Source organism: Tympanuchus pallidicinctus, unplaced genomic scaffold (assembly GCF_026119805.1).
Source record: "Tympanuchus pallidicinctus isolate F22 unplaced genomic scaffold, pur_lepc_1.0 scaffold25, whole genome shotgun sequence".
NCBI classification, from domain to species: domain Eukaryota; kingdom Metazoa; phylum Chordata; class Aves; order Galliformes; family Phasianidae; genus Tympanuchus; species Tympanuchus pallidicinctus.
Window position 1 is genome coordinate 5,724,517 of NW_026294742.1, and position 128,268 is coordinate 5,852,784.

Sequence of the window (128,268 nt, forward strand, 5' to 3'; positions counted from 1 at the left end):
TAGAACTGTGGGTATTTAGCAGTGTTTGTCTGTGAGGTTCTTTACTTCCAGTCTCTTTTTAAACAATAGCTGCAGTGCTAAATACAGCAGTCCCTCACCTTTATTTTAACCACAGACAGCATTAAAAAGAGAAGGAAAGTCTTAAGTTCTCAATAGGTTGCCTTCTGATACTTATCTTGAAATAATAAGGGCAGTGGATTTGAAAGTGTGAGGTAAAGCCAGATGCATCTTGTTACATGGGCTGTTTGTAGACAGTTGGATTGGTTTATCTTCATCTGGAACTGCAGATACGAGGAGCTCTGCAGAAGCATTTCATCCTCCTGGCACCTCACTCTCCTGCAGCTCTTCCCAGGTGCTCCTGCAGCAGTTTTTTTACAGGGCAGGTTGGCAGAAGCCATGTAGAGGGGCGTGAGGGTGGGGGAAGTCAGGTTTTTATTCAGCCCTCCCCTCTCTTGCTGTGTGGATAGTGCTGGTATGTGTGCCGGAGAACAGCAGGTTTTGATTTGCATAATCAGAAGCTTCTTGCCAGAGAGCTGTCTAAAGGGCAAACCAGAGGGCAGCCAGCAGCAAAACTATTTTCTAGCTTCAAAGGTGTTCCTTTCAAAGGCCAGTTTAAACCCTTGAAGTATTAAAGCTGAGAAAACAAATCAGGAGAAGAATGGAATGAAATTATTCTTACCAAAATACCAAGCCAGATTCATGTGCTTGGAAGCAGGAATTAACCAGAACAGCACAGGAATTGCACTTCACCCTGCTGTGCAGTGAGGGTGCAGGTTGGAAAGCACCAAATTCCTGCTGGTGAGAGCAGCCTGCTCTGCTCCTTCCAACCTGACATGGTCTGTGAGGTCCTGTACTTAGGAAAAATACTGAGCAGCTAGGCCTGAGAGCTAGAGATAGAGGAGTAGGGGAGCTATACAGATACCCACGTCCCTCTGTCGGCATTTCTCACTCTACCTAAGGACCACACACCATGCTGAGAAAACTAATCCTGCACCAAAAGCAAGCTTTCTTGACAAAGCTACAGAATGCTTCTAAGCACTGCTTCTTCTCCCTGCCATCTCCAATTAAATTCTTTGCAGCTCCTGCTATGAGGAATTTACATAAACTCAGGGAACTCATTAATGCCGTTTAAAACCCAGTGCTTTAAATGGGTGATTATTAAATGCACCTTTGTGTTTTTCAAGTATTGCGAATCTAGCTAATTAGCCATTTGGCTTTATGTCACATACATAGTATATCATCATGGTATTTCTGCTGAAAGGCTGTCGTTGAATTAAATCCTGAATGCTTAATTCTCTGTCATAGGTATGATGTTGATTCACGTGTGTGTAATTCCTCCTAACGTGAATTTCCAGTGCTTTCAACCCAGCTGTTGGACTCGTTCTCCAACACCTTGAAAGCCGTTAATCACCACCATGTACTCTTAAACTGAAGACACAGACTTTGACTTCCCTTTCCTAGACAAGTCCTACATGAATTGCTCATTGACACCTCCACTGAGAGAACCATCAGTGCAACAAACATCCTTTCCTCTCCTTTCAACTTCTCAGCAGAAGAAAGGTGTTGCTTTCACTTCAAAGTGCCTTGCTGATCATCTTTAGGACTGGCTGTGGAACTGGGCTGGATGCACAGGACCCGGCTGCGTCCTGTCCAGGCACTATGCCATGCACCACTCAGCCTTCTTCAAGCACCAGCAAGGTCAGCCCCTTACGTTTATACTTTTTTCTCTATTTGTGAACCTCAGTCAAGTTAAAAGGAATGACTGTGGGTAGACAGCAGTCACTCTGCTACCAGATTAAGAAGAAATGAAAGGAAAAATCAGTTCAAGCTGGTAGCCCAAATATTCCTGAAGATCTTGGTAGGAAGCATCTCCATCCTATGTTATTAAAACTGAAGTGATGGCAATGACAGTGCTCAGCTTTTCTCAACACTGCAAATATCTTTCTTGGGAGTATATAAAGATTGCAGAGTACATAAGGATTGCAGAAGGTACAGGAGTCTATCTGAGGAAGGTGGTGGTGACCTGCAACGTACAAAGGCAGCTTTTGGTCTCAATTTTTACATTTTGAAGTAATTCTCATTATTGTTCCTTTTCTCCAATTTATTTTTTCAGTGAGTTATCATTATTAACACAAGAACTGCTGCTGTTTATTTCAGTATGAGTCTAGCTGTGGGTTATTAGTTCTCAGAATCTGCAGGCACCATTCATTCAGTAGTCTAAAAAAGGTGGTGAACAAGGAGTTTCTAAACATCAGAGCTGGGTTATAAAACTGGAAAGAACTTCCATTTGCTCACCCATCACCTTCAGCATCACACCCAGATCCACTTGCTCGTGCTGCCTCATAGGACAGTGCTCAAGCTGAGCGCTGTCACCAGTGAAAGGGCCATAAAGCAGTCTGGTCTACTGCCTATCTGCTCCTCCTCATTTTTTCCTAATGTTTATCACACTTCTATACTGCAGTTCACATTCATCATTACTTCATCTGTCACTGTGTACTAGTGATAATGCCTTGGTCCTTTTACTCTCTGGGGTAACTGTATTTACTGAAACTCCTCAGTAGGAAGCTCAGTCCTTTGGTGTCTAGTGCAGAAAAGAACAAGCTGCGTGGATGTGTATCCGAATCTCTTGGTTATGCAAATGTAGTTTGAAATGTTTGTCCTTGAACTGCTGCTGAAAGCTTTTCTAGGCAGATAATGAGCACTGTAAGAACTAGTACCAGCACTAGGCTCACAAAAGAACGTAAGCAGAAATCCTTCTTTTCAACCATGTGCTGAATGATTTTCATTGCTCCTCACTTTTGCCTAACTGTGCCCCAGGCAGCTCCCTTGTTACTCGATTCTAAAGCAGGGACATAATATTCTCCTTGCTGTACCCTATTATTTCCTTCTTTTATTTTCGCTCACTTGTGCAAAGACAGAAAAAAGAAAGTAGCAGCTGGGCAAAAATTTCTGATCTTTAGAGCGTCGCTTCATATTTGCATTCAGACTTTCATGTGAAATTGCATCACTTGACCTTACTTGCTTCTCAGCTGCCTGCCTCTTAGAGCATAAAAATGACAACTTTTGAATTATAGACTGTAAAAAGTACTAATTTTCTGAGCAGTCTCCTGAGAAGAGCACTTCACCAGAGTACAGCAGAATGTAGATATCCTGTTCGTGGTGTTTATGGTTGAGGATACTTTCACGTGTTTTGACTTGTAGACTTAAACAGGTTTTAATGAGAGATGGGATCATTTTGATAATCTTGTTTGAGTGCTGCAAAATGTGTTCCTTCAAGCCACAGGCCCACCAAAATACAGTATGTGTATTCTTTAATACACCTCCAAAAAATCTTGGAAAAGCCAAATGGCATTAGACAGATAAGCCTGGGAAGTGTTGACTGGTTAAGTAGTCAAAGCGGCACATTAACCACTAATCAGTGCAATTCAGACTTTCAGCTGAGTCTTTTTTGTTTAGCATTCTCCATGGGAATATCACATGGGAAGATGAAATTTCTTGCATGAGTGAAACTTTGGGCTCTGATTTGTGATCTTTGCTAATTAGTGCTGCAGTGATGTCTTAAAAAAAAAAATCCCACAGTGCTGCTTTCCCACTGCCTGTGCCACGTGTTAGCTACCATCCCAGAACCAGCAGCAGTGAGGTCTGAGTCTTCCCAGGTGCTGACACACCAACCCGTGAACAGCAACAAATTGAGATCAATGGTAGTTTATAGTAATACATTGGAGGCTGAGGAGCAGATGGGCTCTCTGTGAAGGAGGTAACCTTGAGTACTGGGAGGGAGAACAGCTGAAAGTGGTGAAACTTTGAGCTATTGTACATCTGTATTTGTGTATATTTCTTAGCCCCTGTGGTGGTTTTCTTAGAAGATCATGAGTTTGGTATGATTGTGTAAAAAATAAAACACCATCAAGAGCTAACAAGTTACTAAAACCCATGTTGTACAGAGAGTAAAAAAGACCTATTATATTGTTTCATGTAAATAACAATGTCCTTTACTACACATGGCTGAGATGAGTAACTTCCCCTTCCATCTGGGCTAGGCCTGGGGAAACACAAGACCAGAGATTGCTTCAGAGGGGAGGAGCAAGGTGATCTGAAAACAAGACAAACTGGAATGGTGTCAAAACAACCCATCTGATGGCACAGCGGGGGCTGCCGTGATGGCAAATCAGGGTCTGGTTGGCCCCGTTCTGAGGCGTGGAGGGAAGAAAACACAAGGGGTTGGTATCCAGGATGGTGCGTGCAGCTGTACTGCACAGGCAGTAAAAGTACTCATAGATGTATTCCTTCTCAGAAGCTAGTTTAAAGCACAATTTCTGGTAGTATACTGTTCTTTCATTTTATGACTTCAAGATATTTTAAATCTTGTCTTAAAATTGAAGCGTAACTTCCTCTAGAAACTCCTGTTCTACGTTAAGGAAGGAAGAACCATGGCCTTTAGTGAGTTGAAGTGCTGATGTTCTGATCTTTATTCTTCTTTCAACCTTACCATCAACAGCAAAAGTGACAAAGTTTGGCACAATCACTCCCCTATGTTAAGGATTTTCTATGAGAAGAGATGTTACATAAACTAAGCCCTTGCTTTTGAGTTTAAATACAGTGTGCTTGAATCATGTGTGTTCAAACAGCCGCTTGAGCTACATTTGCCAGCTGCACGCTGCAAGGCCCTCATGCTCAGCTGTTCCTTTGCTCAGAAGAGGCTTCCTGAGATAAAACGCCACAGATTTGGTCAGAAAAGGCAAAGCTGTGCAGGTCGCATCTGCATGGCTGGGCATCTTCATGCCCTGCGTCCAGCCCAAAGAAGTGCACAGCACAGGACTGAAGCACTGCGAGGCTCCGCGGTGCTTTGCTCACAAAGGGAGCAATGGCAGAAGGACTATGCAACCCAGCTGGGAGCTCAGGCAGCTGCTGCTGGGAATCCTCGGCCGCAGGCAGAGGCCGATGGCCGACACCTTTGGCCCTTGTGGCGGTGATGAAGCGACTGCGGAGTGCTTTTAAGTGCTTGCGAGCGGGCAGGGCGCAGAGCGGCACAGCGCGGACAGCTTCCCCTGGCCAGCCGGGCGGGGGGCTGCCCAGCCCGCAGGCACCGCGCTGACAGGAAGGCCGCCCAGCGGCATCGCAGAGCTCCGCCGCTCCCCCTCTGCGCTACGCTGAGCCGGGCCGGGCGAGACGCGGCGCCCCGGGCAGGGGGAGCCGGGCGGGGTCTGGGCGCGAACCGGCGCGGCCCTCCGCCTCCGCCAGAGCTCTGCCCCCGCCGTGCACCCGGATCGGGGCCCGGGCCCGGCCAATGAGAGCGGAGGCAGCGTGGCCGCATTATAAGAGGCTGCCGAGAAGGCGGCAAGCCCTCAGCCGGGCCGTCGGGTGGGAGTTGCGCTTCCTGTCAGGGAGAAAGGTTCGCCATGTGCGGTGAGTGAGGGGGAGAGAGACGGCGCCGCGGGCAGCGCCAGCGCGGAGATCCGCGTTCTCTCCGATGGCTCCGCGAAGGGAGCTGGACGAGAGCTGCTTTGTTCATTGCGCGCCCGCGGGACGGTGCGGGGTGAGAGACCCTGCGAGGGGCGTCCATTTTGTGGGCATGGGGAGAGGGGAGAGGGGCGAGCGGCTGCGGGGACCCGCGGCTCCGGGCTGTGACGCCGCGCTGAGCGCTGCTGCCCGCCGGGCTGAGGCTGTGCGCGGAGTCCCGCGGAGAGGCTGTGGTTTGCTAACAAAGGCGGTATGGAGCGCCGTTCTTAGCTGCTCAGAGTTTATCCACCTTCCTTATCTTGTGAAGACGGTGAAGATAACATCTGCATCCGGTATAGGCTTGCTTAAGGTGTGCTGTGGGTGAGATTAAAAAGGCGTGAAGACCGCTAATGCAATTATTCCGCTTGTGAGGGAAACGGGAGCAGAACTTCACCTGTCCCCTCCCCAAGACTTCCCTTGAGCCTCAGAGGGAAGTTTTTCGTTGAAAGGAGAAAAATCTTTTTCATTTTTAGCAGTCACAGACAAAACCTTCTTTGTGAGATGCAGGCTGACAAGAAGCTGTTTTTCTCCCCAAAAGCGTGCTTTCGGAGCTAGACAGCTTTTCGCTGCCTCCGCGTTCTCTTTATAACCTCAAAAAGCGAGTTGCCTCAGAGCCTTTCGCTTGTATGGGAGCAGGAGGTGCTACCTGGCACCTAGGTGAATCACTGTCCCTGAAGCATCAGGTGAGAGATTGGCTCAGCGCACACCAAAGGTATGGGCTGCAAGCGAGGCACACCGTGATGGTGTCAGAGACTTGTGGTTGGGAAATGAGGGTGTTAACGCTGCTCAATGAGTTTGGTAGATCAGTGAGCTTGGGGTGGAGAGACTGACTCAGTATGGAATGGCACAAAGCAGTAATTCGCAAAGGCAGTGAGGCCACAACGTTAGTTTATTCCATCAGTGTTTGGAGGTCCGCCACCTTCAGCAGTAGCGAAATAGGCAAATATTGCAAAATAGGTGAGAGTAAAAAGTCCTGGGGAATCACTGATCTGTTCCCCAAACTTAAATCTTGGCCCATTTAATGTGGTGGTTGTTAACCCAAAAGCTGTGCTGTATCTCCTTACTACGCTGACTATACGGAATCACAAAAAATAGTTTAACTTGGAAGGGATTGATCTAAAGATCATCTATCTGCAGCTGCCCCTGCCCTGATGTAGGAGCTGCAGGAGTTTTTGAGGTTTAGGGATAGAAATATGTCCTGTTATGTTTCCTCTTGCTCTAGGAACTTGCGCATGAAGGTTTGATGCCAGCGTTCAGGGTTTTGAAAATGCATAGGTCCTTATGTACTGACATATACATGCTTTTCAGGAAATGAAGTTGAGATTTACCATGCTCATGTATCTAAAGACAGGGTAGCAGATTTAAAAAAAAAAAATAAAAAAAAAAATAAAAATTCTTAAAACTGATTACCTATTTAAAAAAAAAATCATTTCATCAGGATAGGAGGTTCTGTCTGGGACTGCTTCACAGCTAAGTTTCTGGCATCAGCAATGTGCTTACCTCATTAAAGGCACCCATTTATTAAAAAAAAATATATATATTATTTTCGCTCAAACTTCAAGTACAGGCTGCCCCCTTCATGATTTTGGTGAAATCTTGCAATTGCAAGGCTTCTTGTGGAATTTTCCCACAAAAAATACTCAGTGAATATTTTTTCCTCCCCTCTTCTTGATGCTCAGCTTGCAGTCCCAAAAGGGAAAAGTTTAAAGTCATGGTGTGCATGCAGAGGGACATCCTTGCTTTCTGTATCTGTAACAACCCTCTGTTTTGAGTGCCTGATTCTGAAGGTAAGCTGTGTTACAGTTGACATCGTTTGTGTTTTTATGCAAACTAGGTAATAGTGGAAAGTTGTAAACTAGACTTAGCATTGAGGTCAAGAGAGCAATGCCCTGGTGAAATGGCCCTGAAGTCATTTCATTGGATTATGTGTTTGTTTGTATCACTTAGGGAAGTATTCCGTTGCTTATGCTGTGCCAGCACTTGATACGTATCGCATCAGTATTGCATTAACTTTGAGAACACTTGGGTCTTTATTGGGGAGAAGCAAGCTCTGGAAATAACCTCTAACAGCTTGGGGAGGCTGTTACAAAGGGACTTCTAGCATCACAGACCTCTCTTTATGATTCATCAAGGGTTCAGTCACACTGATTTGCTTCCAGAAGGAATTCAGCTATAAGAGCTCTTTATCAAATGTTGCTTCTCTGCGTTGAGCAATGCACTTTAAATCTAGTCAAAACGGTGACCGATTAGCCAAGAAAATATGCGAGTGGGTATATTGTGAAGCAGAGGAGTAGCAGGGAAACAGTGCTGAGAGCAAGATAGATTTCCTTTAAGTTGAAGAGTCTTAGTGTACTTCTTAAGAAGTCAGGCTGCACTATTGCTTGCATTGTAACGGCTCCAGTGACTTCTAAGCCTCCCCTGGTTCACGTGTATGAGCACAGCCCCGGCTCCCTGCAAACAAGGATCCCTTTAACAATCGCAGCACACTGGCAGCATTGTGAGGACGGTCCCAAAGGAAGGTTTTTCCTGGAGCTCTGCGTCGTCCACGATGCCACATGGAACACACAAGCCTGATGCATCTTAAATACATTGTGAAATCTGGCCTAGAAAGTAGAGCTGAGACTGAAACGAGGTGTGTAGCAATGTTTTGGAATGATGTTGAGAAATTTGTATGCTGCTCTTGAGGTTCGTGGTTACTGCCAGAGAACGGTAAATGTCTGTCTGGAAAAATGATCAACAAGCTCTCAGTCTAAGGTGGCTTTATGTAACCAGAGGAACAGTTTTTCAAAGCATCCATGAAGAACAGTATTTTGCTGTTCAAATTCCCAAATACCTCTTTAAATGTATCCATTGCTTCTATATCTCCATTAATGTAGGGCTTCTATAAACAATTAGGTGAAGATCCTCATAAATCTCACTTCTTAAGCAGAAATCTGCGTTCCAGCCTATAAGCCTTCCAAGATAAATGCAGTTGTCAATGTAACAGTCCCTTGGTCTCACTGTCAGAGCAGCAGCATTCGTGGCTTCAGACCAAGGAGTCCCGAATTCCCAACAATATGTATACAGAAGATTTATTGGAGCATCATTGTAACTGTTTCTTCCTACAACTCTTTACAGTTCAAAAGGTGTAATTGAAGGGGGAGAGGGTGTTGAATTTCAAACAAAGGCTTTTTCTATTGAAAACACTTGCTTGTCTCTTAACTGCTTATCTGTTGAGCTCTTCAAGTCTGGCTTTTGTGAGCTTAGGTTCCAGTCCTGACTTGCTGCTTGGAGAAACTATTGAAACAGTGAGATTAGACTTCTCTGTTGTATTGGGGCACAGATCTACAAGGGTTAATATCAGGCATAGTTTACTCTTATAGTTACACAAATCCCAAGGAAGGCAGTAGGCAAATAAAATAAGTAATGAATAGTTGTTTCCTTTTGTTTTTCCTTTCCTTTGCAGGTGATGCTTTTTTTTGTTAAACCTTTCCTAAAGATATGATGTCACCCCAAGAAACTCTGTTTAAGAGTTGTGTGTGTGTGTCTGGGGGGGGGGTGTGGAAAAACCCAAAACCTAAAAAAGCTGCATTTTGGTTGATGAGTGGCCTATTGAAGAGAGGTCAGACATGCAGGCTCTTTCAGGCTCCTGTTTGCCAAGTAGGCATCAAGGGGGTGCGTGCCTTTCCTGTGCTGCCTCTGTAGGAGCTGACCTGAGTGACTTGGGGCAGGCGAAGGGATCCGATGTCTGTGCAGGTTTGGTAGGCAGCTTTGTGTGAGGCAGCGCCAGGGGTGAGTGCTTGGTTTGTGGGTGAGCCTGTTCTGCATCTTCTGTTTCTTTCCTTTGTTGTCTTATCCTTTTGACTTCTGCCCTTTCTTTATGTTGGCCTCTCTATTCCCTTCCTGCTGAAGTGGCTGTTGTATACTAGATTAAGCTGGAGCCTTTCAAAAATAGTGTTGTGCCTAGTACCTACCCATGGGTATTTAGGGCTGTGACTTTGATTACAAAAATCGCCTTGTGTTAGGACTGCTGAATATGTTCCTTCTTTGAGCGTCTAGTTTTAGATTTGGATATAAAATAGATCACAATGTTCCCATTTTCAGCTGTGGTTTTCATGAAAAGTGGAATTTTTTTTATTTTTTTTTTTTTTAAAGCTCTCTCAACTGTTTAACTCCTGGTGGGTATTATGGGAAGAGTAAAGTCAGCCAGGAAAGCTTGTGTTTGTGATTGCTGTGATACTCCTGATTCATTTATTGTGTTTGAGCTCTTTCAATTTAAAAACCCATTAGCAAGAATTGTAGTAAATGAGAGGTGGTATCCTCCTAGTGCCTCTCTGTAATGTTAATATTGAAGAGTTTTAAGCTGGGTTTGAAGGTATAATGAGTAAAAAAAAAAATAAAAATTGCTTTTCTTAATTCTTCTTTACTTTTCTCTTTAAACAGGAATTTTTGCTTATCTGAACTACAGAGTACCCAGGACTCGGAAGGAGATTTTTGAAACCCTGATAAAAGGATTACAGAGACTAGAATACAGGGGATATGACTCTGCAGGTATCTAAAACTCAATGCATTACTTTTAGCAACCAGTAGCTATGTATGTTACCTGTGTGACTTCTTGGGTGCTTTCAGCACCATCAGATTTTTCACTGATATCTTTCAGATTGAAAGATCAGCATATTTGTCTCAATTCTTGGAGCTGTTTCTTTCAGCTTGACTCAGGACTTCCAGTTGGGTGTTCAGCTCTGGAATCAGATGGTGGTTGAAGTTTGGTACACCTAAGCAAAGTAAATAAGGTGTGAGGAAGAAGACTTGTGGGTCATTTAGTTTGTGCCTCATTGTTTTTGGTACATGTAAATCCTTGTGGAAAGATGAGGAAGCTTGAACTTTTAATTTGAGTCCCCTAATTTTACCAGGCGAAATGTATCAGTGTATCCTCAAGCAAAATTTGAGATGACCCTGTACTTTTTTCATCTGTGCAGTGGTTAGATGTCAACCTGGCTTGATTTTTTAAGTGATTTGAAATCAGACAATTTGATTGGAACATACACAGGTGCAGTGACAGATATCTCTTGGAAGGACAGTTTTGAAATAACCATTGGATCTGCATGTGCTCGATTGTATTTTCTCAGCCAGTGCATTTCACGCTTTCAATATGTGTCTGTGTGCTGTATTACAGGAGTGGCAATTGATGGAAATAATAATGAAGATAAAGAAAGGTTCATCAAACTGGTCAAGAAAAGAGGAAAAGTAAAGGCCCTGGAAGAAGAGTTGTACAGTAGGTGCCTTTAAAAATACCCCTTTACTTTGGCCAGGTAATATCTGCATCTCAGCAGGAAGTTGGACCGTGAAATTTACTGTCATGATTTTGTGGCAGAAATAACTGCATTATGTAATCTAATGGTGGTTAAAGAGTCTGCACTTGAAAAGCAATCTGGCCTCTGGATACCATGCTGTGAAATTATCAGTCTACTTCCCCTCTCGTTTAGTTGCCTCTTTGTTCAGTACTTGGGCTCCCTTGGTGCTTTATTTTGGTGATTTCTGTGCCTGGTAGCGGAGATGTCAGAACGTGGACTCTGACAGAATTTATGAGCGTTTAAGCAGCTGGCTGCCATCACAATCTGCTTTATGCTCTGCTTCCGTCTGTGAAGTTGTGTTTTAATAAGTTGATGCTATTATTTGTAGTAATGTGTTCTGTTGGCCTAGCTGTTAGTATTGGCTGAGAATGCTTCAGTCTTGCCAAACAAAGTTTTAATCAGCCGCTTGAACTATCTGCAGTGTAATGTCGAGTAAGCAAATGGTTTAAAAGGAAGCCAGAAGATAACTTTTAGATTTTTGCTGTAAGAATTCTCTTAGAATTTTATTTACTAACTTTGTGTGAGTGAGAGACAAACTCAACTTTGAATACTGAATAAGATGATTTTCTTGTCTGTAGAACAAGATGACTTGGATTCCAAAGCAGATTTTGAAACGCATTTTGGAATTGCTCATACTCGCTGGGCGACCCATGGAGTACCAAGTGCAATAAACAGCCACCCTCAGAGATCAGATAAAGGGAACGGTACGTATCTTCTGCAGCACTTCAGAACTGTAAGAATTTAAAGTCCTGGTATCCACATAGTACAAATATACTAAAGCAAGTGAGAAAAGAGGTTGTCTACATCTTATATGACATAGGGCTAAGTTTTTGCTGTTCTACTTGGGTTAGACACTTGTACAATCACATAGGCTCTTTTGAGGCTAAAGTAGCACTGTAAAAAGCTGAAGAGGTCTGTTCTCTGAAAACTCATGCAAGTTAGTCAAAGGAAAACAGTCTGTAAGAATTTAAAAAGCTAAGTGCATCAGTATTGTCACGGCTGGAAAAAGATTGCTGTAAGGCATGTCTTGCTGCTATTCTCTTGGGTATATAATTTGGAAAAACTTTTGTATGCCTTCAAAATTCCCAAGCTTCAGCTTGCTGCTCTGCACGTTATAGTAAACTGCAGGTCTGAAAATGATAGCAGGTAGTTTCTAGTGCACTTCTTTCTCTTGTCATGTATTCTGGGTTAAATATCTTAGTTTTCCATGTGTATTTAATAATTTATTTTTCTTTCTTTTAGAATTTGTTGTTATCCATAATGGAATCATCACAAATTACAAAGACCTGAGAAAATTTCTGGTAAGCCTGTGGCTTGTTGATTCTAAAACTGAAAGTAAATGCCCCACCATCTGCTGTTTGGTCTTTTGTGACTGTTAGAATTTTAATTCAATGTTCTTGATGTCAGCTATAAAATAGTAGTGTGAGGGAGTCTAAGAAAGGTATTCAGGAGCTCGTGAGCTGCAGTATGTTCTTGTAACTGTTTGTGCAAAGTAATTACCTACAGAGTAGCATTGTGTTCAAATTGATGGAAGGCATGTGAGGAGTGGGCTCCCTCCTGTCTCGTTGCTTAACAGATGATAAGCAAGTCTTACTGCAGTGTTTCTCAGAGAGTAAGCTGTGACAAGATGGGTCTTTATGCTTTGTAGTGGTGTGTGTGTGTATATGTATGCATGTTTATGCATGAACCAGTCCAATGCAGTGCTTTGAGCAGTCTGTTTTACTGTGCAGTATCTGGTGGGAGACAGATGAAGTGTTTGTTGCCTGAGGATGTAAACTTCTTACTTTCCTGTATGATGTTTCAGGAAAGCAAAGGCTATGAATTTGAGTCTGAAACAGATACAGAAACAATCCCTAAACTGATCAAATATATGTATGACAACAGAGAGAGTGAAGACACCAGTTTTTCAGCCTTGGTAGAAAGAGTTATTCAACAGTTGGTAAGTGGGAGGTTCAATTTCTTTTCCCTTTAACAAGTGTAAGCTATTTATGATGTTCCTTAGGATTTTGCATTTATGCCTCAGGATCCTCTGCAGGATTCCTTAGAAGATTCTAAAAAAATGCTTTTTGGCCTCTGGAGAATGCTTAACAGACCAAGAAATCAGATTAAAAATTTGGGAACTTCAAAGGCTTTTCAGTGCTAAATTTTAAATTGCATTAGAAGGTGGTGGGTGGCTTTGGGGTTTTTTATTGTTGCTGTTTTTTGGGTTTGTTTTAACTTTTTAGTTATAAAAAGTTTTAGCTTTTTTTTTTTTTTTTTAGTTTAAGAAAGAGGTTATCACAGTTTTTGAGTGAAGAACTAAGTTAGAAATAACTGATGGAGCCTCTGAGGCTTAGTATCTCTCACAAAGGACAGCACGCATTCTTAGGCTATTCTGATCTTTTAAAACTTAAAACACTGCTGTGATTCAAGTTTGCCTGATAAGATGCCTTGGCTCCTAAGTTTGGAAATAGATCTAACAAGCTGTAATGATTCATGGCTTAGCCGGTTCCCAAACAGTAGTAATCTACTGTTACTTCACTGTGAATGCTTAAGATCTTTGATAGATGCACTGCAAACTTGGAGAAAGCTTGCTTTGTTTCCTGCCCAGTCTCCAAGCACATGGTTTCTCTCCCCTTCCTGCAGTTTCTTACACTCTTTTTGACCTCTTCTTCCTCTCTAAAGCAGCTCTGTAGTAGTGTTCTCCTTGGAGCAGGGCTGGAATACACATGAAGCAAAGGTCTGCATGGGTCAGAAGGGAATAGTGGTGCAGTAACCTAGTTGAGAGGAAGGCTAAATTCATCTGTGTGCCAGAACAAGAGCAGAGAGTCTCAGACCAGAGCATTGTAAGAGAAGGGAGCATTACATCTCTTTGCTGGGTGGGAGAGCTTTTGCTCTTCCCTTTAGAACACTTCTCAATTTTGCAGGCTGCATTAATACTGTGGAGCTGTTGATTGTGCATTCCTGTTTTTGTTGTGGGTGCAGGGATCTGGTGGTTGGTTTGTTTGTTTGTTTTGGTAAATGAGTTAATGAGATTTTGCTGCTTAAACTAGAAGTAGTGACTGCAGAATTTTTAGTTTGAAATGCGTGACAGACAAACCTGTGTGTGCATATTCTTACTAAAACTAAATTTGTAACTCAACATTTATGTTAATTATCAGTAACTCTTGAAATTTTCTTCATCCTTGCAGTGGAAGGTTTTGTTTTTATTTATAAAAGGAGGCAAATTATCTTGCCTAAGTGCTTCCTTCCTGATCTTTCAACTGCTGCACCCTGTGTGTTAGCTTGTTCTGCTTTGTGACCAATTCCTTTTAAAGATGCAGTCTGCCCTTCAGAAGGAGATTCCTGATAGTAGTAAGAGCTTTCCTTTGGGCCCTCCTCAGGAAGAGGGGCCCCAGTTATATGAGGCACAACTAATTGAGATAAGTCATTCAGCATTTTTTTTTTCTTCCTTTCCTGTCTCCATGGTTTTCAGGAAGGTGCTTTTGCACTGGTTTTCAAGAGCATCCATTACCCAGGTGAAGCTGTTGCTACCAGGTTAGTAAAAGCCAATTTTATGTGTAGTTCATGCCATTTTAGGTTAAGAACATTAAGACTGTGCTAATGTTTCTGCTTCATTAAAAAGGGGAGGGGTAAGGTACAAATTTATTTATTTAATTACAATTTATTTTGGATATAAAGACTGTTTTGTAATACAACTAAAAAGCCCATTGCTTCTGTGGTCTAAAAAGAGACTATATTAAGGTCATGAAAAAGCCAGCTGTGTCATCATTCAAACTGAAAAACATCTTCTGAACTAACTACTCTATATCAAGTTTGAGTTTGGGTTTTCAGGAGTGAGGGGATTAACAGGAGCTAAACTTGTGATCTGAGGTGTCGAGAAAATGAATTACTTTTTTATTCCTGTGAGATTTTTAAAGTAAGCTCTTTAATACGGCACGTGACCTATATAATTCAAAAATTATCTTAATATCCTACAGTTTTAGAGATTGACAGTATAAAATGCTTAAGGGTGGAATAGTATGTTAATAGCAAAGAACTATTTGCTAGTTAAGTTTGGAGGCAAAGTGAGCTTTATTTAAAAATGGGACTCAAACTGGTGCCTTCATGTACATCTCCCTCTACCTGGGTGTAGATCACTGGGAAGGAATCACCGAAGCATATGGCACTTAGTCATATAATAAACTTTGGAGAGTCTTAAATAAGCCAAGCTTATACAGTTTCTGTCATATAACAATATTAGGATCAGAGTTGAGGAGGATCTTCCTATTTAGGTTAAATGGGATATTGTCTTTCATCTTCACTGTTGTCCTTTAGCTTCTCTGCATGCAGCTTTCTATGTATAAACTTGGATGTTTTCCCTTTGTAGAAGAGGGAGTCCTTTGCTCATTGGAGTTAGAAGCAAGTACAAGCTTTCCACTGAACAAATTCCTGTTTTATATGGAACATGTAAGTTGATAAATCTAATTATGTTGTTTTTAAGAGCCAAAAGTTGTAGTTAATTTGTTTTATTGGAAACAAGGTTAATTAGTCTTTGTACTATAAAATTGCCAGCTGATCCTCCAAATATCTTCTTATCTGAAAGTGTTCTATTTTTACACTGCTCCCTTCCCCTGAAAAGTATTTGCATAATGTGCAACTATGATAACTTTAACCTGAATAGCCTGTAATCTCCAACTTGAACAGGTCTGGTTTTGCATTTTAAGTGCCTCATTTCTTCAACAGGCAACATTGAGAATATGAAGAACATGTGCAATTCACGAATGAAAAGACTGGACAGCTCTACCTGCCTGCATGCTGTTGGGGATAAAGCAGTAGAATTTTTCTTTGCTTCAGATGCAAGGTAAGAACTGCTTTTGTTTAGAAGTGAGATGATTCTGGAAATCTTACGCTGTTTTGTTGCTGCACAGGCTCTGTTCTGTTAGGATAGCTGCTTATCAGTTACTTCATTAAGCCCATGAGATAAGACATTTGAGTATTGTAGAGGCTTGACAACAGTATTTGAAGTGTTTACTGGTGCAGTGTCTGCAAATTACTTACCTCCTTGCCTTCTATGTAAAATGCGTCCAGTGCAGGAAGGTGAGTACAAGTTGCCACTATCAGGCAATTCTTTGGGCAGACTATAATTAGGTGTGAGTTTTGGCATTTTAATCCAGCTATCTGGGATATCAGAGGAGAAAAGAGTGGTGAAGTTCCAAACTAAAGAGGAAGCTGGGTACTGGGTATGCACTTGTCTCAGAAGCAAGATCCTGACCGTGGAGATCCATCCGAGATGACAAGAGCCAAAATCACATTGGCACAAACTTGCTGAAGTGAGTTGCTGTGCTGGAGCTTCCTGCTCCAGTTTTCTGTGACAGTGCATGAGGAGCAGCAGATGGAGCCATTCCCTTTGAGATGGCTCTATTTGTAGTTAGGCCCAAAAGGAAGATAGAAATGGGCTAGACAAGCAATATAGCATATTTAATTGCTTTGAGGAGTGCTGCTGCCACCTCTTACTGAAATGTCGGGTTTGTCTTGCTTTTGTTTTTCTCTGTAGTGCTATCATTGAGCATACCAACAGAGTGATTTTCTTAGAAGATGATGACATTGCAGCAGTAACTGATGGGAAGCTTTCAATTCACCGTCTGGAGCGTTCAGCTAGTGACGATCCTTCCCGGGTCATCCAGACCTTGCAGATGGAATTGCAGCAAATCATGAAGGGTGAGTTGAAACGTGTAAATGAAAATTCTCTTTGTAACTGTAACAATCTTCAAATAACAAGCCATATGTGTATATATAAGCATGACCTTGTAATGTTTTTCTTAACAGGTAACTTCAGTGCATTCATGCAAAAGGAAATTTTTGAACAACCAGAATCAGTTGTCAATACTATGAGAGGCAGGGTGAATTTTGAGAACAGCACAGGTAACTCAGACTAGGCATTCAAGCTGCACTGAGCACATGTGATTTTAAGCCTATTAGCTGGAAAATACCATACATGATTGATATATGCTTTTTCTTTTGTTTGATTGCAGTCCTGCTGGGGGGTCTGAAGGACCATTTGAAAGAAATCAGAAGATGCCGAAGGCTGATCATTATTGGCTGTGGGACCAGTTATCATGCTGCAGTAGCTGTACGTTCAACCTTAGCTGTACTGCACCTATACCTCTTAGTTGCTGGGCTTTTAATACAACAGATGTTCATCTGCTTTTCCTTCTGTACCACAAACTTTGCTTTTCACTGCGGCATTGCAGCATTTGTTTAATCTGCCTTTGTGCCATCTTCTTCATTAAAACTCCGGTGCTGTTACCTACTATGCTAGAAAAGTAACTTTTTTCATCTTGGTAAGCTCAAACTGTCTATTTTTGTAGTAGGAATCAATTCAGATTCTTTCTCGCTCTTTCAATGTCAGGTCTTTATGGGTGTTGATATTAACAGATATCGTGTGTTGCTTCATTACAGACTCGACAAGTACTGGAAGAATTAACTGAATTACCTGTGATGGTGGAACTTGCTAGTGACTTCTTGGACAGGAACACACCTGTGTTCAGAGATGATGTCTGCTTTTTTATAAGTCAGTCAGGTGAGCTGTTTCTGCTGTTTGTTTTACTGAGTGCAAACTAAAGAGAAATAAAAAACCTCCTTTGCTTTCTGAAAGTTGCAAAGGAGGATGCTGGGCTGTGTTTGTCTTGAATAAAAGTTTATTTTGGTCTTGATTCAAATACAAAGACAAAGGGTGAGTGCTGAAATGTTTGTTCTGGGCATGGATACAGTTATTCAGAACACAGAATAATTTCTTTTGTAGTATTTTTCAGGAGCTGTTGCTATCCTACTTGAACTTTAAATCAAGTTGTGAATGCTTTCCAGGTGAAACTGCAGATACCCTTATGGCTTTGAGGTATTGCAAAGAACGCCGTGCTCTAACAGTTGGCATCACAAACACTGTGGGAAGCTCAATATCCAGAGAGACTGACTGTGGTGTACATATCAATGCTGGACCTGAGATAGGTGTGGCAAGCACAAAGGTAGGAGCTGTTTGGTTTTCAATTTTTATACTTTACTACTGTGTAATCCAATTATAGTTTTAATCGTAGCACTTCAGATTGAGATCATAGTAACTCACTTATGCTTGGCTGCTAAATGCTCTGTTTTGTCTGCAGGCTTATACCAGCCAGTTTGTGTCTCTTGTAATGTTCGGCCTCATGATGTCTGAAGACCGAATTTCTCTGCAGAAAAGGAGAAGGGAAATCATTAGTGGACTAAAATCATTGCCAGGTATATTGATATTTATTTTGGGTTTGAGGAGATTTTGTTTCATGGATAATACAGAAATGTAAAAAACCTTTGAAAAATATTTAAGTTGCTCTTTTCCTTTCTCCCTGAAAGGTAGATAACGTAAGAAAAATAGGCTACTAGTTTCTACACCAATTGGCAGTTTTACAAATATACTTCCAGAAAACTTGGCAGAAAGATCACAATTACAGTAGGATAGCTTTGAGAATTATTCCTTGATCTCCTATAGATAATCTAAAATTTGTAATGCCTTTCACTTTAAACCAGTATAGGGGAAACAAAACTAATCCCAACTGACTTTAAAACAGATGTTCAGAACTTCCTTTAGTATTTCAGATGGGATGTATTGACTGCTTAAACTAGTAGTCATCTTAAATTTGTTACTGTACATAAGATTGGACAAAGCATGTTTAAAGCTCTATCAAAGTTGCAAATATATGAAGTTAACACCTGAATTATGTTAAGTATATTTGTTATAAAAATATCATTAGAGAATCATACTACAAAAAGCTAGGAAATACTATTTTTTTTTCCAGTTGATGGAGAATTTATATGTGCTTTTTATGTGATCCAATAGAGATGATTAAAGAAGTCTTGTCCTTGGATGAGAAGATACATGACTTGGCTCTTGAGCTGTACAAACAAAGGTCGCTGCTGGTTATGGGTCGTGGATATAATTATGCCACTTGTCTGGAAGGAGCTCTGGTAGGAATCTCTCAAAGTCATTGGATACTACTTGAAATGAGCTTTTGTTTCTGCAGCACTTTTTCTCATATTTATTTACAGTTTAATTCTGCTGCTGTAAAACTGCTGCCATGTGTAATTAGAACGATTAATCCTGTTGGACTGAACACATAAGGTGAATTTGGTGTCATTCTTAAATACGCTTAAGGAGTGTATTTAAAAAAAGAAAATGGAAAAAACCTTACAACTTAATACCACTTAAAATGCTGGTTGCTTGAAAATATCCTCATAAAACACTGTTCAGTATGCTGGTGTTCAGGCAAGATGTTCATGCAGGGAACTGCTAAATTAATTACAGATACCCTCATATAATGGAGCTATGTCCATCTCTCATAGAAGTTAGAAATGTGGTGCTAGATGTTAAGCTCTTAAAAATTCCTGTTGATCACTCCATTTCATTCTCTGCAAATGCATGTGCATGAGCAAGCTCCATTTCCACCAGTAGCCTGCTGGAAATCCCAGTGTACGGGAATGTCTGTTCTAGCCATTAACTGATTTTTGAAAATAGCAATTGCATTTAATTGATGGATGTTTTGCTTCTTGCAGCTTTTATTTCTAATCTAATTTACTTCTAACTTTCTGGTATTTGCATTTGTTTTGTTAGAAAATAAAAGAAATCACCTATATGCACTCTGAAGGTATCCTGGCTGGTGAGCTTAAACATGGTCCGCTAGCCCTAATAGATAAACAGATGCCTGTTATCATGGTCATAATGAAGGATCCTTGCTTCACCAAGTGCCAGAATGCTCTGCAACAGGTCACAGCTCGACAGGTAAGCTGTAAAGTAATGCAGTGTTGTAGGGAAAGAAATTGTGCACGCTGGATTGTTGCCAAATACATTTCAGAGGCAGGATTTGCTGAGGGTATTTTTTTTTTCTACTTAAAAAGTTATAAATAAGGTGCTATAGCTTCATTGCAGCTTGCACTTTAACACCAGTAATGGTAAGTGATTGTATGTAGATGTTTCTTGATCTTGGATCAAAGAGAATAATGTTAAAACTCTAATGATTGTTGCATGAGATTTGAATGTTTTCAGTGAGTGACAGAACCCATTACACAGGAATAACATTTTCTTGGTTAGCTATCTTTGTTATTTTTTCAAACATAGTACAGATATGCTGTGAACTAATATTTCAAAGCAGCTCTTAACTGTAGAACTTTACTTTCAGGGTCGTCCAATCATCCTGTGTTCTAAGGAAGACACAGAAAGCTCAAAATTTGCCTACAAAACCATTGAGCTGCCTCACACAGTTGACTGCCTTCAAGGAATCTTGAGTGTTATTCCTCTCCAGTTGCTTTCATTCCACCTGGCTGTTCTCAGAGGATATGATGTAAGTGCTTTCTATGTATAGCATTCCAGTTAGAGCAGTTTTGCACTTCCTCCTACCAATGTTAAGGGAGAGGCAAGGTTACATAGCATTTCTAACAAAGAACTATGGTAATAGTTGCTGCAACTGGTACTTACTGTGGTAGTAGAGGTGGCATTTCACTGCCAATTCTTCAGCCTTTTCTTGAATTGGCATGGATGATGGTTCTAAAAAAACGTAAAGATTGTTTGCTTAGTTTGATTAGTGAAGAATGCAGATAATAATTTGTCAGAAAACTAAGCATTGAAGAATGATATTGCACTTTAACAGAGAAGAGTTTATTGCTTTGTACAGCTTAGTTTGTTGACTCTGTCTAGGTGTGTCAGTTTGGTAAAGATGACCCTGTTGGAAAGGCATCCTGTGCAAAACAATATATAAAGATTTGTTAGGAGGTTCTTGCAGGTAATGATGAATTCAGCAGTGAGTTATCTGCAGACCTGTAGTCTCTTGTGTGCATTAGTGTGTCCAGAATAAAGCAGAACTCAGTAGGAATTCTTTTCTAAAAAAGCAAAAAACACCAAACGGAACAGCACACTAAAAGAATTATCAAATGCAGAATGCCAGTTATGTTCTGTCACACACTGACAGCCTGTCTTTTCGTTCTAGGTGGATTTCCCAAGGAATTTGGCCAAATCGGTTACTGTGGAATAACAGCCAAGAATAGTGGATATTTTTATCACCAGACCTCTGTGTTATGCTTATTGAAATGTGTTGTTCTGAATCAATAGGTACATGTTTTTCAAAGGGAATGAGAGTGATAACTGGTCAGTGTCAGAAGGATTTATCTTGCAGCTTTAAAAGCTCCCGATGTGCCTTGTTACCCAAGTGCTTTTGCTCTCAGCAAATATTTCTAAGTCCCGAAATTGCCAAAGGATAAGATAAAAATCAATGTTTACACATGGTATACTGAATGAACTTTTCTACTGTGCAATATATATATATATATATATACAGCTCTCTTCAGAGTAACTGTGAACATTTTTTTTTTTTTTTTTTAGCCTACACTACTTAACTAGTTTTAAAGATAAAGTATTTATAAGTACAACTGTATAGCATTTCTTAAGTTATTTTTTTTAGTACATTGCTTAACTACAGCATTGGTAATGAGTTGACATGCTCAGTACTCATGGGGAGTTTGTGTACAGTTTTTTAGATTTTTCTACAGCTTCAAACTTGAAATTGCTTGTCCTCTTCCTCCCAGTTTCCTGCCCCCCTCCTCCTACAGTTTGCACCTGGTTTGTATTTCACCACCTTTTGCAAAGAGTTCCTGTGGCCGTAAATTCTCAGCTGTGTTTTCAGCTCTTCCTCCTACTTTCAAGCTGATGCTGTGAGAAGGCCCAGCAGTGTTTTGTATACTGCCCCAGTTCTTATTGCCTGGCTTATATAGAGCAACAAAATAAGGGAACTTCCAAAATAGTGTATCTTCCAAAAGGTACTTCTGGTTGAAGTGTGTACAATGTAATTAATATGCAATTAAAGAAATTATTATACAGATGCTTCTTGTTTTGGGGCTTTTTTTCCCCTCTTAGTCACTTGTATGATCTGAAAGCTGCAACAACAGCGCAAAACACCACCAGGAGGGCTGTTGTGTTCCAACAGTCAAGAACAGAACATCACCATATAAAAACGCACATGTATTTGGTAAAGAGTTACTGGTGTATTTGAATAAGTTCTTGTTTTGCTGTGGTGGAGTGACGGTCCCACCCTGCAGTCCCAATTGATGCCACCGCTGCCAGTGACGTCAGAAGTGCGGTGACAGTCTGACGTACGGTGATGACATCACGCCGGAGGGCGGGGATCGGCCCACGATTGGCTCAGCCTCCCCTCTCCCACTGCAGTGCTTCCCCGCTGCCCTGCCTTATATAGCGCCAGGTCTGTCCCGCCCTCGGACCACCGTTGGCTGAGCTTCGCGGTATGGGCTCGCGATTGGTCCGAGTGGCTGCCCGTCAGCACGCTCAGGCCTGGCGCGGCCTGCGCGGAGCACCGGGAGGCCATTGTGGCTGGGGCGGCTCTGCGTGCCGGAGGAGGTGGAGGCGGCGGCGGAGGTGGCTGCGCGGCTCGCGAGCGCCGCGCCCCGTCCCGCTGGAGCCCGACCGAGTGAGGAGACGGTGAGGGAGGCCGCGAGGAGGGCTTTGCGTGCGGCGGGGCTGGAGCCGGAGTGAGCCGAGCCGAGCCCCCCGGCCCTGTGCCGAGAGGAGTCCCCGGCTCTTCCCGCGGGCCCCGCCCGCCGAGGCGCCGCCGGGGCCGGGGCCGGGCTTCCCCGCGCGTCGCTGCCCCGGGCCCGGCCCTCCGGAGAGGGGGAGGAGGCGGAGGGGCCGAGTCGGGGGCCCTTTCCTTCTTCTCGGCCCTGCCGTGCCCCTCGCCCTTCCCGTGCCGTACCGCCGCCCCTGCCCGGCCTCGGCGCCCCGTGCCGTCCTGGCCGCGCTCGGTGCCGGCGGGGAGCCGCGCTGTGCCGCCCGCGACGCAAACCGCACGAGTGAAGGAATTCCGTGAGCGCGCTCGCTCGGCTCGACGGCTGCTCCGTCATTTCACGGCGGACTCATTGCACGGCAGATACACGATTGAACTTTTCCCCTCCGTCTCCCGGCCGAGGTGCGCCCAGTGTTTGCTTTCAGCGTTTGTTTGGCAGCTAAATGACGGCGGGGCTGGTGGCAGTCGGTGAGATCTGCTCGCTGATAGCTTCGGCTGGTTGAAGGCTGAGGTGCTTCTCAGAGAGCTGAGTGGGTAAAGCAAGTATTGGTTAATTTGCAGAGTACGTCTGTGAAGGTGAATGTTCAGTGTGGTTTCCCTGTCGTTTCGTATGTGTGTGCACCCTGGGTTCTTTCTGTCTGCAGTGCAGTTTAGCCTGAAGTTAGTTTCTTGGTGTTCACTGTGATAACATTTCTGTATCCAAAACAGCACAGGGAACGTTCCCAGCTGTTCCAACCTGTTTGCTTGAGAAGCTTTTGACGTGGAAAATATCCAGAGAATGGATCTGGTTAATACTAAGTTGCCATTTTAATAGGTGCCTTTTGCAGAGGTGACTGGTGCAGTATGTACATACACTGTAATGCAGTTGCTCTCAACCCCTAAGTACTTCCCTAGTGATTCTGTATCACAGCTAAAACGTTTATTGGAGGTGGATTTGGTGTGTCTGTTTTCCTTTTTTTTCAAATTATTTTACTTTGCATGAACTGAGGCTGAAAACCACTTCTGTAAGCACTTGTGATCTCTTTGCATAGAGTAGAATCAGCTTTATGCTTTTTAATTTTTCCAATTCTACAAGTACCTTATTAAAGCAAACACAGAAACCTGCACCCAATTTATCCGCATCTCATGCATGCTCAAAAATAGAAAACTATCTTGAAACACTGATTGAGTGCCCTTATCAATATGCAGAAGTATGTTTGCTGACTGTCCCATGAATGAATGACTTCCACATTTGGCACTGCTCCTGTTTGCTGCAGCTAGGAAGCCATGAATGAAAATGTGTATTTCTGAAATGGAAGTAATGCCAACTTCCAAGAGATTCCAGTATGGGAGATGTGTGGGATATGTTGTGTACCTGCGAGGAGGAGTGATGAATCAAATTGCCTCAGGTAGCAGAGTAGCAGCTCAGGTTTAAGAAACTTACTTGTCAGATGCACTTTTCCCTCTTGAGTGATGGGCAACCTTCTTATTCAGTGGGTTTACCTCAAAATAGTCTCAGAGCCTTAAATTATGTCAATACTTACAGTCTCATGGCATTTAGCTTTACATTAGTACACCTGAAGTAACCTAACTCCTGCCTAGGGCTCAGGGTAGGCTGTTGCCCAGCACAGTGAGCTCCAGAGGATGTCTGAATGCATAGAGCTTGTGTGTTGTGATTCACAAATCCCTCTTTGGGTCTTGTGTAAAGAGCTTATCCTGGTCCTTAAACTGTTTTCAATAATGACTTTGTACAGAAAAGATTTCTTAAAGTGAGGTTTCTTTGGTTCAGGATCACTTCCTTTTCCTCTGCTTCTTTATCACTTACTGAACAACAGTGATCCTCATTAACCTCTGAAGAAGTACCAGCATAGATCCCATGTAACTAACATATTTCATTTGATTTCCAGTGTAATCCACATCTACACTTCCCCCCCCCCCCTTTAAGCCCCTTTTCAGAGAGAGAATCTTGATCTTTTCCTTAGTCTTGTATTTCCAGCTGTGTCTGTCTTCCAGCATTTGGAGATGTACAGAAAATACCAGGGCTGCTCAGGGGTTGTTAATAAAAAAATGTGGTGCATCAATGTCTATAGCTCAGGAGTGATAAAACACAGGAAGGAAGAGGGGGTTCATTCCTTACTGTCTAAATAGCTGCTGGAGGTGACCAGATTGAGTATTTACTTTGTAAAATACTGCTTAGATTTTGAGATACTAGAAATTAAAGAGGACTCTAGATATTTCTTCAGAATGCCTTAAAGCTAACTGTTACCATTTTGACTTTAGTCTCCATTAGCATTTGCAACTTTACATCTTTTTTCCTTGCATGTTTCCTGTGTTCCTACGCCCAGGCCATGGAGAAGACACTGATCCATCCTGCTGCTGGCTGGAAGGGAGAGGCCCATATTCTAATTCCTGAAGCTACTAGAAACTACTTATATAGCTCTGTGCCCTTCCAGGATGTGCTTCTGGGTTGCTGTCGAGGCTCTTCTGCTTTGCATGGGCTCGCCAATGTTCTGTAGACTGGTGAAGAAGGAGAGAATAACTGCTCTTTCTTTAGCTACAAATGATGCAGTACAGCTGGGTGGTTGGGCCAGCTGCTTATAGGGAGGTGATCTGCTTTCATTTCCTGTTTTGGGGAACTCTTGGCTGTGCAATTTAGTCTGGGTTGTAAAAGCATTATCATGATGCATGTGAAATTAAAAAGTGGAGAGTTTCTCAGAGATCTCTTTGGTTATTACTGAGGTAATTGTTATAAGGCATGGAGAGAAGATGGGTGCCTGGGAAAGCAAGGTCTGTGCTCTCGCTACTGTAGTGATTTGGAATTGAAGAAGTGTAGTACACTACCTCAATCTCAGGTGTAATTACCTACATCTAATTCATTACGGACAGTTTTTAGTGTAGCACCAACATCCAGTGAGGGAGAGCCTGTAACTTCCTTAGGGAATCTTCTCTAGCACTACATCTCTTCTACCTTTGCAAAATGGGCTTTGTTTCCCCTCCTTCTCTTCGTATCTTCTAAAATGTCTAATCAGAATCTTCACAGCTCACTGCTAATCACCACATCCATTGTGTTCGTACATTATTTTATTCCTCCTTTCTTTGGGCTTTTGTGCTCTTCCTCCTCTCATCTGTTTCCTGTAAGTAACCCAGTTAATGAGATGACTTTTCCTCCTAGCTCCTTGCTGCCCTCTGGACTCCGTCTTTCAGAAAGTCCAGTCCCAGCTTCGAGTGAAAAGCAGATGAGAGAGGTGAACTGCAGTGTAACTACCTGGATGGAATTGCTTTTTGCCTGCAGTTTTCTTTTGCCTTCATTAAAGGGGATGTTAACATACAAACATAATGGTCCTCAAGCACTGTAATGCATTTGGGATAAGAGTTACTGTTACAACATGGCCAGTTCTTTCAAACCTTACCAACTCTTAATTCTTGTAGGACTTGAAGAACACTAACTGTGGCGTGGGGTGTCAGTGTGTATTAAAGACAGGAGGAGGGAGAGTGGGTGGTGATAGCAGGAACTCAAAGTTAGGGAAGTTCTGAGTCCTGGAGTCTCCTACAAGGGTTGCCTGAGGGTGGTGGTGTTTGTTTTCACAGTTGTTTACTTAGCTACTTTTTGTTTTAGGGATTGGAATGGAAATGTTTGCTTACAGTTCAGTAAGGTATGATTATTTGTTGTCTCCTCTGCAGGGGTTTTTCATTAGCAGTAGTTGTAAGCTGAACTAATGCTTATTTAATAGTATGCTATTGAAAAATTCATATGTGTTAAAATATGCATAATCTATTTTCCATCTTGTCTGCCTGGAATTACTCAGATTGAACATTTTTCTTTTTTTCTTTAAGATCTTGAAGCCTGTACCAGGTCCTTGAGAGAGAAAACTACATGACACTACACCATGAGTGACAGTAAATCCGATAGTCAATTTTACAGTGTTCAAGTTGCAGATTCAACATTCACTGTACTAAAACGTTACCAGCAATTGAAGCCTATAGGATCAGGGGCACAGGGCATTGTTTGGTGAGTAATAAATATTTTATTTAAACATAAAAAGCTCTACGTGCATAACAAAACTTGAATGTGTTCTGATAGGGGCGCCAGGATATCAAATGTTATCAAAATCAATGAGTGCTTTGTCTCTTGCTACAGGTTTATGATGGACTAGTTACTAAAATACCTGCCTGCAGTAGTTCATGTGGGAAACTAGCTTTTGTTTTGATTTTAGGGGAAAATAATATTTGGATAACAACATAAATGAAGAGGGTCAACAGATTTCCTTCTCATTAACCACTTTATTTTTGTTTTAGTTGTCACCTTCCCCATGTAGTTATGCTATTACAGTGTAAGGTATGGCAATGAGATGGTGAGAGATTCTGGGTTTTACTCGTTTCTTCATCATGGCCCCCTTTCTTTCCCCCCTTTTATTCCCAGTCACTCCTGTCCATTTCTAGGAGCCATCAATGCAGTGCCTTGCCATTAACTGGCAGGATGAGGCAAATCAGTGTCATTGTCACTCCATGGATTAACCAGGAAGGGATGCTGTGAGGGGTTGGGCTGGCCGTCTTCCTTGCTGTGTCACCTCAGCTATGTGTCCAGCCTCCACTGGCCCAGGACGTGAGAGTCGTTAGTCTGATCCTGAACCTTAGTCTCTTGTATGGCACCACACCTCTGGGCCAGCTAAAGGTAAACACTTTCAAATGTTTTTTAGACTGCAGCAGTCTATTCTGCACCGCTCACTGCCAGCCCTTATTTTGTTGGGCAAAACTTACTGGGTCACAGCAGCAGATCTTATCGATGCGGTTTTACGATTCCATACATGAGGGAGCAAACAGATGTACTTAGGAACTCTGTCATATCACAGTCAGAAACGCGTGATGGGTTGTTGGTGCTTTAAATCCAATCTGCAGTTTCTGTCTGCCAATAAATTCTGCAGAATAAGTGCGATGACTCATATTGTGAGCAACCCTTCTGCAGCACCTGCCCGTGACTTTCTGGCTTTTTTAAAACCTTAAAAAATGTTTTATACTTAGGAAAGGAGTGCTAACAGGGGAAAAAATAAGTGAGAAGAGAACACTGTATTTCATTGTTCAGTGGGTTGAGTGGGGAATGGGTGGGCGTGCTAGATCTTGGTATTAGTGTTTGGGTAAGTGTTAGTGTAGTGCAAACGTGTTCTGGGTATAAATATTCTTAGTGATATGCTGGTTCTAGATTGCATGTAAGAATTTAGGTTGGTTGTAATTGCTTCTCCTTTCATTGGAAGTAGTGCCTAATGTCTAAATGAGATGAGTAAAACTAGGCATTGCTTCGAAACAGTTGGGGTCGTGCTAAGGTCAGCATCTTGGGTGGAGAAAGGGATGAAGTGATTTATTGACTTGTTTTGAGAAAACTTGATTTTTGGAACAACAGAATAAAACATTGCATAAATTTTCTTCATGTGAAACATCTGAAAACTATGTCCAAATTGAAGAAGGTGCAAAATCTAAATTTCTCTGTAAAAGTCCCTAAAATACACAGGGGAAATATGCAAAATGTAGGGGTACGTGGTGTGGAAATCTCACCATACGAAGAGTGCTGTCCTGTCATTTTTTGGCTAGGAAAATCTCGGTGTCATTTGCATGTTGCATAAATGAAATACAAATGAGAACTCCAGAAAATGAAAAAGGAACTTGGTTGTTTATGTAGAGTTTGTTTGGGTATTTTGTATACAAAGTGTGCTTCTATATGTGACTTTTCACACTTCTTAAGTTCTAGCATACTCGAAACCTTAGAATCTATTTACAAATGAGTATCTGCTTGCACAAAATGATTTTCTTGAACTAGTTTTTGTTTCAGTCTTGATATCAGTTTTTCCTTTCTTGCCCTGGATTTCCGATGTTTAATTAGTCAATCTGATTTTTCTGTCCCAACAAATTGATTCTGTCCTTCAAGATAGCAAAACTGTGATCTTACCAACTCGTGTGAGTTTTGCTTTGTCCATAATTTTCCCTATGGTTGCACTTGAAGAAACAGTCAGGAGTTTGTTGCTGTTTGCAAAGCCGTGTTTGGGCGGTAGGGAAAGAGTGAGCAAAGCAGAGCTGGTAAAGCAGGAATCCACAGCAGGAGCACATTGCATTTTGAGGCAAAAGTCCTTTGCCTACAGAACTGAAGCATGATTTCTTGCTGTAATTTAGGTCAAGATGTTTTGTTTATAAGTCCATTGTGCACGTGGTGTCTTTACTCCTAATATTAAAATACAAACTTTTAAAAGTGCTCTGAAAACCTTAATGGAACTGACTGTGATCAGGTTGATGTTGCTTTTGGGTGGAAGGACAGACGTGGAGGTTCTTCACAGATACTAAATACAGATTCAAGATGCAGTGTCAGTTACTCTCATGTGGATAAGCAAAAAAAAAAAAAAGGTGGAGGTGAAGTTGTTTGTATGTGCTGGGTTGGAGCCTTGACACATACCTGGTTGCTTAGATTGCTAGGGGCATCTTCCCTAACATATCTGTCCCACTGTTGCAGTGATCTTGCTGCTCATAGCTGGCTTGAGCAGTTGTTTATTGTGTACCCTGTTGGTTACTGGTTGTTTGCTAATACCAGGGTGCTGTTAAAGCCATTAATATAAATAAAATTGTACGTAAAATGTCTTTTAGATGAAATATTGGAAACACTGGAGCTTTCATATCTGGGAGAAAAACAGTTTCTCACTTGTTCACTTCCTCCCATTTTGTGTTTTGTTTTGCATAGTTAAATTAAAAACCTTTAAATCTGAGAGTGATCATATCACTGAATAACAGCTTGTGTGTGTCACAGAACTGAATCAAAATGAAAAGTAGCAAGCCTTTAATGAAAATGGTGCAGTGATTGAAATGTGGGCACTGAACTGTGCCTCCCAGTAAATAGCATCTTGTGGGTGAACCCTGCCACATGCTGGTGGTACCTTTTCCAATGGGGAAGGCAGCGATTTGATGTTGATAAACTTCATACAGTTTGAGTATTGCTGCTGGAGATGAGCTGCACTTCTTGTAAGAGTGTTGTAATAGGGTGGTTCTTCACATCTGTATGTGCTCTATGTGTCCTGATGAGGCAGGGAAGGAGCTCACAGAATGGCAGCTTTGGAAAAGACATGAGTGAGAATTCTTTCCTACCATATGAAAGTAGCATTGAATGGAGATCATGTGGGAATCCTTATTTAAAGCTAGAGAGGTAATGGATTGTAACTCCTGTGTCATTCCTGGCATGCATTTGCAGGTATTTTGTCAAATCCCCTGTGTGTTATTAATGAAGAATATTCCAACCTTAGTCTTGTTCTGGATATACACGTAATTTAGCCCTTAGATTCTTAGAGTTTTTAAAGTGTTTGCACCTGTACCTTGAACTACAGAAGGAAAGAACAACTGAAAAAAGCTACGAAATTAATGCTCGTTTTCATTTTTAAGCTGTTGCTTCTTGCAGCGTGTAAATCTTCCATATTGATTTTTGTTTTTGCTGAAACCAGGCAATTCATTTTCTACACTAAAATTGCTTGGAGTTGTAAGCTATCCATGCAGATGAGAGCACTGACATCTGCAGGACTGATCAGATGTTGTGACTGTTCTTTAGGAAAGATAAGCTAATACTGCAAATGTTAAATGACTGTCAGTCAGCAGCAGTGTCCAGAAAAATTCCCAAGTGTACAGACTAAGCTGGAAATACAGGCAGCTGAAATATTACTTAAAAACATGCTTAACGGATTTTTAGATCTCTCAATTTTGAGCAAAAGTCTCAGGTCAGCAGATTCTGTCTTATTTGAGGGAAGGAAGGGCACAGGAGGCTTTTCATAAGAATGTTGGTGGCTTCTGTCCAGCCTACCTTTGTTTTTTAAGGACTGTTTAGATTCTCTTTTAATGTGTTTTTTCTAGATGTAAAAGGAAGTTAGTGTAAGCAGCTAATTTGATATTTATTTCCTCAAATCTTGGTGTCTTTCTGTGTTCCCATCTCCCCTCTTCCCTCGCCTCTCTCCCAAGCAGACTTCAACTTAAGCTGTTTGTCTTTGACAACTTGCAGTGCTGCGTTCGATACGGTCCTTGGAATAAACGTTGCTGTAAAGAAGTTGAGTCGTCCTTTTCAGAATCAAACCCACGCAAAAAGAGCTTACAGAGAGCTTGTTCTTTTAAAATGTGTCAATCACAAAAATGTAAGTCTGCCTTTGTGTTTCCCTCTCTCGTTCTCTCATATCTAAAAAGCTCAAGATTTGCTTTCTTGCAAATCTTTAACCAAACTAGTGAAAAAAAAATGGTGAGAGAAACTAGAAACATTTGCAATGGGTTTTACAGTTATTCCCAGTGTGAGGTTCAGCTCTTGGGTGAGCTGTTTGGAGGATGAAGTGCCAAGAGCAGGAGGCTCTTGTTGCAGTGTCACTATGGGTTTATCATCAGTATAGGCTTCAGAGATGGTTTTGCTGTGGTGCATTTGCCTTTTTACATCCAACTACAGCAAGGCCTGTTTGGCGCTGGGTTTGGTTGTGGGTTTGGTTCTTCTAGCTTCTCTCTAGTTATATTTCCTGAGTTTATGTAAGAATTTTATTAAATATAATGTTTGACTGGTAGATTTGGAAGGTATAGTGGTGCAGCTTGAAAACTTGCCAATGTACACAACTGAAATGCAGACATGCCATACATGCATACAAAGTCATTGAGCCTTCTGAGATACTAAGCCATAATGTCAACACTTGAGCGTACAAGAATATAGGATCACAGTGTGTTGCATTGTGCTGCCAAAGCGAACTGGGAGCAGTGCTGATTGTGAAAGTTTTGTACTGGGGTGTCAAAGCTGCTAGGGCTGCTGAAATAGCTTTTGGTGAAGTCCAGAAGTAGCAGAATAAAGGCAAGGTTGTAATTAAGGATGGCAACATAGTAATGGTAGGAGTTCTTTCAGAAATAGTGTGTAACGATGTAAATTGAACGGGGTGGCATGGGGCGCCTCTGCTCTTGTTGGGCGGCGTTAGTTAAAATTTCTTGCCCAGTAGGTGATTTAAAATAAGAGATTATTGTTTATGTGGGGAAAAAAGGAATACATTTCGGGTACTGAAGAAGGACAAAGGGGTGTCATATCACTTGGAGGGAAAAAAAGTCTGTGCCCTGTTTTAGTCCCTGCAGCACGTGTGCTGCAGTTTTCAACTATATTTGGAACAACAGTTCTTCAGCGTGAGTGAGTTAAGTGAAACAAGTAATATTAAGTTGTGTTAAGTATCAGTATGTTTTTGGCTTTGAATAATAACTTCTGTAGTAATTGGATTTGTATTTGAATTAAAGCTGAAGCTTCTTTTTTCTTTATAGATCATTAGTTTATTAAATGTATTTACACCGCAGAAGTCACTAGAAGAATTTCAGGATGTGTAAGTACTAGACTTTTGTTACAGTTTTCCTGACAAATATTCATCTAAGCCATAGCAGCATAGCTCCGGTGTCTTACAGTCTTTATGCTGAAAGTTGAGGGTAACTGAAGTCTAAGTTTAAGTTTTAGTTAGTCTTTCTTGACGCTTCTGAAATAAATTGAGAGACAAAATTGTTTCGCTTCAAACATGAAATGGAAGTGGGAAATAGTTATTTATCTTTTATCCATGGTGATTTAATTTTGGGGTATTCATATGTTCCAGTGAGCGACCCTAATTTTGAAATTGTCTTAATGCATGATCTTTTCTTAAAATGGTAAGCTTTCTTAATATTCTTACAGTTTATGAATGTTTTCTTATGCTTCAGATACTTGGTTATGGAGCTGATGGATGCCAACTTGTGCCAAGTTATTCATATGGAATTGGATCATGAAAGGATGTCTTATCTCCTTTACCAGATGCTATGTGGTATCAAACATCTCCACTCAGCTGGTATCATCCACAGAGTAGGTAGTATTAGATCATTACTGATATTCTTTATGAACACAGATGTTCTTATGAGCCTGAGGGGTAGGCAGGGAATTGCTCTTTTGTGTGTTTGTAGCTATTTTGTTCATACCATTATTAAACCTGGAGATTTTCAGATTTGAAGGTGAAGACCAACGTATTGTTAACAGATCTTAAAACAGATCAGTTCTGTGGATTTAAATGTTGCTGAACTGATCCACTCATAAAACATGAGAAAATGTATACCTTCCAAATTACTAAAGAATGAGTCTTTCTAATTTAACATTTGACTTTTATAAGTTATGTTACCAAATGGTTGTTCAGAACTTTCAACTCCTGAGCGTACTTCATGCAACTCTGATTCTGGTTTCCTGCAGCTGCTCTTTATATTTTGCATGACCAGCAGTCTACCTGACAGTCATGCTTAGTTTTTTTTGTTCCTTTCCTGTTCTTCTTTTCTCCTATTTCCTGGACACATCTTTTAAATCTCTTTTCCCTGCTGGTTGAAAAATTCAGTCAGCTTCTAGTATAACGTGCTTTTTTTCTTCACGTTCAATCCATAAACAGAATTAAGAACCTGTGTAAATTGCAACAAACTTCTTTGCCTTGCTGAAAAAATCTACCGTTGTGTATAGTTAACATGTGTAAGACTGAAGGGAGGGGGGAAGGGCTGGAACTCCAGCTGAACTCCACCTGACTTGTTGGCTGTGATTTGGAGCAACAGGGGAGACAAAATGTTTGCTGAGAAATTTGAACCCATTGGAGCTGACAGAGCAGGACAGAACTGATGCTGGTTGAACATGGAAAAGGGCCATTGGTGGAACCAAACTAACCAGACTGTGAATAGCTAAACAAAGGCAGGAAGTTTCTTTAAATAGGGAAGCAAAAGTGGATTGTGTTGGGTTCGTCTGGGACCAAAGCAAAAAGACCTGTCAAGACCTTGAGTGGAAACTCTGGATTAGATGAGAAGTCAAATTTTGGAAAGAAGCCAGGCTAGGAAAGGGACAGAACTTGGATAGCTCAAAGGAATATGTCTAGGGATGACTTAAAAGAGTCTGTGACTAAACACAGCTTGAAATAATGTATGTGACACCAACCTCTGTTATTAATAGATGAATATTGAAATCTGATATGCTTCACATGGCCCAGCATTATAACAAGATGAGATAACAAATTTCACTGCCAACTACTGTAAATAATTATTCAGTTATTTCAAGAGAAAAGTCTGTGTGGAAGATTAGAAAATGCAAGCAAGCTGTGATTCAATACCATTCTGCAAAAATTTGTTGCTTTCCTATTTGGATGTCCCTGTCTCTCTTAAGAAAAGGAAGTTCTGCGCCTGAAAGCCTAACTCATGTGGTTGAAACCACGTCAAATACTTGAACAGAGTCAAAATGTACATCTGTAATTCAAACTCCTGTGAATGTAAATGAATGTGAAACTGCTGTTGTGAGGTGAACTGGTGGCGTCACTGACTTTGGGGGGGGGGTGTTATTCAGTATGTAGAGCCTTCCTTAACTGCACTAATTTCTTGTTAGGATTTGAAACCCAGCAACATAGTAGTAAAATCAGATTGTACACTCAAAATCCTTGATTTTGGACTGGCAAGAACAGCGTGTACTAATTTTATGATGACTCCATATGTAGTAACACGATATTACAGAGCGCCAGAGGTTATCCTTGGAATGGGATATAAAGAGAATGGTAAGTTACTGGAGTAATGCTTTAAATTGTTTGTCTAAAGCATGTGTCTCCAAACATAATAGCTTTAAAAGGCTGGAACAGAGCTAATTTCCCTCTGCTATGTCTATTTTTAATGCTAATCATGTTACTGGAGATTATTAAAACATAAAAAGTACAATAAGTATTTTGTGGAGAATAGGAGTTTTCTACTGTATCCATATCTCCATTTAGAATGTACTGTTTCTGCTTCCCTGCTGTCTTACCTTTTCCTTTGTTGTCCTGTTGCCATTTTCTTTAACTTACCAATCTATGAGATACCTATGCTGCATGATGTTTTAGAAAACCAACTAACCAATGATCAGTGCATAAATAATAAACCTTTTTATCACTGTGATTTTTACTGTGAAGCATATTTTAAGTCTGTCCCCTCAGTGTCTGTGATGACTTCATTAAAAATCTATTTCAGATTCTCCAATAAACCATGTAGCTTATTCTCCTAAATCTATATAAATAGCACTTAAAGAGGCTGGGTGTTGTACTATGTATATATACAGGCTTTAATATATTGAACATTCAGCCAACAAAACTGCTGGCAAGGAAACTGTCCTTGACCCACATTACTGTTTTACTTGCTGATATTTTCTAGCTGTGAAGTAACATTCTGCCTCCTCTGGTCTTCTAACCTAGTATATCTTCTTGGTTTTTCTCTGGGGCTTGGGGATACCTTGCTGTTTATAACTTCAGCTGTGTGATACAAGGGACTTGCAGGACCTTGCTGAGCCACTGAAAAATTTACATTGGTGCACGTGGCATTTGTTCTGCTGCAAGTGCTCACGTGGATGAGAACATCTATGGAGGCAGTTCTGGATGGGACAAAAATACTTATCTGCACGACTATAAATAAACAGTGTGAATTTACAAATAAATAATTGTGATATTTAAAAAACCTCTTTAATCTTTTGTCCTTGTTACACCTAACATATGATAGTGGATATCTGGTCTGTTGGGTGCATTATGGCAGAAATGGTCCTCCATAAAGTCCTGTTCCCAGGAAGAGATTGTATCCTTCTTCACGGTCGTTTCAGAAGTGTAATTGCTGATTATATTTTACAAAGTGCTGAAAACAAAATTTAGCAAAAGTTTAATTAGTTGGCGTTGAAATGATTCAAAATTCATGTTAGCAGTTTGGTTTTCCACATCGTTGTGTTTTATTGTAGATGCTAGATGTCTTCATTTTGTTTGTTTGTTTTCCTCACTTTTGTTCATGATACTTCATAATTTGATCATTTCATTTTTACTTTCAGTTGATATCTGGTCAGTTGGTTGCATCATGGGAGAATTGGTGAAAGGTTGTGTGATATTCCAAGGCACTGATCGTATCCTTCCCTAGTCATCCTTGAACCTCATTCCACTCCCAACAGAAACATACTTTGATCCGTATAAAAACATAAAGCACTGTTTTCAATCATGTTTTAGTAGATCTACTGTTAACTATGAAATTAGTGTCATTGACCAAATTGTTGAGCTTCCTATTTTATTTTCTTAGCAGACTGTATTTACTGTAATTTGTACTGATTGAATCTGTAGAATTTGTATTAAGAGCTTCAGCTTTTCTATCTTTAATAGAATGCTGGTAGGTTAAAGAAAAAAGAAAGCGTTATCTGTTTTTTCTTACTGTTGTTCTTAGTAGGTAAGTGTTAGAAGCAGAACTCTACAAAGTCAGCATTCACTGTGCATGGGGGTTTTGCTTCCTGTTTTGTTCAACTTATTTTTTAATGTACGAGGTTTTTGAGTTTCAACCCAACTTTTTTTCTCACTCATTAGGATGCTGCTGTCCAGTGAGTGCTAATTGCAAGCACACTGCATGGAATCTCTTTTTCTTACTATTATGATTTAATAGAAAAACAATTTTTTTATTTTTTATAATCATTTTATGAAAACTTTATTTTGGACTGACTTTTTCTCTGCGATGATCATTCTTTCACTTTCTCCTCCAGTATTTTTGACCCAAGTTTGTCTTCACAGAATTGTACTTTGTTACATGATAGAAACTGTGGGAACCTTTCTGTATTAGAAATAGAAATTTTTATGCCCTCATGCCCTTAGGCTTGGGAAATCTCAATAACGTATTACTGGATCAGAAAGAAGCCTTTACACTGTGTGAGGTGAATAAAAATGAGCATTTAATCAAATGCATATTCTTCAAATAATTGTATGCATTTTAAAATATTTCCTAGACAAAGAAATTAAAAGAGGACTCATTATCAAGTTCCAGTTAGAGGAAAACTTGGATTTAAACCAATTTCATTCTTTATAAAAAATAGTCTTGCATAGGAGTAGTGTTCTAGGGCAAGATAGCCCAGATTGATCACTAAGTGCATAGAATGCAGAAGATACAGTTAAACCACAGTTGCCTCTGAGGGCTGTAAGGCACACGAAACCAAAGGACCTGTGGTCCAAGATATAGAAATAATACATTGTATAATATTTCTGCTTGTCAGCAAGGAAAAGCTGGCTCCACCACTTAGAATACCAAGTATGTGTTCCTGAAATCTTTTCATAGATATATGTTGTGTAGAGGCTACTTTTAATTTAAAGTTTCATGACACTAATCTTCAGCAGTTGATCGTTTATCAGTTAGTTGTATAAATGATTGTTAAATAAGTCTGTTTTCTACCTTTCTTCCTTTCTATATTGTTTTACCTTTTAAAGCCTTCAGACCAACCTAACACAATTCTTCATATATGTTATGTGTCTTTCACCTGCATGTCAGCATGGGCTATTTTGGTTTGTTCATGAAAAAGGAAGGAAATTTTGTCTGTATTCATTGAATATGCAAGTTACCATTTGTAGTTCACTGAAGGTCACTGAAGCTCCACCAGTCCATGTTTCAAAGAGTCTCCCCCTCTATCTTTTCAGAATGCATGGCTGTGCTTAGGGTTTTTCCTTCTGAGTCTTTCAGTTCCCTTTAATGTGAGGTACTGGCAGATAAGTCATGTTGACTTTTGCAGTTATCGGTCTGGAATAATTGCAATTGTCATTTTCTTCTAGCTGCAGCCTCAAGTCTGTTTTGACTCCATGGGTTAAGGGGGATGGATGCTACTGTGCATGGCCTCGGGATTTTCCTTTTTTACATTAAATTTTGATATGTCCTATTGCTTTGGTACTTAGATCAGGAAACCAAGTTCGCTGTGTTGCCTAACGATGTACCTGTGGCTGTCTTATGAGAACTGCCCTTGGATCCAGTGCTTTGTATATTGCTGTGTGGTCAGCAGGGATTTCTTGGAGAGTTGCAGCAGAGCCCTGCTTGGACTGAAGTGCTCCACACCATCAGGGTGGAGGGGCTCAAGCTGCTCCTGGCCATAGCCTGAATTGAGAGGCTGGCAATTGCTGTTGCACTAGAGATGAGAAACGTAGAAAAAACAGCCAGCATAGATACTGGAGATGAAGTAATGGAAAACGTGGAAGCACCAGAGAGTGTTTTCAGTGCTCTTCTATGCAAGAGGTGAAGGAAACTGCCTGCCTGACTGAGCATAGTCATGATTTCTTGGGAAAAGTCATGCTTTATTATTCATTGATTATAATATGGACTCTTTTCAACATTTTCTTGCAGAGTCTCACAAAGCAGACAGACACTCTGCTATGGACTCAAGGTCCTGGGTTACTTTTGACCTCAGGGTCATTAGTTGAACAGAAAGGGTAATTTTGTCTGCAGACTGCAAGGTTATTCAGAGGGACACTGCATGCTTTGCATCAGCATTAAGATTTTCTTCTGATAGAGTTTCTGGTAATGAGCATCACTTATTTCATATCCAACCTATGTTGGGGGAAATATTGTTGTTTCGATTTTTTCCCCACATTCTTATTCCTGAAGTGGAGTAGGTCCCCCACCCCAAACCACCACAGAATGCCCTTGAATTTGGCTAGCTGGTCTGCGCTGCTGCCACTCAAATCAGCAACCTTTTCTTGAATCTGGATTGGTGGAGTTCTTGCACAAATTACTTTTCCAACAAAATTTCCTGGTGTGTGTCAAAACTTGCGTTATATGTGCATTGTTTTAGCATGAGAGTTAATAATACTGACTTCTTAATTCTTATTTTAATATTGTCTTTCCATCGGAATGTGTTGAATAAGCAGATACCATTTTTAATCTTTGCATCAGAAGTCTAAATCTTTAGTGGGAATTATATTTCTGGATGTGTTTTTGGCATGCTAACAAAACTAAGTGCTTCTTAAATGATATTGTTTTTTAATTATAATTCAAAGTGCAGTAAATGTGTCTTGTTAAGAAATTGGTATGAGAATCAGTAGTTTGAAATAAAAGATTCTGAGTTCAGATACGTTTGCAAGGTTTGTGGTTAGATTGCTAGAGCTGCCCATTCCTTTCATCAGGAAAAATGCAAAGTGTTGATCTGAGTAAACTTACTGTATTAGGATTGTTGATACTGTAGAAGTGTGTGGAAGAAATACCACGTTTTATGTATTCTTTCATGTACTTTTCCCTGCCATCAGAAATCTTCCACGTGGTACTGTTAGGTGTAGAGCAGATGATACACCAGCAGCCTTTCTTTTTCTTTCTTTTCTGTCCCTGTAGTTGTTATGTTATGGGCATAATTACAGAATGGAACTTCGTTTTGACTCTTCATAAGTCATGTTTTTAAACCTGGCCAGTAGGTACAAATTCACTGAAGATATTGAAGCCTAATGAGTTGTGCAGCATTTCTTGTCTGTCCCTATCTCACAAAACTGACATTTTAGATTTTTGCCAGGGTAGCCTTTTGCATAGCAGTTCTGGAATGTTGTTGATGTCAGATTGAAGTTCTTGTTTTATTATTAGTTCAGGTTTTCAGCTTTTCAGATTTCTGTAAGCGATGTTTTTGTGTAGCACAGACTTCAAATTCTGCAGCTGATTTTCCTAAAGATATGGTGCAGATATTGATCAATGGAATAAAGTAATTGAACAACTAGGAACACCTTCAGCAGAATTCATGAAGAAACTGCAGCCTACAGTGAGGAATTATGTAGAAAACAGGCCAAAATATCCAGGTATTAAATTTGAAGAGCTCTTTCCAGACTGGATATTTCCATCAGAATCAGACCGTGACAAGTTAAAAAGTAAGACAGATTTTTTTCTTCTTCTTCTGGTGTTAATTTAAAATGTTTGTAATACGTTGAATTAAAAAAAAAAACAACCAACAACAACTAATATAAAATATCTGTATTGCAATAGGTGTTGACTTAAGTTCCATACCTGTTGTTTTTTCCATGTATGACAGATTCTGATTTTTCAGTATTAGTTGAGAAATACAAGGATATTTCACTGTTCTGTTTAGTTCGCTTCATTCGAACGTGTTGAATAATGTTTGTGGCTGAAACATTTCAGAAAGAAGTACTCAATTAAAGTTATTTGTATTTTTTCTGGTTCATATGGGAATGTAATTCGTATCAGCTATACCTGCACTTTAGATAAATGACCAAAAAAGTTGAAAAAATCTATCCTATGAACAGATATAAGGTTTTATACAAAATAGGCTACACCAAGTTATTTTATTATGCTACATTTGTAGTTGAGACAAAAAAACTGTCAGTCAGATGGCACTGCGACCAGTAGACATTTACTGTGCACTTAAAAATGTGGTTTATGAGCAATAGTTGATGACAAACTGTGACCTACGCAGCAGCACAACCGTTCAAAATGGAGATTGGTTTATGTCAGCTGCAGGGTTTGTGTTTTGGATTACAGTAAAATAACATTGACATTAGAGGATTGCGACCTCCTTTTGAAGGAAATCTGCAGCGGCGTAGGAAAGCTGCCATCTCTGTGCCTGTCCTGGCAGTGCAGCCTAATGCTGCTGGGTACTGAGCAAGATGTGGAGCTCCAGTCCTACACTGCTGATTTAAAAACGGTGCTCAGTGAGACCTGTTTAACTCCATGGGATTAGAAGTTAAATATTCGCATGTCACTAACAAATGGAACTTGTTGGGAGGCAGAGAAGCTTAGCAGATCTGTTTGTGTATGCTTTGTCAGATGTTGAAAATCTACAGCTCCTTACACGTATGTTCTTTTTCATTTTTACTTTCTAGCCAGTCAAGCTAGAGATTTATTATCAAAAATGCTTGTAGTAGATCCAGACAAGAGAATTTCCGTAGATGAGGCCTTACGTCATCCCTATATTACTGTCTGGTATGATCCAGCTGAAGCAGAAGCTGTAAGTTTGCATTTAAAATAAATGTTAAGATACCAATTTGATAATTTAAAAGGACAACTTTAGTTTGGATCCAAGTGCATGCCTTGAGTTCATTTTTTGGTTAGTGAGAGATGCACGTAAGCATTCAGGTTAATGTTCAAAGTGGTACCACCTGAAGAGCTGTTGGTGAAGTGGAATTGATACAGTTTTGAAAGTGGTTGTAGAAAGGAAGGTAGCTCCCTTTGTGGAAAGTGTTGCCTGCAGGGTGATAATCTGCTGTATTTTGGGTAGTGGGCTTCATCTGAGGCCCTGCCAAACCTTGGAAAAGTTCATTTTTAGCTGATGCTTTTAAACAGCATATCAGTGGGTGGTAGAACCTAAGTTCTGTAGATGTAAAATAAATGTAAATTAGAGATGTAGGGAGTAGACTGCCAGAGGAAGGTAACAATTGGCTAAGAAAATCATTTTGAGTTTTGCCTGCAGTGTAATAAGTAACATGTAGACTTACTTTTCTTTGTAGCCTCCACCTCAAATTTATGATGCACAGCTGGAAGAGAGAGAACATGCAATTGAAGAATGGAAAGGTAAGAAGGGAGCATGAGCAATGGCATTCATTGTAATAACTTATATGTAATAATACTGTGAGCTGTGCGTTCTTGTTGTGCTTGTGCTGGATTGTGTAACTGACTGGAGCATGTTCAAAATGTGCAGTACTGCTTGTGGTAATACGAAAATAAATTGATAATGGAAAAATATTCTGTTTGGAATAAATATGTGTGTGTGTACATATGCTCTGCAGTAGTAAATCCTTTCCTCTAGAAGAGTTGAGGGTGAGCCATCTTGCATGTACCATATCACAGAGAACCAAAGCAAAGTAATGGATCTTTGTTACATTTAGAAGTCTGTGATATTTTAATTCAGGTGCTGTTCTGAAGTCTGGTTCTCAGCCATATAGTGGTACAGGACTGACCTGTAGCTATTTAATTGTACCTTTATGCATTTGTAAATAGTACTTAAATCCCTTGTGATCTTAACAATGTTTTTTCTGTCTTTTCTACTATTCCTCCTACCTTATAAGAATTAATATACAAAGAGGTAATGGATTGGGAAGAAAGAAGCAAGAATGGTGTGGTAAAAGATCAGCCCTCAGGTTAGTCATCGTTTCAGTAGTTCTTCTATAATGTTGTGCTGCATAGAGTGATCTGTTGGACTAAAGGAATGAAAAAAATCCTACTTAATACAGGTAGGCAAAAGTTCTGTTGTTACAGACAAAGATTCTGATCTGTGGGCAGTAATTTTTCATCGTTGTGAAATGAGTTGTATGAAAGCAAGTTTTAAGTCCTGGAAATCCAGCGCACTGAAGGCTCCCTCGTAAGCTGAAATAATTGATGCCACCTTACATCAGCTGTTGTGCACGTGTATGTTATGCTGAATGCTTTCTCTTGGCTTTGAATGAATGTGTACCTTTCAAGCACATTCAGACATCTTTAGAGCTTTTTATTTTAAGAGAGCTAATAGTATGAAGTATTTTTGCCTGCTGTTGAATCTTGATGTTTGCTGCTGTTCTCTTGGTTCAGTAATTGGAATGTTGTGCTGCAGGTTTTAAGTGTTAGGAAACTTAGTGCTTGCATTTCTACTGTTTAATGGTTTGTCTGTTTTCGAAGAATTTCTCTGAGGAAAACGATGTGCTCAAACCTAGAAGTGTGGTTATTTGTGCTTGCGGTATTGTCTTGCCTCAGATTTTATTATGTTTGGTTTACTTAGCACAGATGCAGCAGTGAATAGCAACACCAGTCCTTCCCAGTCATCATCTATCAATGACATTTCATCCATGTCAACAGAGCAAACATTGGCTTCAGATACAGACAGCAGCCTCGATGCCTTGACAGGACCCCTCGAAGGATGCCGATGATCAGCCAGGATTGCAGACTTATCTTTGGAAAAGAACTCTTGCTTCCATTGGGCCTGAATTGCTTGTAAGTTAATGGAACAAAGTAGAAAAACTCCATGTTCTGCATGTTCTGCTAAAGTAATGCCTGTTTTTATGTTTACTCAGTTGTTATGAAACTGCCTGCTTAATGTTGTAGAATGAAAGCAAATCAATGTCTAAGGAGCAAAAAAAAAAAAAAAAAAAAAAAAAAAAGTTTAGACACTATTACAGGCTTTTCTTTGTTTCAGCCTATTTCAGGTGAGCAGTTATAATAGGCTTCTAGCCAATAACTTCTCTTGAGTGAGTTCATGCATCTTCAGTCCTAACTGGCAGGCTTTGTGACATCAATGGTTGTTTACATTTTAGTACAGTATTGCTCACTTGTAGGTTTTTTGAATGTACAGTGTCTATGAAGTTTGTTTTAATGTGTGACTATGGCAGCGTGCATTATTTAACGACTGGAGTGTTGTGTGTAAGTGTTAACTCGCATGTTGAACACTCTCAGTACTGTGTTTAAGGGCAGTTACTTTTCCATATAGCACTTTTTTGAGCCCTTTCTATCTTCGCTTCCCAACGGTTCTATCTTCTTGTAGAAGAGAAAAACACAGTGTTCAAAGAGTATAGCCATACCTTCATATTTCATCAACAAATATCTGACTCTTTGCTAGTTATTTAAACGTGGATGGAAGATACAGTGGCTTAGTTCAATTTTAAGGAAGGATGGGTGACATTTGTGAGACTGTGCCTGTTTAAAGGAGGGCAGAGTGCTAAATTGTTTTGTATTTTTTTAGCTCATGATACTGATCCTTTAACTGAAACAGAAAAGGAAATTACATATGTGATGCTCTTCATTCAGTAACAGGTGAATTGGAGAGACTTGCAGTCTAAGTGGCCTGAAAAAGAGCTGCATAAATGTTTTCCATTTTTTTAAATGGGTCCATTCTATCTAGTGAGTAATTAAAAAAATAAAGACATAGTAGCTTTGAGTCATTTGTCAATTAATTATTTACTGAACAGAACTTAGCTGTAGTTCCAAATTGAGAAATCCTCTCTATTTTTACTGGGAGAGGAAATCATGATGTATTGAACATGTACATTTTCTAAATACAGTGTCAGAGGAGATTATTTCTGTTTCGACACACACTTCTCAATGCAGTTTTCAGGACTGTGTAACACAGGCACCATTCTTAGAAAATGTTTGTGATAGAGTAGGGCTTAAATTACCAGGTACTGCACACCTGAATGTGTGCACATCCCTTCAGAGCAGTTGTGTGAAGTTCTGCTAAAGGATTTCGTGTGTGTGTGAGTGTTTGAGATGAACTGTGTGACTGTGACAGTAACAGAGATGTGCAAGACAAGGTAAAACACCACTTTCTTAAAGGCACTGTATTCAGCTGATGATCCAGCTACTGCTGACCTGAATATATACAGAGAACTTACAAATGTGCTGGCATAGCTAGCTGCTGCATTATGGAGATGTTTAGTACACTCTTGTAGAAGAGAACTGACCCTTGTTTCTGACCTTAGGATTTGAAAGCAGCAGTTTTTTCTAATGCAAACATTGCTTTCATGTTACAAATTGTACCTGTATGGTTATAAACAGCTTAATTTGGTGTAGCAAAAATACTGAGTTTGGCTGTCCCAGAAACTGAAATGCAATGCAGTGCTATTATGTTAACTTCAGAATGTTCATCTGGAATTATGATTTTTTTTTAAAGAAATCTGAGTTGTAGGACATTGAGGGCTTGGGTTTTTTGCTATTTGGTTTAAAACCAGTTTATTTGGATATTGATGATATATATGGAGTATTTTTAGTGCATTTTTGTCACTGACAAAAAATATATATATAAAATAGCTACTACTGTACAGCAATACAGTACAGGTTGCTGTTCTTTTGTATTTTTTTAATCACTGTTATATGTGTAAATTAAAATTATTAAAGACACCTATTCAAAATTACTATTAGTGATTTCAGACTAGCTGTGGTTTTGTTCCCTTCCTCTTCAGCCCATCAAAAGCTGCAACCACTATGGAATAAGACTAAAAACAAGCAAAAAAAACCCCAAAATAACAGAGAAGCTAATAGTTGAATCTCAGAAGTTAGCTATGCTTTACTGATTGTTCCTAGCAATGTTTTCAGAAGTGACCAGTGGCATAATGGTGTTAAGCCAGTAGTTCTTTATAAAAGGATGGCTTTCCTGACAATACAAGCTTAGCATTCTCTTCAAAAACAGCATCCTGTGAACAATCTCATACTGGTCATCTGTAGTCTCTGCCTTCCTTTTTTAGAAGGCTGTCTGAAGTCTTTGAGGAGTGGTAGAATACAGCATTTTATACATTTCATGTTACACTTGATGAAAAAGCTTTTTTGTTTATATGAACACGAGGGACAAAGATCTCCAGCAGTTTATTAATCTCCTGCTCTAACAACTGCAGGGCAAATCTGTCCCATTTACCTGCCTAGTAACTGACCACGTCTCTTCCTGTTTTACACCAGAGCCCTCTGTAAAGTCACCACCGTGCATTTTGATATTCTTGATTCACTATGGCAGTAATCTTCTGGAGTTTATTATTCAAGATTTATTTTTATCATTTTCAACTGAAGTTGCACTGTAATACATTCATCATTTTAACCTTTACTGTTTCAGAAGGTTTAATGCTGCAAAGATTTTTCGTGTCATTTAGATACCAGGTGGCCTCCAGGTCTCTTCCAACCCAAATTACTCTGTGATTCAAGTGGTTTTCTTATGTTGTTTTTTGGTTTTGAACACAGAACAGCCCTATCTGCATGATGTGAGCTGATATCTGACCTTCTCCTGGTATATACTGTTATCTCACATGTTTTGAGCGAAAAAAGCCCTGAGATTGAGCTTCTTTGTGAATCTTCCTGTAAGAAAAGCTGTTCCATACCTCATGTTCTTAATGGCTTCTCGCTGTTGCACACTTTGAAGTTTCTAAATTCTACCAAAACATCATTGCCTATGGAGTATGTATGAGATGAAAAGTATGATTGTGGATTTCCAGAATAACTGAAAACAAACTGCTAAGAACCCAAATAAACATCCGATTCTCAGAGAAAGCAGATAAGCAGATTATATTCAGCAAAGCACATGCAGAATAGATGCGTGCTGAAGTTCCCATGCTGTTCCAGTGTGCACATAGAGGCTGCACATGCACTGCATGCAGGCTTTACGTTGATTGTATTCCTGGCTGCAGGTTAAGTTTGGTGCAACATCTGTGTAATGGTTATGGATGCTGTGAGATCCCATCACTGTGGAAAGCAAAATGCACATGTAACTTCACAGGGGTTTGAAAGTATAGAGAATTTGGTGTGCAATATAATCACTTTTATTCCTAATACTAAAATCATGTATGTAAAGTGATGCAATTGACCATTTTTTTTGCACTTTGGCATTTATAAATATTTATATGTATTTAAAGATTAAGAATGTGTGTATACATATGCATATATATAGTAGAAACCTGCTCAGTTTTGTAAACACAAATGTTACCTTTCTCTATGAGTATGGGAGGCTTTGTTTAGTGTTAACACTACTGCAGTGAACATAAGCAATTTATGAAGTACAACTGAAAATAAGTGATGGTCAACATAGATGCAATCTGTAATCTTAACTGCTCACCTGAAGAGGAAAAAAGAAAAAAAAAAAAAAGGAAAATCTATGGCTATTAATCAGATTCTTTACCAGAAACCTTGAAAGATGTATGAACACTGAGTAGCTGACTGGCATTGCAGAAATGGAGTATGTTTTAAAGGTTTATCTGCGCTCATATCGTTTTTCCTCAAAAAGAAAAAGCCCCAAAAACCCTTAGAAGGAGAACCCTGGCGTTTTGAAAGCTGTAAGTACGCTTTGAGGAAATGGTATGGTATGACAGATTGTGTTTATTTTAATTGAAAATGCCAAAAACGCAAGAAGCAAATGTTAAAATGAGGGCTTTGTCTGCACAGAGCATACACAACAAGCAAGTCCGACGAGAACCAGTGTTTGCAAACAGCTTTTGGGGCTTTGTGTTCTTTCCTGCAAGGGTTTGTGTCGTCAAAATAATGAAAACAAAACTCAACCTGAACTCATAATTAACTAATTTGTTGGTAAGTTTCAAAACCTGTTCAGGACCAGAGGGCTTTTATCTCTTTAAGTCCTAACAGAGTATATATATGTTTATTCAAAATTAAGTGGGAGGGGGAAAAAAAAAACGTAATACCACATTTTTTATTTTTCTGACCTAAAGCAAGTACCTCAATTGCTAAATTGCAGTGCTGGATTGGTTTCTGTTTGGCTTAAAATTACCATTTGACAAATGAAGTAAGATTTGGATGTTCAGAATAAAAGTGAGCCACTGAGCCTTCCAGCAGGGAGCGCTGCTTTGGGCAGCAGTGCAGTCCCCTCAGTCAGTGTGTGCTGGAATTGAGCTGTTGATGTGCAGACAAATCCTTCCTGAGCACAGTGCTGGTCCTGAACACGGGCTTGGTTTTGTGTGAAGCGTTTCATTTGAAATGTGACTCTTGAAATGGCAGTACTGGAGTGCAGGGGTAACTGCTGACCAGCCTTTGTCTGTGTGTTCTACGTATGTCACCTGGATTCTATCAGGGCTTGATGCTAAACTTAGTGATGCTGTATGCTGGGAGCCAAATTCTTTCCTGGGATGTGTGCTGTGTAATTCCTGCTCAAAACTGGTTTTGCTCCGGGGATATGTGCACCCAGATGCAGAATTTGGACTGAAGTTCCTATAGGTGAATCCAATAACTTTGCTTTGCCACTGCGTCTTCAATTTTTTTTTTTTTAACATGTTCAAAGTATGACAGAAAAAAAATGCATTCTGGCTCATTCTCTTACGTGTATCTTAGATTGTCTATTACATGAGTAATAGTGGTGTCTTAAAGCTTATTACACAGCTTACCAAATCACTTTTAATTTTGCCCACCGCATGCTGAAAATGTCTGGAGCTGAACTGATGTTTTACGTAAGCCGTCCTTTCTCATATCAGTGTTGGAGGAAAGTGAAGAGATCAACGTTTCTGTTTGTTTTATAAAATGACTATTTTTGTAGCTCGCGTTTCAGTTGTTGGTTTTTAATCCCACAGCTTTGCTTTGTGGATGGAAATTTACCTGGGTCCTATATTTCAAAGAATATACGTAGAACAAGTCCAGTATACAATTAAGAAAATAAAAGTCTTCTGCAGTTTGTTACTGAAAATATGGCAAATTATTTTGGTCCATGTATTCAAAAGAAAATAGAGAATATACACGTAACTATTTAAGTTTATACTCCTTGATGCTGCTGCTTATTTTTTGAAAAGGTGCTTGCAGTTTTGCACAACAGAAATCGGCTTTGTTAATTGTTGGGTTTGAAGCACTTTAGGGTTCTTCTAAGCAAAACCAGTATACGGCGCAAGAAGGAATGACATGAAAATATTTGATGTATTTACATTTGGTTGTTATTCTGATAATTTGATCAGCGTTTTCCTTTAAATTCGAAGCTGTTCTCAGAGATGTAATATTTGAGATTTTTTTTTATGGGCTAAAATTTAACATGTAGTAAGAGATCACTTGAGAACCATCTCCCTACATAAATAAATACGTGTAGGGTGACTTCAACAGCAGCGTGGCATCTGTTGTATAAAGTATGGCAAAGTCTTTATTTCTAGCTTTATAGAAAGCACAGCTAGCTGTGGGCACTAGGATTTTTTCTTAAAGCAAAAATCTCCTATTACCATTTGACTCTTAATCCTAATCCAGATGTGTATACAGTGTGAGGCAGCAACATCTGCTTCCACTGGGACTCTACTGTAATAGCTGCTCTATGGATCCCATAGGAGGAGAGTCCCTGGAGCAGCACTCCAGCAGCCTGCTGCTCTGTGACGTGCTTGCTCACGTGTGCATTCCCCAGGCTGTGTCTTTACTTCGTAGTTTCTAGGATAACAAAAGCAGAGGAGAAGGCAAACAGGTAAGAGCCACATTTTGTGCCCACTACCTGAATGGGTAGTTCTGTCTGTTGGTGGTAATGAAGCCGGGTTAATGCCTGTAACACAAGCTGTGACTGTGTCTGCTAATGGGGAATAACTTTTTGAAGAGCCGTATGTGTCACTAGCTTTTCTATGAATTCAGAAGCTTAAATTGGTGCTAATTTTTTAAAAGAAAATGTAACAGATGGTTAGCAACGTATTTGTCTGTTTTTGATACTTATATTTTTCTTAAATGTTGGCAAACTGAACTTTATAAAATGACTGATGTGCATTTTCAGCTTCATCGGGTTTCCAAATTTTCCTAAAGTGTTTAAAATTCCATGGCAGTTACTGCTTCTTTGGAGCAATTGTTTCAAGTGTTTTATACGCTAATTAAATCAACATGATTAGAAAAGATAGCAACACATAACTACAATCCTGTTATTTCAGTTCTGGGGCATACTGTGTCCCACAGGTGGTTCCAGGAGAGTTGTTCATCCAGAAACCTCCATCAGGGCAAATCAGAGATCCTTGTGTGCAGGTACCCAGTGCAGCGAAACCTTCTTGGGTCCTTAAGATAACTTTAGAGAGATCATGATTTTTTTTTCATCTGTTTTTCAGAGAAATGGAACAAATGGAAATAATGAACTGTTGTTGTATAAATTCCAGAGAACGTATTCTGTGCTTTGCTCCAGAACACATGCTAGGAAAGGGAACGGTAGGCTCCTCGAGTGATTTGTTAGGAAATCTGACATTACCAATGATTTAACCGCCCCCAGGCTCTCTGTTCTGTGAGAACTCTGTTGGAAATGCCTTCAGGCTGTACCTGCCCTCAGATGCTCTGTCCGTCCCCTTTGGGCCCTGTTTGCAGCCCCTTTCCCAAACGTCACGGAGCAGCATCAAGCCCTGTCACCTGTCACAGTGTTCTGATATTTTGGCCTTAATATTCGTTACGATACGGTGTATAATTTCAGAAGAAAGATGTGCTTTGGAGTCTGATTCCATAAACACGTGGCCTCTTCTGCCTATGACAGGCTTTGATTGTCGTATCTCGTTCTTGACGCTCGTGCAATAGGAACATGTTCCCTTCGGTGCAGTGACTCTTCTGTCTGATGCTGGACTTTGTTTTCAGGATGATGGAAGGTATTTTTGTTGGACGGACAGCAGTCATGCTTCCTTGGTTGTTTTGTTTTGTTTCGTTTTTTGGATTCTTTTTCTAAGGAAACTAGAATTCCGTGAGGAAAGCTGCCAATAACTAGTTCTGAAATGCTAGTTAAAGCCTTGTTCTGAAGCTTTTTTTCTCCAAAAATCTTACCGTAAAACAGTACTAAAGCCACTGTAAAATGACAAATAAACATGTATACTTAAGCAATTTGAGCCGTCTGTTTATTTACTGTGGCTGTTTTCTTTCTCTTGTTTTTTTTTGTGTTGAAGTGGAATGTTTTATCTAACCAAGAGAAAGTGTTCTTAGTTATCTTAAAACAGAAATGTTTTGTTTACCACTTGAGTTTTCATTTCACCAAGAAACTCTGAGTATGAAAAATAAATGAATAACAGCTTTCTGAGGCTGCTGGGAGCTGCTTTCTGCTGATGAACTGAAACGTTTGGGCACACAAACGGCTCTTGGTTTTACTGCCAAGTAAGAAGTGTGTTTTCAAATTTGTTTTTCTAAGTTGCAGAACCCTTCTGGGTAATATTGACAGGTCTGTATTCACATCCAGACCGTGCCATAATTGGATTTTCAGACTTCATTGCTGGTTGCAGGTGGACTACTGGTGGCCATAGGGGCATGTGTGATTTTTCTGCATGTATATAAAAGGACACTGGTAGAAATCTCTTTTCACCTTGTGCTCTAACAGTGTTGTGTTTCCCTTTGTTCTCACCGAACAAGGCAGATGTACAGCTAAATGGAAAAAAAAGGAAAAAAAAAATGTTCAGTTGTAGCATTTGGAAGAGTTGAGCTTGTAAAGATGCTGATATGGTTTTTTGTTTGCTCTGTAAACCATCCGAGAGAGCTGTAGTGAAACTTATCTGCTACTTTGATCTAATTGCTTTTCATTTTTCTTTCTAATACTAAGGGGCTGGGTCTCAGCCAGGCTTTGGCTTTGAAAAAGCTTCACCTGTGATGTGATGGCGTGAATTAATTCCTACAGGAATATTGCTCTTTTATGGAGAACTTGTAGTTTTATCTCTTCTCTGCAGGGCTTTGCATCGGACTATCTGGATAAAGGGATGCACTGCAGATCCCACAGCTCCTGCTTATGTGATGATAGAATGTTTTTCAGGTTGCTTAAGCTACAGAGGTAGACCTAATGCTTTCAGTAGAAGAGTACAAAAGCAAAAAAGCAGCACCCTGACACGCCTGCAAGGAAGTGCTGCCTCACCCCTCTCACCTCGTGCAATAAGATGGATTCATATTTGATCTTTAAACAAACTGTTCTGTGGGGAAGGAGAAAAATCTGCTGTTTCTGTGTACACGTCATAAGATCTTCCAGAGAGACGTGTGGCTCTCAGCTGCATGGTCACTGCTGGGATTCCTTCTGAAGAACAAAGGCTGAGCCACGTGTTGCTATCATACAAGGTACAATTTTACATTCAGTACAGGTTCAAGTATACAGATGCCACTGTTCATGTTACAGCAGGTAGAAGAGTTTTTCACTTATGTGACTTCCAGGGTGGGAAAAATGTAAGCAGAACACAGTAACGAGTTTAATAAGAATGGTAAGCCAAAGCTTAGGAGAAGTTTGCTTTCTAAGAAGAAAGAGATGAGTGAGAAAAATAGAAGGGAATAAAGAAACGTAAAAAGATGTAATGGATTTCTTTCTTTACAGTGTTCGAGGCAAAGGATGGTAAATGCTAAATTAAGCCACTTGCTTCTGTCTGTGGAAAAGATGCATGTTGAGGTGTATTGTGTTTTTTATCAAACAGTCAGCTTGCATGACATACCTCCAAGTTACAGCCAATGATGTTGGTTCATCAGGGTTATTTATGTGATGCATTCATTCCTCTTACTTATGTGATGGAAAAGCACCATTTGGAAATGATGTCCCTCGTGTTCAGCATCTAGAGGCCCACACCAATGCTGCCTTGGGTTAAAGCCGTGTCATGCAATTCTGGCCTCACACTCTGCCTCTGCCCGGCCAGCAGTACTGCCAGGGGCCAGGGCCTGTGGGACAGTGGCTGTCACTGCTGTCCCCTGGGTCCGTGTTCTGTGCCCCCAGGGCAGCTGTCTGTGCTTCTTGGGCATCTCTGTGCCAGCTTAGCCCTGTCAGGTTTCTCAGAGGAGGATTTCCCTTGGACGTTGCTCAGGGCAGGTGCCTGCCAGAGCTCAGTGCCTTTCTGTTACAGCAGGATGTGTTTTGGTGCCCATCTTCCTTTGCCTTGTCACAGCTTGTGAGAGCTTTCTCCCTCCCCACATCTGTTTGGAGCTTTTCAGATATTTGGAAGCAGTTGACTTTGCTGGAGCCTGGGTTCCTTGCAGGCGCTTGTTTTTGCATCCACTTGCCTGCAAGTCTGGCTCTTGTCCCCACGATCTGCTCCTTCCCCCTCTCCTTTTGACGTTATTTGACCAACAGCCCATTGCAGAGCTGCCCTCAGCCATTTCATTTCTGGGCTGGGAGATTTGGGACATGACCAAAAAGTGACAAGAAAGTGTTTCACTCTGCAGGTGCAGGGCTCCTCGTGCTCCCTTTGCATGGGTCAGGAAAGGCACGAGTCAGATGATGGAGCAGCACTGCTAACCTGAACTTCTCCTCCAGCGGCAAAACCACTCCTGCATTGACAGTGCTGGCGCTCTGCGTGAGCTCTGTGCCTATTAATAACGTGACAGATGGCTGCAGTTTTGGATGGATCAGATTCAGTTTCGTGGATGGATGTTTTCTTCCACTGAGAAGGGAGGCAGCAGCTGCTGTTCCCTGCTGTGACGGCATGGTTGGTGATGTGGAAGTGTGACATGGAGACAGCAGTGCAGAGGAGCTCTGGGCAGTGGATGAGGCACATCCCTCTGCTTGAGGCCGCCGGGACCCTGTGGTGGCTGCAGGTTTTGGTCAGTGTGCAGAGCTGATAGGTGCTCAGTGCCAGGATGGCCCCTCTGCTTCACCTGTGGGCCTCAGTGCTGCCACAGACACTTCCATTCGCTCTAATGCTTGCAGGAGAACTCTCTGCATTTTGCTGATTGCTCACCCTGAAGCCATCCCAGAGCTGATGTATAACAAGAAGATACTGATGGGTGCGCTGAGCCCTACTGCCCACAGTGCCATGAAGCAGCACAGCCCATGGCCACTACAGGGAGCGGCAGGGACGTGGCTTCTCACTGCTCCTGGAGCTCCGTGCTGGCAGCAGGGCATGTGGGAAGGGAAGAAATGGCTTCTTCAGGCTGGATACCATCTTTGCCCATGTCTGCAGGCAACCTCACAGCGGGGGCTACTGAGCTCCAGGTGGGGAATGTGCAGCCCTCAGAGCATCAGTGGGGCACAACAGCCCCATGCTGTGTGCTGCTCACCCAGACTGCTGGCATTGCTCCACCTCTACTGACCTTTATTTGTGCACCATATTCTTTCACCTTGATTTGTATGACTTTCCTCATCAATGAAAGATCAGCAAGGCAAAGCGTTGTGGTTTTGTCTTGAGACAACAGAAGAACTCCATTCCAGACTCAGCATGGAGTTGAGATATCTTGCAAAATTATGTCTTATTTTGGACTGACTCGGAATGGATCTTGTGCTTCATCTTGAGCACAGAGTGTGGTCAAAACCTTGATGTGTTGGAAACAGTTCCTCCAGGGAGAGCCTGGTGCAACAGGATGGCTCCTGGGGCCTCAGCTCTGTGCCTTGAGATAGCACAGTGCCATTGCTTTGGGGCTGCGTGACACCTGCATGCATTATTCAGACAGAGCTTCCAGACCTGTGTGCTGTAATGAAAGAAGCAGTTTTCGAGGATTGAGCCTTTTACACGTGGGTTTGTCACGAGCTGTGTTTAGAAATCAGAACTTGATGAAAACGCGTGAATTGATTTTTGTAGGAAATTAAACCACCCGCAGTCGGGGTGCTCTGCATCTGAAATTGACTCTAGTGCTGTCTTGGTTTTTCTGTTAAAGAATTGCTTTTTTTGCTCTCGTGTTGGTTTTCAGCCCAGGTTCCAATGATTTTAGAACAGTGAATCCTGTAGTCTCATCTATAATTTTATTTTTAATTGATTGACTGCAAGAGGAAAATAAGTTCCTTGTGTTGTTGTGTCTTTTTTTTTCTCCACATCCCACTCGATCTCTTTAACAGTAAATGATCTATTTGCTGTGCTGGAAATGTTGAACAAATGGGAACAAGAGCAAGGCTCTGCTCTGCACCTGCAGCAAAGCTGCTGTGCCCTGCTTGGCCCAGCTCCTGTTCCTGGCTGCCCCACTCAGGTGTCTCTCGCTGTTTCCCATCTCTTGGCAGCAGTCCCATCCTGTTGGATGGCAAGTTTTTGGCAAAGAAAAACAAACAGAAAAGCAAACATTCATAACTCGATGGTGCAATGCAGCCGTCCCCAGCAGCTGGGCTGTGCCTGGGGATGAGGCCGGGCTGCCCTTCCCTGCAGCTGATGGCCCGATGTATGGGCTCCTGCTGCTGGAGTCCGAAGTGGGATGGGAAAGCAAAAAGGAAGTTTTGTTTTTTACTCCGAGAAAGGTATTCACCTTTTACCCACTAGGTGTCACGGTTGGGTTTGGGTTGATGTGGGAACTCACAGCGCTGCCAAGCTCAGCAGACTTTTGGGAGCAACGCCTTATGAAAGCAAGCCAGGAATTAATTTTCATGACTTAAAGGCGAAAAGCTGAGTGAGGGGGACAGGGTGGAAAGTGGAGGCTGCTGGGAGGAGAGCGCTCCATGTGCTGGGCTACATCAAGGGCAGTGTGCGTGGGGTGAGCTTCTGTAATGGGGAGAGCGCAGCCGCCCCAAGGGAACCCTGAGGGCTGTAAGTAGGGCTGGGGGGCTGCACCCGGCGTTCTCTCAGGGTCTTCCCAAGGCACGTTTCCATCTGGGACTTTTGTCCTTGCATAAGGACAAGGCTTTGGCTTTAAAGTAGCAAAAAAGCAGAGTGCTCCCGAAATCCCTCTGGAAGCTATCAGTGTAACAAATGTCTGCTGCTCCAAGCGAGCTGTCGTGTTTAACTGCATTTTGGATGATGTCTATAAAAACAGCAGCTGTCTGCATGCAAACGGGACTTTCCAGCAGTGCATAATATGAAAAAGAATCTTATTGCTAATTTAAAAACAGAGAAAGCAAGAAAGGCTCAATGAGCTCAGATAACACCAGCTCCACATCAGCTCCAACAACGCTCCAGACATCTGTGAGAGTCATCAGATTAACGTGATGTACGCTCCACATCCGCAGCTCTGTGCTGCTTAAGATCTAGGAGCAGGCAGTGTGGCTCTGCCTGCAGCTACGGCCCTGCGGGGCTCCCTGTCTCCTCCATCCCTCCCCTCCTCCATCCCATTCCTGTTTCTTTTCCTCCTCTGCTATTCACACTTGGTGACCTCCTTCATGAACAACAACTTCACTCTATGATGACACTCATTTAGTGACGTTAACCTCGTTAGTAGCAGCTATGAGCAAGAACCTAGCTCTTAGCCTGGCACATTTGGCGTTGGCCAGAATAGGGCAAGGAAAACCTGTGCTCAGAAATCTTCAGCTTCCTACAGAGCATTCACAGAGGGGAATTCTCCTGGGGCAGGAGTATGGATGCTTCGTTCTGGCAGAGCAGCCAGCTGCATTGCAGGGCGATGGCATTGTAAAACGTTGCAGGAGTTGGCAATGAGCCCAATCCATTGCTATTTGGCAAGTGCTGGTACTTGTTTCGTTTGCACATCCAGGAGCTGAGGTGTGTTTTGCTCCATCTCTTGTTGTTTTGGGTTGCTCTGCATTCCTGCCCTGAGATGGCTCTCAGACAAAGAACACCACAGTCCCATGGGAAGGGCTGCTCCTGTGCTGTTCTTTGGCCCCTGCAAAGAGGGGAAAATGTCAGGAATTTCCCAATATCATCTTCAGCTGTTGGTTCTTCATCTGAACTGTCCAGAGCTGGATGGGATGGACCAGAACCAGAACTTCTGGGTTTGCTGCTCCACCACAAGCTCCGAGGTCATCTTTGACAGGGATTAAGGAAACAAACAAACAAACAAACAAACAAAAAGACAGCAAAACCACATTCAGACAGAACTTATTTTATGCTTTTGTGTTTTTTCTTTTCCTTGTGATTCCCACTGACACAATTGCATTGGGCAGTGTATGAGGTTGATGTGCAAGGAACCGTTTGCATGGAGTGGGATGGGACATGCCATAAATGTGAGGATTGCTCAGTGCAGCACTGCTCTGCTCTGGAGGAATGCTGCAAAGTCTTCCCACCCCAGGAAAGATGCTGAAGAAGAGGGAAGAAAAGAGGTCATTTTCCTGTTCCCTTCACCCCTCTGCAATTATTCTCCAGGCACTATTTGCATTTTGCCACCAACACTGCACTTGGAATCTGCTGCCAATTGGAACTGATGGGTTTTCTGCAACTGCATCTGAGTTTCTCTCCCATTAATGTGGTGCTGTGTGTCTGTCCCACGTGCTGCTGACTCTTCATTGATTTCTTAAGAAAACCCCTTCCTGAAGGGACCTTCCCTCCTGTGCCCATCACCAGGTGCGTTATTTCATCTGAGTAGGGTTTGGTACCAGCAAAACCCAGGGAGGGAATCAATGCATGCCCTGCACTTGGGCACTGTTTTGGGGTGAAAAAAGTGAAATTGTACTGAGGCAGAAGAGGAGAGCTCAGCATGGGCACCGAGTGAGCGCAGCACTGCTTCTTGAAGAGCGGTGGTAATGGAGAGTCATTACCATCCGTTTGCATGTACAACAACAAGAAGGGAAAAGATAAAAAATCAATAGAGGAATCAATAAAGAGCATCTTGCTTGAGGACTTGTGCCTGGAGCACATCATCATTAGGCACAGGAAGAGCGGGCACTGCTAATTGAGGGAAGCACGGGGAGTGCAGGGAGCAGCAGCTGGAAAACCCTCCGAGTTTCAAACCACTGCAGGTGCTGCTCTGTGCACAGCACAGCACTGATGCTGTCATCTGCAGGTCTCTCACCATCACCAGCATTTTGGGGACATTCTAATGAATGCATGAGAGCTGTGCTCCATCCCTGGGCTGCTGGGGCTGGCTGCTGGCAGCACGCTCACTTGGATCTCTGCAGTTGTGTACTGAATGAATAAACGTTTGCTGGATCCACATTCAAGATGCTCTCGTCTGCACCATGATTGAGTGGACCCCATGCAGCCACCATTGGGTGACTTTGTATGTTAGTTCATTTTTTTCCTTTTACTCCTGATTACTGCCACTGTACCATTTACAGACCCTGGGGAGGAAGGGGGGAAAAATTCACTTTTAAAAACAGCAATTATTCTTAGTAAAATATTGTAAATAATTCATTGCTTGCTGGCCGTGGTGAGCTGTTAAATGCCTTTCAGCTGCTCATGTACAGCCGCTCAGCACCACTGCCACACTGAGCTCAGTGCTGTGCACCCTGTGCTCTGCTGGCTGTGTGCTCCCATACAAATAATGCAAGCTTTCCAGAAATTCACATTTTCTATACAACCCTCTTTCAGTTATTGTTCATCGTCCTTCAGGCTCCATGATAACTGCAGGCTGTGCAGGCTCCACAGTCACTGCTGGCCAGGAACCAGCAGGCACGGCATGGGGACGCTTCCCCCAAAGGCCACCAATACATCCCCACTGTATTTCCCTAACAGTGACCTTCACCGTGTCTCTTTAGAGATGGGTAAATAGCACCTGACTCATTTTACAGTGTTCAGTGTTGTCCCCAGAGTGGCACCCCCAGCACGGCACCTGCTGCTGTGGCATTTACACAGATCTGAGCTTCGTGCACAGCAAATGCCCGGACATAAAGTGGAAAGGGGAACAAATTTCTCATCTGCCTGTTCTGAAAGGAGTTTTTCAATTTACAGTTGCACTCAGCAGAAATGGGGCTCTAGGAAATGGGGAATGAGCCACCTCTGAAGGAATGGGAGAGCTGGGGATGCATTATTTTTTATTAAAAGGTGCCGTGAGACCCCTCAGGTGCCAGAAGTGCCCCAGCAGCAAGCAGTGCACGCACTGGAGTTTCTGCTGACATCACTGAGCGCTGTTTTCATTGGGACTAGAAGACTGGAACACCCCCATTTGTTGCAGCATTTCTGCTGAGGCTCCAGCATGGCCTCAGTGCTTACACAGCTGTGCAGAAGTGCCTTCCCTGCAGCTGGCCATTTGTTGCCACCACCCAATAATGCGAGCACGGTTATTTAAATCAATAGTAATGAATTTTTTCCTCATTTCTCCTATGATAGGCAATGCAGCAGGATTACAGCAACACGGCAGGTGAGGTTTTCCCTTTATTTAATGACTGGATGCAGCAGTTCCCTCCAGCCTGTGGGCTGCATCATATCAGCTGTCACAGGAGGAGCAGCTGATGGAGCTGCTTGTTAGCATGGTTCCTCCTCAGGAAAATGAGGATGGTTTTTAACAAAGCAGTGCTAAGGATGAGGTAAGGTGCTCTCAGCTGTGTGATCAGCTCTGGGCCCGCATCCCTCATAGCCCAATTTGCCACAAGGTACCCAAGGATGGATGAATCCCTTACAGCTGGGAGAGAGAGGTGGAGCCTCTGCAAAAGGTGGGGTGGGTGATAAAAATGATGGGCAGCCCCAGATTGAGAGTGAGTTATTTTTTACCAAAGATTCCTGACCTGATGGGCATAAGGACCTGCAGAGAATCCTCTGACTGACTGAAGGAAAAACCAGGTGAGATGTGTTTCTTAAAAATTAAACTCATTTATGTAGTAATTTGCAGGAGATCTTGGTGTGTCCTCCTCCAGCTGAGTTTGTCATACTCCTCAGTTTTGTTCCTTTTCCTCTGGTTCATGAGGCAGGGGATGGCACATATTGCTGTGGGAGCTGTCATCATGTGCATGTGTTGTGCCCCAGGTGCAGCTCACTTGGGACTTACCAACCTGGTGAAAAACAGGAGGCATCCCTGCTAATGAAAGCAACTTTCAGAAAGTTCAGGCATTCTTCTTTCTGTATATGATATGTAGGGCAGTTGCAAGTAAGAGCAGTGGTTGTCAATGCCTGTGAAACCCAAAAGTGAGACTTCCCATCAGCCTGCAAAGGAAACTTCTTGATGTGTGTTCTAAACTTCAGTGTGTTCTAAAGGGCTTTATAAAGCAGGATTAATAACATAGCCTCCACTTCCCAGCTAGAAATATTAACTAGAGAGAAAAAAGATTCTTCCAAGCTTGCTTGGCAGTAGAGGTAGCGAGAGCATCGCATCTAAGAAGTCAAGGCTGAGCACACCTGGTGCTCTCAAGGCAGTACAACCTGAGGAGTAAAAGGAGCGTGGAGCTTTAGTGCTTGTTTGCCATGCTGAGGAAGAACCCCACCCTGCTTCGCTCATTACTGCAACGTTTAGTAAAGCATTAATCCTGCTTGTTGGTAATAGCATGCAAATTAAACACCTGCTCTAGAAATCTGTAGTGCTTTGTTCCATTAGATGGTGTTGACGTGTCAGATATTTGGGCTCTAATGCAGAAAAATGGTGCCATTTTCATTTATCTTGCCTAATAAAGAACAAAGGTGTGCACTGATACAGGGCTGCCCATAGCAAGCGACCGTGTGAAAAACAGTGCTTAATCTAGCCACTAAATTACATGTGACATCTCATTTAAAGATAAACAGCCTGAAGGCATATGTCCAAGTGGCACTGATGAAATTTTTAAGCATTTCTTTGAATTCTCATTTAACCTCAATTTGGTAGCAAAGGTGCTTTGTTGGCTGTGAAGAATTGCTTCTCCTGCTCAGGAAGCAGAAGGAGAAAGCTTTAATGGGAGACATGGAGATGAATTGACCCCCTCCAGTCCCATAGGACCCAGCAGATATTGGTCATGAGATGGGTGGAAGAGGCTCTTGTGCTCTGGGATGTTAAAGCACACAGTTCCCTATTTGCAGAGCTGGACTTTTACAAGAGATTATGTGAGTGTCTGTGTACCTAAGGTTATCACTCATCTCTTTGTTCCAGTTCCTGTTCATTCAGCCTTTTTTGCCCACTGTTCCTTGGGCTGTTCTTGTTTTCCTCTGGGCCTGCTGAGGTGGGATGCACATCTAGACCAAATAATTCAGCTCAGGTACTTCCAGTGCAAAACAGAGGGGGTTCACTCTTGTAGGGCTGGGTTCCTGCTTGTGCAATGACAGCACCATTTTTCAGCAGGGCTTCCTGCTGGAATCTCTCTCCTGTGGGCCATCAAGAAGAAATGAATTCCTTGTTTGTGTGTGCAGCTGGGGGACTTCTGCACCTCGTACAGCCTGTTCCTAGAGGCACACAGAGGGGCAAAGCGCCTTGTGATAGAAATAGGACTTCCAGAGGGCAGGCACAAAGCGCTGCATTCTCTTGCTTGTGCTTGGTTATCTTTTGTAGTGGCTGCTTGAACTGGTGTCACTAGGAGGCATTTCCGTTGCTGTTTCTGGATGATAGCCTTTGACTTGCTTTCAACTTTCTTCTTTTGAAGAATGCTCCAGAAATAAGCTCTGATTTATTTTTGTCCAGCTCTCCAAAATTGTGTACCGGTGATATTGTTTGCTTACTTGTTTTTCCCCCATCGTATGGCTGGCAGTAGCAGGAGCTCAGGAGAGGCTGTTTTTGTGGCTGGACACTGAACCCTCAAATGCTCAGGATGCAGACCTTCAAGTCCTGAAAATCCCAATCCCAGCCATGCCAAGAAGGCAGGCAGCAGGCACTGTTAGACCATCCATCCTTCTAAATCTTTGCTTAGCCTTGCTTAACAGGATTTCTTTGCATGTTCTCGAGCTGTCCAGTTATCCTAGTATTTGATCAGGCCTGTGGCCACCCATTGCCAGCTCCAGCACTGCCATACATCAACTCTATTTCTCTTTGCTTCCCCTTGAGCAACATCAACCTCCATCTACAATGTGGTGCTCAGGATTTCCTGGTGTGTGGTCACTTAGCATTCAGCACTTGAGAAGATCACATACCTCTACTTGTTCGGTCTTGATTTTGATCAGAAGAAGAGCTGATGTCATTTCAGCATTCCTAAAGCTCCGCTCCCTCCTGGCTTTTTTTAGAACAGTTTGATAAACAGCCTGTGCTTTGTTGATTCTTATTTCTGCATCTCGAAAAATGTGGCAATATCCATAATAAACACAGCCTGGGATTGCCTGTGGAGAATATTTGCTCTCTTAGAACAGGAAAGGGATCTATTCTGATGATGGCATTTAGGACTTGCCTTATTAAAAATGAGAAAATGGATTCATTTCCCTTCATGTAAAACATAAAGTGCAGAGTTTTTTTTTTCTTTCAGTTTAATGAACAGTTTGCCCTCCCATGGCTCTTTCCAGCTCTTCACAACCCTTTCTGGTGCCTGGCCATGCAGCTTACCTCTAGCGAAATGCTCTCGGCCTGCATGGCACCTCTGGATGTTGTGCCCCAGTCAGCCCTCTATTTGTGGTTGGCACAGACTTCCTGCCTGTCTCTGCGGCCATAGGGAAGTCACATTTCCAATCCCAATGCCTCTCTGGTGCTGTGGGTATCTGGTGGTGGAGATGGCAGCCTGCGAGAAGCTGGACCTGCTCCACCAGCTGAGCATGAGCTGGGGATGCACAGAATCATAGACCCATAGGGGTTGGGGGAACCTCTGGAGACCCTCCAGCCCCTGCAGTAGTCTGCAGATGATTCCTCAGACCAGCTCTGCTCGTTTACATCCCTGATATCCCTGGACATAATTTGCCTATGATTAGCACAACTAGCCAGAAAATGTATTCCAGAGTGGTTTGTGCAGCAAATGCTTGGAGAAGCTGTTGAGATGCCAAAGGAGTCCTAGAATCGTTAGGGTTGGAAAAGTCCACTTCAGAGCATTTAGGCCAACCATGTGTAGCTGGGGCCGTGCTGGGTATCCTCCATTACCATGCTTCTGCAATTGTGCATGAGGTGTTGCAGTGAGTCACAGCAATGACTGTTAATATTTGGGTGGCCTCACTTGATTTCACTCGGCATGGTGTAGGTGATTTGGAAACTCACAGGAGCAGTAGGCTCTGAGCAGCCCAGGGAGCACGCAGGGGCAGCTCCTGCCAGCCCCAGCCTGCAGGCAGACCTCTCTGTGGCACCTCTACTCCCCTCAAGTGCACTCAGATAGCATGTTAAGGTGCCCCAAAATCATCACTGTATGGTTATGGGGTTCCCTATGCTTTTTTCTGCTTTGTGTAACACCCTTGAATGGCAAATCCAGGGCTCTTCTGGCCCACATCTTTTTGGCATCCTTTAGCAGGGCCCTTATGGGCAATAGCTGCAGGGTGGGTTGTGATCTCAGCTCACGGTGTGAAGGGAATGGGGTGTCTGAGAACTGCTGGTGTAACAAGATGTGAGTGAACATGGCAGCAGGGAATAGCTCCTTAATTTAAATAACGAGCGTCCCTTGCTGCCTGACAGATGGTCACTTTCTGAGAAATGCAAAGTCTTTTTGGAGGGTCAGGCTGCGTGTATTTACATGGAATAATGAGGGAGAGACACTGGTCCCAACACATGCTGTGTTTTTCACATTTTTCCGGGGGTATTCCCAGCTGTCTCTGAAAAGAGCAGATTTGATCCTTTGCGAACCTTGTGTGAATCAGACCACGCGTTGGCACACGAAGAAACCAAGTGGCCGCAAGAACGCCTCTGGTATTCAGGCAGCCATTACAGTGCCCTTTGAGCATCTTTAGCTGTTAGAAATGAAGCTCGATGCTTTTGCCAGAAAACATGCTGGGCTTGAATGTGCCCTTACTTGTGCAGGGCTGGCAGCAGTCCAGCATGCAGCTATCTGCACTCTGGTGGTGTCTCTGGGAGTTAACGTGGGGGAAGATGGATGGATGGCAAAGAATTTGCTCAGGGGTAGGGCATCTTCCTACGCCTTCCCTTCTTGCTGCATCCACTTTTAACGTAAGAACTGGAGATCGGGTGCCTGAAGTCATGCTTTAACCAGTATTTATCCCACCAGTGCTGATGGAGTATGAGCAGCAGAGGTATAACTTGAATGAATGGCTTGAAGGAGTTCTTCAACCACCCTGAACCCCTGTGGAGGAACTCTTGGCAACGGATACCCTAGACACTGTTTCTCTTTACCACAGGTGAAGTCAATAGAGTCCCATTAAGGTTTACTTGAAATGGAAAAGATCAGAAACCCTAGCCTTGATCCAAAGAGACCCACTGTAGTTGTGTCATCTTTCTCTCCTCTTGTATCTGGGTCTCTTGTTCTGCACCACTTCACTCAATGCCAAGGAAGCATGAAGTGTAAAAGCCTTGTGATTCTGAAAAAAAAAATAGACAAAAAGTTTGAAAACATCTAAAGGCAGCTGAGAAAGGATCCCCAAAATTCAGTAGTTTCCTACATCAGTGCCACATGGCTTCTGATCTGTGGGTAGCGCTGTGTTTGGAAGAAGCCAAGTCAATCAACACCCACTTTTCACAGTGAGTCACTACTGGTGTCAAATTCTGGTCCATGCCCAGTGCCAGAAAGTATTCTCCTCTAAATGGGGAGTGTGCCATGCCAAGCTGCAAAATCACTTGTTTCCCAGACATGGCCCTCAATTATCCACTCCCTGCCAAGTCTAGGAGATGGAAAGCTGTGTTGTATTGTGATAAGGTTTTTTTTCTCCTCATTTAGTTAATACCTCTCTGAAGGTACCTGCTGCTTTTCTGCATTCCTATGCTCAGGCCAGCAGAGCAACAGGAGATTTGGGTCACACAGGTCCTTTTGTTTATCCACTTCCTTTGGCCAACACTACTGGTTGCAACCCTGTGCACCAGGGAGGGAGCTCCCAGGAGCCTCAAATTGGAATGAGAGGTAAATGGGGGTTGGAGATTCATGATCCTTGAGATTCCTTCCAACCATGAGATTGGAAGGGATTGAGATTCCAATTCCATTCCATGATTCTGTGAAGGCCTTAATTGTACCAGCAGAGATTCAGGTTGGATATTAGGAAAAATTTCTTCTCTGATAGAGTGTGATGCAGTGGCAGAGCTGCCCAGGGAGGTGGGGGAGGGAAGGGGTCACCGTCTCTGGGAGTGTTTGGGAACTGTGGAGATGTTGCACTTGGGGACATGGTCAGTAGGGGTGCATTGGGGTTGGAGTTGGTGATCTTAGTGCTCTTTGCCAGCCTTAAAGTTTGCATGATTCTGATTATCAGGCAGTGGACCTGATCTCTGCATCATTCCCTGAAGACATACAGAGCTGTTGGCTTTGCTCCAGCATACATAAGATGTTACAGCTTATAAAAATAATTTTTCTCCTCATAAATTGGTGTTTTGTTTTGTTTTGTTTTTTTTTTTCCCTAGATGAACCAAACCAGGTGATGGTTACCACTGCCATTCATGTGAATGGAAGGTCTTTGCAGGGCTGGGAAGAGGAGAGATTGGAGTGACAAAGCAGTTAGTAGCTTATAGCACTGATGGGGAGAAAACCTATTGAGTGGTGGCATTCAGAATGACAGGGGAGGTGGGGACAAGCAGGAGTAACTGGCTGGAGCATTATGGGATGCTGCCAAAGAACATGTCCAGGTTCACTGTGCTGTGCATGCTGCAGTTACGGAATGCCAGGTACTTCCTCCATGCTTCCAAATAGAGAGGAAGCATTCGTTTATCTACGTTCAGAAAATGAGCATCAAAGAGGACCTCCTGCTGGAAAGCATTTGATGCTTTAAAGGATAGAGAGCATCTGAAAGGGCCTTAAAGGGGAGAAATCTGACAGGTGCTCAGCTGCTCCTGGCAGTCTCGCCTTGGAGCCTCCAGTTTAGGAGCTGTAAGAGTATAATAATGCACTGGGGCATTCAGAACATAAATTGGTGTTTTGTCTTTTTTTTGAAGGGTTGCACTAAGGATCTACCCTGCAGCTGCTGGATTAATTAAATGCTGACAGCCTGCTAGAATGGGAGAGGGGATTTCTCCTGCCCTTTGTGTTGCAGACTGGAGTACACAGTAACCCTTGGAAATGTGCTTGTTCCATTAGGCAAAATCAATAAGGCACAAATCTCTGAAATTCTTCTATTATATTACAAATAGACTAAGCCCCTGTCCCTGGCAAGAGCAATCACTGCTTTTGTGTTCTAAAAAGATGCTCGTGGTTGTGCTCTGGAACAACAGACACGTTTCAGCTCCTTGACAGTAATCTTTCAATAACAGAATCCTCATTTTTGTATACAAATCTTGGACTGTTTCTCAGCTGGGCCAAAAATCAATGGATCCAGCTTATGTCACAGGGAACCATGCTTGTGAAGGCAGAAATTGGGGCACAGACAGCTTTTGGTGGCTCTTGAGGGCCAGCTCTGCCTCTTGCCCTTTCTTGCACACCCTGTCTCCATCAAATGCATTGCACTAATGAGCTGTATATGCAGCGTGTGTCACAAAGGTTTATTTTCTTAAGAGAAATAACATGGAGAAAAACTAGCAAAGAAAGCTTCAGCCTTATTAGTGTCATTTTCTCAGAAGATGAGTCTCTTGCTGTCTCTCTATCAGCCTGAAAGACCCACTCCTGCCAAAGTTTATTTGGCATAAACATCTGAATATGTTATACAGAAAAAAAATTATATATATGTATGTATATAATGGATGGGGCAGGGAAGAGCAGTGTTAAGCTGCAGTGAGCAGGGCATGTGGGACATAGGAAGCTGGGGATGGGGTTGACTTGAGGAGGTGGATGGGGTGGTTGGATGGCAGGTGGACTGGATGATCTTAGTGGTCTTTTCCAACCTTAATGATTCTGTGAGAGTTTCTGCCTTGAGAAATTGAAGAACAGCCTGGATGTGGAAAATGCTTCTGACAAACCCTTACTGCCAGGGTGAGGAAAGGGTTGGGTCACTCTGGGTCCTTCCCAGAGCTGTTTGTCACCAGCCCTGAAGCTGTTTCTCAGGCCTGCTAGATACCAAAGAACTCCTTTCTCAGAAGTTTCCAGAACCAACATTCCCCTTGCAAAAATGGCTTTTTAAGGAACATGTTTTGAGGGGTGGAGTTTAATGGCCCTCTCCAGCATCCCTAGCAACCTGCCTTAAAAACCTCTGCTTGGAAATCTTTTAATCTTCTTTGGATGCTTTTTGAATGTTTTCCAGGAATGTTATGCTCTTTCCCACTCACAGCTTCTAAATATATGCTCTGTTTGGGCTGCAGACCCCGGTCTATTTTTACATTTATTTCCAGCACGTTTAAACTTCTCTATCCTTGATAGAACAGTTCGATCTGTACTTCAGCTGCTGTCCGACCTCAGCATCACTCAGAAGGAGCTCATTATTCTAGAGGACTTCTGCCTGGATGAGAGCTGTGACAGCTCCTGTCTGGCTGCAGGCAGGCTTACAGCTGGAGGAAAGTGGGCAGGAAGGAAAGGGACCAGCTGCTTCTGTATAAAGGAGCAATTAAGTATCTTTGGAGCCTTTGTCCTGTTTGTAAATGGTTAACTGAGTTTGGGATGGAAAATACTGTAATAGAGCAGTGATTTTTCTCATTCCATTGAATTGGAGTGGACAACAATTTCCATCTGTAAGGCAGCAAACAAGTGGCTGCTTGCTTCCTCATCCTCCCGCGTGCTGATGTTTAGCAGGGCTTTATTTATTTGGTTAGGTGCACGGGATATGTGCTCACTGTTTGCATAAGTAGGATGGGAATGGTGAAAAGCAGATTTTTATCATTGTTACTCTTGTCTTTGTTTGCTGTTCCTGTCCCTGGGGTGTTTTTCTGGATCTGATAAAGATTTACAGGAGGGAAAGAGGGGAGGCTGAGGGAATGCTCTGTGCCATGTGGGCAGCAGGGGACCTATTCCGCTTGTGAGCAATGACTTGATTAAGCGTACATATCTCCACTTGACCTCTGGATGAAAATGTGCCCTTTAAATAATGGTTCTAAGTCTCTAGGGTCAAATCCAAGCTTTTGTGGTGCAAACCACTACAAATGAGAGCACCATCTCCTGGGCTGGCATCCTGCTGAGCCCAGAGCAGCACCAGGATGTCCCAGCAGGGCAGCTGGCCTGGCTCTGCCTATTTAGTGTTCTTCCCTCTGTGGGCTGTGCCCCCTGGGAGCCCTGGAGGTTAAAGCCACCTCTCCTGACAATTTGGAAATGAGGTGAATGAGAAACCCAAGCCCTGGCTCTGTAAGAACAGAAACAAGACCCCTAATGCAGCAGACCGGTGGCACGGAAATGCTGCCTGACACCTCCAGCATGAAGGAGAGAGTTAAAGACAGAGTGGGTGCTTGTTCCTCCATGGCATTATCTTTGTGATTGCTTTTCATATCTTGTTTACTGTGGTTAGCAGAGCAGCTATAATATAGAGTGCTGGATGCAATAAATCTTGTTGCAAACAGCACGCTTTTCATCAGAGCTCATGGAACTGCAAGGTAAGCATGAGAGAGAAATCTATAGATTTAATTATATAGAAAGTCTAACCCATGTAGATCTTACTGGAAATTATAACCACAATGATTACATCGTGTGCAGGTTTCTTTGTATTATGTATATTGTCCCATTTTTTGTTATTTTGAAGACACTGACAACAGCAGTGTGGTGTCTGCTGTGGCTTTGTACCGGCATGGATGGGCTGAGGGTGTCATTAATTTAAGGGATGAGTTTTGAGGGGAGGTGGGATGGGTGGTTTTAGGGCTTTTTTTCTTCCCTTAAGCTTTGTGCCAACCACTCACTCTCGTAATCCCAGATGGTGGCTTGCTGCACTCCTCCCTTGTTGGATGGTGAGCATCACCACGCTGCAGGGCTTTCCTTTGCCAACACAGAACTCATGAAGGCAGCAGAGGTGCAAGGTAGGCTCATGGAGGCTTGTGCTGATGTTGGATTCAGGCAAACACCACAACACGATCTGTGGTTGGGAGAACCTGCCCTGGCCTTCCCAGCTCAGGAGAAGGGCTGGTTGTGGTTCAGTCTTATGGATGTCACCAGAGTTGCACTTGGCCACTGTCAGCAGGCTGCCCAACGTGGCTGTGGGGTTTGTGGTGCTCAGAATAGGTTTGGATGGTTTTCAATGTAGCCCTGGGTTTTCCCCATGGCAGTGTTCAGAGTCTCCTGGATCTGCAGATAGCTGAAACTTGCAGTGCTTTATTTCTCCACCCTTCATTGCAGGCAGGGATTTTCTACTTCACGCAGATGCTGGGAAGATAGAGGTAATTGGTGACTGTAAGATGCTCTGCTTGAATGACAAGAGCTGTGCAAATACTAGCTCAATACTAAAAAACACATTTTTCTTCTATTTTGTACTACAGAGAGTGAAATGTAACCTAAAATCTAAGCTTCCACAAGAAAATGAAATCCATGTATTCAATTAACACAAACCCTCTCATTTCCATCCATCAGCTGCAGATGCTGGGACTCCACTCCTGCCTTGGTAGCAGTACTTGCTGTCTTTGAACCACCAGAACTACATAACATAGTGAACACCGGGCATGGCAGTATCTCTGATTCTGCATAACCAAGATGCTGAACAGGGCAGATTAAAAGTAAAAGAAATTTCTGACAATTGTGCCAGTGATTGAGCTGAACAATCATCTCAAGCTCTGCTTGCTGGTAGCTGTGCCAAGCGATGGGTCCTCTTGTCACAGGATGTGATGCTGACCCCAGCACTGGGGGCTATGGTGACATCCTGCCTGGGTCACAGTGTGCATGGGGAATTTTGGCAACCCAGCTGCCTGCTTCCCTCGCTCTGTTTTAAATTCAGGCCATTAATATGCATTGGAGTAGCAGCGTGATCCCAGACGCGAGCTCTGCTCCTGCATGCAGCACACCAAGATGTGCAATTTCTTTGTGTTGACTGGGGAAATCCTGACCCTTGTTTTTCATGAGAGATTGTTTAAAGCTGTTTTTGTGCTGATAGCAAACCTGTGATAAGAGCTGGTGCCAGCAGCTGTGTACACGCAACTTGCTGTGTACTTCTTAATTCAGCGCATGCCGGTGATCTCATGGAAGAGCCCTCCTTTCTGAGACTGCCTGTATCCCTAGAGGTGTTCAAGAAAATGGTAGATGTGGCACTGAGGGACGTGGTGTGGGCATGGTGGGGATGGATTGGTGGTTGGCTTGGATGAACTTAGTGGTCTCTTCCAACTTAAAGATTCCACGATCCCATCTGTGCCCACCTCGTACCTCTGCCCCTCATGCTTTGGAGGGAAAAGTAGGGAGTCTGTAGTGACACTTTTCCTCTGCAGCTTTAGTACAGATCTTGGTAGCTCCTGCCTGGGATTGATAGCACGGCCAAGTCAGGTAACAAGCTACACGTGATGCTCACACATAACCAAAGCCTTCATGAGTCTTTGGAGAAAACCACACTCCTGATTTACCCAGGCCACGTTTGGGGTGATGCTGAGCTTCCCTATTGTTATTTCTTCCCAGGAGCTGAGGGTCCCATCCTGGTTCAGGGTTTGGCACTCACCCTATGTGCTCTGAGAGATGGCTTGGTGACAAATGGGTGCAATTGAGGCATGTGTCTGGGTTGCTGCATGCAGAACTGGTTTGTAAATGAAGCATTTTGCTAATGTCAAAGGATATAGATGGATATTAATTGTTTCTCAGTGGTTTGTCATTTTTCATGTGGCTTATTGATGGAATAAAGTTAACAGCAGCAGGGAAACAGGTTGAGAATGACCTGAAATCAGAGGAAAACCCCCGTAACAGCTGGAGGCAGAGACAGGTTCTGCTTTAAGCAGAAGGGTTTTGAGTGGATGTGCCAATATTTTAATATTTCAGGTATTCTTCTTGGCTTCACCAAGCTGCTGGTATAAAAAAAAAACTCTTCAGATCGAAACTTTAACACTTTCAGAAAGAGCCATCTTGATTTTCCTTTAAATCTTTCACTTCCATTACCAAACAGACCTAATGCAACTCTAAAATGAAAACAGGAGAAGGACTTTTACTCTAAAGGTATGAGTTATTTGATGCCTGGAAGATCTGAATCTTTTCTATCTGTTTCTTTCAGTGTGGTGTCATCTTGCAAATGAATTCTGATGATAATCACAATTATTTTTCCTGCTGGGGACAAACTTCTGCAGTGGCAGTAGTTCATCTATTGATGTTGGACCTGATGAACCCTTGAGCATGGACAGAGCTTGGATGGAGAATACTGTAATTGGTCTGTGCTGAGTCCAACCCAACATCCTCATGGCCATCTTGAGCCAGCTCTCAGGAGGGGAATCTTTTATAGATAAATGTATATGGCCACACAATGTTAATTCCAGCTTCCTTCCAGATGCAGATATACAGCAGCTTTAGTCTGCAGAATAACCCCACACTCTTGCCATCTGCAAACACAAGCAATAGTTTTTGTCAGAAAAAAACTCCAATCCAACTAGCACTTCATTTCCCATGCTAGAAATGCCTGAGAGCAAAAACTTTCCCTAAATAACCCCAACACTGAACAATCACTGAAATGCATCTCTTTTATTTCACTGCTTCTCCTCACCTGGTAAACAGTGACTTGGCCAACACCTGGTGCCTGTCTGCTCCATCACTGGGGTGGTTGGTGCTGCTCATGTCCTCTGAATCTTTTAACCTGATTTTCCACCTGCAGCTGCATGGCTACCAATGAAAAACCCTCCCTAAAACTCAGCCTGTGTGGAACAAGCATGCTTCATGGGGCTGGCTTTGGAGAGCCCACTTGAGGTATGGGCTCCAGAAGGCAAAAAGTACCTCGAAGAGGATGCACTGATCTTTGTCCTCTTGCTGTTTCCTCTGTAGCGACTTCCTCCCCTGCAGTACTGCACAGCTGTAAAGAAGCTGTGATGGCTCTGAGGAAGGAGTCTGGGTTCTGTGGCTGATGTTACCCTGCTTGCCCCCCTGCATCCTGCTCCATCTCCAGCATATGGAGGGGCTAATTGCTGCTGTAGGAGCTGCTGCTGTGCACAGTGGTCTGTGGATGAGCTAAGCACAAAAAAATGATTTATTACGGCTTTACGATACAACTATTTTTTCGTAGATAGTAAGGAAAGTATGGGATAACCAAGGGGGAAAGATCAGTTTGGTTTGGGGGAGCTATTTTTTCAAGCTGTTCCTGGGCAGTCACGCGGTGTGTGCTGTTGGCTTGGTTTGTGGCACAGACTTCTCATGCAGGGGCAGAGCTCACCCAATGACAACCCCTCCAAGGGTGCCCTGAGCCACCTGGGATGCTTTCCCTACTACAGAGCAGCTGGGGTTCAGCACTTGCCCTGGTATTCCTAGGAACCTTCCAGAAAAGCACCTCCAAAGTAACAGAACCCCACGTCCCATGGATGTCACCTTAGCAGTGATGGCACGGGAAGGGGATGTCTGTGTTGGCACCTCTGTGACTTCAAAGGCAGGAGCTGAGAGGCTTCTCAGAGCCTCCGCTTTGTTATTCGTCTTCCCCAGCGCTCATAAATTATCAACAAACAATCTCAGCCATCATGCCGGTGAGCAGGACTGGATAATTATGTTTGTGGTTCAAAATGAGGGTTGTCAATTTTAATTAGGGAAAGCTGAGGGCGCGGGGAATTTTTAATGTTACCACCTGAACTCTTGAGTGCTGCTCAGGAAATAATTGTAAATGAAAAATTAAACAGGGCTCAGTACACACTGCAAAGGGCATTCCTTTTCTTCCAGTTTGCCTTTCTTTGAGGCGAATTGGGATCTGGCTATACAACAGCCAACAGGTTTGCTGTCAGTACGAGGAAGGAAAGCTGGGGGTGAGCACCACCTGCACCGTGCAGTGGTGGTGGGGCACCAGCGCTCATCTTTCCTTGCAGAACTGGTGCCATCAAAACTTCTTGTGCTAAAAACAAGGCAGAGTCATCCCTGAATGTCACCAGCAGCCGGAGGGGCTGTCTGTGCAACTGCTGCATCTGAGCCAGCAAATGTCAGCTCATCGCAGGGAGTGGGGGTTAAGATTTAATCAGCAGGCCAGCATCCTCTCCTAATTTATTTTCCTTCATTTAGAGAGGATTTGCTGGGCTGCCTGTGATCTTGTGAATATTTATAGTGAGAATTCTTTTTCTGCTGCTCTCGTGGTTAACAAGTTTGATGCTTCCCAAAGATGTGCACAATAGAGTCAGACCTGGAATGGCCCCATCCTGTCCTGGCACTGCCCTTTGGGCACCAGCAGAGCACTGCAGGCATGGCCTTGGCTCATCTGCACTCTGCTATGAAGGGGTGCTCTTCCAAGTGTGCTTAGCACCAGCAGAGCCTCATCCAAAATATTCTCAAGGCAGCAGAAAGTCATTTTAATGGGCTTAGATGAGGCCCAAAGTGAGTCAGCTGGAGCAAATGAACTCCCATTCGCTAATGCAGTCTTCTAATAGCCAGGCTGCAGAAAAGCATTTGGCAATTGTAGTTGTTAAGTCATAAAAAATAATGAAAAAAATGCAATTATTTTTAATGCTATGCACATCTATTATGGTAAGAATATGCTGAATCTCTGGTTGGAAATACTTTGGGTGTCTCGGGTGATGGTGGTGAAGGAGAAGAGATCTCTCACAGCTCTCTGTAGGGTCTGGTCATGACTGAAATGAACAAAGGTTCAGCTACTGAGTGAAGATCTGTGTTGCCTGTCTGCGCTGTGGCACATGGGGTAGTTCTCAATGGGTGACTCAAAGGGCTGATTCCCACCTCATAAAGCCAAAGGGCTTGTCCCTGTGCATACCTGCAGAACCTCACTGTGTGGGGCTCCAGATGACTGCCAGCATGGATGGGAAGAAATGCAGGGAGCTGTGAGCCTGACAGTATAGGCACAGATCTCTCTTGGCTCTTCTCTCTGAGATCTTAAAAAGCAGGAAAGCATTTGTGGTCTGTGGGCACAACTTGGGCAGGGCAACCCAAACCTCAGCAATGCATCATCTGAAGTCAGACCCCAGAGAAAGCCACGTCCTTTCTTCTAGAAAACTAAGCATTTCTCATTGCAGTTCCTGATTTGCAGCCATGGTTGAGGAACAGGGATATTCCTGCTGAGGAAATATGCAGCCAACCTGAATTGCTGCTGTGAGCTTGCTCCCATACCACTGTTCCTGTGCCGACTGTTTGACACTGCGCAGTCTGGAAAAAGCCTTGCACGTGTGAAGCGCACTGTTGGGAGCACCACATCTGCAGCTACTGCTGCAAATTGCAGCAGAATGTTCTTTGAGCTATGCTGGGATTTGGGCATAGGAGGTGCAAGTCTGGCAACAAAGCCACTTGGCCCCAAGGTTTGGAGATGGGAGAACCACATTGCAGATCCATGTTGGGGACACAATGAACTCTTGGTGCCTTGGCTCCTCTTTCTTCTCCTAACTCAATACAACCAAGCCAGCTCCTTGTACTGGATGATCTGTCCTTCAGGTTGTTTGGTGTCCCCAAGGATTTTGGTCCAGGAGCCTCCTTGGTTCAGTGCCTGGCATCACCTGTGGGACAGAAAGTGCCATCATTCAGCAGAGAGTATGTAAGTGCCATCTGGTGCAAGTGGGCTCGGGGGGTAATTAAAGTGTGCTCTCAGAGGAGGAAGAGGCTGCAGACATGTTCATCAGCTCCTGTGTCTCCAGCAGGCTGGAGGAACGCTGGAGCGCATTTAAAGCAACAGCTTAATTAAATGGTGCTGCAGTTCTCACCTTGCCTTAGAAAACTGTTGGCTTATTGCCTTTAGCCCCGTGTTCTGACAGGAAATAACAAGTATGCACATAGCCAGAAGTGTAGATTGCTGGCCAAAAGCATCCCAGAGCATCTGGCTTGACCTCAGGAATCACCCTGCTTCTGCTGCTGACCACTATCCAATGTCTCTGATCTGCAACTACTTGGCATTGTCTGTGGGAGGAGAACACACAGCAGAGGCTGTGCAAAGAGAGGCAGCTGCTATCTCCTCCTGCCCTGTCTGTTGCACTGGTGCATCTGCTCTCCACCCTGGAGCAGCTGCTGTGTGAGGATGCCGTGCTTCTTGCAGGGGATGCCCAGTTGTGAGCATCCTTGGGGACCAGTGAACAACGCTGGGCAGCTACACTTCAGCACCGTCCTTTGAGGACTTTTGGTGCTTGCTACAGAGCTATTCCCAAAGATGAGCATAGAGAAACACAAGCACCTTTCCCCATCTGTTTGCATTTGTGGGATCTGACCTACTTTTTGTAATTGCAGCACAACAGCCTCCCTTGTTTTCTGACTTGCAGGAGCAGTGGTGCTTTGTGCTGCAATAAGCTGCACCTTAGCAAATCTGCCCCAAGGAAGGAAAGCAGTTTCAGGGGAGGCCGATGGCAGTGCTCATGTGGTGGCCTCCCACTCCTCCACGGATCCCACAGCCACGTGTATCTGTGCACCAATGGCCATAGCTGTCCCTGAGGGTGCATCTGTATTTTGGGATGCAGGGATGAAGACACTTCTACACCATGGTTTGCAAGGAGGCGCAGCTGGAAGCAACCCCACGGTTGCAAAAAGGAGACCTTTTGCTTTCCTGCTGTCTGCGCACTGTCTCAGGAGCAGCTGCTGAGAGCCAGGGAGAGGCACTCAGGATGTGCTGTGGGCTTTGGGAGGACTAAGTTCCAACAGCAAGGAAAAAGCAAAGTACACTCTTTCCCCTTGTTAATATTTCTTCAAAAGAAGCTGCAGCTGTCTGGAATGCTCCTACACAACAGCAAGTCATGAGTGATGGCTTTCTTTGAGTAATATAGACTGGGAGCTCAGTTAAATGTATCAAATTAACTGTCAAAATAATCTTCCAGGCTGTGATGAGCCCAAAGATTAAGCAGCATGTTGTTCTTTCTTTGTGCTTTTTTTTTTTTTTATCTTAGCAGAGGGGATTTACTGTAGATTCCAAAATCCATATTTGAAATGAATTGCAAATAGTTTCTTGTAGTCTTGGCCTATATGAAAAGGATTATTACCCAAAACAACACTTCTGTCATGGGGAATGTAGGTTAAGAGAAATGGGAATGTAAATAAATGTGCAGGCTTTGCAGTGCATTCTGCAGGGGGCATGTTTATTTTCTCTCTTGATTCCCCAAACCTGGCTTCCTATGCAATTAAAGGGTCCAGCTCTTCCTTGCAAAACATACTCTCATTTCTTTTTTGTGTCATCAGTAAATATTTGGGCTGAAACTGTTTAAACATAAGCTTTCAATAATCTTTGTTTTGCTTTTTCTGGTTCTCTGGCTGAGACCTGGTTTGAATTTTCATAGACTAAAAATACATCATTTTGTTTGAAGAGCTTAGATGATCTTGTTCATTTTGCTGTTTATCTATTACCAGGAGAGCCTAATCCTTCCCTGATTGATGTTCAGCGTCACGTAGTTAAGCAGCGATGCAGGCTGTGGAGCAGGGAGTTATTATTCTTTGCTGGGCTCTTCAGGTACCTGAGCCCACTGCTGACATTATGCATCCACCACACATTAAATTGTATTGCCCTAATCAAGCGTGCTGCCGTAGGTCAGCAGCAAAAAATGTGAAGAAATAGATGCATGAAGGTGATAAAAGACAGAAATGGCAGAGGATATTAGGAAGCACAGGGCAGAGGGAGATTGGTAGCAGTCAATCCTGATTTTGAAGATAAGGCCGTGACTCTCCGGCGCCATGCCCTGCATTATTCATGTGTGAATGCTGGCGGGGAAGGGCTGTGTGCACCCAACGCTTGGCTTCAGCCTTCACTCTGATATTTATCCATGTATTTATTTGGGGCTCTGAATTGCAACCTCCCTTCTAGGATGTTCTGTACTAAACAGCTGGCGATTTCTTTATTTAAAGACCTGCAGGGTAAAGAAACGGACAAGGAGAGAAAACCAAAGTTTTCAAAGGATATCTCAATCTGCTGGGTTTCTGGATGCTCGTGTCAAAGTTAGAAAGCAATGTTAATTACAGGCGTCTAGAAAGAGCCAAAATTATCTGTCATTCACGGTGACAAGATGACATCGCCCGTTTGGAAGGTTCAGCATTACCATTCACAATCTGAAGAGCTTAGGCTGCAATGATAACTACTACTGACAACCTCAGGAGAAGAGTTTGACATTTCTGATCTACGGATGCACAGCAGCGGTTGTTCGGCACACGGGTACGTGGCAGGGCCTTCGTGGGCAAAGAGCAAACAGGTATTTTATCATAGAGTTCTAGGACTGTTTGAGTGGTAAGGAACATTTAAAGGTCATTCAGTCCAACTCCCCAGCTTTTCATGCTGAGCAACTTTGGTGTTGGAAAAAGAAGGAAATAATAATGAAACAAAGGAGGCACTAAAGGTGGGGAGCCCCGTGTGCCCCCTGCATAGCTGTACTGCAGATTTGCCACCGTGTCCTGGGTCACATTCAGCTCAATACTGTACATCTAATGATATTGATCTCTTCCCAGTAGCCAACATGAAGTGTGATAAAACTGCAGTCACTCCTTCTTGTCCCATCCTCCTTTCACTCAGGAGCAGCAGGAGCACAAACCTGCCATCCCATGGAGCAATGCTGTGCTGCTGCTGGGTTCAGAACCAGCCAGAAATACGAGAGCTTCATCCTCTGCTCCTCAAAATCTTCTGGTGACTTTTCTTGCTTGCAGGAGAAGCCCCAGCTAGAAATCCTGGTCTGATTTTTGCATGGTCTTGTATGGAGCTAGGAGTTGGACTCAGTGATCCTTGTGGGTCCTTTCCAACACAGGATACTGTATGATCCTTGCTTGGAAAACTGGTAAAAAAGACCAGCCAGGGAGTCGCTCTGTATATTCTCCATACCAACAATTGCAACTGCCATAAAAATCTTTCTAGAAGTGTCTCAGCTGAGTTGATTGGACTGGAGGGGGCAGTAATGCCAGACCCAAATAACAGGTGCAGCATGAGGAGCTCAGGAGTCATGAGCACCCATGTGCACACTGTGCAAAGCTGAGCATTGGAATGTTAGATCTTTTTTAGCCAGGTGTTTGTTATTTCCCTTGTCAGATATCAATCTCTCAGACAGTTGGCATCTCTCCTTCTTGGCTCTGTCTTCCCTGTGTATCTGCTTAACAGAGATGCAGATGCTCCTGCTCGGCTCAGGGCTGTGTGGGAATCAAGAGACCCAGCGTGTGCCACTGCTTGCCCTGCAGAGCATTCCTGCATGCTCTGTTCACCCGTGTGCCCTATTTCTCCCTGCTCCCCATGGCTGATCACTGAGTTACGCTGCAGGTAGGTGGAGAGTTTGGGGTTGGCTTCATGGCTCAAGAGATGAAGAATGTAGAATCCTTCAGCACTCACAGTTAATGTGTCATGAGAGGTGAGAGCCATTTGTCTGTGGAATTCATTAACAGCGTCTAATATCAGTAATAACAGAAACAAATAAAGAAGAAAACTGAAAAGAATCCCCATCCAGCCCCAAGATCCAAGATAAATAATGTAAGGAGCGTCTCCTGGGATCATTTCTCTCTGGATTAGATCAATAGCAACATTCAAATGAAGCCAGGAGAGTGGCTCTGAGCCCAGAGCTCTGCAGTGCTGGCAGTGTTCACAGCTCTTCTCATGGTTTATTACACAGACGTTTTCCCTGCACATCACAAAGTTCCCTGGCTGACTGATACGCAGCCATTGTTGAAATAAATATTTTGTTAATTTTTTCTTTCAGAGGAGAGATTGAGTAGTAACTCCCCACTGCTGCCGGGAAAGAATATGCAAAAAGCTGATTCTGTAACAGGTTAGGATTAAATTAGAAACCGTGAATGCAGATAGAAAGGGAAATCTGCATTCATTCTGCCCTTTGAGTGGGTGTGAGACACAGCAAAGTTTGGTGTGTAAAAGTGATTTTGTTTGTAAGGAATCATGTTTGTGGGCTGGGCACATGGGTGAAGTTGATAAGAATCCCTGCTGGACCTTGACATGGGATTTCTAACTAATGTGATGGATTTCTTTGTTTGCTGTGTTTATTTTTTGTCCTCAACTCAACCAGTCTTGTAGTGTTTATTGTGTAATTCATTATTTATACCTCAGCATTCAGCTGCCCTCATTGGATCAGCTCCCTCAGTGCAAATACACAGCAGGAAAGTCCATTCTCTAAAGAGCTTCAGCCCTTGGTGCTAATGAGAAGACAAAGGTGCCTGCTGCTCTCCTGCACCACGTTCTGCTCACAGTAACAAGCAGCTTGTTTCCCTCCATACCCCAGGATTGGATGGGATTTTGCCTTCTATATTTTTTTTTGGCTGGAGGGTGCAGGTTTGGAGCTGAAGATGAAGGATTCACCCATTCATTTTGAACAGATCAAAATTTGTGGCATTCTCCCTTTCCTGTAAGTCTTAACACATCACTGTTTTTTTTTTCAAACCAAAATGAATATTTCATCTAGCTGTCAGCTGGGTGCCTGTATGTTGACCTTGCCATTCCCCGCAGGAATGCTGCAGGAGGTGAGGCCAAGGAACCATCCTCCCGACACGTAGCCTCCACTTGGAGGACGAGAAAGGACTTCAGCTACAACTCAGACTTCTTTCTCTGTCTTACAACTTCCCAGCTTTTCTTCAGGAAGAAGTGTAGGAACGGTTTGCCACGTTCCTGTTTATGGCACAAACGGAGCAAAATATACAAATGATGGTTTAAATGATTTATAATCTAGAGTGCTCCAAAGGATAAACAACACAGAGAGTGAGAGAACCACTGGAATTCAATCTTTGACAGCACATGAAATCCCAATAACAGTGTTGGAAATGCGCTGATTGAGGGAGTAGCATGAAAGGCATCCAGCTGGGTGCTCTGGTCTGCTTCAGGTGGCAGCACCAGGAGCTTTGAGGAAGGTCAGTAGATCACTCCAACTCTCAGTCCTTCCTGCTGGAAGCAGCATAAGAAGCTCCTCGTGGAGGATCAGATGCTCTACCTGTGCATTTTGTTCCAGAGTGAACAAAATAAGAAAACTCTTTTCATTTGTTTGAGCAGCTGCTGAGCTCTGGTGAATTTTCCACTTCATCATTTCCAGAGACAAACTGCCCGTGTAACTGTACATATTTGTAATGATAGCATGTAATTTAAATACCTGTTTCTATTGCTATTGAAACATTTTGAGCCACCTCTAAAAGTACAATCAAAAGGGTTACAAGGGCAGTGGCACAGAAGAGGCCCATAGTGCCAGCCAGGCACCTTTCTCCTGACTGCATTGCATTTGAGTGAGGGCAGAAAAGCAACATTGTGAAATAAGACCTGGAGGATCTGGAGTGGTTTCTGTTTTAAAGTATGGCTGCTATGTCACCCTCATCTCCATCTCAACTATTTCCGCTATGGTGTTCATTCAAACACAGGCAGATAGATATGGCCAGAAATGCAGACTTGGCATCATATAGGATGCAAAGAATATTATATATCTCCAAGGAAGATCAAGTCATGTCATGTGAGAAGCAGAAAGCTGTCACCTTGCGCTGTAGCCCTGCACAGCCTCATTTGTTTGTGTGCATTTGCCTCCAACACTGAAGGCTGCAGCAATCTCTGCTGCTGGCATTTTGAGGACAATTTACAACATTACTGAAAAGTGTGTGAGCCTGAGCCACATCAGCCCCGTGTGTAAGTGGGGGAGCACACTCAGGTTTGGGGTTATCCCCAGCTCCCCCCCAGGTAATGCCCTCAAGCCCCAAGTGCTTCACAACTGGAGGAGGATGGAGGCAGATTTTAGGCAGTTTGCAGGAACACAAGGCTGACTGCAAACTGTACAGCTCCCTAATTAATGACTTGCTGGCTTCATTCTCGAGCTATGGCTCCTCCAGTTAGACTATTCCAGTCACATACACTCCTTCAGCTTTTCGAGACGCAGTCCAAGAGATGAATAAATAACAATAAGCTCCTGCTGGAATGCATTCAGGAAACATTTGATAGGAAATAATTTATTTTACTTTATTATTTAGCAAGCTAATATATAAACTTACCTAACATAACAGCAGATTAGCTGAGGCACTCGCTTTCTATTAGCATTTGGTTACATTACTGAAAGCCTCAAGTATATTTTGGGAGGGAGTTATGTAAGAAACTTTTTTAACAAAAAGTGAAAGATATTTTAAGGGCTTCCTGACATAAAAGCATACTGAAATAGTCCTGTCTCCTCAAGACTTTAAAATATTGGTTCTTTAGTGAGCTTCACCTCAAAAACTTACATTTTTGGTTGGTTTTAAGATCACTGGAAGCTGGAATAAAGCTAATGTGAACCTGAAGCACTTTGGCTGCCTGCACACTAGCAGTCTTTGCTAGGCAACAGAAGGCAGCCAGGAAGCTTAGGGTAGTAGGGAACCAGAGAGGGCAGAAGAACGCTGCCAAATATTTTGGCCAGGCTTTAAATAGTCACTGCTGCAATGAGCCCTTTGGCTAGAAATTGTGCATTTGAGTTACTAAAAAAGAGTTAGAATGATCAGGGAGAAACCTAGAAGGACTATGATGCGCTCACCAGCTTTGGGAAATGGTCCGGATCCCCAGGGTATCAAGGACAGGAAAGCAAATCTTCAGTGATAACCATCTCTTTCATTTTTAGAGGAGGTTTTTGGGTTTTTTTTGGTAGTTGTCTGATTTGTCAGATAAATATCTCCAAATACTTGGGTCCTGAACTTGCAATTGAGAGCCAGTTGGAGGTCTCTCTGCATTTGAATGAAAGAAATGCATCACTCTTCGCAAGGGGACAAATATGGTCATTTCCTCAGAAAATCTTCTGTTTTGTAGAAACAAAAAACCTCTGTTTTGTAGAAACTGCCAACCGAGCACAGGTAATTCCCTGAAATGTGTATGGGCTGCCCAGATACTAAAAAATGTAAATGGAGATCCACCTAACACGTATCAGGAGAAAATGAAAGTTGAGTGCGTTGTATGCTTGAGCTGTTTTATTTGTGCAGCCATTTGTTCAGCAGTCATCCTGGCAGTCTTTCTGCCCCTTCAATTTTGTGAGACTGTAGAAAATGACACAGTTTCTTTGTGTGGTTTTATGGAAATTAAACTTTCTATAACTCAAAAAGGGCAAAGCATTCATGGAATATGTTGGTATGTTTACAAGCTGGAATGATAGTGTATTTAATTGTAGCACATAAAAGATAAATTAAGAAATAGTTTAGTTCATAGTTCAGTTTAAAAAGGATGCGTCTGCAGTATCAGTAACCTGATACTGAAGGTCTGGCCAATGAAAGCAGATACACAATTAGTAGGAGAGAAAATAAATGAAGAAGAAACACAAAGCTTGGTGGGAAAAGAAAAAAAAAAGAACGTATTTATACAACTTCTTTTGATGTATCTAAGGAAGCATTTAAATGGATAAAATTGGCCAGTGTGTGAAGGAGAGTGTTGAGATGTGGCAGGTCACTGAGACAGAGAAGGTCAAGTGACACTGAGCACTAACAATGTCCCCGAGGGCTCGGCGGGATAAAGTGAAGAAAGAAGCATCATCATTAAAAAAATAATAATTAAAAAATAAATAGAGAATGGAGAGCACCAGGCAGAACTGCAGCAGTTAATGTCTGGGCTGATTGTTAATGCAGAGCACCACGACGTACCCAGTGCTGTTTTGGGAACAATGGTGGAGGAGAGTGCATGGCACAGAATGCCAAGCTGTGCTGTTAGGCTGCTGAGTAACCATGGGTACATCCACGTGTTCCATGTCTTTCCCCATGTATCCCATTTCTTCCTCTCCTTGCTATGTATAACCAGAGATAACAGTGTGCTGACACACCCCGCTCAGACTCTAAACCCAGCTTCCCCTTTCTGTGATCCCTGCATTCAATCCATCTATTTTTGTCAGTGAGCAAAAAAAAAACAAAAAAAACCCCAACTTTGCTGCCATTTGTGAATGCCTTCTGTGCATGTTAGCCCTGCTCCTTAACCAAAGCACCCCAAGCATCCCGCAGCCCTTCCTCACAGCACAGCCAGCCCAGGCTATACCAAGGTACTTCTCTCCCACCTGCAGCCCAGTGCTCACTCTTGTTGTGCTGCCTGCCATGGGTTTGGCTGCACTCTCAGGAATTGGTTAAATCCCATTCTACCTACAGCCCAGGGGCTCCTGGGGGAGGGGATGCTGTGTGGAGAACAGGCAGTGCGAGACAAATATAGCAGCTGTCAAAGGAGGCTTATTTGAAGCATGTCCCCCCAAACCCACCAGTCTGTTATGCTGGCTCTGGATTTGTCCTTCAACGTTTGTTTTTTCCCTGTCGGAGAGTTTGAAAGGCCCATTTCTACCACTGCGAAGCCTCAGCTGTCATATCAGCTTTCCTCTTATTGCAAGCTACGCACTGAAGCACTGTGCTCTTTCATATCAAATACATCATTAGCACAGATCCTTTTCCCCCATCAGAACCAAACGCTGGGTGCAGGGACTCGAGTGCTCCACAGCCATCCTGAGATATCCCTGCCATGCTGACTGCTGGCCCTGCCTGCACCTGCATGAGGCTGCCCTACAGCTGTGACCCACAGGCACCAAACCCAGCACTCAGGGGCACTCAGATAATTCAACTTCCATGTCTTTCTATGATGAAGTAGCAGTCTGTTATATTTCTGTACTCGTGGAGACATAGATTATGTACTTAGTACAGAAAAACTCATGTAGGGATGCAAAATGCAAACCTCTAACATACAAATCAGGAGGAGCCATAAAAGTTGCACTGCAGCCTCTTGTCCTCCTCCCTGACACAGATCTCCCAAAAGACTACAGCTCCCAGCCTGCTCCAAAACCAACACATTTCTGTACCAGGTGCTTGTTTATATCCAGAGGCAATCACCCAACCTGGGCCAAACGGGAAAAAATGTGGCACAGCTGCTCCATAATCTGTAAAACTTGGTGCAGCTGCCTGCTTGCAAGTGTAGCCAATGAAAAGACCTAGCGATCTATCTGTGTATAGGACAGGCTGCTCTGGAGTGAGACTATGCCAACAGCCCTAGGCTGGGTGCTAACACCCCAAAGGGAGATGAACTCACAGCATGCCCTGAGTGCCTGCATGGGAAATACCTTTAAATCACTCCTTTTCCTCGAGTGAAATGGCTGTGTGAGAGACAAGGGAGCTGGGGCAGTAAATCCCTTTTCCTTCTGCATCTAATTTTACAAAATCTTAAAAATAGAAGAACTTGTGTTCTCACAGAGGTAGGATTTGGGTGTGTATTTGTACAAGATGTACGTGCATGCCTGTAAAAATCTTCACCTCCTCTTCTTCTCCCCCACACACCGGAACAAACTGTAGCATTTGAAATTCTTCAGTCAGGGGAGGGAAAAAAAAAAAAGCACACCAAAAACACCCTGGAGGATGATCAAAGGTGAATGAGAAGTTTGGCCACAGAGCAGACCCCAGAGGAGATAGCAGTTCTTTAAGGCTTTCAAGCAGCTGACAAGAAACCATCAGTGAGTATTTGTGGTCAGGGATAAAGAGAAACATCCTTTTGAACATATCCAAGCGTGAAACCTCTGCGGTAGTTACCTTATAATGTTATCCTTCCATGTCAAACCGTGTCATTTTTTATGAAAAAGACTGATTTATATATGACAGCAGCAACTTTTTACAGCCCTCGGGGACTGTAACTTCAATAGCTAAAATCCAAGAGTAGAACTGTAGTCTGTGACCCCGTCATAAATGGCAGTGCGAGGGAGACAAGTGGTATGTTCTTGCTCCTCTTCCCAGACCTTACTAAGTACTGCCTGCAAGTGCAAGCAATTTGCTTTCAGACCTCAATAAAAATTGCCATTGCAGAGCAGCAGGGTTGGTTTTACTTTTTTTTTTTTTTTTTTCCTGGCTTTCTCATCCTTTAAAATAGAACTCTCCTGAAAGTAAGATTTGTTCTGATGCCTGGGAAACTCTTAAGGATATTTATTTATGGTTAGAGAACATTCATGTTACAGAATGACTCTGCCTGTGTTTGTGTTCCTAGAGTTCTGAGAGCTCAACTACTGTGAAAATCAACAGTCCTTCAAAAAAGAGGACCCATCTTGCTGGAATGGTTTATCTGGACTGGAGCCTACTCCTACCCAAGATCTGAAAGACCTCAGGGAAGATGTCAGTGGAGGCAGCCAGCAGGTTGGGGTGCCTCAGTGGTCTGAGAAGCAAACCCCAAGAAAACATTGTCACCTGGCGTGGACCATGGTTGGGCAGTAATACCAACAGCCAGAGGATGGGGGTTCACCATGGGGAGGACTGGTGCTGGAGGAAGAGTTTGAGTCACATTCTCTGAGGTCAATTATATGGTGGATGCTGATGAACTAGGCAGAGAGCTTAAAATCTATAAGGAATTTGTAATGGGAATTTATCTTCATACCTACACTGCTATTGATCAAAATGGTAGTCAGCAGATGTTGAGACCCTATTGATCAGCTTGGATATATTAACGGTGATTGTATTCTAAATAGAGTTCAGTGCACTAGGAAAATTTTTTCCTCGTCTTTATTTCTATTTTCCTGTCACCATGGCAATGTATATGTAAACATTTCTTATTTAAAAATATCAAATATGAGAGCAGATTTAAAGTATTTTGGAATTTAAGTGCTGGGTTCAGAATAACGTGTGTGGTGTTCTGACATGAGCTGAAAATATATCCAAAGACTCCTTTCCAGCATGCTGACATATATATAATATTATATATAATATATAAACAAGCCTGGCAAGGGTCTGGCTCTCAGCAGGGCTCAGTGCAGAGTCCTGATCCAGAGGAGCAGCCACTGCCCCAGATACTCAGTGAATCATCATTCTAGCAGAGATTTTTACCTGTAGACATTGCAATGAGGACCGCAGGGAAGCCAGCAGCTCGCTGCCTCTGAAGTCAGTGATAAATTAGCACTGCCCTGTGCCTGGCTGCTGCAGTGGCAGCTGAGGAATCCCCACGGTGGCCTCAGTGCTGTTGGTGCAAAGGGAGGCAGCGGTCACCCTCCAGGGAAGGGCAGTGCTTTCTAGGAGCTGGCACTGAGCTCCACATCTCGTATATCCTTGTGCCAGCACTCTCCTCTAAAGGAATCGTTCAATGTCCTGGACACAACAGATCTGGGAGAAAACCGAGTGCAAGATAAAGCAGTTTTAATTTTAGAGCTGTGATGGTTGGTGCAAATGAGAAGGTATGGATATGAAATGTCCTTGAGAAGTTCTGAAAACAAAAAAGCGAGATGATTTAGGGATGTCTCTTTGTGGCTGATAGATAATGTTCACTTTTAAGTGAAAAGATATAGAATTTAAATAATCTTCTAAAGAAAGGTGTTTTCTTCAGGGACACAACAATAGCTTAAAAAAAAAAACCACCACAAACATGTCACTTTTATTGAGGTTATATTTATTTGGGGGCTGAAGTCTCATTCCTAATTTTAGGCATGAGTTTTTAGCAGCACTGAGAACACTGGCCCTGATAACACCAAAAGCACACAAGCACCACAAGAAGGAAATGAAGAGTGTGATTTCTTTTAAAGCATAACAGATCCTGTGATTTACATTTCTAATTCCTACAGATGCTCTGGAAAATCCCACTTTAAATATTTGTCAGCATGCTAGGGCTGCTGGTGGCAAGCGCTGTGCAAATTCAAAGCATTAATATTATTGCTTAGCTGTTGCAGCTGAAATACAAACGGGCCTCCTTGTCTCGAAATGTCATTTGAAAAAACAAATCTTCCCTTAGAGAGATCAGCTTTCTTTTTCCAGGAACTCTCTGCTACCAGGCAGACCTCCAGTACTAAGGGGAGATTCATTCACGTTCATGTCTCATCTCTTCTTACAGAGTCTGAAGAGAAATATCCCAAAGGAATGTATGTGACTGCTGCACTGTTGGGTTTTATTCCTACTCCTCGTTTGTGCTGTCCTGCAGCTCAGGCTAGCAAGCTGCTGTTAACAAAATGCCAAAGATCTAGACGGTTTTGGAAATCAGGTCAGCTACTGTGTCTCATTCTTAACTGCTCTAATTACCCCATAGCACAGCAAGAGACACACAGCGACCCCAGAAGGCTTCCCTTTGGAGTGAGATACACTTCTTTGTGTTGTTAGAACAGAACAGGGGGGTACATTTTCCTTCTTTGAGCTATTAGTTTTGTAAATCATTCCAAACAGCCTCTCCCCTGGGTCACTCCACCTTCCCCAGCAGCAGCTGGTGGTGGGGCACCCTTTTAGCTGATGAGAAGCCCTCAATCACTGCCAGCTGCACACTGCCCCTGAACTCCATCCTGCAACTCCCACCTTCCCAGCAGATGTTACACAGCCATACTTCAGTGAGCTATCAATTAAGGGAATGCAGCTACCCTAAGGTATATCTGAGGAAGATCCTACCTCTAGGCCACTTCCTTAGTTCTGTACCATACATTTTTATGAAGCTTGTAGCCTGAATGTTTCTCAAGTTGCAGGTAAGCAGTGGTCCGTGGGCTAATTTGGTGCTGAATGTTTTCACTTGTGGTGTTTCTCTCCTATGGATTTTGAAGATGGGGTGAGGTCACCTAGGTTGTTTTCTCAGTTTGCTCCTTGGCTCTTCCACGTGCCCTAGGACAGTCTGCTGGGGAAGAACATCTGTGACCCAGCAAAGTGGATTGAGGTTTTTCTATTGTTTGTGGGTTGCTACAGATACGAGCCCTGCTTTTTTTAAATTTATTTTTGTTGTGATTGCTTATCATCCTCTGTAACCACAGTTATTGTTTGTGGGTTGCTTGGGCGTACAAGGAAATTCAGTGATATATGGTCAAGTTAATTCGCTTACTAGTAGAAACTTTTTCTTATACTTCTGCTGGTGTTCTGCCCACAGCCATTATGCTTGAACTTTGATACGCTGTTTATGAAATGTATGTCTGTCTACTTCCAGAGCAATCAATAAAGCAGCTCCTGGTAGACAGGCACCAACTGCTTTTCAGAGAAGTTCAACACCTATTGTACTGAGAGCTCTGAAAATAAAAAGCGTTGAACAGAGGATGAAAGATGTTTGATCCTGGAGAATAGAAAGCACTTGACCTGCTGTGTCTGCTGCATCCTCCTGGCACGGCTGTCTCACTGCAGCAGGCCACATGACGCACTTACGAAGGACCAGATTTATGCTTGAAATGAGAAAGACGAATCTTGTGGCTTCTTTCTCTATGGTCTACATTTCTAAGCTGTGTCCTTTTACTTAGGACACTTTTCTCTTGATGGAGTTTACAGGAGTTTGTGGTGGTTTATACCAGTGCCAGAACAGGATAACTTACAGGGCTTTGGAGAGGAGGGAAAAGAAAAACTGTGGAGAAGTTAACCTTCACCTAGATTTGTTGTAAATGCATAAGAATTTGTTAGTTTTTTTGGGGGGGAGGGAGAGAAGGTGGGTGAGGGATGATGATGGCTGGTGTTGAAGTGTTGTTTGGTCAATTGTAGCAAGTGTTCTTCAGGTGACCCAAGTATTTGCTGCAATTATCCCTCACTAACTGCAGACCTCTGGTGATTGTAGAGCATCTACATGACACGAAACAAAATTCTGTTTGTTACTGCACAGAAATGTCTCCCTTCCCTCATTGTCTTATCTGCACTCTCCAGATGTACAGCAGACAGGCAGATGCCCCAGGCTCTGTGCCTTACTGAGGTGCTTGCTGGGTATTCTTGCAAGACTGTCGCTTCATTCACTTTAATGAAATGGAGTCAGAAAGGGCCAACAGTGATCTTTGCTTCTGTAACTACGGAAAAGGTCCTGATATGAGAAGTTTAGTCAGCTCCTCTGCTTAGGACAACAGACTTTAAACACATTGCTTTGTTCTTCAACAACAACAATATTGGCTGAATGACACAAATAACTAGAGTTACTTTGGGGACATTTTGAACTTCAGTTAGAAGTGAGAATGTTAGACTCCAGCTGTCCAGCAAGGACTGGTAGGATCCAATGTTCTGTTGAAGCACTTGCTTCAAATCAGCCTGAGCTCTTTAGACAGTAAAAATCTAGGATTTTCTTTGATCTCGCCATTGCAGTGCTTTACTCTGGTGAAACTGAAAAGACGATCCAACCTTTGTTTCTGATGACTACTTTCAATAAATGGCCTTCAATCAATCTTCAGCAAGACCAATTACCTTCTTCCATAATACATTTCCAGTCATTTCACAATTGCCTTTTGTACCATATATGAACCATTTAAGCTTGTAGTAAGTGCCAATCCTGGTAAAGTAATTTTTGCTTCAGTGTATTATGGTTGGTTTGCAGTGCTTCTTGCTGTTACTATGCCTTTTTGTCATAGAAAATGAGGTGTGTGCTGTATCATTAACTATTGAGTTTTAGCATTATAATTTCTGCTGACAGCAAATGTTACAGTTTAGGATGCAAATGGCCTCCATTATAAAAATCTGACTCAAGGTTCTCATCGTTAGCCTTGGGGTGAAAATTGTCTCCAAGCAGAATGAAAGCGAGACAAAAATAATTTGGCCCACGCTAATGTTTTTATTGTAGAATCTGCTTCGAGTCCTCTGTGAAGTTACAGAAACCTTAGCATTTAATAAACAAATTGGCAACTGAAAAAACATGCTCTGCAAGCAGCAGAACTAGCATAGAATGACTTCTCAGTAGAGAGCAGAAGTTGTTGAGCTGCTTTCAGAGCCAGGATGATGCTGTGAAGCCAACAGTACAGTCTGGTTCCGGTAACGTTTAACCTGTGCTCATGGAGCCCAGGCAGATCCGTGCTGGCTCTGTATCTGGGCTGTGGCTGTTCTACAATCTCATAACACACCTCAGGGTCGTGGTGTCTTGTGGCATGCATGTATGGTAGCATCTATCACACTCAGTGTGTGGAAGAACAACACGATATTTTTAAAAAGTCTACACGTGCAATGTGGATAGGAACAACAGATGAACTTTCTTGGGTGCTGCTTGAGTTTCCCATAAAATTGGAACTCACAATGAATGGAGAAACATGGAGGAGATGATTAGCTAACGGGAGATAGAGAGCAATGAGGGGGAGAATCTGTAGTGCCCTGTGGTGATGGGGACCTGGGACTGAGTCTTTTCTTGGCTTCTCACTGACCTATGCTATGGCTCAGAAAGCCACTATGCTTGTTTCAAACCTCTGTCTGCAAGTGAAAGAGTAATATGCCTTTTCCTCCACCAGCATTGCAAATATATAATCATTAGCTATGGGATTTCCTTGAATTCTGTGACGCGTCTTATCCTCTTTCCCTGCAGCTCCAGCTGCATGGGACATTGGTATGTTTAAAGGAGAAAGGAGGTCATCCTTTCTCCCCCCTTTCCCCTCAGTGTCCTTACTAAAGAGAGAGAAACATTTTCATGAAGGCAAGGAATAGCTTTGCTGCTCTGAACGTGCCTGATCCACAGCAGGCTCAGTTAGCTGACTCAGCTTCAGCAGCACTGAAATGAAATTAGCAGGTGTTAAGCCTGTTTTGAAATGCAGCATCACTGTTACCCGATTAATAAAGGCCTAACTCTTTTAAGCTGCCTCTTTGGCCTCATATAATTTAAATCTTGCCAATACATCATGTCATTCCCTTGGTTTTTCTTATGCCAAAATGAAATTCTCTTTATTGCATTAGCCTCAGTAGCTGGAGGATGCTTGTTATCATAAGCATTCAGATAGCTATTGTCCTGTTCCTGCAGAGAGCACAGCGTGTTCAGTCCCTTATGGAGCTCCACAGGTACCAGCAAGGGCTGGCTCAAACCCAAGGGTGTGCAGAGCTGTGCCTTGTCCATGGCAGTAACTGATGAGTGGTAGAAGCGAGCTTCTCTGGGTGTGTTTCTCTGGGATTTCTGATCTGAATTCCACACTATTCTCTTCTCCCATGTAAACCAAAACCCTGTGTGGAAACTGCATGCTTTTCTTGCCTCCTGTGCCTCCTGGCTGGCAAAATGCTGTGGAAGTACAGAGAAGCCCATATACTCTGCTGCTGAGTATCATGGCAAATAGCACTGCATTTTTGTGACCACTTAAGTAGGGTGACAAACCTTTCTTGTAGTTTCATCACAAAGTCAGTATGATGCAGACTTCCATCCATTTCTTTGCTGCTAGTAAAACTGCTTCTAAGAAAATAACAGGATATAATGCATTTGGAAACCAGTCCCTGCCTCAAAAGGGTGGATGCTATTACTCTCTGCAATCTTGACATTTCTGGGCTCCTGTTTCTCTCCCTCTATTTGTTTGTTTACCCTATCCATTCCTAGAGCTGCACATGGACCTCTTCTTCTGTGCTATATTTGGCTTAGGAGAGCTTTGATTCTTTGGTCATACAGTAATAAACCTCTTGGTGAATTCCCCCATGCTCAAGTATTATGAGTGTATTATATCCCATTCTCAAGCATTCAGAAACACAGCAGTCAAATATCTCTGTATATCTATGCTTTCAATATCTAATGTAATGATTTCTTCTGAAAAGCTTTGATGCTGAAGGGGGGCCTGTTCTCTGAAGGTGCTGTTCCTTCTTGACTTTTGAGACTGACTCTAACATCTGACAACAAGAGAGATGATGTTTATCCCTCTGCAGAAGGCCTATGCATTAATAAAATCAAGGTTTTACGTAGGGACTGGTCACTCTCCTATCCATTACTGCCTTCTAACCGTGCTAATTCTGAACCTGACAGTCTCTGAAAGCAATTACGGACCTCGTGGATGGTGCAGCTGTTGAAGAGGCATATTTCCCCTTCCCTTTCAAATACAACCAGCCATGACCAGAAAGTGTTCTGTTAGAACAAAACTGGTGTATTCCCATCAAAATCTCCAAGCTGTGCAAGTTATCTCTGTACAGACCTTCAGTCTGAGTTTCAGAGTCAATTTCTGAACATGAGAGGGAAATCAACACGTGAATGCAGAGTCCCTGTTACTGGTAGGAAGTTTAAAATTAAAGCTGAACCTAAAATTGCTTTTAATGTTATTACAGAAAATATTTGAGTTGTCTTAGTGAGGAGGTTTCTTTTGGTTGTTTTTTCTTTTTACATTACCGGGGTATCTTTGGTTCATGCTATTTTCATTCTGATGTGTTTGTTGTATAACTGGATTTTGCACGTACTGTATTTTGATACAAATTGTCTAGCATTACAACTATCGTAAATGGTCATCAACAGTAAACAAAGCCCAGTCACTCTGTGTTGGGTGAAAAGAGCAGATTAGCAATAAGACAGCTGACAGAGGAAGAGACAGTGTGAGACTGCAGCCCTGAAGCATGTCACTGACTTCAGGCAATGCAGATCAGCAGGAGACAGGACTGCAGCAGATGGTCTGAGTTTGATTAATCAAATGTCCTGAATTAAAGCCTGATTGTATTTATTAAAAAAATAAAAAAATAAAAGGCTGAAAAGTCAAAACAAGCTGAAAATGGAAATGAGTGCACTGGCAATCCCTAACATTAACTTCAAATAACTGAGGGCTGAAGGAATAATCATTTTCCTGACAGATCTCAAAACAGTGAACATCAGAATGCTTAAATTTATTTTACACATCATGGAGATCAAACAGCTGCATAAGTACAGCAAATTCTGCAGCCTCTGGAAGGACAGAATAGGTTGGGGACCCAAGCAATAAGAATTGTACTAAAATACCAAGAGCCCCACTGGTTTTGGGAGCTGCTCTGGTTGATAAAACAGGCAGTAAGTTGTCTGTTTCAGCCCCCGACATCCGACCCTGTGCTGAATTTCACGTAGTTGAGCATTCATGCATTCCAATGTGACTTTACTCCCAGAAAAGTAAACCAGATCTCATTTCTCCATGGCTGGGACTGCACGTTTCCTTTTTTCTTTTTAATCATGTGCATATTTTATTGTAATTAATCATTGTAACGTAAGAAATAGGGGAAAATGACAGAAGTGGTGAAAATCGTATTCAGCTCTCCTTTTTTTTTTTTTGTTTCTAAAATAGCACAAGCCACGCAACACTTTGGGAGTGCAGAACGGAATTAAAACTATAGATTGATTTTGTGATAAGTCCTCTTGGCATAAAGCCAAGAGTGGAGCTATTAATTTGACACAAATTAATCTATGCAAATTTGCACACTGATTTAATGAAGAGACAGACATGCAATCATTTCATTACTTCTCAGGTTTTCAATTAGATTGAATTCAGTAGCTGGCCACCATCGTAGTCACTGAGTTTTGCTAAAAGGTTATTTGATGAATATTTATTAATTTGATACTCTGCTACAGCTAGGCTTAATAGCAAGTATCATACTTTCTGAGTACATGCAAATGATTCTTCAAATATCCTAATGTAGTGATTGATTTACCTTTTTTTTGTCTTGACTGCTCTATCTTTAATCCCAGTTATTACTCTGGCACTCTGGTCTGAGATAAATTACTTGCTCAGGGGTAAGTGACTGTTCTGTATTATTGCAAACACTTTCCTGCTTTGTGCCTATTTAAGTGTGAGAAGTGATGTTCTAAACAGCTGGAAATGTGACAAACCTAACTGAGAGAGTGAACAGATAGAAAATCAAGAGAACCCATACTATTGCCATGGGCAAAAAAAATTCCACATCTATAGATGTCTGAGATAAGGGACCAATTTCCTTCCTATTGATTTCTATAAAGTTATTCACCTTGCAGTTGCAGCTGGAGGTGTATTCAGTAGGAAGTTTACTTCAGCTGTACCAGCTCCAGCGAAGCAAAGTATGTGGTTAAGAAGAGCTCCAACTTGTGCTAGAGCACTACTTAAATAGGTTTTTTTCTTTCTGTGTTTCAACATGTTTGTTCTGAGTGTACTGGCATCAAGATGGACAAGGCCTCTTCTGGATATAACTGTTAGTTGAAACACAGCATACTGTTTGCAGAACACTGGCTGCCCTCAGGTGGCCTTTAAATCCCAATCCATACACAGTGTCAGAAACACTGCAGGAAACAATCTGGTGCCAAATTAAACAAGGGACATCAGCAAAAAGTGACTGCATTCTTAGGAGCACTTTGGAATCTCCCGTTTTGTATCTCCATTTGTGTAGGTTGTTGTAAAACCTCCAATAATGGCGTCAAAGTCTCTTCCTGCAATCACTGAGCAAATTGCTTAGTGTCTGCTGGAGACATTCATTGTGTCTCTGCCTTTGGATTTGCTTTGGATGCTCGTGAAGGAAATAAGCTGCTAGGATAGGGAGGTTTCCAATGCTCTTTAGTTCATGAAGAAAGCAATTTCATTGTATGAAGTTGGCTCCTCGCTGTTTATCACAGACAAGCTTCAATCTTTGTCTTAGACCTTAACCTTTTACCAGTGCAATGCAGGCATGAAGGCGCAGGTAAATGTGAAAGTGGCTGTAATTTGTGATCTTTTCAAAATGGGATTTTGAACTGTACAAGGCGACATGGAAATGAGCCCTGAATTTTACCCATTAAGAACTGAACTGGAAGGAGCTGGCTAGCTAGAGTCAAAGCTTAGTTCTCTCTTATTAAACTGTGATGGGGATGATGATTGAAAATTCAGAACCAATCCAAAACTGGTATCACTTGCACCTTTTGCCAGGCCCCTCGGTGTGCTAGTTAAACCAGTTCTGTTGCTCTTTGATTGACACCCACTTATATTGTAATTACTCACATACAACCACGGATATGGCTCACTCTACCTGAGGTATTCTCTGTATAAAGAGCCAGAAGAGCAGGATATATTTAGAAAGACAAGCAGCAATATGGAAGTGTTGACTGAAACAGACTGCAAATCCTCTTAGGTTTCATTCTCCATAGGAGCCAAGAAATTAATTTATTCATTCCTACGGTAATATATACCATTTTATACCTTCCCATTGACCTCTGCCTGGTATCCAGACTATGAGTTAAATCTTGTTTGTGATGAAAGAATTTAGCTGGAAAAATGGGAAGTGGTAAACTTGAGAAGGTTAGGAGGCTGGCTGGGCAAGAAAGGCATGTTCCCAGGCTGCTGAGAGAAACAATACCGTTCTTTTTAACTGGTAGCAATGCTGGTCACTAGTAAACTAATGACTCCTGAAATAAGGAATAGTTACAAAGCTTTGCAATCTCTTTACTGGGCAAGGTCAGGAGGGTTCTGTTTGCATTGTAGCCTGTTTCTGACACTAAATAAACACCCGCAGGTTACATCAGGTAGGACTTAGCTGCTCTGTAAGGAAATGCTGCAGGATTTCAACACCGTGGCCTGGCTTGCCTGGGGAGAAAAGCTAATTCAACATAAGCTTTAGGAAAGTTTCTAACAAATGTCATCTGTACGGTTTGTCTATATGCTGATGTAAATCAGAGTGTGTGTGGAGGAGGCTTATCAAACTAACGAAGTAATAATATTACCAGGAAGTGGCCTCAGGCTGAACTATTGCAGGACGCTGGGCTGTGCAAGGATGGCAGAAGCTGACTCGTTCTATTAAGGGGTTTCTGACTTCCACACCAATTTATTTGCATGATGTCAGTGAGACCAAGCATCTAATGATCTCTTGCTTGTTAATATTTTTCCCTGCTCTGGACCGTATCCTCCCTGAGCTCTTTCTTTATCCTCACAAAAGGAGCTTTCATCACTACCTCAAGATGTAACTATACAGGTCCTCTGAGAGGTATTGCTGCTTACAGTGCTATTGTATGACATTGTGTGATGTTTTCACACTCACTGGAAAGCCTGTCGAATGCCTCATTGCCTTCCTGAGAACCACCTTTCTTCTGAGCAGCAGTGACAAACGACTATCACTGGGTCCATGGAGCAGGAGGGGAAATTGCAAAACTTGGTAGAAATTAATTTCCTGAAGTAACAGGCAAAAACCTGTGCTGGCAAGGTTTTAATACTTCCAGCACTTTCCTGCCACCACAATTTGGACAGTGAGCAGAGTTGACCAGGCTGTGTTTGCCCTCTTTGCTGCTCCCTGAAAGAGGGCACACCATGGGCCTGGGCTCAGAACGAGGAGCAGGTGGTGGGCCTGCAGGGACCAGGTGGATGGAGACTTACGATGCAAACATAAGAACGAAGAAAAAAAAATATTTAAATATCTACAACAACAAGATTGTTATTTCTAGGCACCGAACCTACATGCATTCTCCTGTGCCCAGGCCCTGACTCCTCAGCAGGCACAAGGGGTGAGCCCAGCTCCCTACAGCAGCCCCATGCAGGATGCTGGGGGAGAAGTGGCCATCAAATGCTCTTGGAGAGCAACTGGAGCTCAAAGAGGTGGAAGATCACCTGTGCTCACTCTGTGGTGTGTGGAAGAGCTTCAGACACAGCAGGTGAGCTTGGGGTTGCTATGTAGGAGTATTCTTTTTTGCAGGTTCTGATCCTCTGCTATTCTCAGTACTGGCTGTATTCTGGGAGTGCTTCTCTCATTGCTGGGCCCTAGCCATAGGGTGGCATGGTGCCTGCTTGTTCTCCCCATGTTACTGTCTAGTTCTGTCCAAACTGCCCCTGAGCTGTGCGATAGCTCAATTTGTTGTCTCTTAATATTAGGTCTTTCAGTCATACTGCAAATAAACCTTGCAGGAAAATCAATATTTCTCACCCTTAGCACATTGATTTATACCACCTTTCCAATGATGACTTCTGTAACAAATGCAGAGTGCTTCTAAATATTTGTCTGAATGCAAATGCCTCCCATTTGCAAATACAGCAATGTAGTGTGATGAGGAGGAATGCATGGCGCTGAGCAAACTTGCAAAGGTACAGAGCAGACTCCTGTAGGGCTGTCTTTTGTGCTGCTGCATGCATGTGCACATGGTTTAGAGATGCTGTCCTTAGTCACTGAACAAGCAGCGAAACATGGGATGCTGCCTCAGCATGTAGGTTAAAACTGAACTAGGATGTATCATAAATAAACGGTGAAAGTTTTTTCAAAAAGCTAACAACAAGGTTTCAATCTTGAAGCATTCTGCTTAAGGAGAAGAAGGAAGCTGAATACAGTGATGTAGCACACACCATGCAGTGCTTTTGAGTTGCTTGTATATCAGTGCCAGGCAGCTGGATGCCTGGACTCTGTGTGTGTACAGCTTCTGTGAGCTGGTTACAGTGCCAAAATATTGGCCTTTTAGCTAAAAAGGCTGCAGTGAAAGTCCAAGCTCCTTGCTCTGGGATCAGACCCAAGCAAGGGAAGAAGACACAGAAGTAGCTTGAGTCAAACATTGTCTTGGTGGTAGAGCAATGTGCATGGAACTTATCCACACCCCAAAACACTTCAGCGACTGAAAGCTCCCCAGGACTCTAGAAAGTATAAATTGTAAATTTTATGAGTTGCATTAAATCAAGTAACTGCTGAGTTGCAGTAAATGTTGGTGTCAATGGCTGCTGCTTTGTTTCAGAAAAAATAAGGAGGTAGTTGGTCTCCCTGCTTGCTTTCACTGAAAGCACAATCTGAAGTCACCAATCATAGGAGTTGTAGAGGCTTTATAAGTTGCTTTTCTGTGAAGGTTTGCATGAATGCAGAATGGCATCAGAGCATCTGAGAAAGATAGCAGCCACGGAAAGCACAGAGAGAAAGCACTGGCAGCACAGTTTTGAGAAGATGCTGACTGCAGCTTTTTGCTGGCTAAAAAGAGACTTGGAGATCTCTCCTGCTGTTTCATTCCTGGTGTGTGAAGAGAAACAAGGCTTTGTACATAATTTAAAAGCAAATAGGATTGTGTCAAAGGCATCAGACTCCGCTAGTAATTATTTCTCCAGACAGGAATGTCTCATGGGCTTCAGAATTTTAGCCAGCTCCTCTGGGCAGACAGATAATATCGTGACATGTTCTTATCTGATGGAAGTAGTTATCGCTCCCTGGATGTTACATTGCTACACACCAGTGGAGAATCTGACAAAAATAAAATAGCAGCTTCCGTTGGACTTGAAGTTGAGTAGTACATGAACTTAAATAATTGCTTTAAAGTTAGCTACTTGGTGTATTAAGTACATCATTTTCCAGCTCCATTACTTCCACTGTAAAATAATCATTACTGAAGACTGTAAACTAGAGATTCAAAAAGCATTTTTTCAAACGTATACAAGTTGACTTGGTGTGAAAGGGTAGATCGGATAATTCACAGACCTGCAGGGATTTCTGATGCACATTACAGAGCTGCTTAAAGGTTGTCAGTATTTCAGAGCTGTTGGGCTATACACTATTTCAGTTAATTAATTGTTGTTCCCTTTGAATTCCTTACTGGACCACAGCATGCAGGCCTGGTGTCCCCTCAGGTCTGAGTCGTTGTTGTGTGATGTGGCCTTCTTAGATCTCCAGATGTCATTTGGAGCTGCTTCTTGGATTCAGCAGCACAGATTTGGGGTAACTCAGGACCTCTTTTGCAGTCAGATGCATCAGTATATTTTTAATGCTTTTGGTTCAGTGTGCAGGCTCTTTAAAATAAAATAAAGTTCTAAGAGAATTTGTAATTACTGCTTGTAATATGGATAAAACTGGCATCTTTTACTTGAATAACCTCCTATGCAAAGATTCTTTCACACATTGAACAGCACAGCTTCCCATCAGTTCCCAGAAAAAGACACTGCTCAGACAAGGCATAGGAGAACAAAGTTGTAGCAGTAATTTCCACCATCAGTTTTCTGGATTTATTATGTACTTCTGATATTTCAGTTATAGTCTCATTTTCATATTTTAAAAGATGTGGATTTCCCAGCAAGAAGATTCTGCCTTACCAAAGATTTGCTCTGCAGCTGCCTCTGCTCTCCAGCTCAGCTCTCAGTCCCAGTGAGTGCCCCCGAAAAAGTAATACTTAAAATAGAACTGTTGTATGTGCATCAATCCATACTGATTATATTTATAAGCTGCCACTGCTCTAGGCATGTACAAGGACAGACACGGCACTGAAAAGCAAAAGGAAACACTGCACAGGCTTTTGTGCTTGCTGAATCTCGGATCAGGGAGTACTGGCACCCAATTGCATGATTTGTCTCTTCTGTATTCATGAAGAGCTCTCTCATTATGGCTACTTCTCACATTTGTTTTATTTCTAATTACATTGATTTATGATTGGATTTTAATTAACTTGTCTTGTCTGAAGCCTACCTATACGCTTAATAGGTCCTTACAGTCTAGGCCTAACTTATTCAAACTGGTGGAAATTGGGCATGCAAATACATTTGTAACCACAATCTTCAATTAGTAAAGGATTTGATCCTCTAACAGAGCAATTAGTGAGGAAAGTCTCCCCTGTGTGATACAGAGCAGCTGAATGGCTTGTTCAAGGTCTCTACTGAGTCCGCTTATACCAAATCAGTGCTGTGATCCACAGGCTCTCATCCTCCCATGTCTGCAGATATGTGTTGCTGCCCACACAAGGTGGCTGCTGGCTGCTATTCTCCACCTTTATGACACTCAGCACCTCTAGTGAGCCCTCACATCTGTCTTGACTTTGCAAGATGCTGAGATACCAGAGCTGACAGAGAATGGAGATTTATTGACAGTGCTGGACTGTTGGTTAAGAGGTGATTCCCTGAGAGGCTGCCATGCGTTTCAGCCTGGGCTTGCTGATACTGATACTTTGGCTTGCACTGCAGTCCTATCTGCAGAGATACATATCAGTGCTACAGTTGATTTTGATGTGACATCAAACTTCTAGTTTTCTATGATAGGTCCTCAATTTTCTAATAAATCTAGGTCAGTGCTGGTCTTTTGTGGGATAATTAAGGTTGAGCCATTCTGCAGGGCAAGCAGGAAGAAAATTCATTACTGCGTGAGGAGGTCAAAAGGGCCAAGGTGGAGAAATAACTGTGTCCCGAGCACTGCTGTTTAGTGCCACATCCTAATTGATCAGTGAACTATGTAAATGCTGAACAGGTCAGGCTTTGCATTTTAAAGTGTCAAAACTGATGAAGCTTGCTTTGAAATGTTACCTTGCTGTGCTGCTTGCTGCTGAGAATAGGAAAATGGGGGTTTTAAGTATTGTTCATTTTTAATTCATGGCAAATTCTTTTTATGATCTCTCTGCAGCACTCAGTCTGCTGAGCATAGCGATTGCCTCTGTAAACAAAACACTTGATACACAAATAAGACAACAAACAGTCACCAGCCCTTCCTATCACCCCTTGCCCCCCACAGCGCTAGGTGCTGTACAAAGCAATCACAGAGCAGAAATAAGGCTTTCTTTGCCCGTGAACAACATAGCAGCTTTGTAATGGGATTTATTAGCTTGAGCTTAGGGTCAGGCAAGTTCAGCTTCTCGTTCTGGAGCTGAAATCATAGGCTGTGGAGGTTACTCTTTCACATTCTCCTTGATGTGGACTTTCCCTCTGTGGGCTCTAAGGAGGGGAAACTGATCCACAGCGTAGTTGTCTTCCTTTCACCAAGACTCCAGGATTCTGGGAGAAAACATGAATGTGACTGCCCTGTACAGGAATAAAAATAGGGGCATCTTACACTGAGCTGAGTCCTGATATGGCACTTGCCAAGCTAAAATCCCAGCAACGCTGGGAGATGTTTTGCAATGAATGCAGGTCTTTGTTTGCAGAGTTTGGATTTGCAGGATCATGACAGGGTCCCAGAGCTGGAGCACTGCTCTAGAACAAACTGCTCAGTGATATTTCTGTGTTTTTCATTTAACTATGTTTGGGGAAACGCCAAGATTTTTTTCATTCACTCATAGCAAAAAAAAACTTACTGGCCTTGGGGCTTTACAAAGCACAATGAGTTAGGATCATCCAAGAACGAGGCCTTCCTATGAAGCAAGCTGCATGTTCATTTGCACAAGTGATGTGGGGACAAAATTCCTATTTGTGGCATTAATCATCTGAGTGATATGCCCCTCAACACTACTCCCCTTTGATGCTAGAACTGAGAAATGCTGTTTTGTACAATGGCAGGCAAGAATTGGATCTCTAATTATGACTACTTGTAAGGAGCAGAAGAAAAGCACGTAGGGATTTTTAAGTACTAAACAATGGAAAACATCAGTCAGTCTCAGCCAACACGCTCCCATTCCTGATCTTAAAACTGTTAATGTAAACAAACCATGCCTTTTCCTCCTTTTCCTTCTGAAAAGACTGAGCAAATGAAACAAACAAAAAGATCCATTTCAAGAATGCTTAAAATTTTTGCTTTTTTTTAACCAGAGATAATTCTTCTGGTGAGGCTTCGGGCTGCCTCTCAGACTCTGGTAATGAGCATCTGAAAGAGAGAAGCAGCAGGCTGCTATCCAAGGCAGGGAGAGGTGCAAAATGGCTGACAATCTTGCCATGAAGAACAAGAAATCTGATCCTAATTGATGCTCCTGGTTTCAGAAGAAGCAGTTTGGCGTGTATAACTTTGTGAAATGGAAACTATGGAGGGAATGGGATTGCTGGCTGTAAAGACAAAGGGGAATAGGCAGGAAGGAGACCTCTTTTGTTAGCCTGTGTTGACTTCTGCATCAGTAAGCTCTCCCAGTGCTTTCCCTTTCTATAAGCTGACCTAATGAAAGATGTTACCTCTCTGTGCAGAATTTGCTCTTCTTACAGTCTTGGACAAAAGCAGCTAGGGCAGTTTTAAGCTCAGCACTAAAACAGTCCGGATGAGTAAAAATTTGGGCATGAAGAGTTTTCTAAGTATGAAAACTACAGGAGTTTGGAACAATGTTGCAGTAGGTATGAAGTAGACAAGGCACCTTGAAGTTACTGTAAACTGGCATTTGATTCATATTTGAAGGATTGCATGACTTGGAGCATGATAACAGAATTGTGATGTCTCGAGAGATGTTTTGCAATTCTAAAGGAGTGTAAGCTGAAATAAACAGATGATGTGTAACATCAGTGAAGCGGGCAAAATTTGCATGAGGAGCATCAGCAATGGTACTACTATCCAGTGGTTTCTATTTAATTTTTCATAGCAATCCAAGTACTGCTTACTGTATCTTGTACTGTTTTACAGTGTTTTCCTCTGTGTATTGAAGGTCTGATTTACTAAGAAGCTGTATGCCTTCGAGTTGTGTAAGAACAATGAATGTATTCATAGGCTTTCTTATGAAGCAGCTGTAAGATCTCATTGAGGAGGGCTTCTGCAAAGAGTTCAGCTGGGAGATGAAGGGGGATGTAATAGAATTATACATAAAACTGGCACATCCATCTAATATACTACATAGGCCATGTTGTGAGGTCAGTTGTTTTGTTCTCTTGCTTTGTGTGCTTGGAACTCAAAACAAGGATTTCAGAAATTTAGTGCCCATGTCTAGGTAAGATTTTGGCTCCCACTTAAGCACACTATCAAGGAGCCGGGGTCCTGAATGGGATGCTGTGCCTCCATGGAGCAGGATACACACTTGGAACAACAAGTGATCAAAATCCTTCCCATGCACTGCATAGTCCTGAACTCCTCAGCTCTTTCTGATAGGTTAAAGAGACCGGTTCACTCCTGTGAATAGAGTTTTTATCCCAGGAGCACCAGTAGTTACACTGCAGTACTCTTGTGAGCTACTGTTACTGGTAATAGTGCGGAAGCCATTGCAAACAGGATGCACACAGGGTGATGTTTTACCCTGTCCTGAGTTATCATTCTTCTCATGCTGTAAATGCACCTGAAGGGCGTGATTTCCACTTAGAGTACATTGTGGAACCAGGTCAAACATGAGAAATTCTTTTTTTTCCTTTCTTTCTTTTTATACCTGCCCAGTAAGCTGACAGATCATGTAGTTCAATTCTTGAGAAATTATCTGACTAGACACAGTTCTCTTCAAAATCAGAGAACTAGGGACTATGCAGATGAACAAGCAGACAGATGTATTGAAACAGTGATAAGAATAGCTGCTTATTCGAGCCTTACAGGGAAAATTAAATTAATGGGGAAAGTGTTACTTATTTGACTGTGAGTGTGGGAATTATTACTAATTGCAAGAGTAATTCCTTGATAATGATACTATAATGTTTCTTTCTATTACAAGTGGTAATACTGTCATTACTACATTACTCAACCTCAAATCCACAGGGAAGCTCTGTAGGGTGAGCAGTGATTGAAAGTTCCACATTAAAATAATTACCCTCGATCTTAAATTTAGAATGTGCATGATATATATCTAATGTTCACTGGGTTTCTTAAGGCTCCTCTTCTACAATGATATTTGTCTTATCTGCACAGGATTCTGGTTACTTTGCTCTTCTTACTCTAACTAATTGTTCAGGACATGTTTAAGGGTGATATTCAGAAATGAAAGTGTTTTAGCATTGTTAGAATGGTGACAAGCAATAAATGAGAAGCTTATTTCTTATCTATAGTGTTGCATAGGGAAAAATGTATTATTCCTTATCCAGGGCTTTTCTGTTCCTGCCGCCTTTTTGAGATAGGATTTCAGCACCTCAGCTGAAACATAAAGTGGTAATGTGAGAAATGCAACATAGATAAGTGCCATAAATGTTAATCCAGGTCTTGTTTTGATTCTGAAACCCCTGTTTGCAGAGTAGATGTTAGACTATAGAGTTGGACTTTTACAGAGGTTTCCTCTTTATTTTGTTCCTGTTTCAGTAACCCAGTGGTACTTGAAGAGCTTCCTAACGAGGGTAGGACCAGCTCTTTTGCTGGGGAATAGTAGTAATTTAGTTCTCACAGAGGTGAGGAGCATTCTGTCTGGTATTCTAACAACTTAACAGCTATCTTCTGTATTAAGATCAGTTCTTTGACAGCCAGAATGAGGTACATGGTTGTCACGCACAGATATGCCTTAGTGTAGAGGGATTGGGAAACATCACTGAAACACAGTGAGAAAAATAAGATGTTGCCCATTCCTCACTCTTTTTGCTACCAAGAACACTCCGCAGTGTTCTTGGTAGCAATTGAGAAGACAATCATTGCTCTGCTCTGCTCTTGGATGTCTTTCAATGGAAGGCTGTGACGACATAAACATTAAATGAGAATGGTTAAGGATTGCTATTAACTTGCAGGAAAAAATTCTGTAGGATGGTTTTAACCTGGCTTTTCTCCATCAAATGAAAGTGGAAGAAACCCTTCAAGCCAGTTTTGGATAACATAGCTAGATATAAATTAGGTTACCATAGAGAGACACAGTCCAACTTTGGGGAAAGAGTAGCAGGAGTTGTACTGTATTCTGCTTTGTAAGTACTTGCATAGTTTCTAAGCTGTTTCTCCATGAGGTCATAAACAGGGGCTGACAGCTGGGAACATTGAGGGGGACTTGGGACCCATGCAAGCATGACTGGCCCAGCTGCAGGGCATAAGGTTGATGCTCCCGATCTGTTGCTGCTCTTAACATCATGGACAGTTTCATCTCCTTCCTGAGCTTGTCCCAGTTAACTGAAGTAGTGCTCTTGTCAGGACTGTGGCAGCGAGTTTCAGTCATTGCATTTCACGTGTATTCTGTGTATAGAATCTGTTTTTTCTTCTTAAGTATTGCTTTGAACATATTAATGATATTGGCAATTACTCAAGGAAAAACATATAATCAATGTTTGCTGGTTTGTTAGGTGATAAATTTAAAAAATACAGCCTATGCTATCCTGGAATTTATTGCTTCAGGCAAGGTGATAGCTTCAGCACTGCCATTTCCAAAGACTATGCTGTGCATTTATTTTCTCATTAGCATCTATTTTCTATTGTATATTTTGAACAAAGGTAACCTTGGAGTAGGAACACATTCCTTGCTGTCAGGAAGAACTTGTGATGCTGTTTCAAAGGTGCATGCATGATTGAGCAGCAATACATCACAAGAAGCTCTGCAAAGAAGATAATTCTCCATGGGCTGAAGTAGAAGAAAAGACAAATCCATTTTTTTATAGACTCCCATACTCTGTGTGGGGGATGGTTAATTTATGTGTGTTGTGACAAGCTCTCTCAGATGGTGAGTAGACTGTTTGTCAACTCATAACTATCATTCTCCAAAATAGCAAAGATTTGACAATTTGCATTTAGAAATGTAGATTCTGTTTTAACTGAGAGAAAAGCCTAAAAACAAAAAATAAAAGAACAACAGACTGATTCTTAATAGTTCAAGAGGAATTTGAAATGGGGACTCAGCTTTCCACTGAAGGATGTGTTGTCTGTTATAACACTCTGGGTATTTGCTAGCATTGAAAATGTGCTCAGGATGTGCACAGTCCACACAGAGCTGGTGCAGGAGCCCAGTTTCTGAGGACTGGGGGAGGAGACAAGCTGGGGAAGCAATGAAATCTTGTGACACAGTATTGAGATGGCCCTGAAGGAAGAGGAGATCCGTGATGGAGGGATTCACATTGCCTGACGTGTTCTAATTGTTGTTTGTCTTGTCTTACTTTGCTTTGGGGACTGTTGTTGTGATACCATATCAAAGCAATGGCTTTGCCCACTTGTGTTTTCTTAGGTCCTAGCACACTCAAATTCCAGTGTCATGGTCTCTCTGCAACATGAACACTAAATGTTGCTTTGTCCATCAGTTAATTCCAGTAGGATACCAAGAAATGGCTTCACAGGTGTCTCAGCTTTGAAAGCATCTGCCTCTTGGTAGCATCTCAGAAGGTTAGACCCACCTCTGGAAGGTAACCAGGGCTTGTCCTGTAGCTTGGAGTAGAGCTGGTAAAACAACCATTACCCAGCAGTTTCCAAGGCACAGGCAAGATCCATTCATTTCCCCATAAACCCCAGGGCATTCCTATAACAGGGAAGAGGAAGAATGCTGGTGGCAGAGCCAGGTATTGACCATGATGCTAATCCCAATGCTTGCATTCAACAGAAGATGAGCCAAGATCTCCTCTGCTTAATCTCTTACCCATCTGCTCCAGCAGAACTGAACCCCTTTGCCTGCAACAACATGGACTCAGAGGAGTGGCTTCTGCTAAGAACCCACTGCTAAGACCTCTTGTGTGCAAAGTTTGTCACTGCAGAGCCCACTGTTCTTCACGCTGTCAGGATTTTGACATGACATGCCATCTCTGCACCTGAGAGTGCCATCTGCACCTCTGGGTGCACCCTCAGTGGCCTCCTATAGATTAGCTGCCTTCAGGAAACAGAGAGAAACACGGATTAATTGTGGAAAGAAAACAGCATTTCTTCAGCTTGCTTTCCTTGGTGGATTCCAATGGCAGTGAAGAAGGCTGTATCCGTGCTGAGAATGCTGTGTGCTGAGTGTTAGGCTTCACACAAACAAGTTGCTCAGGCTCATCCTGCTGCAAAGCAAGAGCAGTACTTGGGGAATTCCAGAGATATTAAGGAGCTGCATCAGCCAAAGCAGCTGGATTGTGAGCAAGGCCCTCGCTCCTGTATTTTTATGATGATGGAGATAGAACAGGGAACTGACACTGTGGAGTTTCTCATTTTCAGGATTTTCCTGTTTGAACCCTCAGCTTTTCTAGGGGACAAGAGTCAGGAGAATTTGCTTCAGTGGAAGATGGGGCTCTCCTGTACTATGCCAGATTGATTCTAAAACTTAAACCTTTGTCAGAAGAATTACTGGTTTAAGAATAAACTTCCAGTATGAGACATGGTGTGATCAAAAACAAAAAGTTGGCTCTTGGCTTGAAAAGCATTAGCTGTGTAGCCAGCTACAGCTGCTGTAGAAAAGATCAGATTAAATGTTGTCTGCTTCTACTCATAAAATTTAATGCTAATTTAATGCTTTTTGAACAATACAAATTTAAATAAATGTGAAAGTGCCTTAAGCTGGTAATAATGATGAGATGCAAAGAATCACCTAAAAATTTTCTGTTTGCTTCTACTATGAAAAAAGCTTTATTCAGTAACCAGTGCAGGGAGTATTCACAATTTTTAACTGACAACAGAAATCCCCATATGGCTCAGAAAAGTGCTGGCGTGCACTTGTGTGAAGTTTGTTAAAACTGTATGACAGACATCTTATTTTTTGAAAAATACTCTTCCTTTCAAACAAATTTCTTCTGTGGTTCATAAGTGAAGTTTGAAAAGCCAATTGGACGAGGCCAATGATATAATTAGATTTATACTCGTGTGGAATCTCTCATATAGACTGTTCTCTAAAAGGAGCCTGAGATTGAAGCTGGTATTAAATATCATGAATTGGTTTCCGAAAATGAATAAATCCATCAGCTCTAAGTGACAATCCTGGTTGTACGAGGATGTCCCCAGTGTCGAAGTCAGAGATGATCTGGTGCCACTGTTTACCTTTCACTTTGTCAATTCTTTTTCCTCTCCCATCTCCTGGGGGTGACACTGATCGCTAGAGCCATCAGATCAGCTGGTGGTGTTTGTTGGATTAGGAAGGTTAAACCAACATTTGGTCACTTACTGAAGACAGATGACTAATGGCTATTATCGAGTGCATTCAATTGTCATGTTCTATCTGACCCTCGAATCAATCACATCTTTAGGAGCAGCAGAAGATTATTTATTTAGGACATAAGAATGTTCACCAGCAGCCTAAGTTTGTTGGTTTTTTGTTTTTTGTTTTTCATTTTGAGAACTTAAATTCTCTCTTCCCTCTACACAAAAAGTGACGAAGGAGCATCTTCCAGTCTTTGTATTTGTTTCCTTGAAAAGTCAGCATGAGCAAAAACTTGCTGAAGGCATCTTGCAAATGGAAAACAAGTCAAATCAGGCCAATTTGTTGTTTTTGGCTCTCAGTTAGGTATCTTATGACAACATGCTTTCTACTCAGTAGTTTATTTTTGCCATTTAAACATGTGTAACGTGCACAAGCATGACTTCCCTGCATAACCTTACTGTACTGATTTAAGCCCCATGTATATCCTAGGATATTTTTTCCTTATGAAGCAACGAATCTGAAATGAAGAGCAAGTATAAAACCTATCAACGTTGCACACTGAAGTATTGTGGACTTCAAGCACATCTAACCAGGATAGAAAGATTCCCTTACCCAAAGCTTACTCAAATGGTATCTTGCAGTTCTTGTAAGTGAAATTTTCTTGTCCTGAGCAGGGTTGGTCCTCTGTGTGTGCATGAAATATGAAGTGTGCCTGCAGTCCAAGCACCTCCTTCTGAGCCCCTGCACCAAGTGCAGATGGATTGGTTCTTTGGCCACTCACCTTACCTCCAAGGTTAGTAACTGCAGGCTTCTGGATTCTATGCTTTTTTTCTTTTTTTGTCTGAACCTTTTCACGACTGAGACATATGTCTGGGCTTTCTCAGAAAAGCACAAATGTTATTTCATTCAGCCTTCCCTCGACTTGTAACGGCGTTTCCCACTTACGCTATGACTTGTTAGGCCTCCCCTTACGCTTTACCTGCCCCACTGTTATCACACATCAAAGATATGGGCTGAGTACTGACTAAATACAAGGCATGCTCCAGCTTATTTCTCTTTAAAGTGCCAGAGGCCAAGTTCTCCCCTCAGACTCGAAGCATGGCTCCTCTTTGATCTGACAGGAGCTGCGTGCACAGTACCTGGGGGCATGGATCAGCTTACATGCGGTTTCCCTCCTCTCCCTCCCAATTATTACAGGAAGCAGCAGCTTTTACAGTGTAAATGAGACATTTGAAAGCAGCTGTTGTCAGAAGGTTCTTTCTAATTTCATAATGCCATCTTGCATATTAAAGAAGCTGCTCCTTATTAGGCACGTGCTATTATTTAGCACATGGATGTATCAGCGAGTGGCAGGTATCCCCTGTTCCTAATACTGATAGGTTTGGGTAATTAGAGCTCATCTCGACATGGAAGAGCTTATAGTTGGAGCTTGTCTGCAAGACTAGTAGGGAATTTCTTGAACAGGAATTTTCCACTTGTCAAATCTCAATGGTTGTGTGGAAGTGACTGGAGTTCCCACACTTCTGACAGAGCTTATGCATCTCTGCATGGTCACTATTTTTTCACTTACTTAGAAGTCCCAGTCTTTCCAAAATGCCACATCAAGTTTAATTAATAATGTGAGGTTTCAGTTCCACAAAGGCTGTAATTTTTGCCCAAAAACATTTCTGTAAATTCTGCTTTTTTCATGCAACCAAGAACTGATTTCCTATTAAGCTCTACTTTTTTGTCTAACAGAAAACGTGGAAGAGAGATGCCTTTGGGAGCAATCTGACTAAATGACTTCCCTGGGGTCCAACAAGTACTCCAGGGCAGAAGCTGAACTGAACTCAGAGCTCCCAAGCATTAGTAGGGCCTTAACCACAGAACGATCTTTGTCTCATTATGTTAACATGATCTCAGTTAAATGCTGCCTGACTTAAGTCTGTGAAGATAAAAGCAATGCTCTAGCTTAAAAATGGAATAAAATGCTGGAATCACTTCAGTACTAGTGAATTATTAATATTAACCATGTAAAGAAAAAGTTCAGTGTTTCAGAGGAGTAACTTAAAAAAAAGGGCTTTTCAAAGGATGAATGTTTATATTGATGTGAGTTTTTCCCCTTATCCGTTCTGTAACCAGACTGCAGGGAATAGACTCCATGAAAGCTACTTTGACTCTTTCTCTGAATTCTTTACCTACAATTTGCTAATGAATTTCAGCTCAAGTGCAGTTAAAATGTAAGAGGTTTGACTAGGGAATGGATTGAAAATAATCATTTTCCTTCTTCCTGGTCTCTCTCCAGGCACTTGTTAGGAAATGTTTGAATGCTCTGAAGCGTTAAGAGACTGATAGCTTGTTAAAACAGCAGAGGGGCTGCTGTTGGAGGGGAGGCAAAGAAGAAAGTGAGGACAGAATCTGAAGAAACTTCTTTTGCTAGGAAGATTAAAAGAATTTCAAACGGAGGGGAAAAAAAATCTGTGTTCAGATCTTCTGGTTGCACACTTGAAAATCAAATGAGCCAGAAAATTTGTTTGGCTGCTTTTATGAGCATTGATCTTTTATGACTGCATTAGGACACTGGACCTGGTATGCATATGTACGTGCCCTGGCAGGTTGTGAAAACCCACCCTTGGTAAATTTACAGCTGCTCCGTGCTGAGCACTTGAAAAGATAAACTGCAGTTCTTATATCAGCCAGTTCAAGGCTACACCTTCTGTATGATGACTTTCCGGGCAAGCTGAGGTTTTAGCAGTGTGCAGAAATGTCAACTCTCTCTTGGGTGGTGATGGGGAGATGTGTGGGTAAATTGTGAATGCAGACTTCCAAAGTCCATTTTTTCTAGCTACAATCTCTTCCAACCAGCTGTAACTTATTAGAAAGAGGATGCCCTTTCGAAATGCACTGATAGCTGCTCCTTTTGGACAGGATCTTGAAACTGACGTTCTCTTCTTTACTGCCAGGATGATCTCTGTACCTCTTTTGTTATCTCTTGCTCTCTGTGGTCTTAATATTTCTGGCATCTGAGATGTTGTAGTGATAACACCAAGGAGAGCATAGGAACATATTTGCTGTAGTGAAGGCTTCCTTGTGAAGACCCTTTACCATGAGGATGTGCTCATGTTTGATCACATTTCTATGTACCCTTGCAAAACAAGTTTCTTAAAACAATCACCAAAATCATTTTGAAATGTCCTCTCACTTGAAAAATTCTAGCCAGAAACAGGAGGAAACAACATCCTGACCTTATGCACACGTGACAGTGAGCACAGACCAGCTGAAATTAATGTCGTCTTTGCCAAAATTTGATGGATATTTTGGAATAACAGATGCATTAATAGGGACTGAGATTGGCCCAAACTAGGACAATATCTTTAAATATCCAGTCTCCAGTCAGTGTGATTCATACAATTCTGCTAAGGATATTTTGCATGAAAAATGTTTCTCTTTTCTCAATAATTCATAACCTTTTATATTTTTTGCTTAATACCCATTGCTCAGCTCTGATTAGGAATCTTCAGGGCTGGTGTTTCCTAGTGCTTCTGCTTTTTAATACCATGTATCCCCTGCAGTCTTCTTAAGTGCTGTAACCTATGGGATCAAATCAACTTTAAATGAGAAGGGCAAAGTGAGCCAGCAGCCAGCTTTGAAGTGAGTGCAGTATCTTTGTTGTGGAGCTTGCTGGCTTGGGCAGAGGGTCAGTGCATGTCTTGTCTATCTCTAGGATCACACAGCTGGGCTCCACAGGGCCCAAGGGTAAAACAGCAGAAGAATGAAGCCTGCCATGGGCTTATTGCAGTAACTGTAGGGACAAGGACAAACATCAGCCACAAGCTTTCACCTTTGGTCATCTGAGATGAGTAGTTTATGTTTGTCTACCATGACTGATTCAAGTGCAAATAACTGAAGTTGTCTGTACACTTCATAAGACAGGTTCTCCATGGGTCCACCCCACCTGTGGCAAATAGGAAAAAAAAGGTAGCAAAATTCAAGAGGTGATGAATGTCAGAGCTGAAGGAAGGCAGAAAGGAGGACTGCATTTGGTGCTGACATCCGGTCGTGCTATGTAACTCCATTCCTAGCAAGCATTGTCTGCTACTGGAGGTGGAGTTAAGAAGGAAGATTTAGTTACTGTGAAGTGTGTTAGGTTCTGGGTGCTTATTGCAGGACAATCTGTAAGAGCAGGGATACGTTAATATTAAGATAAACCTGGCCCTATTTTTAAATTTGAAAGTCTGTTCACTGGCAAAACTCATTAGCTTGTCAGTTTGTTTAATATTCCAAAAGCTAAACTCACATCCCAGCAAGCACAAAGCAAAATGCAGCGTTTTAACATAGTCATAAGAGAGACCGAAGACTTTCTTTCTCTTGCTAATGTATTTCCAGCACTGTTTTGCATCCTTATGACTCTGGGGAACGTAGTTGCAAAATACATGATTAAGCATTATCACCACAATTTCAGAAGCCATTCTGTTACAGCAGGCAATAACTCATTCTGCAACATTGTGCACACTGATACTTCTGTCTGAGCTATAAGCGAGGCTCCAGCCCTTGGACAATACAGAGAAAGAAGCCATAAGCTAGTGATAACCATTCTGTATACCCTTTTCCATGACTTTTATACTTAGTAAAGCCAAGTTGGCCCGTAGATTAGATTTATAATTGCGCCGTAGGTTTGGTAGTCTGGGTAAAATAAGGTTGCTCTGTTGCTAAAAGGCATTTTGGTTTATGGTTATACTTTTCTATGGGTTTGTAAGACAATCTTATGTTTTTCTGGAGGCATTATTTTAATTTCGAGGGCAAATTATGACCAATGTTGGATTCATGTGTTTAATGAACTTGCTTTAGGTAGAAGTTGCTCTCCGTTAATTAAAGAATTCATTTGGACTCCAAATTAAAGTACTGTCTGGAAGCAGGGCAGCAGCATCCCCTGGGTGTGCAGACTGAGGTTGGCAGGAGAGTGGAGCTTTGGATTAGAAAGAGGTGAATGAACCTTCACTCTTTTTATCTTTGTTTTTTACAGTCCTCCTGTGTAGCCACTTCATGTGCAATGAAATGATGGCTGTGATGCCAATGCACAGACGAGGAGCTTTCGCTGCTGGTAATCCTCAGACATAACTGGAGATTTAGCCCCCTTTTCCCAAACAGGGAGCAATGTTTTCATTACTATGTTAATTCAATCTGTCCTATAATAGTGATACTTTAATTGCTCTTCTGTTTTCCTAAGACATAATCCAATTCCCTTTGGCCTCCTAGTTTATCCACACATTAATTGGGTTATTGCTTTGTAAAAGAGAAGGGCAAATATATCACTTAAATTTTATCACAGACAATTAATAAGCATGACTGAGATTTTTTAAGTACCCTAATGCAATTAGGTTCCAGACTCCCAGGAGTTTCAGTGGGATCTGGGTGCTTTTTCCATCACACCTACTTAGAAATCCCCATCCCAGGCATATAAGGAAGACTATATTTCTTTATTGTATATTGAGCACTTCAGAGTTCTCATTTTCAACCTGAATTCCTGATTCTGCTGTCCTTAATCTTGTAAATCTGCTTTTGATTTAATCTAGTGAAATTCTTTTTGATTTCCTTGATTAAGGTTTGCAGGGCCAAGGCTTTTGAAGTACAGCTAAAGGCATCAAAGCAAAATAAGGCAACGACAAGAGAGCTTGGGGGACTGGTAATGGGACACCCAGCTTTTCATGTTTGGGACTGAAGTCTCTGTTGAAAGTGATTTTGCACTTGTTAAGTCTTGTGGATGTGGGACTGCAGTCCATTCCTAGAAATCTAGTGGGACTAACGCATAACAGCTTTGTTCAGCAAACTCAGGAAGCCCTGAAGCTGTCCCATGTGCCCTCACCAGCCTGTTACTGAACGGATCCTATGCTGGCATGGCCATTCTGCGATTGTCATCCAACAAGCAAATGCCACAGCACGTAGTGCACTGAGTTCCTCCTGTTCTGTGGGTGCTTTTGTATTGGAAATTTTTATTTTCTGTGATAAAGAACACTGGGCCAGGCTGGCAGCACTGGAGACAGTTAAAAGAAACAATAGGCCTGTCCTTGGAGCAAGGAAAGTCTTAATTTTTGCTTGAGCAATGCAGGGAAATACCAGAAGTAGGCATGTCGAGGAGATCTACTTATCCTTTAATTGCTGCTTTATGTACCACTCATAGCAGTGTGGTCAGCAATATTCTTCATTCGTAATTGCAGCTGTGCATCTTACAACTCTTCGAGCTGACATTTCTTGCAGGCAATGGGGTGAACCAGAAAGGGAGATGGCTGCTACGCTGCCCCGGAAGTTTGTAGTGATGTCAGTATTGAGCAACAAGGAACAAACAACAACCATCGTTACAAAGCCTCCATAAAGGAAATGGAATGGGCTGAACTACTCCCTCTGTATTGGTATTTATGCAGGATGTGAATCAACCAGCATATAAGCCAATAGTGCATGATCAAAGGGTGAATACTAATGATAATAAGTTATATAATATCCCTTCCATACCAGTAGGAGTATTACATCCATACCCTTCCCACGTGCCTGTGTGATGGCATCAAGAATTTTCTAGCAAGGCAGAAATAAGAATTGCCTAAGCAACCTATGCTTTGCATTCTCTCTTCCTAGAAAATATTCAATGAACAAAACTGACAGGGATCTTTTTATTCAGGTGGTTTTCAGATAAATACACTTTTTAACCCCATCTTACATGCTTGAGTTATTATGGCTGGAAAAAATGATCTATTTTATAGACCATTGGAGGAGTTGCTAAAATTGAAACTTGGAGAGATGGGGACAGATATTCCTCTGGCACAGCTCAGGCAGGGGCTGAATACTCAGTGCTGAGCTGAAGTTCCTGGGCCAATGGGGATGACCCTGGTGAGTGCAAGGCAAAATGTGTGTAAATGCAGTGCTAGATTCAATGTGTACCTAATAACTTTTGCTGAGATGTGAATTTGGGCATTTCACTAAGCACTAAGTTCTGGACTTCGATGAATAGAGGAATAATGAGCTTACTGGTCCACTTGGGTGCTTTGTGGAGCTGAACAAAGTATTTGCTTTGGTCTCTGACTCTTCCATGAGGAAAACCAGCCTATTGCTTGTGGGACTTCCACATGTCTGTCAAGCAAAAATAACTTTCTCGTTTGGGATGTAAAGATATGCTATTACAGCTGGGGTTCTTATTATTATCAAAGTCTCTGATGGAGGTGGGTTCTCCTTCATTTGCACTCAGATATCCAATATCTCAGAGGTACAGCTCAAACACTGTGAATTTGATGCGGAGTATCTTTGACCTGTTTTAATGCTATTTCCATCCTAAATATCATTTTAAAATCTACAGACATACTTTTTGTGTTGTCTGCAGTTCTTCCCTTTCCAGGAAACACCTTTAATTTAAATAGGAAAAAGTCTGGGTAATAAAACAAAGCAAAATGCAGCAGTGAGGAATGTGGCCCCCAGCTGTGATAGCTCAAAGTATTGATTTTTCCTTTCTCTCAAAAATTAAAGGAGTCAGCCTAGTTTCAGTTCAGCTGCTACAAGCTGATTTTAACAATTTCCCAAGCTTGATTTCACTAATTTACCATCCTTACTGCTGTACATATCCAACTGTGCACTTGTATAGAGAGAAGTTCAGCTGCCTATGTTGTGCTCCTGGCTGACAGCTTGGGAGCACCTGCACTAGCCTGGCCTCAGCACATCCTGGGTGGATGGAGTTGTCCTGTGTCTGGCAGCTCAGGCTGAGCGTTTCAGAGGCATTGCTGTTCCTGCTGGAGGCTCCACAGTGTTTGTGCTGCATGCTGAGCCAACCAGCTTGTAGGACGGAGTGGTGAGTTTTCCCCTGGGGAAACTTTCCTGCCATTTCATTTGGAAAATAATAAAAAGGAAGCATGAAGCTTCTCCGTAGTGGTGAATTCAGAAAACTGGGGAATGACTGCAGTGTTCTGCTAAATGCACACTGCCACGAGGGAAAGGATGCTGCTGCTGCTGAATTTGGAGTGGATTACAACTCCCTTGCAGTATAGGACAGAGTATTCTCATTTGGTGCTTGGAGTTTATCCAAAACAGAAATTCAGATCAAACCATTACTCTAACAACTGCTAGATCCTGTCATCTCATCTCTTCTCTCTGTACAAAAAAAAAAAAAAAAAGTAGATTTTTGTCTCCAGCCTGACTCTTGTTTCTGCTTTTGGCTGAGCACTCATTTCAGGTAAATGCTGCAGGACAAGTTTGTTCTATTTTTGAAATTGTAGAAGTCCAGGGATAGATTTTTGTGGAACTTTTTCTTCATTGCAGGCTTCAGAGTTTACGCAAAGGCCAGTATGTGCTTGCTGTTTCTTTCAGTCATGAAAATATCCTAAATAAATAAGGTCTTTTATAGCCTCATCATCTTAATTCATTGTTGGGCTTTTAAAATACATTTCAGGATTTATTAGCCATGTATATGGAAAACACCCCAAATCTGATAATCTACGGTTAAATTGATTACACTTTACAAGGCTTTGTGACATTTTAAGTACTTCATTGAAGCTACAGCTGTAATAAGATTATTACTAGGTTATTGGCATTAAACGTAATAATAGCCACAAGGATTTAAGTTGATGCATGGATTGGAAATGGGATAAAATGTATCATTGATTATGCTGGTATTTACTCCTAGCTCCTCTGGCACTCTGCCCAGTTGAAGTGGGGAAATTCTGATCTTCCTGATAAGAAGCTGAGCTTCCAACCATTGTGCAGCAGCAGAATCAGGTTCATGGAAATAGCCCAACACAGTGAAATCAAAATATCCTTTGGGTAAGCAGATAGAAATATAGCGTTAATTTCTTCAGACTGTTTCCTAAATGACCAAGTAGTCATGGGGAACTGGGCGTTTTCCTCAAGTGATTTTCCAGGCTTGTTCTTTGAAATGTGTTAACGTGTCCCCATTCCCCCAGAAGAGCTACATGGATTGAATGGTCTAAAGCCTCTCGGATCAGCAAGAAGTTAGCAAGTAGAGATGGGAAATTGAATCCTGTCACTAACTTTGAACAGGCAGTGTAAGATGGCTGGGATAAATGAGAAGGCTTAAGGGAAGTATGGTTCTTGAAGGACTTTATTACCTACAGTCTGTAGTAGTGATTTTGATTAATAGCTCTCTAATATTGGAAGCACTGTATCCAAATCAAAGGGAGCTCCCTGTGCTGCAGCTATGCAAGGCCCCTGGATCTCAGTCTAAGGAACACAATGATAATTCATGTGCATGTTAAAAAAAAAAATGGAATGGCAGAAGTGGAAAAGAGGGCAAAGGTGTTAAAAATGCTATTATCTGTTCTATCTGTTTCAGTTAGGATCAGCTGTAGCGTGTGCTGCGTTCAGAGACCTGTTAGCCCAAGTGCCTCTGAGTGGAGTTGAGTCTGAGCTGTTGAAAATTGCTGCATGTGATGCAGATTGCACCAGTTCTTTGTGTGCTGTGGCATGATTTCCTTCACCCAGACAGACCATCTGAGGCTGAGAGGTTATCTGGCTGCTTATGCTGTACAGACTGTAGCTTTGCCATCTACACTTGCTTCCTCACTCTGAAAAATCAGCTAGTTAGCTGGCATTGGATGTGAATTTCCCATTCGTGCCAGCTGGTGCAGTGCCCCAGCTGACATCCCGCTCTAAATGAGGTCTATGAAGGTGGATACAGCAATTGAATTTTTGTCATTTGTTCAGATCTTTGGGTGCATACATTGATAGGCTGTAGCCTCTACGACCCTATACTGAAGATGACCACTCTCTTTACAACATCTCAGCAGGACTTTGTGACGTCATTATCTGCTTTCAGAGCAGAGGTTGGGGAGGGCTGTGCTCCTGAAGTGTCACACAAGCCACATCCAGCTCTACTTTCCCTGGATGCAGCCAGCCCAACTCCTGTGAGATAATGAGCCAAATCCTGTTCTCAGTGATATTTGTGGAGTTGTCCCATATTTGTCCTGAATAAATCAGAATCAGTCTTACCATGCTCAGGAAAGCCAACGAGGTTTTGGTCCCCATTAAGTCAGTGGGAATTTTGCCACTGACTGCAGCAGGCCTGGGTTTCATTTGCAAATAATGACTTTCAGTTTAATTTAACTACTTTCTACTGGAGAAGGCAATGCAGTCCCAAACCTGAAGTAAACACCTGGTACCATCTAAAACAGGCAGCTCCCATCTAAAGGTGCATTGTGTTTCCCATAAAGGCTGCTGCAGTATTTAGTTGGCCAGGATGTTTTCCTTTCATGCTAAATCAACGGCTCTAATTAAGCATGATGACAAAATATGAGGACTTCTATGTAATTATGGCAACGACACCACCTGCTTCTAATTAAGCTGCCAAAACATTTGGTCTAAAATGGTGCAATGAATAAAGAAAAAAAAAAATCCAATATTTTGGCAATGCAACAACAGGCTGGTTTTCCTCACGTAATTAGTTTTAACAAAGTATTGCTAATCTGTTTTCTGATTAATAGACTACTTAATCTTATAGCAGTGTGACAAGATTCTGAGCTGCCTCTGGTTTAAGTTTCCACCAAAACAGCTAACATTTCTAGCAGTTTTAAGAATATACTTATATGAGAAACAATATAGTTTCTTATTATTTTCATTATTCTTCATGAGATGTCCAAAGGTTACTTTCTTTGAATTCACTGAACTTTAAAAGCTTTTATTAAAATGGAAGCCATAGGAGAAGCTGATTTTATTTTTTTTTTTTCCTCTTCCTCGTTCCTTGTATGGAGAAGTCAGTGGTACGAGTAACTGGGGGGAGAGATGCCCAGAAAGCTTGCAGGCTCTGCACGTTTTACAGTGGCTGGTTGGTTGGCATGAAGTGTCAGCTCTGTGGGCTGCTGCGATGCCCTGGGGTGTTCAGTGGCTGATGGTGTCCCCTAGAAATGCTTCTTGGGTTGGAATTACTGACAATGAGGAGAGGAATATAATGTGTAACAACAGCAAAGCAGCCCAAATGCTTTTTCAGGACTCGTGTGGCCATTTGGGTTTCAGAGCTGTTAATGTAACCTGGCATGTTAAATCAGACATGATCAACACTGTAAAAGAGCCAAGCATACCAACAGTACAGATGGGTGGCAGATAAGGAAAGAAGCCGTGACTGAGCAGTGTAGAACTGCGGATCAAACCACACTGATGTATAGGACTTACATTTCCAAAAATCATCATTTGAATACCAGGATGAAAGCAGGTAGCTGTGCAGTCGCTGTAGGTGCTAATTCTTTAAGAACAAGTTGTTAGCCACTTTCTTGTGTCTTGACCTGGCTGCCTTAGATTTTCTTTGAGCACGATTTTCCACTGCCTTGTGCCCTTGTGGTGACTCCATAAATAGGTGTGAACAGTTTCTGCCAGCCATGGTGCTCTGTGTCTGTCCTTCTGTTCTGCCAAGTCTCTCTCCCATAGCACTGTCTGGGCTGGATTATCTATTCCCATTCCAGCTGGAAAGTCTTGTCTATCTTCAAAATTCAGACGAGTTTCAAGAAAGTCCAAGAAATTGGCAGCTCTCAGCTCTTATTAAAGGTGACTATTAATTCAAAGAATATATTTCAATTTTCTCAGCCTGAAGTGATGATAATGGCAGCATTCTTCTATCTGCTGTTCTTCTGTTTATAGTACTGGGATGGTGGTGAGATTTTGGCATTTGAGAAGTGGCTTCTTGGCACAGCTCCGTGCTGTGGTGGCCCATATACAGCCACATGAATGATGTACTCTCTGCTGGTCGGGCAACCCTTATATCTGCATGTTCACATGCCCTTTAGCATCAGGTGCAGAAGTCCATCTTTTATCTCCAGATTCCCTTAGTGCAAGCAGGAAGTCAGTTGGTTATGGAGTGAAGCTTAACAGATTTGCCTAATAAAAACGTCATTGATGTTTTGTACCATGGTTGTACCATGACCTGCTGGGAGAGAGTCAGCAGTGTAAGCACAGTCTCAAAATTCCACCTCCTAGCACCACTTGAGACGTGCAGTCCTAAAGATAACACGTGCTTTCTGTACAGCTGCATGATAAGAAGAAAAGAGCAGGATCAGAGGTCTTGTTTCATGCTGATAGAGAGTGTGGATCCAAACCCCGATGCGATGAGTGCCCCACACATCTGCTGGAGCTCCAGCCAACAAGACAAGCCAGAATCCCTATCAGCTCCCAAATCTCATCCAAACCCAGCCCTGCCACTCCATGACAGCAGCAACAAACCTTCGGTGACCTCATCCTGCTTATGCATCAGAGTGGCAGATGAAATGCTTATGATGTGTTTTTTTTTCTTCAGTCGCTATCTTATTTATTAAATGTTTTCATTTGCAGATTTGGGATACCCTGTTTGCTTCTAAGTGCGCTTCCTAAGATTTGTTTTCCGAAGAGCTGATCCAGGAATTGAAGAAATGAGTTCCTGAGCCAGTTTGCAGGAGGTGTTAGGGTCAGCTTAATGTTTTCCATGATTAAAGTACACACTGCTGAGTAAATACAGGGAGGAATTATATGTTATTTGACTCGCTGCTAATTACAGTGAGCTCTTCCCAACTGCACTTCCTTTATAAAAGATGAAAGTCAGATCCCTCAAAATTCTCATTTTTAGTTCCTTTGGAGAAAATGGTCTGGTAAATAAAACAAGTATTACTGCTCTAGTTTGTATCATCTTCTTTTGCATGCTAATCTAAGTTCCCCTGAGATAATTTGACAAGAAGGCCATTAATGCAAATTTAAGCATGACCTAGAAAGGATTTATTTTTCATGCACCATAGTGATTCTTTGCTATTGTTGTTTGTTTTAAACTGCCTGGTGTTTTGGGGTTGCCTTTCCTTGTTTTCCTTTCCTTTTTTTTTTTTATGTTAATCTCATCACCACACTAACATGAATCATCCCAAAAAACATTTGTTGCTTTCAAATAAATGCAAGAGTAAGATATGAAAATGTTGCATTATTTGGCAGACAGAAGGTATCGTTTTGAAAAAACGTCTTCATAGGCAATTAAGAAAAGTTTACATTAATTATTTTATTATATTGGAGGAACTGAGTACAATTTTGCATTATAGATACCTGAGCTTTCCCTACAGATGTAGTCTCAAAGCCCCCTGTTGTCCAACAATGTCAATCAGCCAGTAGAATAAATGCTGACTAAACCAAAATTATTGCAGATTGCAAGACTTAACATTCATTTTTCAGTGGGTTAAACTTTGTTTCTTTAATTTCTAGGCAGTCTGTAAATGTTCTGGTCCATAGTTGTGATGTTATTGTGAGTTACGTAGCGTAGAAACAAACGAGGAACCAAAGCAACCTGTTGAGAATCTCACCATTTCTGGGTATGTTTATAGATTGTGAAGAACAAAAAAATCAGTTGCCTGCCTCTCTTAAGCCTTTCACAGATCAGTTTAAGTCTGTTACTCTTTTGATAATATAATATTTCCATATATATAGGATATTTCCATATATATTAGATATATGGAAATAAAATACGTAACCTTTCCCAGAGGGATCTTAAGCTCTCTGCCATCTTCCATCACTAAGCCCTTGAGATGTGCCACTGCTCACAGTCAGGAGAAATAAATTCCAGCTGGCTTCCAAAACCGTGTGCTCTGCTGGTGTGTGTTAGCAGAAACCTCTCTGTCTGAGCCCATGCATTTTCTTCCCCCTTAGACTGTTAATGGTGAAAGAAAAATGGTTCCTTTCCACTTAGCTTCTGATGTGCAGGAGAGGTTATTGCTGATGGCTGCACCAGGGGTGTACCCATGGGCTGCTTCAGGTTTGGTTCGTATTTTTCCCTTGCAGGTCGATATGCCTGTTTTATATTTAGCTGCAGAAAATGCAAAATACTTTCTCAACTGATGTACAGTGGGGACAGTGAGCAGGCCTAAGGCAGAGAGAAGTGACTCATGGTCACAGGTAACTGAAGAGTGGAAGAGAAGGCAGATTGGGCTGAATGCTGCTAGCTCTCCTCCCAGGGAGCGGTGCCAGGAGTGGCCATGCTGACATCCTGCCAGCATCTGTGCTGGGAAACATCTCGTGTCCAGCCCGCTTGACCCCCTGTCGAAGTAACTTGTTTTGCCATTTGTCACTGCCAAATGTTTCTTTCTTCTGCCTCAGTCAGTTGGTTTGCCACTCATTTGACTCACTGCATAATTAACTTTGCCAGCCAATTGACTTGCTGCATGATTATCTTTGCCAGTCACTTTAGTCCCTGCATATTAATCATGGTGTCTAATGGGCCTCGGGGCAGGCTGCAGCCTGGGGGAGATGCAGCAGGTGCTGTCAGCCCTGGCGCCCACAGGCACTGGGGGAGAGACACAGTGCCGTGCTGCCACTTGCTGCTTCTCTTCCCTGACCTGAATTTAGCTTCATTTCCCAGCAGTGCTCCCCTCCAGCCCTGCCCCTCCTCATTTCATAGCTCTTGTTTCATATTGTGTCCCCGTATCCTTGGCAGCTTCTGTGATAAACCTCCCTGGGTGCTTCCCTGCACTCCTGTGTGGACCAACCACAAATCACCTGCAAGGCACCCATGGATTCTTTGTTCAGTTTCAACCAAGGGGCTGCTTTTGCAGGATGCCTCGGAAACATTTTCTGACTTAGAATGACAAGTGTGAAGAGCAGTTGCAGACAGTTTATACATCCTCCTCATGGAAAATAAACCTGTTAGTGCATGCCATATGCTACAAAGAAGTGGCTTGTGGCCACGCAGCTGAAACCATAGAGCCTTTCCTTGCTTCTTTGTCTGCTCATCTATTTGTCTTCAAAGCGGGAGCCCCTAACAGCTGACACTTCTCCTTCTGTCCTGTTTGCCAAATAGCCGTGGACTTTTTAAGTAATGTACAGAAAAGATTTGGATGCTGTCAGGAATAAATACCGTAATGCCAAGATTTATCATTTAATCACAGAATAATGTACTTTGAAAAAAGATTTTCCCTGCCTGCCATTCGAAGAGGTTTGTTTTTCTCCTTTGGAGCACATTTCCTTTAAACTCTTCCTCATCTGTGCTTTGTTCTGCCCATTCTGCCTAAGTTCAGTTCTGGCTCCTTTATTGCTTAATGAAATTTTGTATGACTTCATTCCCTGTTGGATGCACTTCAGCTCTAAAAATACAATCCGGCACCAAGACCAAGCAGACTTCCAATTTAATTTACACTGATGGTGTTTTCTAGTTTGACTGGACAGATAGAATCTATTGCTACGATTTTGGCCTCTCCATATCCTCTAATATTGACTGGTTATTTCATAGAGGGGTTATTCTTCTTGCTTGGAGGCCCTGTAGCAAATTCTTGTAAGGAACTATTTACAATCTTCCCCCATTGCTTCACGTTTTACGTTTGATTGCAACCAACAGCATCTCACAGAGCTTGTTTTTTCTGAAGTGTCAAGGAAGATAAATCCCCAAATGAGATACAAAGGCACAAGCCTATCCTGTGCAGACAAACATGTTGTTATTTCACCTAATTTTGTTGAGGAAACTCCACAACAGCAGATTTGCAGTTTTTGCAGGTTGTGTGGCATGAACGTGTGCTGCCTTTGCCTGCTGCCCTGAGCGACTGGCACGAGTCTTTTGTTCACACAAAGAAGAAACAAGTATTCCCCTTCCTCTCCAGCTTTTACATTTCCTAACGTGCTCCTTGGACAGCCAGAATTATTATTGTAGTGGTTTTATGTTGCAAGAGTCCAAGTTCTTTGGCTGACAAATGCATAGACAAATCATCTGTCCTGGTTTGGTCCTCCCATAACTTCCGCATAACAGAAGGAAAAGGAATGATCCCTTCACAGCTGCCCCACTGTCTGCATGTCAGTCTGGGCCAAGATAAGGGTACTCTGCTGGGAAGAGATCTGAGGTTCACAATCTGGAGTTTTTCTTCTGAAGTTCAATAACTTCAGAAAAAAATGAGTTCATGTGTGAAGTATGACTGCTGCTTTTTTTCTTTCTTTCTTTTTTTTTTCTTTTTCCTAAAGTGTCCCCGCTCAGCCTCTCCCAACAGTTCTGATCTGCAACAAACCCACTCAGAATCCCAACAGGAGCTAGTTCTGACTGGTGGGGACAGCGGGGCTGCCAAAATGCGATTTCAGCAGAGGAAGTGACACATCTGGACTGAATTCCTCTGCTTGACATTTAAGAGCAGATATTGGTGGTTTGGCTGGGGTTGTTGTTTTGGACAAGGCTTAGGTCCATGGGGGTGTCCTAATGCAGCCCAGTGCACTGCTTGCCCTCTCAAGGAGATTTTGGGAGAAGGCAACAGCTTTGTTTTTTCCCCAGGTCAGTTCCTGCCTTGTTGAATACAAAGGCTCCATGCATGGGGAACTCTGGCAGAGAGGAGGAAAGAAAGACAGTTCTTGCTCTAGCTAAAGATTAACCTTGCTGACTAATTGAATGTTGGCAATGAAAAATGTTAAAACAAATACACCAAAGAAAGAGGCTGTATTTTTTCCCTCCATCTGCTGATGAAGGGCTGCCTTGCCACCTATTTAGGCCCAGCACCTTTGGATATTAAGTAAACCCAGCCTTTTTCTCCAATACAGTAATAAAGAAATTAATTCAGTCGTATTAGAGAAATTTACAACCTAAAGGAAGCCAGTAGCAGCTTTGAGAGTGTCCTTCAAGTTATACTTCACACCCACCCAGAACACGGAGATAACCATGTTTGCTATCACTTTGTGAGCATAACTTTCTGGATGACTAAAGAGGTAAGTAATTAAATGCAGATATTGCCATATTTCTGATTTCTCCTGTATTTATCCACCTTTCTGTAAAAGAGCTGTGGGTCCACAATCCCCCCCATCGAAAAAGCAGGGGAAGATTTCCTGCCAGGGAATGCCTGGGTAGTGGGTCTGGCAGCTCTGCTGCAGCTGGGGGGTTCTTGGGGCATGGACTGCCTCTGCCAGGAGATTTCAGCTTCAGTGATAGACTAGATTGGTTTCGGAAGTCCTGGTTTAACATCTGTACTGTTGTCTCTACCTCTGGAACACCGGTGCTCGCATAGTGGGGAAATGAAACAGTGAAGAGGCAGGCTGTTGTGAGAAGTTTGTTTATTGAGTTGCCTGTGGGGCAGCCAGAGTCAGCTGCAGTCAGCATCTCGAGAGCCTGCATCAGAGAGCAGCACAGCTATGGAGGTGAAAGATGAGGGTATCACAGCGAGTGCCCTTGTGGGCAGCACTGGGGTGATTATACCCCTGGGCTGCAGGGTACGTTGGCACTGGAGGTCAAAATGGTATCAAATCTTGACACCTCCCAAACTCAGTGCAAGGTCTCTCATCCCTAGCAGATCTGACTTGCATTCTGGGAATGATGCCTCATTCCCAGAAACAGCGGAGGAAAAAGAGGCAACAGTGGGGGAAGGAGGACAGGGATGCTGTTGGAAACTGTTGGCCTTTTAAGACCTCTTATAAAGTCTCTTTATTATTGCAAAGATGAGCTTGCTATAAACTCCCGAATGAACAGACAGCAGCTGAGATCCGATAGAACGGGGCCTAAGACAGTTTTCTATTATCTGGGAGATTTCTGTCTTAATAGAAGCTTTCAGAGCCAGCACGAGTGTTGAGCTGTAAAATTATGCCCCTGTAGGAACAGTGTGTTCTGATGGAAAAGGCAAATAAATTGTTTTGTGACTTGATATTGGACACACAGTATTGCTCTGCTGGTTCTGAAGTCAGAAAGACTCCATCACAGATAGTGAGCCTTAATATCTTCTGTGGCAAAAATAAAAATCACTCTCTGTTCTCACTAAGAAAATACTTTGCCCCTATGGAGTAATTCCTGTTAAAGTTGGCTGCTCTGTCCATCTTGCAGAAAGTTTTCTTCTCCTCTGCAGCACAGAGCAGCAACCCTTTCTACTCTTGTACATACATTTTTCTTAAATTTTTCTTCTCACAGTCTCTACTATCTCAGCCTGTGACTGTGAAATTAATGTTTACATAATTCAAACCATTTAAAACTAACCAAAGCAAACTGTCACCTTCCAGTTTGGGCTGAAATGGAGAGCAGTCCATGCACCAGTACACACACATGTACACCCACCTGCCTGTCACACAGCAGGATTAAATGCCAGCAGCCCATAATTTCAGGTTAGCCAAGGCTTCTCCACCCCAGTGTTCTATGCCTTGCAATTTCAGTGGTTGGCCAGGCCTCTCTGCATGCAGAGAATGGTTGTGTAGGCCTATGGTCAACAAAACAGATCGTGTACTTGGTCTTGCTACTACTTTATTTATCTTACTACTTGCTTTACTCACCAGTTCTGGGTGGTGTCTCTTTCTGGGACGCCAGCCACAGCTTCCATTATTGGCTGCACCCTTTATCATAATTCTGCATTACTTCCTTTTCTGCCAATGGCAATCACATAAGTGCAATGGATTATTTACCTCCTTTCAGTTTAAATATGATCTATGCATTTCAGCTCAGCTTAATAGCCCTTACATTAACAGTGCATTTCTGTTTTAGGATTTTAATTGGATGCGTGTTCCAATAATTCACACAACAATATTTATTTTTTCTGCCAAAAAACTTAATTCAATAAAGAGCCTGCCTTCATAGTTTACAGGTTTCTAAAGAGAAAGAATCTAATGAATTTTTAGTGCTAGGCTTTTTTTCCTCTTTCTTTAATCTACAGTCAAGGAAATGTAATTACTTTTCACCTTGTCTTCTGTTTGCTTTTTGCATTCCACTTCTCCTGTACTTGGGTATGAATCATGCTGTACTTGGAATCATGGAAGAACAGGCATGGGTGTGCTGCTGGTTCTCTGTTGGGTCTATACTTTCAGTGCAGACACTCAGCTGCTATAAATCAGCAAAGGAGTCAATGAAGCCAACTTGGTTTAGACAAGCAAGGGATGTGACCCTCGGTCTTCTGCAAGAGAAGCTCCTTAGCCCTACCCCTTTGAAAATCCTAATTTAAAACAAAACAGAAGAATACGTGGCTGTCAATCAAACACATACTGTTTCTTCTCTTGGTGAGGGTTTGCTCTTGTGGGTTTTTTCCTCCTCCTAGGAATGCAGTTGATAGAATTCAGATAAAAACCCAGTGCCTAAGAAAGACCCTTCAGCAAAATGTTTGTCCAGCACTGTTAGAACTTGCCCCTGGATAATGACTTAGATCCACCTTTATCTTTCTCTCGCAACTCTCACACAATTAAGCAGCCAGTTCACTGAAACTTACTGATGATTATCAGTCTGAATCTGCTCCTACTGACAATAAATTTTACACTGGTGGAACAGAGTGGGCTTTGGCCCATCTCTTGCAGGTTACCTGCCTATACTCAGTGCTTCTTTTGAAACCTCATGCTCTATCAGTGAAGCAATAACTGTGTAGGCTCAGCTGAGCTTTCCCTTGAACCTGGTCTCTAATTAACCACTGCTTTAATTTCTTATCAGCAGATTAGCTTACTGCAGAAACATTTGGCATTTCCATAGCTTGTCAAGTCACATAGGAACGCGGCTTCTGTCATCTTGCTACAACCTTGGTGTTACACAACGTATCAGCTGAAGTCTTAGAAGTTTTCCAGACCTTTTAATCTTCACTTCTTGCTTCCTATTGATCCTTTTAAATAGATGTTATTCCACCCACAGGCATTTTGCCCCATGGGGATCTAAAGCAAGCTGGGATGAGTAAAGACCCATTTCATACACCGAGGAAAACATAAGAAAGATTAGGGTCTAACTATAAGCCTCTATTTAGGAAGGCAGTAAAGCTTGCACTTAATCCATTCCTGTCGTAATAACTGGTGTTACGAGAGCTATAGAAACCACAGCCTTATTTGTACTAGATGCTGTACAAATGTATAATGAAGAGGAAGCGTTAAGTTCTGAAAGACTGCCTAGAACTGTAAGAATAAAGTCAACAGGGAGAGCCAAGCAACAGACAGGCATATGGGAAACATGACAAAACTTCTGTCTACGGAGGAATTCACTGGTCGAAACAAATTACCTGATGAACGGAGCCGTGATTTCTGTGGTTATTGTGGCACATCCTCACCCCAGAGCACATGTCTAAGTCTAATTAAAGAAATTAATGTCTAGCATGTGCTTCAGTGCTTTGCTGAATCAGATTCATACAGTACTGCCACCAGCCATGTTAACACTGGATGGAGATGAGCTAATGTGTCTGGTATCAGTGAAATTCCTTAGTGTCTCCCAAATGGAGTACGTTGTGTCCAGCCAGAAGAACTGAAGCCCCTTTCTGTACTGTGATTTTCAACTCTGATTAAACCATCTCAACATACATTCCCAAACCCACTGATGTAATTGATTCCTTCCAGAGAAAACACTGTGTAGAGCAACACTGCCAGGAAATGGGAGTCCTCGCATTTGGAGCCAGTGTTTGTTGTAAATATCCTGACTGACGTCTTTTGTGTGGTCGCTTGAGAAGAAGCTTGTTTTGTCACTCTTTTCAACAGCACTGTTGTTCAAGTATGGAAAGAAACCGGGATCTCATCTGTGGAGAAGAAAAATCCATTTTAGAAAAAGAGAAGAAATACAGTAAGGGCAAAAGCAGCCTGGAAATGGGTTTGCAGTGAGAAAGTACGTTTCCTGGAGGTCTTGTCAAAATAATCCTTATCAACAAAGCACTATTAAGTGCTATGAGATTTGAGCTTTTCTTTACTGTTATTGTAGGTTCAGTGAGTCAATATTCATTTCCCAAAAGTGATGCTCTCCCTGACCTATGGTTGCAACGTGACCCTCTGCCCATTGCTTCAAACAAATTCAGCAGCTTTGCAGTGCTCTGGAAGCAGCCAGCTCACCTAACTCTGAGGCATTTCCCAGAAGCAGCAAAATTCAAGGGGAGTTTTGCAACTAACCTGAGTGTTTGTTCTAGGCACTCTATCACAGCCACAGCACAGACTGGAGAGCCCTTCTGCTGGAATCAACAAGCCCCTTGTCTCTGTAAGTACTGCAGATGCGCAAAGCCCCTTTATGAATTAAGAAGCAAAGATACATTAAAAAACAAAACAAAGAAAACACAACAAAGAAAGAAAGAAACCAGTTTGTTCACATGCTAATAGTATTAAATGTCATTACATTGTTAAGCATCACAGTTACTGAGCTTGGACCAGAGCTCTCACCAGCTGAAGCCAGCTAGTGACTGCAGGCACTGGGCAGTGACTGCCTACTGACTAGGCATGCGGGCAGGCCAGCACCAACTGGAAGTGCACTTACAACCCTTTGCCACCTTGTTTTCTTCCTGATGTATCTGAGAGTTACATCTACATTTCAGATGACAAGGAATGAAAAAACCTACCTTCTGCAACCTGCTGGCAACATGAATGTACCTGTGTTGCCTAGAGAGAAAGAAGTACAGGGATGTGGAACATATGCAGGATGGAGGACTCTACTCTCTGGACTCCCTCCATGGTGTTTTACAGATTTTGCCATGCCCATGGATGGTGGGTCATGGTGTGGCAGAGAATGATGCTGTCACACAGCTGGGTGAAGCTAAGAGGCTGCTCCATTGTGTGTTAATATGAAAAAGCCCTTTTGCAGGAAGACATAAATGAGGAGGGACTGCAAAGCCAATGAAAAGTATTGTTTTTTGGTGGGCTTGCATTGTTTTTATATTCTCCCAGGTGTCTCATTAAAAATGCATTAAAATGAGACAATTAGCTGCAACTGAGAATTTACTATGCTGCTGCATCAAAGTACTTTGGACTACTTCACAAATACTGAGCTGAGTGATTGTATCTATCTCTACTGTATGCCACAATGGCAATGCACAAAGGTGAGGGTCCTCCGAAGATATAGTCTGTAACTAGGTAAGGAAATGAGTGTTTAAGTAGTCTAATTATAAACAACATACATAAACTAATGTGATTAGCAGTGGCTTGAATGGCTTTTTTATTATTATTTGCCACTTGCTTCCATTCAGTTTCCTTCTGGTTGGTTGCAGCATAGGTACCCTGATAATCAAGTAAGAAAAAGCAGAAGCAGTATCCATTCAAAACAAACAAACAAAAAAAAAAACCAAAAAAACACCACCAACAACAAAAAAACAGTTCAAAAGCCCTTGTGCTTCTTAAAAATGGAAAATGTCATCCAGAAACCACCTGACAGTTGAAGCTTCTTCCATCGGTCTCCTCTGGCCTTGTTTCTTCTCTTATCTCTGGAGCAGAACTCGGGTCTCAGCTGCTCTCAGAACCAAAAGTATCAAGACCAGCTTTTCCAGGTCAAACCTACCATGCACGACAGCCAGACCCAGTGTGTGTTGCACTCACACCTTGGATGATGCCCTCCTTGGGCACACGTGTGCTGGATTCCTGCAGGCAGAGCCACCAATGCAGGACCTTTACCTCTCCCTGCTCTGAGCAGCGATGTACCACTTTTGCACATCTGCAGCATGCTACTGCTGCTTCTGCCTCCGCAGCTCTCTGCTGCTGGGTGTGGGTTTGCACACCAGGAAAGGAAAGAAATAAGAAGAGCAGTACTGCAGGTGAGTGGCAGGAGAGGATTTCTGATTAACTTTTTCACAGACTTTATTTGATGGTTTATTTGAGAACGTATCGGTTCCAGTTTTCATAACAACGCGTTTTTCCTCGACAAGTGCTGATTTCATTTTATATAGTTGTCTAAATAGTTATCACATCTCTAATGCTGCTAGCCAGAAATGACTCCCTGGTGTGCCAGATCCAGACCTTCCAGTAATTTGTGTATGTAAATTCAGATTATTATCAGGTTCACACATAACAAAATGAAAGAGCATATACAAATTATCTGCATAAAAATCTCCATAAGATATTCACATGTGGAAAATTAATGTTTCTTGCTTGTATAAATGTCTGAACATGCAAGATCTATCAATCAATCTCTCGTGTACCCACACAGCTCAGAAGCATGTGGCAGTGAGTCCTAACATCATCTTCCAGTAGTTCATAAAATGTGACTGCTGACAGAAGCTGATCAGAATTGAGAACTGAGAACTGTTACAACCAGTTCTTTGCTACTGTGAGTCTAAAATGTCCTTTTTTTCTTTCTTTCTTTTTCTTTTTTTCCTGCTATGAATTTTACTTCTATAACAGTCAACTTAACTATAGAGATCTGGGAATTAGCAGCCAAGGACTGTTCAGCGCTGCATGATGCTTAATGCAATTAGCAGAGTTAATAAAATGTTGGACAGGTGCCTCATACCAGGGGAAAAAAGGCGTTGTTCTCACTTGCTTAGGATCAAACAGTTACATTACCTTATTTCCTTTAAGAAAGCATTCTTAAAATGGAATGAAATGAAGAACAAAATCACTGACCCGTTACTGGCTGAATTCAGCTTCCTTGTTTTCTACTTCCAGGGTAAGATCTTCAGAAAACAATATGAAAATGCTTGCAGAGGGGCACACATGCAAAAGGTGTGCCAAAAGAGACAAAGCCTGGAGACAGTTACCCTGGAATACCTGAGGAATGACTTGAAGTCAGCTCTGACTGCAACAGAAGTCAGAGCAGAACAAATTTACTGTTCCTCCTCCTTTTAACAAAGCTCATCTTCGGAAGCCATACATTCAACAGCTTAA

At 42.4% G+C, this 128,268-nt stretch overlaps 2 protein-coding genes and 5 long non-coding RNA genes across 16 annotated transcripts; 6 read left to right on the forward strand and 1 right to left on the reverse strand.

Annotated features, from left to right (window-relative positions):
- The first annotated feature begins 5,257 nt into the window (after positions 1–5,257).
- On the forward strand, positions 5,258–21,689 carry GFPT2 (glutamine-fructose-6-phosphate transaminase 2). The gene is made up of 19 exons (XM_052689461.1): positions 5,258–5,406; positions 9,922–10,029; positions 10,655–10,753; positions 11,411–11,536; positions 12,075–12,133; positions 12,637–12,771; positions 14,287–14,348; positions 15,181–15,260; positions 15,537–15,654; positions 16,348–16,511; positions 16,620–16,715; positions 16,826–16,923; positions 17,253–17,373; positions 17,658–17,815; positions 17,951–18,065; positions 18,661–18,788; positions 19,432–19,599; positions 19,997–20,158; positions 20,801–21,689. The coding sequence occupies exons 1-19, from the start codon at positions 5,400–5,402 to the stop codon at positions 20,843–20,845; spliced, it is 2,049 nt and encodes a 682-aa protein (XP_052545421.1). The 5' UTR covers positions 5,258–5,399; the 3' UTR covers positions 20,846–21,689.
- Positions 20,114–22,635, reverse strand: LOC128083892 (uncharacterized). The gene is made up of 3 exons (XR_008208243.1): positions 22,574–22,635; positions 20,293–20,361; positions 20,114–20,210 (listed from the first exon to the last, which is right to left on the reverse strand). It is a non-coding gene; the product is annotated as an uncharacterized LOC128083892 (long non-coding RNA).
- MAPK9 (mitogen-activated protein kinase 9) lies at positions 22,175–49,348 on the forward strand. 9 transcript variants are annotated; one of them, XM_052689474.1, is made up of 12 exons: positions 22,175–22,302; positions 26,198–26,372; positions 30,381–30,510; positions 31,652–31,710; positions 32,075–32,213; positions 33,753–33,918; positions 35,202–35,273; positions 38,830–39,012; positions 39,982–40,106; positions 40,606–40,669; positions 41,164–41,235; positions 41,855–49,348. In XM_052689474.1, the coding sequence occupies exons 2-12, from the start codon at positions 26,251–26,253 to the stop codon at positions 41,995–41,997; spliced, it is 1,275 nt and encodes a 424-aa protein (XP_052545434.1). In that variant the 5' UTR covers positions 22,175–22,302; positions 26,198–26,250; the 3' UTR covers positions 41,998–49,348. The 9 variants fall into 9 exon arrangements, with proteins under 9 accessions (XP_052545434.1, XP_052545433.1, XP_052545432.1 ...); XM_052689473.1 differs by lacking the exons at positions 22,175–22,302; positions 35,202–35,273 and adding exons at positions 22,656–22,786; positions 34,886–34,957; XM_052689472.1 differs by lacking the exon at positions 22,175–22,302 and adding an exon at positions 22,659–22,786.
- An 8,360-nt stretch (positions 49,349–57,708) lies between these two features.
- LOC128084131 (uncharacterized) lies at positions 57,709–71,406 on the forward strand. The gene is made up of 2 exons (XR_008208350.1): positions 57,709–57,783; positions 68,980–71,406. It is a non-coding gene; the product is annotated as an uncharacterized LOC128084131 (long non-coding RNA).
- On the forward strand, positions 57,917–63,377 carry LOC128084132 (uncharacterized). The gene is made up of 3 exons (XR_008208351.1): positions 57,917–58,444; positions 62,691–62,870; positions 63,362–63,377. It is a non-coding gene; the product is annotated as an uncharacterized LOC128084132 (long non-coding RNA).
- A 10,366-nt stretch (positions 71,407–81,772) lies between the features above and the next one.
- On the forward strand, positions 81,773–83,617 carry LOC128084130 (uncharacterized). Its single transcript, XR_008208349.1, has 3 exons — positions 81,773–81,979; positions 82,077–82,234; positions 82,759–83,617. It is a non-coding gene; the product is annotated as an uncharacterized LOC128084130 (long non-coding RNA).
- A 1,092-nt stretch (positions 83,618–84,709) lies between these two features.
- Positions 84,710–110,619, forward strand: LOC128084129 (uncharacterized). Of its 2 annotated transcripts, XR_008208347.1 has the most exons (4): positions 84,710–85,198; positions 105,507–105,625; positions 109,835–109,912; positions 110,414–110,619. It is a non-coding gene; the product is annotated as an uncharacterized LOC128084129 (long non-coding RNA). The 2 variants fall into 2 exon arrangements; XR_008208348.1 differs by lacking the exons at positions 109,835–109,912; positions 110,414–110,619 and adding an exon at positions 106,570–106,895 and having other exon boundaries at positions 84,716–85,198.
- The last annotated feature ends 17,649 nt before the right edge of the window (positions 110,620–128,268 follow it).

Coding starts and splice junctions, on each gene's coding strand:
- MAPK9 (XM_052689474.1), top strand. CDS start 26,251: ATGAGTGACAGTAAATCCGATAGTCAATTTTACAGTGTTCAAGTTGCA. Junction 26,373..30,380: donor GGGGCACAGGGCATTGTTTG/GTGAGTAATAAA, acceptor GACAACTTGCAG/TGCTGCGTTCGATACGGTCC. Junction 40,107..40,605: donor ATCCAGCTGAAGCAGAAGCT/GTAAGTTTGCAT, acceptor TTTTCTTTGTAG/CCTCCACCTCAAATTTATGA.
- GFPT2 (XM_052689461.1), top strand. Junction 12,134..12,636: donor AAGACCTGAGAAAATTTCTG/GTAAGCCTGTGG, acceptor ATGATGTTTCAG/GAAAGCAAAGGCTATGAATT. Junction 17,374..17,657: donor CTTTTTTATAAGTCAGTCAG/GTGAGCTGTTTC, acceptor AATGCTTTCCAG/GTGAAACTGCAGATACCCTT.